Source organism: Brachycentrus maculatus, unplaced genomic scaffold (genome assembly GCF_059751285.1).
Source record: "Brachycentrus maculatus isolate JH-2025_06_01 unplaced genomic scaffold, ASM5975128v1 h1tg000218l, whole genome shotgun sequence".
NCBI lineage: Eukaryota > Metazoa > Arthropoda > Insecta > Trichoptera > Brachycentridae > Brachycentrus > Brachycentrus maculatus.
The window spans coordinates 781093-925271 of record NW_028280969.1 but is presented as its reverse complement, the minus strand read 5'-3'; the positions used below and the strand labels follow the sequence as shown (position 1 = coordinate 925271).

Sequence of the window (144179 nt, the reverse complement as noted above, 5' to 3'; positions counted from 1 at the left end):
TTCTGACAGGGCTTACGACCTGTCATAGACTGCTTTACATGATTACTTTTTACATGTGTAACATTTATCATTCTACCTATGGTTGACAACAACACTACTTAAATTTTGGATGTTATATTTATACTTAATTTATTTTTATTTTTAAAGGAAGAATCTGCGAAGTCTCTACTTCTTCTAGAGGCTTAGCTCTGCAGGTAGGTTAGGCATGGTAAATGTAAAAAAACACATCTAAAACACCCAAACCAATTAAAAATAAATATTTCTTGAATTTATTTTACACTTGGCGGGAATCGAACCCGCGACGCCAGTTTCTACACAACAGTCGAGCGTCTACTACGGCGCCTGTCTTTGGAACCATCTTGCTCATGATTTTGCGCAAATGCCCTTATATTTATTTTCAGCCCCTTGCAATATCTAGCACGGTAACCAAATGCAGTAACTATTACACTATATCGACGTTTTTCATTACTGAAAATACCCAATAACCCTTTTTTTATTCTTATTTTCATATTGACTCTTTTATTTATTGACTCTTTTATTTTTGACTCTTTTATTTATTGACTCTTTTATTTATTGTCTCTTTTATTTGTTGACTCTTTTCAGATGGTGCTGAAGAGGGGGTAAGCAGGAAACGTCCCCGCGCCCCCGCCGCCCCCCTCCCCCCCAGAGACCCTCCGCAGAGGCTGGACTATGGGGCGCGGGAAGGAGTCAGGCACGACAAAGACGAAGAAGCGAAGGGAGCGGGGGAGGGAGATGACTTCTCTGCTGTAGAGCAAGCGCCTCCTTCGTTCCTCAGCCCATCAGTCCTGGAATATCTTGAACTGGGGAAATCTATTCCAGGTAAGAAAAATTTTTTTTTTTTTTTGACATCTCAACATAGATGAAGAAGATTATCGAAGTCTGGGCATTTAGAGAAATAGAGGGAGACATAATGCTCATGGATACAAATTTTCCTCACAACATTTTAAGTGTGTCCAAAAACTTATTCACAAATCTGGATTATATCCAATTACAGGAGTTATTTTTTTGAGATCTCAACACACATGAAGAAAAATATGTAAGTCTGGACATTTACGGAGCTTACGACCGTCATAGGCTGGTTTAAGTGAGCTTCTTCATCTCACCAATAAATGTCTCTAGTGAAAATTCTAATGATTCAAGCACAATGTGTCGAAATTGGATCATTTATATAGAACTTCCAAGAATATGAGTAGTGTCATTTTAAAGATAAATACTGAACTATGAATATGCTATAAATCCTTGTACATAATAGGCAAGGAGAATTTCTTAATCTTAGGCAACTAATAAATATTATTAACAAAAAAAACTAAAATGGATATATTATGTAAATAGTTTTCACTTTTTTCTTCAGTTGGAATTAATCACAGACAGGAAAAACCTCATTTGTTCACAACATATAATCGACCGGGATTGTTCTCTCGATGAATAAAAACGTGGGTTAACCAAACAGCCATTGTTTCACTGCTTGGTGTGACGATGGTGCTCACAAAAATGTCATCCATACACGAACAGCAAGAATACATCAAATTTGTCCTGAATTTGGATAACTTCTGATAATGAAGCGGAAGAGAAAATTATTAAATGATGTATTACATAGGCACTTTAAAAATAAAGAAACTACATCATTAGATGAAAATAAGCGTCTTTTTGTGGTAACGTGGTTAGTGTCGCGGACTCTTGAGTTAGAGTTTCTCGGTTCGAGCCCACTCTACTACAATTTAATATATATTTCTAATAATGAGCCGCTCAGGCTCACAGAAATAGTATGAAATTGTATTTTATAAATAAAAAAAAAATATATTTCGCCATGTTAACTGATGCCGCTGAGCCAAATAGATATTTGAATATAAACATTGTATAATGAGTACATATATTTAAATAAAATATTATAATTTAACAATGTTTTATTCCGAACGCCATCAAAATTGAGATAACAACACAAAAATTATTGTTTTTAATTTTACATCTATATAGGCCTAACTGAATTTTGTCCGCCTCCATGGTGTAATGGTCAGCACGCTCGACAACCGTACTAGAGAACCCGGGTATAATTCCCAAATATGTATTTTTATTGTTACTTAAATTTTTACTTGCAAAAGCCCTCTGGGCGTTTTTGTGAATAAATAAATAAATAAATATGTGATTTTTACTCTAATATTTATTTCATTCATATTACCTGAAGCGCAGGACTGATCACCTTTATTTCATGTGTAAACGATGATGATTACACTGTTTTTATGTGATGCAATGCTTTATGCACCACTGGGTACGGATAAGGGTTAGAAGAAGATTTGATAGAGTCCAATCACGAATTTAATAAAGAAACAGGGGTAAAAATACTACACACAAATGATAAAGGGTTAAAATTAAATAATATGGAAATGTTTCACATTAGAAAATCCATTAAAAATAACATCCAATTGATAAATAACCAAATAAATTTTCCATACAGCCCTTTATTCGACGTAACATTGAACCGATCAGCTCCTAACTCAACTCCTCCCACTTCCCAGAACCTACCCCCTTCTCTTTGAATCCTAATATAGTTTCCAACCTGCGTATATTTATATTACATTTTTTACTTTATTATTTAGTTTCCCAAAAGCATGGTGGGACTAACAACTCGCTCTGCATGTTTTGCATGTGTAGTGATAGTGTATGTGAATAGTACTAAGTGGGTGTGGTGTAGTGTTGTTCGCATGATTGTTAAATTGTAGTGTATGTCCTGACGAAGAGACGGGTACGTCTCGAAACCGGTAGACAGAAGTAGTCGGTGAGTGGTTATTTACTAACATTACTAATATCAAAGTTTAACTTTTGTACTGAATTTTTTATACTAAAATAGCAACTTAGTTTTGATTTTAGGTAAGACCATGACTAAACTTATGATTCAATAGCAAGAAAACCAGTATGCTAATTCAAGATTTCTAGGTAAAGATGTTCCAAGAATGATCTAAAAAAAGTATTTTTTGCTTGAGATCTCCGCTGGTAAATCACAGATTCAAGATTCATACGGAATGCGACATTTGGCCTTTGAATTCATTTAAATTAAATTAAATATGCTAATTCTAAGATTTATTTGTGGATTTTCTTATGCTGTTCAACATAATCTTCATTGTATTTTTATATCTTCTATTTAACTGCGTAGGATAGGAGATATGTAAAATATACTTTGATTAAAAACTAATTTATTATTTGATTTTATTTATTTCTTTAGCATATATGCATTTAGAAGAATTTTTTACTGAAAGTGAGCAGTCTAATGAATCGAACATATAAATCTTTATAAATAAAAAAGTAAATTTGAGCTTATTCAAAACCTCGAATCTCTTAAAATAATTAAGTGATTGCTTTAAATTTTTATTGCATTCCAATACGTGTCTGTTTTTATGTCCACATTTTTTTAACCTGTGACTTGCTTATGACGGACATCCTCCTTCTTGACATTTTCTGTCACTTTTCATTGTCAATGTGTTTGACTGTATTATTGGTTTAAGATTTGCAATATTTACATTGCTTCGCAAGGATTAAGAATTAAACATAATTTGTTATATTATAAGAATTGTGTGCTTTCTTTTTATTTAACCTCACTGAGCCATATCACGCGTAACCGGGTATAGATAAAATAAGCACTCAAGAAAAAAATAAACAAAACAAACAATGAAATCATAACTTCTTTCGAACTTTAGAACAAATCTCTTTGTTTCATTCATTCATTCAGCAGTCACTGTGACATATATCCATTTTTAAAATCTAGATAAATTTTAATCATAATAAGAAATAGTGGTTTTACAAACTTAAACTTAAATTCAAAAAGAAATCTCTTCATCCTTAAAAGGCTTTCAGACTCAAGTCAAAATTCCTTTTGTATAGATTGTTAGGTGTAAACATGTTTATTGTAAAAATTAATTAAATTTTAAATAAATAAAAAAATAAAAATTTGAATCAATTATACATCTTTCTTTGTTTATCTTTTCATTAGGAATAGCTGAATTTTGTTGAATCTTTTTTTAAATTAAATATTTAATTGGTGCGTTTTGTAATGGTACATACATGTAATTCTATCAACTCGACCGAACCACAGCAGTCTTTAAAAAAATCCCTTACTCAATGCTTTATGAATGTTATTTATTTTTAACATTTATAGTTACACATATCCATGACTTTATTACTGACGCTAAATTCTATATTTCGTGTAGCTTATTCTTGTAAAAAGCATGTGGGCGTATATGTGAGTTAAATTAGCAAATAAATATATGTTTACATATCAAAACTCATGAGACAAGACACAACCTTCAACCCCGGATAAATCTAAATAACTCATTTCAAACAACACACACGTGATTATTATACATCACACATAAAACCACAAAATCATATAACAGGGGTGGCCAAACTTTTCTTCTCTACTGCAGATTTGTTTTTTTTTTTTAATAATAAGCGACGGTCTGTTAAAATATTAGGTTTGAAGTTGTCAATGTCATTTAAAGTAAAAAAAAAAAAAAAAAATGCATTGAAAATACAAATTCAGTATCAAGATATCTTGATAAGAGATAATAATTATTTCTTCTTTCAAAATTAATTTCTTTTAATATAAAAAAAAAACTGCATATAAATAAACAACTGTGTTAGTATTAAAAAGAAACGTTACTTAAAAATTTCAAAGCAATCTTTGAATAACTTTAAAGATGAGTTTTTAGAATTTTTAGAATGTTATTTATTATTATTTATTACATTATAGTATTACAAAATATAATTGTATATCACGAGCTAAGTTATTGAAAAGTTATTACGGATACAGGATGAATAAAATTATTTCAAATTCCTTTTTACTAACTTTGCACTACTTTTTACTTTCAACTTTTACATGAGAATGGAAATCAATAAAGGAATATGTTTCACAACATTTTTGTGTGTCCAAATGATTGTTCACAAATCTGGGTTTAAAAAAAATGGGTCTCCGCTAAATAAAAGCTTTCCTCGTCCAACCATAGTGTATACATCACATGTACAGTGTCATGAGATTAATGATATATGTAGGAGTTCAAAAATTTGAGTAGTGTGGTTGTCAATGGTTGTCATGGTTACAATGATCGGGTTGTGGTCCCGTGGTTAGTGTCGTGGACTCTTAAGTCAGAGTTTCTCGGTTCGAAACCTTCTACCGCAATTTGAAATATTTATGAAAATAATAAAAACACAATTTTTTCTCTTTCTTTAAAGAAAGAATGTTGAACGCGTGTAAAGCGTTCACTTAACCAGCCTATGATTTCTTCTTTAGTTTGCTTTACTCAGCACATTCTTCTTCAGTATTTTTATATTGGGATGTTATAAATGTGAATATACTCGTATTTCACAGTAAATACATTTTTTGACATATGATTATTATTTTATTGTAAACATCCGCTTCTTAAGTGTAATAAAACATCAAATTCGTCAAGTAAAACGTCCAGTTTCATTTGATAAACATCCATTTTGAATTGTAAGGCGCTTAATTTGGTTTGTAAAATGTCAAATTTGAAGTGAAAAACCTGTATCAGAGGAAGCTCTAGAAATATGGTATTCCATATTTTTAAAAAGCTTTTCATTACTCAGTAGTGTTTAAAAATCAGACAGACGGGCGACTAAGAATGGTAACGGGGTCGACGCTTTGGCCATCCCTGATTCATGTAATACGTGTGTATTCACATTACATATACATTTCCACAATACCGAAACGCGCCTTCTTATTGTATATTCCAAGGACTTAGCGTAGTCAAAAACTCACTCCGGTCACGCGAGGTTACAGTAAGAAGAGGACGAGATCTGATCATGCTTGTATAAGTCATTGTGTATGTATATGTTTTTTACACTCATGTATAAGTATGCGGTATTTGATTACTGTTTACATGAAATATCAATATTTTTCATAACATTTTGCATTTACGTATTAAGTAAATTTTCATTTGAGCAATGTATTAGAGAAATAGTCTTACTCCAACTGAGATGGTTTTAAAATATTTAAAGAAAAAAAATAATCAAAGACAAAAGTAATAAAATATTTTTTTATTTAATTTATTTAACAGTTATTATATTTATTATAAGCACGCTACGCTACAATGCTGGAGGTCCCGGGTTCGATTCCCGAGAGTGTCAAAATAAATATTAGTGAGTTTTCAGTATTTATTATTTATTTTAATATGATCCAGGACTGGTAACTGAAGCAGAAGGCTCATCATGTTTTTAGTGATTAAGATAACACTGCTTCTATACGATGCAGTGCCCTATGCACCATCGGGTGCGGATAAGGGTTAGGTAAGGTATTTATTAAGAATATTTATTAAATATTTTAAATACACACATTTTATGAAGGTTTCTGCTAGTATTTATTTATTTTTTATTTTAATAAAAGATATCAACGAAACACGAAAGTGTAAATATGATTTTCGAAAGTACAAGTATGGTTTGTCAATCATAGGTAGAATGACGAATATTACACGTATAAATAAAGTGATCACTTAAATAAGCCTATGGCTGGTCTTGAGCCCAGTAAATGTCCACATATTCATATTGTTCTTCATCTGTTGAGATTTAAATACCAAATGAAGCATCCCACCAGTCTAATGATACCTGTAAGGACGAAACCCAATTACTGCACAAATAAAATAAACGGAGATCTCAACAGATGTGTGAATAAGATTATGGAAGTCTGGATTTTTACAGAACTGTCATAGGCTAGTTTAAGCGATCACGTTACACACGTGTAACATTCACCATTATACCCATGATTGCCTACCACTTTACTAAAATTTTCGAATTCATATACTCGGATATAATATATCGTATAATTGACACTTTCTTTCATATGTGAATTATTGGCAGCAGTTATTTCAGGATTTCAAGTTGAATTCAATATGCTGGAATGCTAACAATGGAAAAAAGCTATTTAGTCGTCGTTTATTTCTATGTATTAATTAATACATTATTGAAAGATTATCTTAATTAAATATTCAATAAACTTAAAAAGTCATATTATTTTTTGACATCTCACCAAAGACTAAGAAGAATATGGAAGTCTGGGCATTTACGGGGCTGACGGCCATCGGCTGGTTTAAGTGATCACTTTACACACGTGTAACATTCACCAATTCTACCCATTATTGACAACCATACTACTCAAATTCTTGGAAGTTCTATGTATGATATATGAACCAATTACGAAACTTTATAACATGAAAAATAACTCCTTTAATTGGAAATTATCCAGATATGTGAACAAGTATTTGCACACACATAAGAATGATAAAATTATATTATTATTCACCAAGTATGAACGACCTTATAATACTATTCCCTACTCTTCCTTTCATTAAATTTGCCTTCCTGTTTAATCGTGAACGGTGGTATATTCGTTTGAGATACCATAATAATATAGTAATATCCATTTTGTATTACTTAAAGCGTTTTTTTTCTTTTATAAACTTGAGAGATAAATTATTTATTAACTAGAATTTACAAATTACTCTGAGCATTAGAATAAAAAAAAACGTTGTTGAAGGCAAATAAACCACTTGATAATCAAAATGAACATCAATTATGTCGACAGAGCAGCTTACTCAATGTGTTCAAATAAAATATATGATCGCAATAAATGTTGTGAATTTTATACGCTTTAAATCATTTTTTATTTCTTAACCCGGATTTCTCTAATATCTAGTTCGAGTAGTTTCAACACGTTAATAAAATATATTTAAAATAATTATTAACCTGCGAAGATTATTTGAGACTTTTTCTTCTTCTTTTATTTTATTATATTTATTCAATATTACCATGGACTGGTACCTGAAGTGGAGGGCTAATCACCTTTCCTTCATGTGTAAACGATCAAGATAACACTGCGTTTATATGACACAGTGCCCTATGCACCATTGGGGTGCGGACAAGGGTTTATTATTTTTTTTATTATATTCTTTCATTTAATTTATTTTTAAAAAACATAATACATGCATACATTTATGAATTCAAATATATTTAGTTAATATTCTCAATATTATTAATATTTAAAGCATTTACTTTGTGGCTAGCCATTTTGACTTATTTATTTATTTACAAAAATGTAAGTAATATTAGTATATAACCACTCAACATTTTTTTTCTCAGAGACCCACCAAACCACCTTGTGTCTTGTCGATGGAGTTTTTTTAACAATACATATTTTTGATTTTTTTTATCTATTTTAACATTTAACGTAAATTATGACACATTTAAAATAATGATAAATAAAAATTTGGCCTATATTTTGGTTTTCCCTCCCATTTCCGCCTTATAAGGTTATTTAATTAAGTCAAATTATATTCTCTCAATTACAGGACGACCGGGAACTGATTATCCTATCTTGGGAGAGGTTCCTTACACTAATTTCTACTGTGACGAGCAGCCCTATCCTGGCTTCTTTGCTGATCCTGAGACGAGATGTCAAGGTACCAATTTGATACTTTATATTTAACTAACTCACTAAATAACACAGAGTTAGAAACTCTGAAATAAGAAAAATCGGCGATGTCGAAGATTTTGTGCGATGGGGAAGAGAAGACGTTTCTGGAGAAATCATGTAGGAAGAGCAAGTTCGGATCGAGTGGTGAGGATAGCAGCAGACAGCAGTATAAGAGGTAACAGACCCCAAGGAAGACCACCTAAACGTTGGAAGACAGCTGGTCTTCCACCTCCCAGGAGCGGACTCCAAGAATTACAGGACACAGTCCTTACTAAAAAGAAAAAGAAGATGACTAAATAACACGCCGTTTTGACGCAGAGGTAGGCAGAAAAAAAGGGGGTGACCAAAAATTTTAGTAGTGTTGTCAATCATGGTTAGAATGGTGAATATTACACGTGTGTACACGTATCACTTAATCAGTCTATGACAGGTCATAAGCCCTGTAAATACCTAGAATTCCGTATTCCTCTTCATCTTTGTTGAGATGTCAAAATAAAATAAAGGTGTATTAGAATTGCACACACATTTGGGCTCTCAAGAAAATTTTTAATCGTTGTAATATGCTCTTTGGCTATTAAGTTTGCTGATTACTGCTCTAACGCAAGAGTTTCTGCGAAATAATGTGTAGGTAATCTAACAATACTCATAAGACTAAATAATCATAAGAAAACACGACATGAAGTTCTTCTTCATCTATGTTGAAAAGTCGAATATATAATAATTATTTGTTATTTTTTCGAAGTCAGTCGTTTTTACATTTCAGTTTTAATGTGGAATGAATAAAAAATATTTATGATGTAAGTAATATTTTATTGCCATGTGGGTTTCAAGCCATTAAAACATTTTTGTAAAGTGTTTATTGTCGGTAAATATTGAGTAATATTTCTAGTACCTGTTTAGGAGCCATTATAGTAAAATATTACAATAATTATAGAAAAATACTACAAAAAATATAGAGATTAAACCAGCATTCAACAATTTTACTCGTTTATGCCAAGTATTGAATTCATTTATGTATATTGCTATAATATAACCAAAAAAATCCACATAACCAATACGTGTTTATATAGTATAATACAATACAAATAATGACGATGACCATGCGAAAGGTATGAGATCAAATGTGAAATAAAAAAATGGTAGAAATTGGACATTCGATCCAATATTGTAACTTTTTTTGGTTTTTCTTTAGAGCTGAGATACATATCATAGTAGCACAGGAGAAAGTGACCAAATAACAAAACGTAAAATGTTCAGGAGTGCCACTTTTACTTGGAAAGAAAATAAACATCAATGCAGTTAGTCATTTTTAACAAGTCAATATATTATACTTCCAAGTTTAAAATCCTTTGGGATTTTTTCATGGCAATATTAAGCTAGTAAGATATCAAATAGTCAATGATCACGTTTTTGTAAAAAATGCACTTGGTGTCTTTCTCCTGTATGCGATACGATGTATTGTATTTTGTAATACTATGCAGTTTGCAACTGGTGACCCTGGTTATTTTCGAAATAAATATCTTCTTCTTTTGTCACAATCTTGTGGATTGGTCTGCAGTAACAAATAACACCTCCTTCGCCATTCCGGTATATTTTGCCAAACCTTCAGCTTTTCATACGTCGAACTGCCCATGTCCTCGGTTAAGTCGCAAAGATATTTGCGGCACATATACAATTCAGATATTTCATATTATTGTAGAGATTATCCTGATTTAAATCAATAGATTTCTTTACAAACGTGTGGCCATCCTACCAAAACTGAACTGTAAATGTTATATCAATTAGAAGGTCATACAGACTTTGAATGTAAAATAAACATGACATGTGGGTGAACTTATCTGAATAAGATTAATGTAAGAATGTATGCCTATCACTTCATGCACTCTTAGATATAAGATCAACGTGAATTGCACGTTACTGGATTATATTACAGTATTTTATACTTGCAAAATTAGTATAAACATTATTTCAAAAACCTATATTATATATTTATATATATATATATATATATATATATATATATATATATATATATATATATATATATATATATATATATATATATATATATACATATATATATATATATATATATATATATATATATATATATATATATATATATATATATATATATATATATATATATATATATATATATATATATATATATATATATATATATATATATATATATATATATATATATATATATATATATATATATATAATATATATATATATATATATATATATATATATATATATATATATATATATATATATATATATATATATATATATATATATATATATATATATATATATATATATATATATTTATGAAATAATAAAGTTATCGTTTAGGTATATACACATTGTTGTATTGATCTGGCTGAACGTATGTAGGTAAAGGTTGACCGTGTGAATGAAGCTAGGTCGCTGATTATGTAAATCTGTTTTCTTTAGAATTGAACGAATGCCACAAAATATCGTAAAGTGTAGGAAAAAACTTACTCTAAGCTCTGGTACTGCTAAGAATTGTATTTATAATCCTTGAGTCCTTGGCCTTTGTTTGAGAGTGGTCGTAAATTGTGTTCTCAAATTCGCAACAAATGGCCTCTTTATTTTAAAATGAACGATTTTCTATTCGAATTGGAAGTCCTATTCGGCTTCCATTCAATATGGCTCCTTTTTGCTGGGAATCTTTTCAAGTTATAATATACGCATTAATTTACGCCATATCAGTATCAAAATGCTGTTAAAAAATAATTAAATTTTGTAAATAATTGATATAATATTGTTTGTAAATTTATTTTTTTAGTATTTTACATGAAATATACACACACATACAAAAATTTCTATATAAGACATTTAAAAGTTTTTTTTCTACTACCCACGCGATTCGTTTTTATTTTTCACACAAAGTAAAGAATCTTAGTCATGACTATTGCTTATTACAATTTCGAAGGTTAATTGATTTTTTAATTTTTAATTTGTTAGAAATCAATTAATCTTTTAATTTTTTAAAATCTAAATGAACCATATTTTTCTTTATTGTACCGCATACCCATTGTTAAACATTAGGTTTTTTCTTGAACAATTGATTTCCTAAAATACATTACACCATTAAGAAATTTTTATTGTGAGAAAAATAGTTCCAATAGTTATATTAATAACCATTTATAACCATTTTTAAGGTCAAAATGTGTTTTGAATCATGATTAGATTTTTAGCCATGTACATTTCAAGTTTAATTACATTTTTTACTATATTGAATATTAAAATAATATAAGGGAAATGCGAAAGAATTCTTAACATGTGAAATAATTTAAAACTAACAATTCTAAATTAAAAGTTTATTGCTGCCTTTGAACGATCAATATTTTGAGACTATTTTATCCGACAATAATTTTTAGTAATCTGTTTTAACGTATATTGCTCTATATTTTCTACAAACAGCACAATTAATTTTTTGTTAGGTAGGTACTTAAAATATAACCAAAACTACAACAAAACCTGTCAAAATAGCCTGCAAACGTCAAACGCAATTATTTTTTCTACAATTATATTTATTTATTTATTTAAATTTACATGTACAAGACGGCAAAGCCAATGACAATGTACAAACATTCATATTAATATTTTTATATATATGAAATAAAACCTACTAAAAAAAGAAAAATCACAATATAGAAAAAAAACACCAACTTACATCATGTTATATCGCTCACTCCTTTCAACAACGTCATAAAAAAAACTTGATTTTTCAGGAGATCGTTTTTAAAGTTTAGAAATATAAAACAATGTATTAAAAATAAAAATCAAGCCAATCATTAAACTTTTTACTGTGCAACAGATCTTTTTAGGTAAAACCAGAATGTTTTTTCTCCATTTGAAAAATAATTAGTTTATTAAAAAAAAAATAATTAAACAATACCTTTTCTTCAAAATGCAAAAATAAAACTTTCTGCCCTGTACATAGCAGGTAAATATTGAGTTAAAAATATGCCGCTTTTGCTGGGACATACATTTTCTGGGCATTCCGAAAAGACGCACAACTGAAAATTTACGATTTTCTATTTATGATGTTGTTGAAAGGAGTGAGCGATATGATATATTAATCATAGAGCAATTTTATACGTCTGCAACTCGCTACAATGTGTTTTTTGGTGTTGTTCATATTCACTTATTAACTTTTGTTTTCAGGTTGGCATTACTGCGATATCGATGGCAGGCAAGCAACCTTCCTGTGTCCGAACGGCACACAATTCTCCCAGTCTGTGTTTGTCTGCGATTGGTGGTTCAATGTCCGGTGTGAGCTCTCTGAGAAGCTTTACTTCCTGAATGATCGTCTCTACAGGAGACCAACCGTAGAGCCGACCAAACCCCATCGATACATCACCAAGGATCTCCTAGAAAATATATTCTCTAGGAAATAAAACACTCCTTTTTTGGATACCTCGACTTCATGATTTTCGTTAAATAAATTAGTTTTAATAAGAAAAAAATCCACCTCTGATTTTCGAACATCATGATGTTATGATTATATAAACAGTAAGATTTTAAACAATAATGGAGTAAAAATATGCAATAAATGTCTCAAAGACTTATTTAACTGAAACATCTAAATAAAGAAGAAAAATGAAAAGTACATTTACATTTCAAATATTGTACATAAAATGTTACCAGAATGCATTGAAAACTAAGAAATAAATACATTTAATAATACGAAAAAAGATATTGTTGGCTGCAAAAAAACGTATCTTGTAAAAACTAAAGAATTATAATTATAATTATTTATATTCTCTGTAAATTATAGGTTATTGCTTTATGTTTTCGAGTGGTATTAATTTCAGAACTCGTAACTAATATATGATTTTTCCAATTTGACATTGAAAGTGAGACATTTTTGATTATTATTATTTTTGTACTTATTTCACAGAATGTATTGCTTTAAAAACTGTATAATCGATTTTAATAATTGCATAGCTTATGTAAAATTTGTCCAAACGTAGAGAGTTGGTTAGTTAGGTGAGTAACAAGTTATGTTGAATAAAAATAATTATACAATTCACACTCTTAAATCTTCCTGCATAGATAATTTGATAAGACGATGTAAATTTTGAAACACATAGAACTTTAAGGAACTATTATTTTAATTGATTAAATCTTGTTCTAATTGATTGCCTAATTTCACGTATCTTACAGAATTATTATTGTTAATAAACATTGCTAATATTTTATGTAATATATGGTGTATCGATAATATCTACATAAACTTTTATTCCTAATTTTAAAACATACGAAAAAAATTGAAAATCCTTGGTTGATTGCCATAATTCTTTATATATGATAGTCGTTAGTTAGTTGTATTTATTTGTTAAAATACATATCAATCAATGCAATCAAGTGCAATCAATCTTCCCTGCTATTTATTTTAATAGTTTATTTGAAGCAACCAACTTTATTCATAGATTCATCGAAATGGAAACATTCTCTTAAAAAGTAGACATCTATCACATACCCCTCTTTAGCTGTTTACAGTCAATATTGTCCTTTTTAGCTTTTAAAAAATACTTGTTTTTTTTTTAAATTATTCTTATTAAATCTATGATAATTTGGTCATCACTTTTTTAGTGATTCATACTTGTATGTTAAAAATTAAGTATGATTAAAAATACATGATGGTGTAATTGAAATTATTCGTATTTTACCCAAAATAATATTTTTTATCAATGTTTTGCGATATTGGCATACATTTTGTGATTAATAAAAATCTTACTTTTTTGTTGTTGTGAAAATCCAATACGGAGTTTTAAATAATTTCAACTACTCTTCTGCTTTTATTTAGGATACGATAAACGTTTCATAAGTACCTACGTGATAGATCGTGCTTTAGTTTTATAAATATAACCCATACATTATAATATATGTATGTATGTATGCGCCTATTTATATTTAAAAATAATAAAAAATATAAATGAAAACGTGTAATTATTATTTATGAAAAAAAAATGGTTGTAGCACTATTTCTATGTTAAAACCTATGTTTTAACTTTGATAAACGTATTTACTCATTTGTAATAAATTATATTATAAACTTATTAATACCTTCGTTTATATCAAAACATTTAGCAAAAATTTTTGGTCATTCACATATTTAAAATTTAGAAAAATATTTAAATACAAGTATTAAAAGCTTTTATTTTCTTCTGTCCTCGATTATCAAAATCATCTACTTTAAAATTCAATAACAACCTTAAAATCCTATTCCAGGCTTCTTCATTCTTATTCATATTTATTTTGATGTCAATATAAAAAACTCCTATATGGACAATCCTAGATTTTAAGAAATGGACAATCAAAGATTTGATAAGTATGCTTATAATAAATATTATATGGTATTATAACGTTTAAACACACTGATATGCACATTATTTTATGTTTTTATCGGTCAGCCTTTTCAGAAAAAAGATCTTTTTTACTACCTAAAATATACACCGTAATTACAAATAAAAAATGTTTACATGGATGACCTTTTTTTAAAGAAAACAGAAATTATTTTTAATTTCAAGGCGACACCTACCGATGAATTCTGTAAACTCGTACCTTGTTAGACAGGAGGATGTGATACACCGTATACATTTACTGATAGAACCTTTTCAATAGAATTTGATATAAGAAACACGCAAAAGATGGCTCAAAAAGGTTGTTAAATATATAATATGATTATTTATTTGTTACATTTCTACATAATAATAAAATGAAGAAAAGAAAATTATGATTATTTTAAACATAACAAAAAATAGTGCACTGTTTATTTTTTATAAACAATTAAATCCTACTATAAAAATTAAATCCATAATTCTCAAATATGTGATAATTTTTTACCTGTAATGTCCTAATAGATTTTTATCCCGTGGTTGATATCGTGACTCTGAGTTTCCAGATTCGACCCCACCCTACCACGATTTGATGCCTATTTTTAATTTTAGCATCTTAGACTCAAAACTAAAAATTAAGTTAGCATATTTGACTTGCTTACATAAGGTTCGATTCCCGATAAGGTCAAAATAAACATGATATTATTAAATTATATATATGGTTTTTCACTGAAATATTTATTTAGTATTGCCTAGACTAGTAATTGAATCGCAGAACTAATCACCCTGCCTTCGTGGAATTGACGATCAATATAACACCGAACAATTGCAGCACCCTATGCACTATTTAGTGCGTAGGTCAGATTCCGAATAACAATTGTGCACAAATATAAGTTATGTTATCTGTAATTAAAAAAATCTTGCAAAAAAACAACGGAAATGATATAAGTCGCAATTCACGATGAAATCATTTCTGTAGATTTCATTTCCAATTTATAAAAATTGACTTAATTATACGTTTAAATTTCAAAATTACTACGAACATACAATAATAACGTTGTGGATTCCGTATCACGGGTACAGCCCCCTTTATATTACTTTGTTTTCTTTGTTCTTTTATATTACTGCTTTTCATTTAAAATTGGTGTAAAAATCTTTCTTTGATTTCCCATAATAGTTACCCTCCCATGTGCCAAAATCAATTTATTTTTTAAACGATAAATATATATTAATAAAAAAAAAACTTGCACCCATTTACTGCTAGCATTTTTTCGAATGATGTAAAACAAGGAATAAGCAGATAGGTAATTTTCTTACCCTTAAACACGTGCGGTAATAATTAATATTTTTTAAAAATCGTGATAGGTTTTGAAATACAAAACCATAACGATGTTTACTGATATTACAATAGAGAAAAAATGTTTTTGATGTGGTAATATAGAAGTCTCTTTTCAGGGCTAACAATCAGTCACCAACGTTATATGTGATTATTTTTCTTTTTCGAAATATTTTATAAAGGAGACGATTGTAAATATAATATCATTTTAAATTATTACAATTATTTACACTACTTTATTTACAATATTTTGAGTGTTAAATTTTTCTTTAAAAAATGATTGAATTATTTCAGAGTTATTTACATCAAGGCTTTTATTGATATCTCAACATAGATGAAGAAGTGTTAGGTTGTGGGTGGTGCTAAGTGTCGCGGACTCTTGAGTCAGAATTTCTGGGAACCCACTCTACCACAATTTGATGCCTTTTTGTAAAAATTAACCGCTTAGGTTTACAGAAATAGTTTGAATTTGAAATATATTTGTAAATAACAAAATGACAAATATTCATATTTTTTTAATTAAAAAAATGTCTATTAAGATTGAAATAGACTTCTCCGTCCAAGTTGGTATCGATAAAAAACTGAGTTTTGTACATATGAGTATCTTCATATGTACAAGTGGAGAAATTCCAGCACTTCTGAACGAAAATTTGGACACAATAAAAATATTTCATTTATGTATAAATATTCATTTGAAGAAATAAACCCATTTAAATAAAAACAGTAATTTTATCTGTTTAGATTACTGTGTGAATTAACTAAACCTTTAAAAAGGAATCCTTAGTATGTAGAATGATGCCAAATGTACAATGAGAGATAAATTGTATTTGATAATGAGGGGCGTACGCGGTCGCATGGGAAAACGCAGTATCCGTCTGTCTTATTGAATTGTAAGTAGGTTAAGCTGTTTTTCAATGTCTGCCTTCCCAGAGGGCATGTAAAATTAAAATGGAAATTGTATTTATTAGTTACTTGAAATAAAGCGACTTTCTTAGAATATCATACTAAGGAATACGGTGGCTTTAAACTAACAAGCTATTAATAATTGACGTCAATATTTGAGAATAATTATTTGTACTAAATTCACTTTCTCTAATAAATACCTTTTACTGTTGTTAATAAACAAATAAATTAGATCCGAGGATCCTAAAAAAATGTATCTGAAGAATAAAATGATTTTATTATTTTAAACATTATTTTTATTTTTATATGTTTTTGAAGGAATAACTCGCAAAGCCTCTATTTTTAGAGGCTTGTCTGCAGGTAGAATAGTAAGGATATGGAAAGTAAATGTGAAAAGTACATCAAAAATACCCAGACCAATTGAAAGTATATCTTTCTTGAATTTATTTTGCAATTGGCGGGAATCGAACCCGCGACGTCAGTTTCGCTGTTCAGCGTCTACCCAACTACGCCACGGCGCGGCGCCGGCGTCTGTTTGAAATTACATTAAAAAACGATTCTGTCAATATCAGGTTTCAGTTTTTAGTTTAAAACAAAATTGAATAGATATTCAGACTAAATCCAGATTTAACATGTTGAAAATATGGCCTAATTTTTAATATAAAGATCAGAAATTTACTGGCAGAGAGTTGAATTTTTGCCTCATTAGGATATTTGTAATGTTCTCCCTTCCTTGAAATTAATATGGTTTTTATCCCCTATATCCTGTCACTTCACTATGTTATGTTTAATACATTATGTTTTACGTTTTATCTTAAAAGTTTAATTGAAAAAAATCCACAATAGATAAAAAATGTTTTAAGCTTCACCCTGTACTGCAGCTCAAAACATTCTTGAGCACTATTTCAAAGCACTGAAATACCTTTATTTTAAATGAATAAAAAGCAATAATTTGAGTTTTGAAATGGCATTTTAAATTGATGTTATTTAAAACATATCTACAGAACGAAATATGAACATAAAAATAATAATATTAGAGTTGCGGAATGAAGACTAAAATTGCACAGCGATTTAATGATTTCAGTAAATTTTTTATGTAAAGATTTTTTTCATTTTCATCTTGGTCATTTCCTTTAATTTGATACATTGAAAATTATTTGGTATTTATTTTATCTCGTATTAAAATAAATTCGTTTTTTCCATTATTATGGGTACACAAATATTTGAACGCTTTGAAGTTTTACAAGCATTACAGCTTAAAAAATATAACTAGGACATTAATGAATTTTTTTTACGTATGTGTATTATCATTAATTGTATGATTTTTCTCCGTCGTATTCCTCATTGCTGAGGGTTGTGACCCTTGCAGAAGCAATGACTCTTCTCCAGTTATCCCTTGAATGTGCTGCACGTAGCGCTCCAACCACTGAGGTGCCTGCTGCTGCCTTAATTTGATCGGTCCATCGTGTGGGGATCGTCCTCTCCCTCTCTTTCCCTCCAGGCTACCGATCACAACTAGTTCCAGGCTATCCTCGTTACCACGCGCAACGTGTCCAAAGAACTGGAGAATCCGTCGGGTACAGATATTGGCCAGAGTCAAGCCATCCAAGCGTAGTTCCTGGCGAATGGACTCATTGGTGCGTCTAGCTGTCCATGGAATTCAGAGCATGCGCCTCCAACACCACATTTTGAAGGCATCAATTTTTCTACTTTCTGCTGCTTTTATGGTCCATGTTTCAGTAGCATAGAGAAAAATGGAGTGGACCAAGCTCCTGACAAGCTTCATCTTGGTGTTGTTACTCACACCCCGGTTTTTCCGGATTTTGCCTAGCTTAGACATGGCACTTTTGGCGATGGCGATACGACGTCTAATCTCTCCTTCACAAGTTCCTTCATTGCTGATTTGAGATCCAAGGAACTGGAACTCGTTTATTATCTCTAAACCTTCGAGCGAGTTCCCGAGATCACCAAACTTCTTAGATCGATCTATGATCATGATGGTATGTTTACTTACAGATATAAATTCACTTTATTCAGTATTCAAATTTCAGATGAAATGTGTGTGTGTGTATGTATAAAAGAATAATATATTGTAAGTTAGTTTATATTTCAAGAAGATTTCGGAAGTGAAAATGGTTTCCTTTTATATATTTTTATATATGCGAAATGAGCACAAAGAAATCGTTCTAAATTGTTGCAAAAATTATTGCAGTAATTAATTGGCATCATGTTAAATAATTGCATTATCGTATTAAGTAATTCGAAGCTGAATTTTCGCTTATCATAAAACAATATTTCGCGACTCTCTGCTGAAATGAAATATTTATCCATTTCAATATATCAAAAAATATTTTACGAAAAAAACAAGGATTATTAAAAAAAAAAACTTTAAATTTAAACGAATCTCGAATCGAATTCTGAATAAACCCAGCTTTAACAAGAAAATATGGACTTACTTTTAGTAGGAGAATCAGAAACTACTATCATTAAATACTTTAGCAGAGAGTTGAATACAGAGTTATGACTATACATTCACAGTATTGTGATATTTCATGGTTTTTCTTCAAGGAGTAGAAAAGCGTGACATAAAAGAACATTAAGCTTCTAGATAAAAATTGTATTAAGGTACACCTGTACTCCCTTAAAACATTCTTGCACACTGTTTTAAACCCTTGAAATACCTTTTATAATGAATTCATAAGCGATAATTTAACATCCGAATATTATTGATTTTTTAATTTAATACTTGACCAAAATGTTCTTATCGACCATTTTTCATGCTTTTGATTTCAGGAGACTGTAGAAACTTGGCTTATTCAAATCCTCACAAGTCACTGTGGGTTCATGAACTACCTGCATCATTAAAGCTCTCCGAGATCGATAGCAATTATTCGTGTAATGATGAGATACCTCAAGATGTCCCTTACCTGTTGCTCCTTTGCCCCCTTTAACTTTCAAAGACTAAAGACTAAAACTGAAGCGCGTTGCAGGAGCCTGAGGGAGGACCTATCCGACCTCGGATCCGTGATAGTTCACAAGAAACTTGTCACGAGAGGTGGAATCATACTTGATAAAAATAGTGAAGGACATTGGTACCAAAACCCAAGCGAGGACACAAAACGCCGAATCCTCTTCTAGTGGCACGGAAGGTCTATTGACGACAGTCAACAGTCCAACTTCCTCAGGAGAGTTTTCGGTGGTTTCCCCCTAGCAGTGAACAAATGTTGAGAAGTTCCCGATTGACCCACACTAGATTATCCTGTTTTTCCTGTTCCTTACAAATAATAAAATAAAACAGCATTTTTTTAGTAAGAAGAAACTAAAATCCACTTACTGATCTATAAACCTTGTACATAATAAGCATGGTAAATAATATATTCAACTCCCATTTAAAAAAGTATATTTGTTAAATTTTCATCATTTTTTGACTGAGAAAGGTTTAGTGAGTGTTGTCGAGTCATCACAGCAGAGCACGATTCACATTCTCGGGCCTAATTTCTAGTTCATCAAGTGTGTTATTGCAATGGTCTATAATTCCATAAAGAACGGAAAAAAATGGAGACGGATTCGTGATTTGTGAACTAATAAGTTCTATTGTGTTTTATAGACTGTATAGAAAGGTTTTCAAAAACGAACAAAAAATTAAGTATAGACTTTCTTGAATTTCGTAATTCGAAGATTTATATTTAAACAACGTGCAACACTGATATTAATTTTAATATTGTTATTTATTACTTCTTGTACAGATAATATGTTCATTGACGGATGTATTGCTACGAAGCCATATCTTCCAATCAAACAAAAAAATACCGGGGATACTGTTCAATGTTTTTTATCACATCCAACTGTTTGAAATAAAAGGGCAGATTGTGCTTGTTCATCAGAATTTTTTAAAATGAACAATTAATTATATTATTTATTGATTCGGCATTAACTTTGTGGAATGACATGATTATTTTATTAAAATTTAACACTTGAATAAACCACTTTAAAGAGTTTTATTTATATTTACGACTAGTTTCGAAAACGACAGATGTTTTCATCTTCTGGTACAAATTTAAACATAATTAGAACATAGTTTTAATTTGTACCAGAAGATGAAAACATCGGTCGTTTTCGAAACTAGTCATAAATAAAAATAAAACTCTTTAAAGTTGTTTATTCAAGTGTTTAATTTTAATAAAACAATTAATTACAATATTTATATCAATGGAACTGAAAATTAATGAAAATAAGGAGGTAAAAGGAAGTAGAATCAGGTTAGGAGGTGAGGAAAAGAGGTGGAAGAAACAAAGAATAATAATATGATAGACAGTTAGGGTTCAAGGATAGATAAAAATGGATCATTTTTTTATATTTGCCCATGTACATACCTGAATAAAGATAAAGAGAGAGAGAAAGAAAATGAACCAAGAATGATCTAATTGACAGGAATGACTTCAAGACTTCAAGACAGTAAAAAATGCAGAAATTGTGCATTTTTACATGAAAACGTTATTCATCGAATGTTTAGTATTATATGTGTAGCTAGTACATTCAGCAGATCGTGCTGCCATGTTTATAAAATAATCAGTTAAAAAAATCATTTTCATGTTTCACCCGCTTAGCTAAGTTCTGTTAACATTTCAAAGCATTCGGTAAATAACTGTAAAAGATTTTAGACTATCTATAAAATCATGTTGACATTCTTATTTACGGAGATTAAATAATGATATCAACATTTTTTAAGAGTTTATTTGCACTTTCACCTCTTGAATACAGAGAACATGTACCAATGTAAAAAACAAATAGCTTAATTCAATTGAATAAATTCGAGTTAATGATATGAAAGTTTTGAATAAACACACGATTTCAAGAAGAGTTTAAATCGTGTTATCTCTCTATCAATTTCATTCACCATTTACATTAACTAAATATTAGTGCACATCATTTTTCTAGTTCACCTAACACAATGGCCCATTAAACAATCAAATTTATGAAGATTGCTTTTAAAATAAGATAAAAATTATTTCATTATATCAATGAAGTCGCTTTTGGTACAAATGTCTTATGTACAGTCTTATACAGAAATAAACATTTAACTTAAACTTTATGTTTAAATTTGAGTTTTACTTGGTAAATCTATTTTTAACGCGTTTCGATGCATTCGGCATCATTTTCAAACACCCGTATTAGAAAATGATGCGGAACGCATCGACACACGTGTCAAAATAGATTTTTGAGAAACAGTGGTATTTACCAAAGAAAAATTAAACTGAAAATATATAGATAGATATTAATGAAATTAAAAACAACTAGATTCAAAATATTTGCTCAGAACTGAGAGTGAATGATATCGCTGCGTTATGGAAAAATTGTGGATGGTATTATTAAAAAAAAATTGTCCGCCTCCGTAATGTAATGGTCAGCACGCTCGGCTACCGTTCTGGAGGTCCCGGGTTCGATTCCCAAGGAGGGTAAAATAAATATAAGTAATTTTTTCACTGGAATATTTATTAAATATTACCATGGACTGGTACCTGAAGCGGAGGTCTGATCACCTTTCCTTGATGTGTAAAACGATCAAGATAACACTGCGTTTATATGACACAGTGCCCTATGCACCATTCGGGTGCGGATAAGGGTTTAAAAAAAATATTAAAGGAGAATAAGGAAAATACCTTAGACACTTGGGGTTTCATACTTATTAATTTATGGTAGCTAATTTGAAAAATAAATCTTTGCATATATAATATTTATTTGCATACATATAGTTTTCTGTCATAATGATTTGTACATTAAAATTACGATTTATAATTTGTTTTAATATTTTAAATGTTACTTCAGAATTAAAAACTTAGATTTCTTAACCAACTACGCCAAAACGCCTGTCAAAAATGTTTTAATTAAAATATTAATAATAAAAGAGCAGTATGTTTCGGGACTGTACCAAGTCATAGTAGTGCTGAAATTTCAACGCGAAAGGTGCTCGAACGATGGCTTCTGTTGTCGAAAAATTGTTATGATTAATGATCGTGGTAACATTAAATTTCTCTTCAGACGTAATCTTGGCCATACAATCACCATTATTGATATTAAAGGGTCAGTTTCCTAGTAGCGGCATCTGTGAGCGGCGAACGCTCCCATATATGAATCGATTATAGAATATTCAAACTTTAAAAAAAACTTTCAATAATAAAATATCGGTAAAATTATAAATTATTTTATTTAAACATTACCAAACACCTACTTATGAAAGATATCTTTATAAAATAATAAAAATGTAGCAACATGATTAACATAATATGTTTAATACATCTATTTTCTATAAAAAAAGCGTAATGCGTTTAAAATATCCATTTTCAATAATTAAAACCTTATTTTTATTTTCAAAAATATATTTTACAAATTGCAACAAATCGAAAGCGTTGAAATGAATAGTATTTTTTTAATGTTTATTATCGATGTAAAAACTTTCATGAAAATTTCTACGATGCAATGGTTCTTTTAACGTGATGAACTTATTTCGATTTCAATGATATTAAAATCGCTGAATTTTGTCGCTGAATTTTTTCAACAAAAATAAATACAAAAAAGTATAACCGTACGTGCGAGTCGGTCCTAAGGCAGAATAATCGCAGTGATGAATGTTTGTTCATGCGTTTGGTTACCTTATAGAAAATATAACGAATAATGAATTATATTGAACAAACCACTTTGCTTCTGCTTTGGCGACTCGCCGCTGCCGCTGTAAGGAAAGTAAACCATTACTGATATTAAGACACGTGAACGCTTGACTGACTGATTTTAACATTCACATTGAACTTGCTATCAACATAGACACTTTTCTATCAAGTCTGACGCAATTACTATAGCTTCATCCGTTTTGTGGTATGAAAAGAAATGTTAATATAAAGAACCATTTATCCATGAAATCAGTTTGACAGACATACGTAATATGCAATTATGATTTTTTAGCTCGTAGTAATTATTTTAATTTACGCGCTATTGTTTTTTTGTAGTTGCCTCTATCTATTGATCGTAAAGACGTGAAGATAGCGCTACTAGCATATCATAATTAACTACTTTTACAAACAAAACGTTACCTACACATTTAAATAAACTTATCCGTCTAAAGACAGAAGTCTTTATGAGAATAACAAAAAACTTTGGACAACTTTACTTATAGAAAATAATCCGCGAATGACAGTTGAAAGTCTGGCGAGGTTGTTAAAAGTTGTTAAAAGGAGTGAGCGATATAGAATATCGCTCACTCCTTTCAAGAACATCATAAATCAAAAATCGTAAATTTTCAGTTGAGCATGTATTCGGAATGCCCAGAAAATGTACTATATCCCAGTAAAAGAGGCATATTTTTACCTTAATATTTACCCGCTATAGGGCAGAAAATGTTGTTTTTGCATTTTGAAGAAAATGTATTGTTTAATTATTTTTAAAAATATACTAAATATTTTTAAAACTGAGAAAAAACCTTCAGGTTTTATCTAAAAAGATCTGCTGCACAGTAAAAAGTTCAATGAGTGGCTTGATATTTATTTTTAATACATTGTATTATATATTTAAACTTTAAAAACGTTCTCCTGAAAAATTAAGTTTTTTGATTTATGACGTTTTCGAAAGGAGTGAGCGATATATTAAAAAAATACTTTATTTAGGTATTTAATGTTAAAAGTCATTGCTTTCATTTTTGTAACAATAATAATTGAGTTTTATGTTGGCCCGCTCTCGCTGTTAGTGTAGGCAGTTAAGAAAATTCATCCATTCGACTTCAGTGTAGCTCTCGATTTCGATTGAGAAGGTTCGCGTCCGAGATACGTCACGTCCGCGCGGGAAAACGTGATATAAACAAACCGACGACAGTTTTGTTTAAACTTCGAAAAACGAACGATCGTGTTTTCTTTTATTTTATTCATTAATGGACCTTTACTTATGATATAACTTAAAGTATAAGTGTTTATTTTTACCAATCATGGAGTGCAAGGAACAGATAATTTTGGGAGTTTTTATGATTCGTAAGTTTACATTTTTAATTTTTAATATGATATTTAATTTTAATTGATAAAAATTTTTAATGGCATAACTAGCTCAGTTAAAAAAAGTTTCCGAACGAAATTTACATATGTATAAAAAAGTAATTAAAATTAGTAAAATTTTGCTTTTAGTGTAATAAAAATAGTTGCTTTTCATGTAATAAAAATAATAACAATAAAAATAAAGTTTATTTCACTCTTATATTTATTTAATATTACCCTGGACTGATACCTAAACCGTTGGACTGATCATCAAAATTCATAAAATAAACGATCAAATTAACATTGCATCAATTCAATGCAGCGCCCTATGCACCATTGGGTGCGGATAGGTACCAGTGACGCTAGTAATATTTTACAATTATTGTAACTTTATTATTTGATAGTTGTCATTTTGAACTGTTACATTACTTTATAGTTAAAAAATTTAAATTCATATTTAGAAAAACTGCAGACAATTTGCCATATTAAAAAGTTATAATGTTTTTCTTGTGGAACAGTTTTCTATGTCACTTTTTCGATCTTTATTATAACTAGCACTTTGTCACTGTCTTGTTTTATGCCGCCCACCGAAGTATGATTAAACATTGCAAACATCTTAATTAGTCTAGCTTGATATATAATTTATTGTTAAATTATCAAACCATTTCTTGAGCTCACGAATTAATTTAAGTCACATTAATTTGCCTTTATTTCGTATTATATTAAGCTTCGTAAAATCGTAAGTTCCTTCAGTTAATTGTACATGAAATATCGAATAAATGTGTTTTACACATTTTTGACATCTCACCATACTTGATCAGGTTAGGATTAGAAATAATCGGCATTAGTTAACATAATTGAAGAAGAATATGGAAGTCTAGGCATTAACAGGGCTTACGATCGTCATAGGCTTGGTTAAGTGATCACTTTACACGTGTTACATTCATCAATTCTACCCATGATTGACAACCACACTACTCATTTTTTTCGGAATACCTACATATGTTGACCAAACTCGTGATACAGTACATGTGAGTTCATAACATCATAACAACCATCTTTGTTAGAATACGGAAACTTTTTTTTATAAGAAAACTGTAAAATACATTTTTTTAAGAAAAAAGGTATTTTACAGTTCACAAGGTTGAATATATGTTTTTTTATTTCATATTATCGTCGTGAATTTTCATTTATATACCCCATTCGATTTACGGAGATTTTTTTTATTATATTCTGCTTATATTTATTAAAGCGGATTCTGTATTCCTGTTAAAAGTTTAATCTTCCACGAAAATTTTATTTATAAAAGATTAACCGAATTTTCATTAACTTCTTCTTGTAAATTATCGTCGCTTTATATCCCATGTGCTTAAAATCGATGTAAACGAAACCTGTAACATTATATTTAATTAAATTTAACGAATCGGCAGTAAGTAGTTAAGAAAAGCTTCACAATTTTTTTGTACTTTCTCTGTGCTTTCGTCCATCCAGGAAACGGAACTTTCACTTTTTGGCTTTTTATTAAACAATTTAATTTAAATTGATTATTTTACAAATAAAAGTATTTATTTAACTTTTTTCGAATTCTACCAATAATATTTTTTTAAATTTATATTTTTACTCTCACAAATCGCTCACTCCTTTCAAGAACGTCATAAATCAAAAAACTTGATTTTTCAGGAGAGCGTTTTTAATGTTTAAAAACAGAATACAATGTTTTAAAAATAAATATCAAGCCACTTATTGAACTTTTTACTGTGCAACAGATGTTTTAAGGTAAAACCTGAAGGTTTTTTCTCCATTTTAAAAATATTTATTATCTTTAAAAAAATAATTAAATAAAACTTTTTCTTCAAAATGCAAAAACAACACTTTCTGCCCTGTATCGGGTAAATATTAAGTTTAAAATATGCCTCTTTTGCTGGGATATAGTACATTTTCTGGGCATTCGGAGAACATGCACAACTGAAAATTGACGATTTTTGATTTATGACGTTCTTGAAAGGAGTAGGCGAAATGTCAAACATGCGATTACTTTGAATTTTTGAAAATTAATATCCCAATTACAGTTAAAATATGGGGGGTAAAACTGAAACGTTTGTTTTTTCTTTATGGTAAAAGTTTATCGTTGCTCAATTTTGAATAGTAAAACTTATAAAATATTAATTGAAAATATATCAAATAAATATTTTGGGTGATTATAATCGAGGATTCGGACCTCACATACTAATAAAAGAGTTTTTTCACAATAAAAAGCTTCTTTTCATTTCATCAATATATGTCTATGGTTATGTTATAGTGATTCAAGAACAATGTTTCAAAATTGGTTCATATATGTAGAACTTCCAATAATTTGAGTAGTGTAGTTGTAAATAATGAGTAGAATTGGTGAATGGTACACGTTTGTAAAGTGATCACTTCAACCAGCCTATGACGGTCGTTAGCCCAGTAAATGCCCAGACTTCCATATTCTTATTCATCTTTGATGAGATGTCAAAAAATAATATGAAAATAAACAATTTGTAATTCTATTAGCATTACAACATGGATGTGTTTCATTTTATATTGTGTATCTGATATTTTTAAAGAATAATGGATTTTGTAATTTATTTTAGTAATTTGATTTTAATGCACACAATTAAAAGACTATTTTGTAATCTGTGAATGATACAAACATATCGCTCACTCCTTTCAAGAACGTCATAAATCAAAAATTGTCAATTTTGAGTTATGCATGTTTTCAGAATGCCTAGAAAATGTACTATACCCCAGAAAAAGAATCATATTTTTAACTTAATATTTACCCGCTAGAGGGTAGAAAGTGTTGTTTTTTAATTTTGTAGAAAAGGTATTGTTTAATTATTTTTTTAAATAAACTAAATATTTTTCAAATGGAGAAAAAACCTTCAGGTTTTACCTAAAAATATCTGTTGCTCAGAAAAAAGTTCAATAAGCGGCTTGATATTTATTTTTAATACATTGTATTATATTTTTAAACTTTAAAAACGTTCTCCTGAAAAATCAAGTTTTTTGATTTATGACGTTCTTGAAAGGAGTGCGCGATATGTTAAATATTCTTAATGCATACATATCGCTCACTCCTTTCAAGAACGTCATAAATCAAAAATTGACAATTTTCAGTTTTGCATGTTTTCTGAATGCCCAGAAATTGTACTATATCCCAGCAAAAGTGGCATATTTTTAACGTTATATTTACCTGCTACAAGGCAGAAAGTGTTGTTTTTGCATTTTGAAGAAAATGTATTGTTTAATTTTTTTAAAAAATAAACTAGTTATTTTTCAAATGGAGAACCTTCAGGTTTAACTTAAAAAGATCTGTTGTACAGTAAAAAGTTCAATTAGTGGCTTAATATTTATTTTTAATAAATTGTATTATATTTTTAAACTTTAAAAACGTTCTCCTGAAAAATCTAGTTTTTAGATATGTAAGTAATGAAATTACTTATTTGCGTTGATTTTTAAACATGATTTTGAAACTTATAATATTATATTAGTAATATTTAATAAATATTGGAGTGAAAAAATCACTTATATTTATTTGACCCCCTCCTTGGAATCGAACCCGGGACCTCCAGAACGGTAGCCGAGCGTATTGACCATTAATCTAATAAGGCTACACTAATACTTATAATATGGAGGCGGACAAAGGTTAGGTATAGGTTAGGTACAGTGGCGTGCCTAGGGTTTACCAGTAAGGCAAGCCCATTATTTTTCTCATTCGTTGATAAATGATGTATCTATAATTTCTTCACTTCATATCATTCCCAGTACAATAAGCACCCAGAAAGTATTATAAATATTAACTATGTATTGTAATCATTGTAAAAGATGCAGACATGTAACTTTTGCAAGGGATAGCCATCACCTTGAAATAAAGAAAATGGTCACTATAATAAAATATCTTCCTCAGAAATCATTTAAGCTAGGCTATAAGACTTATAAAATTGAAGCCTAAGTAGGGTCACGATAACAGTGTTGCATAAGCCGTAGTAATTTCAAAGTCAATTAGACGTTAGAAAATTCGAAAAGATGAGGTGATATAAATTAAATATATAAACGAAACCAAAGATTAAAGATGTTTTATTGAAAGTAGTGATGTAGTTATTGGTTTCCCAAGAATATTTCTATGATAGCCAACAGTTTTTTTTCTAATTAAAGCACAATATTGTTAGAAAATTCTTCTGACGAAGTGCAAGTTTTCACATTTACTTTAAAAAGAAATCTTTTCATACATATTCCATAGAAATCACACAAGGTCAAAGATCTTGACTTCAAGATAGAAAACTTGGAGGTTAATATTACAAGTTCACAAGTAAATAAATACATATATTAATTCGCATGATGTACTTTACTTGAGAAATAAACATACTTGTTTTTTTTTTTAATTAAATTAATAAAAGCTTATATTGTGGACCTTTTTTGTCCGCCTCCGTAGTGTAATGGTCAGCACGCTCGGCTACCGTTCTGGAGGTCCCGGGTTCGATTCCCAAGGGTGGTGAAATAAATATTAGTGATTTTTTCACTGTCATATTTATTCAATTTTACCCTGGACTGGTACCTGAAGTGGAGGGCTGATCACCTTTCCTTCATGTGTAAACGATCAAGATAACACTGCGTTTATTTGACGCAGTGCCCTATGCACCATTGGGGTGTGGATAACGGTTTTATATTTTTATTATTTATATTGTGGGCACTTATTTGATAAAAAATATTTTTCATGATTTTCATTTCGCTCACTCCTTTCAAGAACGTCATAAATCAAAAATCGTCAATTTCCAGTTGTGCATGTTTTCGGAATGCCCAGAAAATGTACTATATCCCAGCAAAAGCGGCATATACTTAACTTTATATTTACCCGCTACAGGGCAGAAAGTGTTGTTTTTGCATTTTGAAGAAAGGGTATTGTTTAAGTATTTTTTTAAATATACTAAATATTTTTCAATTGGAGAAAAAACATTCAGGTTTTACCTAAAAATATCTGTTGCACAGTAAAAAGTTCAATAAGTGGCTTGATATTCATTTTTAATACATTGTATTATATTGCTAAACTTTAAAAACGTTCTACTGAAAAATCAAGTTTTTTGATTTATGACGTTCTTGAAAGGAGTGAGCAATTTATCAAGTAATTTTTTTTTATTTAAATTAATTTTTGTTTTTTAAAAATTAAATACATATTATATATTTAAATGAAAAATAATTTGAGTTTAATAAATTAATAATATTTAAACAAAGTGTCAAAATTAAAGATGATTTTATTATTATTGTTGCATAAATTATTAAGATTTCCATTTGGTGAATATATACGTAACCAAATATATTTTTATTTTTATTTTCTTTTAATTTTATCTTATTGGGCCTTTTTGTCCGTCTTCGCGGTGAAACCGTTAGGATATTTAGCTACCGTGCTGGAGGTCCCTGGTTCGATTCCCAGCCAGGTTATGTTGATTTCATACTTTAATATTTATTTAATAACTGGACTGGTTCCTGAAGCACAGGAGTTATCACCTTGCCATCATATGTTAACGATCAAGATAATACTGCGTCAATCGATGTAAGTCCCTATGCACGATACAGTGCGGATAAGGGTAAGAAGAAGGAATCGAACTCAGAAACTCCAGAGTGGTAGCCGAACGCGCTAACCGCTATAGGTACTACGGATTCTGATTACACAACTTGTTCTTACGACTACGTTGAGCCTACGTGAAAAATATTGATTTTTAGATCAATTGAGAAAAAATAACAGTTCGGATCTCACATACTAATATAAGAGTTTCTGCTTAGTAAAAAGCTTCTTTACATCTCACCAATAGATGTCTCTAGTGAAGTTCTAGTGATTCATGAACAAGGTTTCTAAATTGGTTCATATATATAGAACTTCCAAGAATTTGAGTAGTGTGGTTGTCAATAATGGGTAGAATTGGTGAATGTTACACGTGTGTAAAGTGATCACTTAAACCAGCCTATGACGGTCGTAAGCCCCGTAAATGCCCAGACTTCCATATTCTTCTTCATCTTTGATGAGATGTCAAAAAAAAAAAATAATAATAATATGAAATTTTAGAGAAATAAATTTCTGATTTTTACAAAATTCAGCCCAAAAATGAAAAAAAGGCATTATTCGGAATAGCGACTTGTATAAAATTACACTAAATATTGCAGCAAAAAGTCACTTGACCATTCCGGGAATCGAACCAGGGAACTCCAGCACAGTAGTCGAACGCGCTAACTACCATATTCTATAGAAAAACAAGCCAGCCGACCTCTCATTTTAATTTCGCATTATATTATCTACGACGATACGTTTTTTATAAAACACGTAGGCATCATACACGTACATTTTTCTCTCAGTTTATAAATTACATCTCAAGTTAATTATTTTTATAACCACATTACTGCGTTCGTGTGCAATATTTGTACAAAGCTGTAGTGAATGTGTGCAATAAAGAAATATGAATAGTTTGAGAAGATTTCCCAAAGTCACTTTCATTAAGACCGGTCCAGAAGAAAGTAGTCCACTGTTACTACTACTCGGTAGTGACTGTCTCGTCTTGTGAGACTCGTTATACATGCTGTTAAAAGTGATTCCGTACTCGTTCTGTTTCTGATTCCTACCTGCCAATATCACATGTAAGGTAACCCACAGTAATGCCCTGGACAGGTGCGAACCTTCATCAAACTGATTGGGCATTTCATGCTGTTAAAAGTGATTCCGCACTCGTTCGGATTCTGATTCCCACCTGCCAATATCACATGTAATGTGACCCACAGTAATGCCCAGTAGAGGTCGCTCACTCCTTTCAACAACAAAATACAATGTATTAAAAATGAATATCAAGCCACTTATTGAACTTTTTACTGTGCAACAGATCTTTTTAGGTAAAACCTGAAGGTTTTTTCTCCATTTGAAAAATATTTTGTTTATTTATAAAAATAATTAAACAATAAATTTTCTACAAAATGCAAAAACAACACTTTCTGTCCTGTAGCGGGTAAATATGAAGTTAAAAAATTTCTGCTTTTGCTGGGATATAGTACATTTTCTAAGCATTCCGAAAACATGCACAACTGAAAATTGACGGTTTTTGATTTATGGCGTTCTCGAAAGGAGTGAGTGATGTATCAATGTGCAAAGTAAAATTTTATACACTAGAGTTTCCCTTTGCAGTGAATGATATCTTCGTGTTGTACCTACATTGTAATTAATCGGTGTAACTAAGGGGTAAGATTAGAATATAAAAATTACCTCGTAGCCGAGATAAACCGTAATTTGCAAATTTTTGAAAACAAGTAAACGCAAACTTTCTATATAAGTATATATGCTAGAAACTTTAGAGTCACCATTAAGTCTGCTATCTCTGGAGAAACTCTTTAATTTTGAGATTAATCCGTGATATTGGAGATAAGCCGAGAAACTAATAAACACCGGTCAGAAGAAAGTTCCAGAGAAATCCGCAAGCAAGGTAAATATTGCAATAAACTACCTTTTAAGTTACATTATCCTTATCATTCATCGTTCACTTTGTGTAATACTACTTTAATAAACATTAATTCGTGTTGTATTACCATACTTTCAAGTATTTGGCATACTTGATCGTGCCAAGTTTTTCTCGATCTTCCCGTTCTTTCCTCACTCATTTGTTTTATATGTCAAAACCATCTCAACACACCTTTCTGAATTTTATCGATAATGCTTGTCTACGCTTTGCAAACTTGAAATTGGTTAGGTTAGGAGTCGAAACAATCGGCAGGTATGTATGAAGAGATGCATGAACGTGGAAAAGGCGAAGAATGTTTGCAAGGACAGAGCGGTGTGGCGTTCTATTCTCTCTGCCTACCCCTGCGGGGAAGTGGCGTGATGAATGGATGGATAGATATTACCATACCACAAAGTTAACAATGCTTTTAATATACAAAATATACCTTTTACTTAAAAGCTTACTTAAGCTGCTTTGTTGGGTATGTTAATTTTTTATGCTCTTTTTCCGACGAAAATCAAGAAAGAAGCCTTTTTTACTATTTTTGAATTGGTATTAATTTTTTCCCTTTGCTATTATGTATGTAACAAGAATTGTAGGCTATTAAAAATACAATAATAGTCAATATAAATTATACAATAATAATAATGGGTTGGTTCGTTAAATTGTGGCTTTAACGAAAAAAATAAACAGGTCCTTAAAAATGATTCTTTGTAACGTCATTCTGACTTTCACGTTCATAAAACAATACTTATTATCACAAATAGATACAATGCAGCGTCAAATGTATGTACGTATTGACATTATTTTTACAATATAACTACGTGTTAGAAATTAATTTTACGTTCCATTGCCTTCTATAGTCGTTTTGTAAAATATGGACGAGCCCCGTATGTCGGTATACTATGAAAATAGACAAGTATCGGTATACCACTGAAATAATCATAATGAAGTAGGCACGTTTTTTTGACATCTCAGCATAGATGAAGAAAAATATGGAAGTCTGGATATTTAAAGCAAGGCTTACAGCCGGTCAAAGGTTGGCTTAAGTGATCACTTTATATAAGTGTAACATAAATGTAAACCATTCTCCCACGGTTGACTACTCACACTTTTTAACTTTTTGGAACTTTCACATGTATCGTAAACCTCATAACGGTGTACGTGTGAGTTTACTGAAGCCATTTATTGTTGGTTTGAGAAAGTTTTTATTTAGGTGAGACCCTTTTATGTAGATGTCTGCAAGATCCTAACGGATTATTTTTACATACTGGGATGTTTAATATCCCAGCATACACTCCCTTTTATCAATCTTTCTATTCATTAAAACCTGTGTATTTTTGGTATTTATTTGAAAAAAAAACTGAAAATGGTCTGTCAGCTGGCAAAGTTGTGAGAGCTTTCGATGTAAGTAACTATTTATGATACTAAAAAGCACATGTAGAAAGTTAATAGAATGTTGATTGGTCGTTCTTATCTACGCTAATGTAAGCGGGATAACTTATTGGATTTTACATTTCGTGGGTCGGCAAAGTGTGGCTCCGGAGCCGCATGCGGTTCTTTGACCTTTTAAGTGCGACTCCGGCACAAATATCCGCGGAAAAACTCGCGACTCTTCGACTCGACGTATTCATGCAAATAGTCTTTTTAAAGTATGAACCTAATTAAAATCAAACTGAAAAATCATCTTATTGATGAGAATCGTGCTTAAAATGAAAAATAACGAAAAACAAATCCGATTTGATCAAAATTTTAAAGGAGATGCTAGGACATTATCGCAATAAGTAGTGTTTTTATGGATACCTTTCATTCAAAATATTTTTAATCAATAAATAAAATCTTCCTTCAAGACATTTGTTTGGAGGGTTTTTCCTTCCTGCTATATTTCTAGCACCTCCTATCGCTACACTCTATAAAAATCAATAATTCAATCACAAAGCACTATACAAAATATAACGAAAACATCACAGTGCAATGAGTATTAGTCGTTATTAAAAAATATTAATTTACAACATAATTTAAAAAAAATGCTGTTTGTGGCATGTATCACGCAACTTTGGGTGCTTTGCCAAAAACTATTAATAAAAATTGATAACGTCATTAAGTGTAAAATTCAAGATTAATTGAGTTAACCTGTCATTTGATAAGGATCTAAAATTAGAATAAAATTATACCAGAATTGCAAACAAATTTAGCTCTCAAGTTATAAAACAACAGCAGGGTTAAACCATTATACGTACGTAGGTAAATTTTTTTTAATAAACTTCCGGAAAACTTAAAATGTATAAAAAAATTATCAAACCTTTAAAACTAAAATAAAAAATATTAAGACTTACCCCTACCTAGACTCCATACCAGGGAATATACTTTTAATTTTTAATATACTTTGTTTATTTTTAATTTTAATTTGAATTTACTTTGTTTAAAAAAAATAAAATAAAAATTGTAAAACGAACTCCCTCTCTAAACACAAGTATCTACTTTATTAGAGAGGTAGAAACGTTATATTTGAAATGAATTGTATATTTACCAACTATTTTATATTATTTAAATATGAATTAAATAAATAAAAAATGTAATCGTTGTTATGTGCATATTTTCCTCTTTTGCTAATAAGTTTGTCGACTACTGGTATATTTCAATCAAGAAATTTAATGATGAATCTCAATTGATATTGCGCATCCATATCTACATATCGAAATAGGCGCGTCTTATCAACATTTTCCAGTACTATTGAAATGCAAATGGCATGTTTAATAAGAACAAACAGATAATTGATTCGAACGCGTAACGGTTGTGCGAACATTCTCGCATCTACCGAGATCACTTTTTCACTTTCACCGCTAGAGAACGCATTATTTACACACACCTGATATATTACCTTCGTTCTTGGTGTGTTTACGCAAAATTTGCATATTTCAAATGAAGTGTGCTATGGTCACACGCTGATTTATAATAAAAAATTGGAATTCAACAGATCTAAATCACAGATACTCGTACAAGTATTTACAACATCGAGGTATTCAATATTTTTAATGTTACTTTCTGAACTCAATACATGCATAATTTACTATCGATATAAAACATACGAAAAAATACCATATATTATTTACACACACCTGATTATATATAAACATTTATTCACATAAGTTCATATATAGTAAGTACATACAAAATAACATATAAATTTATATATATACATTTATTCACATAAGTACATACATAATAAAACCCTTATCCGCACCCCAATGGTGCACAGGGCACTGTGTCATGTAAACGCAGTGTTATTTTGATCGTTTACACATGAAGGAAGGGTGATCAGCCCTCCGCTTCAGGTACCAGTCCATGGTAATATTGAATAAATTTTACAGTGAAAAAATCACTTATATTTATTTTACCCCCCTTGGGAATCGAACCCGGGACCTCCAGAACGGTAGCCGAGCGTGCTGACCATTACACTACGGAGGCGGACATAGTACACACATACATAGATAGTACATTTAAACATGTACTGAGGTCTAGGGTTAAACATAAAAACCACGGATTTAATTTTTCCATAATTTCTTATCAACATAAAACATACGAAAAAATACGAAAACGATACAAATTTTGACAGTCAAATAACATGATAGGAAATTTGGGTATTTACAGGGTTTACGACCAATCATAGGCTGGTTTTGTGATCACTTTACACACTTGCAACATTCACCATTCTACCCATGATGACAAGCACACTACCATCATTTTACAAATTCGAAGAATTTCATGAATTTCATTTTATTTTCCTTTCATTTTATTTAATGTATGTTAGTGTTTTTACAATAAAAACTTTAGAGGCCTGCACACTTATCATTAAGGTTTGAAATAAATATGAATATAAATATTTTGACACCTTATATATACATAGACGAAGTAATATATTTTAGTTTGGGTAGGGTACTAAGCAGGATTACGACCTGTCATAGACTGGTGTATATAAACTCAAAAGCTAACAAACCAGATGCGTGAACAAAGATTTGGACACGATCTAAATATCGCGAGTTTTTTTTAAATTTATCAGTGACATTTCATTTCTTGTAATGTGTTTAGGCGCGTAAAGGTGTCACTTTATATCTCGTGGTATCGCCAGATTAATAAATAATATAAAGTTATCTACATTACATCGAAAATTTTGTCCGCCTCCGTAGTGTAATGGTCAGCACGCTCGGCTACCGTTCTGGAGGTCCCGGGGTTGATTCCCAAGGGGGGTAAAATAAATATAAGTAATTTTTTCACTGTAATATTTATTCAATATTACCATGGACTGGTACCTGAAGCGGAGGGCTGATCACCTTTCCTTCATGCGTAAAACGATCATGATAACACTGCGTTTATGAGACACAGTGCCCTATGCACCATTGGGGTGCGGATAAGGGTTTTAATAATTTTTTAATAATACATTACATCTGTTTTTTAATAGTTTAATAACATAAATGTGGAATTGTTTAATTGGCTTTTTTAACGAGTGTGTCCAAATACTTGTTCACAAAATTTAAATTGATTTTTCTTTTTGTGTGTAAGTATTTGGACACACTCAAAATGTTGTTAATAAATTATCTGGTCAAATTATAAGCTTAAATAATAAAAATGAAAATGGTATTTTCTGGCGTTTCTCATGTGTGTGATTATAATCCAGGATTTGGACCCCACATACTAATATAAGAGTTTCTGTTTAGTTAAAAGCTTCTTTAAATCTCACCAATAGATGTCTCTAGTGAAGTTCTAGTGATTCAAGAACAAGGTTTCTAAATAGGTTCATATATATTGAACTTCCGAGAATTTGAGTAGTGTGGCTGTCAATAATGGGTAGAATTGGTGAATGTTACACGTGTGTAAAGTGATCACTTAAACCAGCCTATGACGGTCGTCAGCCCCGTAAATGCCCAGACTTCCATATTTTTCTTCATCTTTGATGATATGTCAAAAAATAAAATGTAACTATTGTTTATTAAATCATTTTTTTTATATGTAAGCTATAAATAAAAAAAATAATAAAATAAAATAAATAAATCCCGAATAAATAAAATAAATTAATTAATTAAACATAGTGACTACAGTCAAATCATTAACTTACACATCGTGGGTATACTGGCAAAAAACGTTAACTCTAAAATCCCTGTTTGAATAATCCCTGTTATTTAAAGCTTTTAGCCTGAATAAAATACCGGCTATTAAATTTAAAGTTATATTTACTTTTAAAACTACATAAAAATGACATTTCAAACTACTTATTATATTTTGCCAGTTTATAGAACGTTGAAAAGTTTAAAATTCATGTCATTAAGTCAAATTTGCATATTTTCGAGTATTTTTTTTGTCAGTAGGTACACTCATGATTTGATAATTGTTTTGGATTGATTATATGTTTTATATTCTTATATGTTATGTTTTATATTATTTATTTTATATTCATTGATTTCAGATTTATAGATACATACATATGTGATTGATTATCATGATTATCAATGATTGATCATATCACCAGGTTACTGAGTAATTCGATGATCGATTAAAGAAAGCAGAGTGATTGTAAGAGTTGAGCATTGCCGAACCCATACATAGATTTTGACGTAAAAGTAGAAAACATTCCTCGAAACTAGTTTTTGTGACACTAGTTGGTGGTATTTGTTCAATCGTCTCATTAACTTACGTCTTTACTTGCTATATCAATAAGACCGTTCAATTAAAGGCAAAAACGTTTTAATGATATTACCAAATATGGTGGATATTTTTTTTCGTGTACTTATCATTATAACATTATTACGTAGCGAGGCATTTCAGAGAAAACTCTTTTTTTTTTGTAAATTCATCAGGTAGTAAGTGCTCGAGTGGTGTAATGAATACACTTAATTGATTTTTATTCTTGTTATAATAAATGGTATTTCAACTTTATTTTAGTACTTTTACCGCTTAATTTATTAATTAATACAAGTAATTTAGGCATACAGGTTGTAAAATAATATTTATAAAGTAAACTCTGTACCTGAAGCGGAGGGCTGATCGCCTTTCCTTCATGTGTTAACGATCAATATAACACTGCATTTATATGATGCAGTGCCCTATGCACCATTACGGTGCGGATAAGGGTTTGAAGATACTCTGTTATATAATCCCGATATGAACACACTTTAACACCCCATCGATCCAATGTAGTACTCTATACACACGCCATAACGATTAATTAGGGTAGGCAGTGGAGGTAGGTGGTAAGGTAAACTAGTACTACTTACTAGAGTATTTGCGTTTTTATATGTCACGTTGGTAAGTTAGGATAGGGACTGCTTTTCTGCCTATATGGAACGCACGCCCCTGCTTACACACCATCTGCAAAGCATTGCGTTCAAAGAATTAAATAAATTAATAAAAATTAACATGGATTTTTATTTTAAGTGATTATTTGAAAATATATTTGTTTTTAATTTAAAAATTAAAAACTGAAACTGATTCTATTTCCGGTATGATTCCTTTCGCTTTTGCCGTGTTTTCAATTTAGTATTACATTTCTGATAAGGCAAACATCTGACCGGTTTACAGTTAATATTCGATAATATCTTTTTTATGTATGGAGCATTTTTAAAATGAGTAAATTTACGTGCGAGATTCTATGTTCGATAAGATAAATATATTTTTATAATACTACATTTAGAATTAGGTAATACTGTACAACCTTTGCAGTAATCGGATGTACTTATCATAAAAATGTTAGCTAAAAACCGGAAATATGTCTGGTTTAACTATGAGTACATCTGCTATTTGAAGTACCCGAGATTCACAGATCAACAAGTCACACCTCAACGTAATCATTTAATTTTTTCAAGCTTATTCGATATATGGACATTTAAAATTTCAATTATTGCATGGCGCAAGGGTACTTAAGGGACAATCAAGAGTAGAGTAAAGGCGTCTGGAACACCGACAAATAGAGTTTTCACACAATAAATGCGTAATAACATAGGATGTCATAAAAAATATTAAATAATGCCAAAAAATGTGATAATTTAATAAATTATTATTTAAAATATATGTTAACATGTTTTTTAATGTTGCGATAAAATTATTTAATACAGTTAATTTTAAACATATTTAGCATCACAATCACTCATAACTGATTATTGTCTATTTTTTTAAACGATGGAAAATAATGAATACGAACAATCCTTTATTCAATTCCTTAATATCATAATTTATAAAATTTAAACAAAAACAGACACATTGCTGTTTAGAAAACGCAATTTTTTAAATTATTTTAAAAAATCGACAAGATATCTACTTATATAAAAAAAAATTGTCTTCCTCGAAGCCAGTTAGTGTCTGGTCTTCTTAAAATGAAAGTTCAATTAAAAGGAAAGCAGATATCTGTGTAGTAAAAATAACGTACAAAAATTCGGCTGCTATAATATCATTAACGATTTAAATGGTATCCACTTCATAAAATTAATATTTTATTACATTAACTGAATGTCGAGCTTGTATTGTAATTATGTAAATCGTGACATTTGATCAACTGTAAACTATTTACAACCTAAACTTTATTGCTACACAACGAATGTACAAGATTCAAATTAATCATTTTAATGTAATCGTGGTACGAAATCTGTATAGTCATAACTCAAACATATTATCTTCTAGATTTTTTCTTCCAATAAAGATATGACCTCCATGGCTATCTATCTAAATTATTATTTTTCTTATGTATGTACATTTAAAGTTTTCGATTTAAAACATAAAGCATGATTTAGAAATATTCAAACATCTTTTAAAATGTTATAATTGTTTTGTAATTTCAAAATTTTCATTGTATATTACATTTCAAACTACTTTATGTATTTTGCCAGTTTATAGAATGTTCAAAACTTTATAATATGTATCATTAAGTCAAAATTGCATATTTTCGAGTTAACGTTTTTTCAGTACACCCACGATATGATCTGAAGAAGATTGTGAATGCAGTAAGCACTTTAGTTCACATTATTTTTAGTATGATTTTATATTATAACCAGTTTAAAGACATTAATTCATAATTTTGAAATAGCAGACGCCCATATTCTTGAGTTTATTGATACGTTTTAGATGTTAGATAAATCATCTTACATGGATTCATTAATTATAACATAACTGTGTGAATCCTTCTATATTACCAAACGTTCTAAATTGAAGCAGCCAACCCACATGTGTGGAAGATATAATGCTGTCAAATTATATAACACTTTTAACCAATTCGTAATGGAACTGGTTTCCTAATTCCACATATCAATTTGTATTTCAAGATTTTTTTATTGATATTTCAATATAGATGAAGAAGAATATGGAGGTCTGGGTATTAAGATCTGTCATTGGCTGGCACACTGTATAACATTCACCATTCCACCAATAATTTTCAACCACACTTCTCAAATTTTGAAAGTCATATTTATGCTTCAATTGAAAACATTTTTTGTATACTATTTCTTCGGTGACGTCAAATTAGTGTGTTTTTATTTACAGAAATCTTCATGAAATACATTTGAGATTCTTCCTGAATTCTTTTATATACTAGAAGTCGCCTAAAATACCATTTGAAATTTTTATTAAACTACATTTTTTAGACCAGTTTTTTTTATTCACAATATTGTGAGTGTGTCCAATTTTTTTTTCAAAAGTTTTTGAGCAAAAGTTTGGACAATCTTAAAATATCGTGAATATAAAAATGTATATTTCATTTAAGACGATAAATCATAAAAAAAAATTGTTAGCTTATTCATGTCATTTTTGTGCACTAGTTTTAGGATAAATGTTCAAAAATATGTTTTGATTATATGAATTGAAAATCCAGTTATTGTTACAAGGCCATATCGAAATTAAATTAATTATGCTAACGATTTATACATAATGGATCATTGCAAGTTTCTATCAGAATATTTTCTCAAAATTTTAATAAATTTACATATTTATTCTGAATGATACGTTATCTAAACCTAATATTAATAAAAAGCATATCATTTAAATGTATAGAACGGTAAAAGTGAGGAAATCTTTGGTAATTTAATAAAAAAACCTTAACGCAGGAAATCTTGGTTGGTTTTTTTTAATAAATTACTCGTAGTAATTTTAAGGTTTCAAGATCGTTTTTATATCAATTTTGCATTCGGTTTTTTTGAGATAGATTTTGTTTAGAAATTGAGGCTGATGATAATTTGAAAGTATATAAATAAAAAATAATTTAAAATGAACACTATATTTCATACAAATTTAATCAACCAGTTATTTTTTAATATATTAACATAGATGAAGAAGAATATGTAAGTCTGAGCATTTACAGGGCTTACAACTGTCAAAGACATGGTTGAGTGATCACTTTACACACGTGTAATATTCACCAATTCTACCCATGATGGACAACCACACTACTAAATTTTTTAAACTTCTAGATATATTGATCAAACTCGTAACACATTATGCGTGAGTTCACAATACCCATCTATGGTGGGATGAGAAAAGCTTATATTAAGCAGAGACTCTTTTTATTTGTATGTGCGGTCCGAATCCTGGATTATATACAAATACATAAAAAACGCTTGAAAACATGATTTTCAATTTATTTCGGCTTATAATTTGATCAGTTAATTAATTTAACAATATTTTGAGTGTGTCCAAATACTTTTTTAATAAATGTTTTTTTACTTTTATATTTTTTGACCAGTAAACGGGTTTCGTCGTTACCAATAAAGTCCAGTCACTGGTCATATAAAATATGATTGCACTTTTATTATAAATAATGCAGTTTCACCAATAAACATGAGAAAAAAATATGATGGATTATATTCGAATCGAAACCATCAATTATGTATTTGTGTGCAATTAAGTAACACGATTTAATAAGCAAGGATTTATCCATGAATATCCATTACAATTTATCAATAACAAATTTGAGTTTCATTAAAATCGCTACGGCCATCAGCAAGATAAAAACATACTATTCAATAACAAAATCAAAAGTAATTTAAGTGCATTGTTCCATAGCGGGCACTGGATTCTAAATATGGGTTGCGGAAAATTCGTTAAATGTCATAGAAAACGTGACGATTGGAGATTGAAGTGATCACTCAGATAAATAGATACCTTAGTATTGATAAATATCCGGTAAAGTGCTGACAGTTAAACAATTAGAATTTCTGTTTAACCAAAAACATACATATCTCCTTCTGATTCAGTCGTGATCTTTTATTAATCGATGATCTTGCGATCGATTGATCATTGGCGGATAGTCCAATATTAAGCTCGCTGCTTCAAAAATTGTTTATGGGAAGCACATAATTTATTCCACTTAAGATTACCGGAGAGGTCAAATGTCTATAGAAGTCCGATTTTTTTAAAGGAATGTTTATTGATTTTTTATTTCGGTTTTTTAGAATAAATGTAGAAAAAATATTTTTTTATGTATTTATTAACTTCTTACCTTTTAATAACTCTATTATTTTCAAAACCATTTAATAATTTCGAAGAATAAACTAATTTTTTCAACGCTAAAACGTTTAAAGAAAAATTATTATCTGGATTTAGAGAAAATTAAGATGCAACTTAAAGAATACTAGGCTTTAAGTGACTTAGCTCCAATTAGACCAGTTTTTAATTATTTTCTTTTTCTTATTATTCTTTTTCGACATTACGAACATTATTTCTTTTTACTATCATATTCATTCTTCTTTAAATATCTTTTTTTTTAATGGCAAAGTATTTTTTTTTGCATTAAATCAATTACATTACAATTAAGTGCGTACATTATAACACAGGTAAATTAACTTACAACAACAAAAAAAATTATACAATTTAAACATAAAATCTTTCATGATAGAAAAATTATTCACGATCAAATGCTACACTTTTTTGTTTAACTTTTTTGATTGATTTCGCTCAATTTTTCATGAAAAAAGTTTCGCTCTTTAAGAAGTCAGTCATTAAAATAAAGTCAATTTTATTGAAGAAAATAAATTGTTTGATACATTATAAAAAAGAAATCGGTGTTTGGTGTTTTTAAATAATTATTTTTCGATTAATGAGACGTTTATTAGACTTCATTTATGTGGAATAAATGTGTTGCTTTATGTAGATATATTACATCTTCGTTTATTACATACATTGTAGGTACCTACTCTTAATATTATACATAGATGGCTTTGAGAGAGAAAACTCTCAAAGAAAGTTTTATATTTTAATTTATTATATTGTTCCAACAAAATATTTGCTGTTATGAATATATTTATAAAGTATAAACCGTTTAAAGTTTAATGATTATAACGGTATCCGTAAAATTTTTAACGTGTCTATTTTTTCCTCTTATTTTTTACATCTACATATTGTACATATACTAATTTCCAATTCGTTTATCATAATTTAAATAATGAGTAATCATGTATTAAAGATTTAAAAATTTGATGCTCTGCTGATTTTCTGTTCACATATTGTAATGTATTGAAGTGAAGCATGGAGTTGGCAAAATAAGGATGAAAGTAGACTGAATGTAGTCGAAATGCGTTCTCTCAGACGAATGTATGGCAAAACGTTATACGATAGATGTTCGAATGGTGATATAAATAAAGATTGCAAGGCCCAGAAAAGCATTATCGTTTAAATTAAGAGGTGTTTTGAGATGGTTTGGGCATGTGAATCGAATAGGTGAAGAAAGGATATTTAAACAAATGTATGAGACGAACGTGGTTTGTAAAAGAAGCAAAGGAAAACCAAGGAACACTTGGCATGACCAAGTTTTGCAAATACTTGAAAGTGGTCAGGTCAGAAGTCGGAATAATCGGCGGGTATGTATGCGAAGAAGTAAAAATGTGGAAGAGGCGAAGATTGTGTGCAAAGACAGATTATTGTGGCGTTTTATTATCTCTGCTTACCCCTCCAGAGAAGCGGCGCGATGGTTAGTTAGTTTTAGTTACATATTCTAAACATTTCTTTAAGTGATTTGTTGACATATCATTATCGAAATTTTTTTTAAGAGAAAAAATTTTTTTAGAGGTTTTCGATTAAACATTAAATTATCTAGTTTGTTACTGAGAATTTCAATATACAATTACATGAATTACTGTTTTCTATCACCTGTAGATCATTATTCATACTTTGCAAGAGAAAATAATATAATAACAGTGATTACTTTTTAAAACAATTTTTTTTTGAGAACACTTTTAACATTAGTTGCTTAATTACCAAATTATCAAGTAATTTTACATTATACTTCTTTACGGCTCATTATTTTTGCTCACAAAGACCATTTGTGAAGAATAAAATATGTAAATAATTATTAGCTACACATATTTATGTTTTAAATATGAATTCACTTCAGATAATACAAATTATGTATGTCAATGCGTTTACAGGTAAGGCATCTTTAGAAACATCGCTTCATATTTTTTTTTGGAATATATTATATTTATTTTGTTATTAGGATTCGCGATACATTTACGAATGGAATGAAACAATTAGATTGGAAAATGTTTCAATGTAAGGTTGCATTCATTGTACTCATTTTTACATATGCACATATATAAATATCAATTATTATAGTAATGATTAAACATAATTTATAATTCTGTTTTTTAACTGAGTTCGAATACTGAATATGTTATATCCTTAATAATTTTGTACAAATAAGATACTTTTGAACGTTTTTATCATTGAGTAAAATATGTTATTTATTGTTTCGGCATTAACTTTGTGGTAAGACATGTTACAATGATTAAAGAAAACACTTCGTTTTTTATATTGTTTAAATATATTGTTTCAAAATTCTTCGCCATTGCTTTCCATTTTTCCTTTGTTTTCAAACTCCGTTCCTTGACTAACCCCTTCCCCCTACTTTCCCCTCTCCTTATTTATAGAACAATTTTATATTTTATATTTTAGTTATTATACAGACCTGAATGATGGAAGTTTAACTTCTGAAACATGTAGTCTAATAAAACTCAAGTGGTAAAAAACGAAGTGTTTTCTTTAATCAGAGTAAAATATGCATTTCATTGTTTTTTCATAATCTGAAAGGCATATTAGTCTGTAAATACATACTCGTATATGTTTATAAATAAAAATGTAAATGTTTGTTCAAAATCTTAAACCTCAAAAAAAAAGAAATCCACCAAATGACTGTTACCACCAATAATATGTACAGTTTTGGTATACACGTATAATAAGATTTTTTAATGGATTTTGTTGACTGAAATGGCAGCACCATCTGCTAAAGGTAACAGCAGCACACGCAATACTGAAGATTTTTTATGGTGGACAGAGTGCTACTTGATAGCTGCTGTAATTAAGCATTTTAAAAGTTTGCATTTTATTCCGTATTAAAAAAAATGTTTTCATTTATTCAAAAGACTGAACCACGCGCGTGGCCAGGTATAGCTAGTTTTCTTTAAATAAAAATTGAAAGTCCCACATTCATTCTTTATAAGTATAACAAATAGCGACCTAGTCCAAAACAGTATAATACAAAAAAAAAATATTCTTCTTACCCTTATCCGCACCCAATAGTGCATAGGGCACTGCATTGTGTTGACGCAGTGTTATCTTGATCGTTAACAGATGAAGGCAAGGTGATCAGTCCTGTGATTCGGGGACCAGTTAAGGGTAATATAAAATAAAAATTTCAGTGTAAAATTATTAATATTTATTTTCACCCCTCCCCCTGGGAATCAAACCCGACCCTCAGAACGGTACCTTAACATTCCAAAGATCACACCACGGAGGCGGACGAAATAAAAATATTACGTTGCAAAAATATGAAACAGTAAACCACCCTACAACGTTGAGATAAGTCCTGCGTTCTCGGAAAGAACGTTGTAGGGAGTATATGTTTTCAAATTGTATTTTTATTAAATAATGACTTATTTCAGTGATTTTCGCTGGTCAGATTGTAAAAATACAATTTAAAACATAAACTTCCTCTTATGTTCCTTACGATATCGCAGTACCTATCTCAACGTTAAATGGGGGTTTAATCTATAATAATAAATTGGGAGATTATTTTATTTATAATCACAAAAACTTTCTTCAGTAACTAATCCGGATTCTAAATAGAAGGTCTAAAAAATCCAAATCAATAAAACTCCAGTCGTTGTTTATAAATTCAACAAATATAATAATTTAACAATGTTAAAATTGCTCGAATGGAAACAATGTTGCAACAAAGATGTTGCGATCGATATAGTTAACACAATTACTCTGGTATTTTGCTAATTGAATGAGCGAAGTGGAGTCCTTAGACTGCTAAACCAAACTAGCGAGGAGTGAACGTTCAAAGTTCCCCAAGCTCGGCCTTCAGTTGCTTAAATAATATCGGTCAGGTTTGACGATAGAAGAGTCTCCTGGATCGATACAATTAGAAAAAAGATAATGAATTATGGTGCGATTCTCAAAGCCTGCTGTTAATTATTCAAAGCACAATGAAACATAAACAATTAAACAATTGTCTAATACCAATCATTGAGTTTTATTTCATTACATATGAATAATTACGTAAACTACAGTTGTTTTCATAAACAGGTGATTACAAAAAAAACATGCTGTAAAACTCAATAAGTGGTATTATATTATTTTTTGACATCTCATCAAAGATGAAGAAGAATATGGAAGTCTGGGCATTTACGGGGCTGACGACCGTCATAGGCTGGTTTAAGTGATCACTTGACACACGTGTAACATTCACCATTTCTACCCATTATTGACAACCACACTACTCAAATTCTTGGAAGTTCTATATATATGAACCAATTTAGAAACCTTGTTCTTGAATCACTAGAACTTCACTAGAGACATCTATTGGTGAGATGTAAAGAAGCTTTTTATTAAGCAGAAACTCTTATATTATATTAATTAATTACTCTTATATTGATAATCCAGATTTTGTGAACAAGTATTTGGATACACTCAAAATGTTGTAAGTGGTATTATGTGAGTGTTTAATTATAAAAAATCTACATGTCATTCCACATAGTTATTGACGAATCATTAATATTATAAACATAAACGAATTGAGAATACAAATGACACATATCCTCCCTTTTGTATCCTATCTTTACCTGACTTATATCAAACATATATATAACAGATAAACTTAACTTAAACTATGTTTAAAATTCAATAGACTTGTACATCTTCAAAGTAACTTTCTCAAGCTTCTACGAATACGGATGCCTTAGCCATTAATAATCATAAATTGATTCGGTAGGCACATTGTGGTAATACCTATCCATTTTAATTTAATTTCACTTTGTGAATACCATTTTTTTAAATCTATTGTGACACGTATTTCGATGTATTCCCCATCATTTTCAAACACTGTATGTGAAGGTAAGTTTAAGTCATAAAGTTTTATCCTTGGGATTTTGAAGAATAAAGGGGGTTGGGAGTAAAAGCTGTTACTCATTTTTATTTGTTGATTTTTTTTAAAGTGGGATGTTGCGCAGTAGGGGAGAGGCTTTAGTCATTGTCAAATTGTAAATTATGGGTCTATTTTTAAATATATTCTTATAAATTTCTATACTTATGAGATTCAAAATGTTGCAATGTTGTTTTAATTATTTTTAAGGAAACCCATGGCCGGCACCAACGGCGTTATTGTGAATCGGTGTAAATCGAACATGTGCAAAATGAGGTTTACCCGTACTTAGTTCTTTTGTATTTTTATTTCATCACTTATTATTTGTCTTTAATAACTTTGATTTGATTTGATTTTTAAATAATTTTTAACGGTGGTTATCGCCGTAAGTAATCTATTATTTAAAATAAGCTATAAACGAACACGACCTTCATTTCTTTGGCCGATTTTTGAAATATAGATTTTTAATACATTGATTTTTAATAGCCTCCTGGGAGAACTTTAATAATTGACGGATTAATTATTTCATCTTGGTCGTACCTGACCTTCTGGTGAGCATTTAGCTTTACAAATCACCGATCATTATTGTTTATTGATAGTTGAATCGTGAATGAAATGGTTCAGTAGAATTCATTGCTTTAATCAATTCGATTAGAAAATTAATTCAAATGGTGAATCAACTTTGATTTAAATACAAAGCACAATACTATATTTTGAGTGAATTATTTTAAACATGACTTGTTTCGAGAATTATAAATGTTCTCATCAACATGTAAAAAGTAATGTATCGTTTCCATTCATTAAAAAAGTTGACAAGTATAGTTTTGAGAGAAAAAAGGCTTTAAAAATATAAGAAATGTGAAAAATCTTTATTTTTAAATGTAGGACATATTTATACTATATACTTATATTAATGAAACTCATATGTCTTAATATTAAAATATAACAACAGAAAACGGTTTACGGTTCAAATTTATAGAAGCAAAAATATATATACTTCGCTACTTCAGGTAAATAACGATACATTTTTATGTACCACAATAATGCGTTTGCCCAAAAAATAACAAATAATATATGTATGTTTCTGGTACTCATGTCATTAAAATGTTAATTATGTCTTAAAATGTTTATTATGTAAATTTAATGCACAACATTTGCGCAATACAACATTATTTGGAGTAGAAATATTTTATAACAATTTTATTGTTTAACCCTGAAACGATTCGTTTATTATTTTAACAGGATATCATCACAATGAGCGAAATAAAATCTAGTACAACCTTTATAAATATTAATAACGAAAATTCGTTCATTCCTGGGTCAGAGACAGCGTGTGTAAAATTACTCTTACTCTTAGGTCAGAGATCTACTTCTTTCCATCAATTCACAGTTTTATTAATATGCAATGTAGTAATTGATAGTTAATTAATGCTTTAATTCGATGTTATTAATGTTAATTTTTCGTTTATTTATGTACACCCTATATCTGCTCTCTTGATTTTAACAGCTGTACAAACTTCAAACGTTGACTGGTCAACTGGTATCAGTATTATACATTTGGTTGGTTAGAGGATATTGTTTCTTTTTGTACACAATGCTTATATGAATAAGTATATTACCGTGGAACCTCTCATAACGAGTTATTATATAATTTATTTACAACATTTTGAGTGTGTCCAAATACTTACATCTCACTAATAGATGTCTCTAGTGAAGTTCTAGTGATTCAAGAACAAGGTTTCTAAATTGGTTCATATATATAAAACTTCCAAGAATTTGAGTAGTGTGGTTGTCAATAATGGGTAGAATTGGTGAATGTTACATGTGTGTAAAGTGATCACTTAAACCAGCCTACGACGGTCATCAGCCCCGTAAATGCCCTGACTTCCATATTCTTCTTCATCTTTGATGAGATGTTAAAAAATAATATTATATTGTAGTGACTCCTGTAATTGGAGATAATCCAGATTTTGTGAACAAGTATTTGAACGAGTTATTATATAATATATTAAGATTCTGGAACGATAATTCATTCCAGAATCTTACTCGTTAAGTGAAACATTCTATATTATATATATATATATATATATATATATATATATATATATATATATATATATATATATATATATATATATTCAAGTATATTAGGTAAAGTTACATATATTTCGGTAAAGTTCGTTAAGAGTAAATTTAAGACCGCGTAGATTAAAAAACAATGTTTCGAATATGTAAAATGTTAGGCACGCCTTTGATTCATGGCAGAGGCAGTGTTTCGAGGCCATCACGAAATGCACTATTATTACACGTATTTCATTAAAGCACCGGTGCAACAACTACTGCACATTCCAACACATTATGTAACACGTTATTACTTGATGTACCTAATGCAATCTTCGCTCAACCATTTTATTTAACAAGTAAACACGACCGCTCCAATTTTCTGGTAGTAACAACTAATTGCACAATTTTTATGTTGTGTTATTTATTAATATTACGTTGTTTGCTTTTATTTTGAGCTTATTTGATTATCGACAGCCTTCGTGCTGTTGCACAAGAAATAAAGAAGTTTTTCCACATTCATATTTTGAATGAAAAAAATATTAAGCCGTTTCATGTAACTTCATTGATTCAATCCTTTTCAAAATATTGAAATTATTATATTAAAACATTATTTTTTAAGTAGAAATTGATTGTTTTACTAGGATTTTAAAATCATACTTCTAATTTTTAAATTCTGGCTTTTATATATAGTGTAAAAGCTTCGTGTTTTATATATTAATGTATTGCTAACAAGCAATATCTTTAATTTTTTTGCAAAACGTGCCTTTGCTGTTGTGGGTCCGATGGCGTGAAATGCTCTTTCACCAGTTGTTATAAATAGTTAGAGTGAGACGATCTTTAAAAAAAAACTATATACGCGTTTGTGTGCTAAATTATCTATCTCCTTTTCTCAAATATAATCACAGTGAAATGCTCTTGGGGTAGTATTTTAAGAATGTGACACTTTATAAATAAACCAAATTCTATATTATTCTTTTGATCTATCAATCCAATCAAAACCTCATACAGCATTTGAAATTTAAAAAAAAAAACACCAATTACGATTATTCGCAGTATGAATGAGCAAATGCTCGGTGAACAAATGTCGGGTTGTGGTCCCGTGGTTGGTGTCGTGGACTCTTAAGTTAGAATTTGTCGGTTCGAATCCACTCTACTACAATTTGATACATATTTCTAATAATGAGCCGCTTAGGCTCACAGAAATAATATGAAATTGAAATATTTGTGTGAATAATACAAACACAAATATTTCTCTCTATCAAAAAAAATGCTGACAACTTTTTATATAAATGAAGCTGTTTATTGATGATAATAAGAAAGGGAAAGGAAAAATGATCAGGTAAGACGGTAAAGAAGTTGAGGCGGAAGAGGTAGAAGAAACCAAGGAATAATGAACATTGAATTAGAATACGAATGTATCATGTAAATACATAATGATATTATCAAGTATAATAATAATAATAATAAAACCCTTATCCGCACTCCAATGGTGCATAGGGCACTGTGTCATATAAACGCAGTGTTATCTTGATCGTTTACACATGAAGGAAAGGTGATCAGCCCTCCGCTTCAGGTACCAGTCCATGGTAATGAAAAAATCACTTATATTTATTTTACCCCCCTTGGGAATCGAACCCAAGACCTCCAGAACGGTAGCCGAGCGTGCTGACCATTACACTACGGAGGCGGACATTATCAAGTATGAATAGTTTAAATTTACGTCATATTATTTTTTGACATCTCATCAAAGATGAAAAAAAATATGGAAGTCTGGGCATTTACGGGGTTGACGACCGTCATAGGCTGGTTTAAGTGATCATTTTACACACGTGTAACATTCACCAATTCTACCTATTATTGACAACCACATTACTCAAATTCTTGGAAGTTCAGTTGGACTTAATCCGGAAAACTGTATTAAAAAGAACCTTCAAATATCTTGCATGATCTCGTTACCGTGCATTGTGGAACGGGCGTTTTCGATACAATTATTTGTGATAGGATAAGACATTTAACATGGAGAAATACTGCAATATTATTATTGGTATCAGGTGATATAGGAAACGAATGAGTTTATTCATTTATTTATTTTAAATAAACTCATTCGTTTCCTCGATCACATGATACCAACAATAATAATATTGCAGTATTTCTCAATCATGAATGTCTTATCCTATCACAAATAATTGTATCTAAAACGCCCGTTCCACAATGCACGGTAACGAGATCATGCAAGATATTTGAAGGTTCTTTTTAATACAGTTTTCCGGATTGGATTTACTCCGTAACACTCCATTCTCTATTTTAAACGAGTCGATATAAGATACGTGCACACAACACATTAATAAGATATGCCTAGAAGGTGGAATATTGTAGAATGCATAATGCATTGCTCAATAACGAACATAAACTGCGCCCGTGCTTCAAATTAAGAGTAAGTACTTACTTACATTACATTTTACAGCAATTCTTCAACTATTAAAGGGTGATAAATCTAAAGAAAAGTTCATCTTCGAGATACTAAAATGACTTTGCTTATTTATATTTTTTAAATGCTCAAGCACTATCTACCCTCATATATCGATTGCAAACAGCTTTATATGGTATCAAACGTTTTGATCAATATCACTGGTTTGTTTTTGGTTGGTTGGAAGATATTGCTTTCTAGCAATAAGCCCGCCAATGTGCTTATTTATTTTCTGTACATGAAGTTTAAATAAAAATAAAAAAAATAAAATAAAATGACTTTGCAATACCAAAATGCAATATCAAACAATTCCAACAGAACTACAAATATTTCGGAACCAAATATTTCAATAACATGTTCAAATGATGTTATAATTTAAAAAAAAAAAAATATCTTTTATACATGCTCACCGAAAAAAAACACACACACACAATAATAATATTCAAATAAAAATATATTGCTCATAAACATAAACAAAAAACAATGAGTGTAAGAATCTGTGTTGAGATATCAATAAAATTCACGTTTTAAATCAAAAGACATATTTATGTTTGTACCTTTTACTCCTTACTTGTAATATTTATTAAGCGTCCGACTCCGCTGAGAGCTGGTCGTCACCTCACGCCTATTTTAAAGAATGTATATCTGATATTGGTAAATTTATTAGAATACAAATTGAAAATAAAAGTTTTTTAACTCCTTACCTTTCAATTAATCTTTTCTTTTCAAAACTATTTATTTATTTTGAAGAAAAACTTACTTTTTCAATACAAAAACGATGTTTAAAAAAAATCAATTATGTCAAATATGTAACTTTAAAAAAAACATGATTAACCGTATGTTGGGACTTAAAACCACGAGCACAGTTTAGCATTCATAAGTCAGGTAGATTTCAGCCTTTAAGCTTTTAGTCGGTAGTAATCACCACTAGAGAATTCACATTATCTTATGGGGAAAGTGGAAGAAATTATTGGTAAAGGCATTATATAAGTGTGTACGTCTCTGATGGAATTGTACGTAAATACAGTCGTGATTATTATTAGATCCGATTGTGTACTGCTGGCGTAACTAAATACTAGATCTGCTCAGCACTAAAGTCATGCGAAGAGTTATAAATTGACATGAGATGGATTATCTTCGTAAAAGCAACATTCTCTTAGTTTTATCGTATGCGTAAGAAATAATACATCGATAATTGTTTATTGCTTTTGCTTTGTATAAAGTATAAAACTTTTAGTTCCCAAAGTTCACCTCCGTCGTGTAATGGTCAGCGCGTTTGGCTACCGTGATGGAGGTCCCGGGTTCGATTGGAAGGGGGGTCAAAATAAATATGGGTGATATTCACTGTCATATTTATTTAATATCACCAAGGACTGGTACAAGACGCGCAAGGCTGATCACCTTGCCTTCATTCAATTAATTATCAAGATAACACTGCGTTGCTACGATACAGTGCCCTATGCACCATTGGGTGCGAATAAGGATTAAAAAATATTTAAAAAGACAATGTTACCAAAGTGATGATACAAGAAACTTATTTCATCGGCATATACATAATACAGAAAAACGTTTAGGGATGTAATTTAAATAGTTTCAAGGCCAAAATTTATCAAATTTATATAGAAAACTCATTTTTTCATTTATTGATTCGGCAGTCACTTTGTTTTTAAATCAATTCATTTTTAATTTAAGTTTTACTTGGTAACTACAACTATTCATTAAAATCTATTGTGAGGTCCTCACCAAAAAGTCACATTTCCAATATTGCACAAAAAATCCTTTAAATGCAAATTTGTTTTGTTTACTGTATTCTTTCAAAATCTTAATAAAAGTTGCGACAAAACGTGACCAATCCTGTGTTAAACTAATATGAAATCATTAAATTGCACCAAAAAGTAGCAATTTTACAAACTAGAATTCCCGATTACTTAAAATCATTTATAATGAAAATGTAACGTTTTGGTGAGGACCTCCACGATTGTGAAACGTATTTCGATGCATCCGGTGTTTGAAAATGGTGCGGAATAATTATTTATTAATATCACAATAGATTTTAATTAATAATGGTATTTGGCAAGTAGAACTTAAATTTTTAAAAAATATTTAAACATTTTCAGCACCTATATTTATGTAAACACAGCATTTGTAAAAAATCTCGTACTTAAAAATAATGTTAAGTTAACATTTTAATGACCTTTGATTTTTATTCCATAACTAAGTTCAGTCGTTTTTATTTTCATAAAAATATAGGTAAATATAAATAAAAGGTTGAAATAGTAAAAAATAATCAGCAATGATTTAAACAATACGATATACTCGTATAGTTGAATAGGTTAATCATGTTTTTTTTTAAATGATATTACCGAATATAATAGACTTGGTCATAAAAAACACATTTTTACAACATTTATGCAGTTTATAATTTATTATTCCATTAAAAAGCAGATACGGATATGTCAGAAATTTGTAAAATTATAGTCTTAATAAATAATCAAAAAATTATCAAATATATAAAAAAAAAAAATTGTAGATTTCCAAAATTAATCCGATGGGAAATAAAGTCAAATCATTCCAATGATTTCTTTATGCCTTTATCAATGTTTTCTTTATGTCCAACAGCTTAATTTTTTCCATGATTTTTAATTTTAAGATAATGGAAAATTAATAAAGAAGAAAGGCATGCGTTAATACAGATAAGTATATATATTTTTTCATATCATCAATAAAAAATCCATACTTTAAGGATATTGAGGGTCTAAATCATCTTTTTCAAACCCTTTTTATCACTCTTATGTTTATTTATAACCCTGGATTGGTACATGAAGTGCAGGACTGATCACATTGCCTTTATAATATTAACTATGAAGTTAACATTGCACATAACGGTCAGTCTTCTTCAAATCCTTATCCGCACCCCAATGGTGCATTGGGAACTGCATCATATAAACGTACTGTTATATTGGTCGTTAACACATGAAGGTAAGGTGATCAGCCCTCCGATTCAGGTACCAGTCCAGGGTAATATTAAATAAATATTAGAGTGAAAAAGTTAGGGTCTATATACCACTTTTTATGTCAAAATAGTTTTGGAGAATTCCTTTGCTTTTATATTCAATACCTCAAAAAAGTGTTAAAGAAGGAATGCATTTATTTATTTAGTAAAGAATTGGGTAAAACTGAATGATGTAATCAAAACGCAAATCTATAAATCAGGCCCCCCAAATTTGACAACCTTGATCTGCCACTGATATACCGTAAAAAATAGTATCGGAATAATATTACAATACAATGGTGCTATTTATCACGACGTAGATACGTTTTTATCGACTTTACTGCTAAGACGCATTAAGACATAAAGCAGGTATAGAGTCATTGTGACTTGCGATTAAAAAGATGAAATTTTATCGTGTTTTTATGAAGCATTGTGTCGGCCAATATAAGGAATTTACGATTAAGAATTGCATCAAAAGTCGGCTAAAGTGAGTACCTACCTTATAGCTTTATACATAAGTAAGCGGTAATATAATTTTATTGGTTAATATAGCTTCCCTTCACTATTATGATAGAAAATCTTTTTTTTTTAAATCGCTGAAATTGAATTAATTAAATTGAAAAGTTTTTTTTCTTTATCTAAAAACTAAATTATGTATTTGATTTTTTTTCTGAAAAATTTTTCATCTTTAAATGAAAAACAAATACTTACTTATTAAATGTAACATCCTAAAATTTTGTAACATAAAACTAAAATTTGGTTTCTAATCACTTTTATTTTTGGTATTTTTCTCCAAAAAGAACAATGTCATTTCAAGGGGTGGATATGTACCTACATACTCTGCAAAAAAAATCATGAAATTGTAATATTCTAAATATGGCTGACGTAACAGGATTCAGTCCCAAAAATATGGATTTGGAGTACCAAAACGATTATAAAAGAAATAAATATATTTATTTTAAATAACAAAGCGCCTGGCTTTTGTCGAATATATACTAAATATGGAAAAATAAAAGGTGATGCAGGTATTTTAAATTGCGTAAACCATGTACATATATTAAAACAATATAATTTTATCAAGAAATACTAACATTTTTAATATGAATTAAGTCAGATTTTTTTGTAAGCTGATTGAAGGAAGACAAGGAAAACAGACAAGTGAAATGAAATAGACAAAGAGAATAACGTAAGTTGACCAATATGCTTATGGTGAGCTTACAAGGAAGGTATCAGCTTATGAACCAGTAGTGTATAGAAAGTAATGGAGTGCTCCTTGTTTTATGTGTAATATAACAAGAATACCAATTTTATTCTGTACTATCTTTATTGAGAACACGCCACCTGTTATACAAAATTTACACAAAATGCGGATAGTTATACAATAAATATACAGACTGTATAATATTTCATAAATCATGCGTTTTAATTTAAAACATCGTAATTTAGGTGGATGCACCATTTCTACAATGTACTTATGTAAATTGGATCAAAAATAATTTCTCTTCTTACAAAATACAAAGAGATAATAAATGCAGTTGCTTACGAATTTATCTTTTTACATGTCTCTTTATAAGAGTTAAATTTATGAAGGAATATTTTTTACGATAAAACTTGGACAAAGTTAACAATTATTTATTCACAATTTTTATTGCAAATAAGTATTAACAATATTTATAACCAACTGAAAACAGTTTAGTACTAGTCAAGTATTGTGCCCTTTAAAGCTGTTTAAAACATGTAGGCAGATAGTGTTTTTATTGTACATAAATAACAACGAAAAAAAAACAAATTAGAATATTAACAATCAAATAAATACATTATTTATTATTAATTTTGGAAATCTACAAATGTACCACATCGTGTGCTACCTAATCCTGTAATTTTATTATTTTAAATATTTGATAATTTTTTGGTTATTTATCAAGACTATAATTTTACAACATTTTGAGTGTGTCCAAATACTTGTTCACAAAATCTGGATTATCTCCAATTACGGCAGTTATTTTCATATTATTTTTCGACATGTCATCAAAGATGAAGAAGAATATGGAAGTCTAGTGATTCAAGAACAATGTTTCAAAATTGGTTCATATATATAGAACTTCCAAGTTGTGTGGTTTTAATAATGGGTAGAATTGGTGAATGTTACACGTGTGTAAAGTGATCACTTAAACCAGCCTATGACAGTCATCAGCCCCGTAAATGCCCATACTTCCATATTCTTCTTCATCTTTGATGAGATGTCAAAAAATAATATGAAATACATTATTGTACAATATATTCGTAAAAGTGTGAATTGGTGAAAATAAAAATGTTAAGTGAGCACTTAACATTTTTACCAAGTAAGGAGTTGAGAAAAAAGGTAGAGAAAACAAGAAAATTATGAGTTTCAATGATAGAGTGAAACGTTTCGTGTTTCTTGAAGGTCGTCAGAGGTGCTCCATTTTTACGTCAATAGTCGTGATTCGATTGATTTTTTTAAAGAAATTTTAAATGTATCTCGTGATGCATGCTGAATTTCTTGATTTGAAATATAATGTTCATATATGAAATGACGTCTTAAAAAAAAATGCTCTCTAGATCCATAGTTTATAAAATAAAACTCAAAAACTTTGTTTTTGAGTTTTATTTTATAAACTATGTTTTCGAGTTTTATTTTATAAACTAATTATTTTTATTTTTGATACTTTTTTCCTACCAATTTCCATACTTATCCATCCCTAAAAATTACAAAGTGCTTGACGAAACTGGTTGTAAAAAAGTACCAAAAATAAAAATGGTTGAATACAAACTTTGAATTTTATTTTATAAAGTTTATAAAATGTGCCATTAAATATCAGAAAAAAAAACATTGAAATTTTTTTAGAGTTTAGTTTTATTCAGCTGATTTTGTGTTATAATTCATCTTTACGACAATCTTATCTAAACAACAATAAGACTGGAATGCACAGCTCATATTTTTCCATATACATATATTATGTCCATAAATCAGATCCTTTATTCCAGTCCACCATGCAAATAATGTAGCGGCATTGTGGCGTAATATCGAGAAACCGGAAAAGCGTTAAAAATGCGAGTCGTGATCAAGTCGATCCAGTTTCATACGCTTTGCCCACAATGCACACGACTCCGGCTACACTTTACTCTTACTTTACTTTGCAAACGTTCCTATAGCATTTTATTGTATTTATACAGGCTTTATTGTGTAGTGAAATTTAAAAAGAACATTATACTTTATTTAAAGTATGGTCACATTTTGAGAGAGTTCAAAGTCTTCTTCACAAATCTTGGTTTTTCCACTTAGGAGTTATTTTATATTGCCATCTTAATAAAGATGAAGAAGAATATGGAAGTCTGTCATGGACAGGTTTAAGTGATTATTTTGTACACATATAGTATTCACTATCTACCCATGTATCATCACATCACACTATTTAAGTAAATATTAAAGTTTTATCATTTTTTTAGGCGTCTTCAACTGTATAAAATAATTCGAGAAGAATCTGACATACATTTCGATAAGGTTCTGTAGAGATCTAAAAAAATATATAATTTTTTTTAGAGAAATAAGAAAAAAATAAATCACCTCAACCATATATGGTGCCGAGAAGGAATATTGAATGTTACACTTGTGTAAAATGATCACGTGAACCAACTTAAAATAATAAATACCCAGACTTCCATATTCTTCTTCATCTATGTTAAGATGTTAATTCTAATTTACGGTATTTGCTAGTTTGTTGTTTTTTTTTAATGTGTACCTTTAAAAATTACTGCAAAGGTCAAAGATCTTATGAAATTTAAATAGCGTTTAGTCATAGCAACTATTGCAGACAAGGCAGTCATTTTTTACGTAAATAGTTAACAAGGACATAATTGTTAATTTTGTTAAAACCAAAACATTAAAATCAAACAAAATGTTACTTTTAAGTTTAACCCATTGTTTCCATTTCCTTATCCTCAAGAATTCATTAAAAGGGTATGCATGAGGAGGCGAAGATTGTTTGCGAAGACAAATTGGTGTGGCGTTCTATTCTCTCTGCTAACTCTGCAGGGAAGCGACGTGATGGTTAGTTAATGTTTTTAATTAAAGAATTTAATAAACATTACAAAATTAAACAACTTTGTTTTAACCACTTTTTTATTGGTACACTTTATCCAACCGGTTTCGACAAGAACCTTGTCATCATCAGGGTTTGTGTACTAAATTCTAAAACATTGAAATACTCATAATTAATTACCCTCCCCTTTCCTTGGTAAGGGAAGGGTAATTAATTATGAGTATTTCAATGTTTTAGAATTTAGTACATAAACCCTAATGATGACAACGTTATTGTCGAAACCGGTTGGATAAAGTGTATTAATAAAAAAGTGGTTAAAAAAAGTTGTTTAATTTTGTAAAATTTATAAAATATGCCACAAAGTATGTGCGAAAAACATTCAAGAAATTTAATAAACAGTTTGTTGAGTACCTTTAAAAGTTAACAAAACATAACTGTATGATCGGGTTAATTTGAATCCAGATCTGATAGGTCAATCGCCACTACTTTATACGGACCGTTCCTTTGCAAACCGAAAGCTTGCAATGTTCGCTTATCTCCATTTAATCAACATGCACATAGTCCCAACTAAAAGTCCTCAGCCAAGTGGAATATAAAACGGATTTGGTAAGAACATACACTGTAACAAGAGACAACTGTTTGAAAGAATTTAACAGAATTAAACACTTAAAACTGGTAATATTCAAATGTTATTGAAATGATCGCCTGTCGATAAAAAAGTATGAAAGTACTTTAAATTGATTCTTTCTAAACATGTTTTCAATAATGGATTGCATGATATTTAAGTAACTTTAAACATAGAGGGTAAATCCACTCACAAGTTATAATAACCTTTATCTGCACCCAATGGTGCATGGGGCACTGCATCGAATCGACGCAGTGTTATCTTGATCATTTCTTACATGAAGGCAAGGTGATCACTCTTGCGCTTCAGGAACCAGTCCAGGGTAATATTAAATAAATATTACGGTGTAAAAATCACTAATATTCATTTTCACCCCCCTGGGAATCGAACCCGGGACCTCAAGCACGGTAGCTAAACACGCTGACCATTACACCACGGAGGCGGACATCCACTTACAAGTAGGTAAATGAAATGATAGCCTGTCGATAAAATGGTATAAAAGTACCTAAAACTGATTCTTGGTTGTTTTTGGATTACATATGCTTTATTTATGGTGAGTAGATAAGCCAAGTGAAGATACATATAATCTCATTGTTGAACCAAATTTGGAAAATATTTTCTGTCTGTATTGTTAAGTACATATATTGATGTTACAAAATAATATATAGATATATTTATCTACACTTGAGAGTCTAAAATATATTTTGTTCTTTAAACCTTCCAATGCTCTTATGTTTCTTACTATAGTATATAAAAAAAAAATCAACAGCTTCCCTTTGTAAATTAAAAAAATACATAAGACACAAACACTCTAAAAAGGAAACTTATCGAACACTTTAAACATACACAGACAACAAAACACTAAACATAAGACTTTACGATAAAAAAAATAAACAAGATAACATAAGAACACTATAAACATAAGACTGTACATTAAAAAACTAAACAAGATAACTCCCTCTCCAAGCACAAAATCCAGTCTCTTTGGGAAACTGACGCATAAAAATATATTATGTCTTCTTCTTTTTCCATGTTCGCTCCCTAGGTGGAGCATATGGCCAACACGAGTCGTCTCCAAGTCACTCTGTCACGCGCCATCTCCTTGGCTTCCTCCCAGGTCAGTCCGGCGTCTCGAAGTTCCGCTGAGTATAGTCGGTGAATGGTCGTCAGCGGCCTTCCGGGACGCCGGAATCCTCGGGGTTGGAAGAAGAGACATGAGGGGTTGATGCCCTCAGGTGGCATTCTAAGGACATGTCCCAACCATGTCCACCTTCTTCTCTTCAGGACTTCCAGTATGAGGGGCTGTTGAGTTCTTCTCCTCACATCGTCATTCCTGACGAAGTCATACCACTTTATACCCAGTATTCGCCTCAGGCATCTATTTTCAAAACTTGCTAGTTTCTTGCTTTGAGCTTTGGTGAGGTGCCACGACTCACATCCGTACAGCAACACTGTTAGGATGCAGGCGTTAAAGAGACGACACTTGGTTTTTGTCGAGTAAAGCAGTGAGTCCCAGACATTGCGCATTTTATTGAATATAGCTCCTGCCATTCCGAGCCGTACATTCAGTTCCTTCTGGACACTACCATCCTCCACCATGAGTGTTCCAAGGTATCTGAAGGTGTCGACTCGAACGAGCGCTCGTCCCTCACAAGTAAGATGTTGATCTCGGTCCGGACAGGCTGAGTTGCACATGACATTGGTCTTTTTGGCGTTCACTCTTAGGCCTAACCTATATTATGTATCCTAGTAATATTATTTAGATATACAACAAATATTGTAAAAAAATGTATACTATAGTATTAATAATTTTTTTTTTTAAATATAAATGAGTACTCTACAAAGTATTGTACCTAGCATTACGAGTATTTAAGTCAGTTTTTGAGAGTAGATTTACAATGAATACAGATATTTAGTTCTCACGATAAGTCGACATCAACAGGATCTATAAATCATACACAGTCCTCTGGTATCCACCTACCAAAGTATTTACAGTCTACAAGGATATTAAATCAATCGAACACTTACATATCGTCAGGCAGGACTCCGTGAGGTGGGCGCACGATAGAGACATTTCAAAACATACTTAAGAAAATGATATGTCCGCCGGTGAAGTGATTGGGGGCAAGAATAGGTCGTTGGGACTAAATCGATAACCATGTAGTAAACATAGCCTTCAGCAGGTTTCATTCTTTTAATAGGGTCGTGAAGTTCATCGGTTAACTAACTAATTCCTGACCGGACACTTGGCTGATAGGTACTTGGGCGACAGACATTTAGCCGATGGCTTTTTTGCCATTTACATGGTGACAGACATTTAGCCGGCGATTTCGCCGCACCGATTTTGCCGAACGAACATTTGTTCGTTCGGCAAAATCGGTGCGGCGAAATTGCCGGCGGAAATTATGCTAAATGGACATATTGCGAATTGTGCGACGGAATTGTTAGACGACGAACATTTGACCGATTGACATTTCGACAAACGGATAATTCACAGACGGAAATTTTGCTAAATGGACATATTGTGAAGTAGACATTTGACCGACGGACATTTAGACTTTGAACATTTGACTGACTTAAAAATATCCGCGGGTGAAATCCATCTGCCAAAATAATAATTTTGGCAGATGGATTTCACCCGCGGATATTTTTACAAATGGATATATTTGACCGACGGACATTTGGCCAACGGATATTTGTCCCAACGGATACTAGGCCAAGTAAATATTAAGTCGAACGAACAATTGGCGGATGTTCGACTAATACTTTATGTTTTAGAATGCAAATAAGAGGAAATATAACTTAAACAAGCGAAATAGTGCATAATACACAGTGACATACGGTATTTGAAAATGATGCGGAATGCATTGAAACACGTGTCCCAATAACTTTTAAGAAATATTGGTATTTACCATGTAAAACCTTTTTTAAAAACAAAAATGTTTGAATAGTAATATGTAATATGCTTGTTAACTTATATTAACTCTGTTATGTAAATAAGCTATTTCTACACCATGAAATAAGTATGTTTACCTTTGCACGTATGTAGGCATCTATTTGAAATCGTCAACACTTCTCAGACCCTGAATATCAGAGATTATCGAATATTTTTTCATGATAAATTGCATACAATTTCATTAATAGCACCCGGCGATAAAAATATACAATAGAAACAAAGTAATACTGAATAGAAAAGTATTTTGTTTTCTAGAAAAATCTCCCACGAATTTGCTTCATATGTATAAAGTGTAAAGGGAAATATTGTTTTTTTTGACAATGGCGCAATAATTTGCAAACAGAGTGTGTACTTTACATTGAGTAGGTATATTAGGGGACCTCGAATATGCAGCATGTCGTGTTATTGTCTCGGTAATGTACACGCTAAGTGGTTTAGCAATCCTTCAAAGTATTTTTTAGGAAAAAAATTATATCCATTTAAAGCAATTTAAAATATGTGCTGTGTGACGTACATACCACGTATTTTAGGAAAGATTGAACTCAGACTTTTTTTTACCCTTAAACGGGGAATCCTCAAAATTTAATTTTAGAATGCGGATGACCACGCAAGAGGCTGATCGTGCCTTCACGTATGATTTAAAAAATACATATATTGGAATTTGACTTATTTTTTTAAATACTTTTTTTTTTTAACTCCTTAATTTTCAACCACTCTTCTCTTTTCAAACCCATATATTTATTACGAAGAAAAACTTATTTTTTCGATTACAAAAACATTGTTTAAAAAAATCAATTAAAGTAAAATAATAAACCTAAGTTAGTTATAAAATACTTGCGTGTGCCGTAGCTAGATTATAGAATCACTTTAAAATTAGATGATTTCTTGAAACAATTGGTAGTAGATCTAAAACATAGTTTCTCAAACTTTTTCGTCCCGTGAACCACTTGTCATTTTTTGCTATTCGTAGACCCCTGCCTGCCTTTCGTTGAATTTTTCTTAACTTACTAACTACAAATCGCTCACTCCTTTCAAGAACGTCATAAATCAAGAAACTTGATTTTTCAGGAGAACGTTTTTAAAGTTCAAACATAAAATACAATGTATTAAAAATAAATATCAAGCCACTTATTTAACTTTTTACTATGCAACAGATCTTTTTACGTAAAACTTGAATATTTTTCTCCATTTGAAAAATATTTAGTATATTTAAAAAAATAATTAAACAATAACTTTTCTTCAAAATGCAAAAATAACACTTTCTGCCCTGTAGCGGGTAAATATTAGGTTTAAAATATGCCGCTTTTGCTGGGATATAGTACATTTTTTGGGCATTACGAAAACATGCACAACTCAAAATTGACGATTTTTTATTTATGACGTTCTTGAATGGAGTGAGCGAAATGTGTTTTGAAAGTTTTCATAGTGCTGTTCATTCATGAATATTTTACCTGGTTCCATCTACAAGTCTTTGTAAATTGTTGGCGTGAGTTCTCCTCGTCCTCATGTTGTAGGTCCTTATTTTATGATCACCTAGTTTATGCCTTCAAATCAAGTTGTTTTTTTGATCTCTAATAAAAGTTTAATCTACAGACAATCTATGTTATGTGTAAAAAGAAACTTATATCTACCTAATTATCTATAATAAATGATCATCTACCTAATTGATATCCACTCATGTGGACCCAAATTTACATGTTTTGCACCCTTATTTTCGTTTTTCGAAGGGATATATTTTTGGCCCCCCTTAAAGCCAAAATCGACTCTTGGGAGTTTTTGTAGACCACTGTAAAAACTATGGTGTATAATATGAAATGCGATCTAGTATAAGAGTGTTGCTATTACACACAGTAGATTTATTCCTTTTTTGGTGGCACGTATAGGATATAAAATTTACCTAGTAAAATTTATTATTGCACCCCGAAAATAAATAAAAAGTTTGCTAAATTTCAACGAAATGCTTAAAAGGTTGCCTTTAAGGTTTATCTGATGCTCTAATTTATTTAACCTTATATACGAATATAATATATGGTACGATAAGGGCTGGTGATAAAAAAAACTACAAAGAGGGAATTTATATAGGTAGCTCACCAGACAAGTTTAATTTCTGAAAGTAACTCAAATTCTTATTGAGTTTGTAGAACACTGGTCTTAAATAATAGAGTACCTTTCACCAGGGATGCAATTAATCCCGTTGTTGAAGGATACCGTATTAACAATAATTGTTGGTAATAATGTACGTCTGATTACCGCTGCCGAAATTACGACTCTAAATTATATCTGCAGGGCCTCTCTTTATCGCATAAACTCCAGTCATCCACTTAACAAGTGAATAAAAGGTTGGCAAGTGAATTATTTCATTCAAAGCATTACGAAATACATCAAATTCTTGAGTAGATAGTTATCAAAGCATCTGCTTTGATAACTCTCGAGTTACGTGTCGAACAAAAAACTCTATAGTCCATCCGAGTGATTAAGAACGGAATGAAAGTTGTTTGTCTTCATATTGTGAGGCGGCAGAGCACACAGTGGTCATATTCTTCACAACCATTCTTCCTGTTCTGAACTGTTAAACGTTAAACGTTGTATACTACCACCAGTAATACATAAATCTCAAGCAGCGGCGAACTAGAGACATATGTTATAAGCGTGCTTGAACACTTGAGGTAAATCACCGCATAATCCATTAATCCATTTTATTTTCCTCCTTCCTTAACAATGTATCAGGAAAATGTATTCGAATTACCTCATAATTATAAAATTTTAAAACATTATTGATCACTCAAACAAGCCTATGGAGGTCGTAAGCCCCGTAAATGCCCAGACATCCATATTCTTCTTCATCTTTGTTGAGATATCAAAATAATTATAAATATATATATATGTGTATATATATATATATATATATATATATATATATATATATATATATATATATATATATATATATATATATATATATATATATATATATATATATATGAAATATTATCATCATATCATTTTTCGTTGGTTTCCTCTATCTCTTTCCCTCCAACATTTTACTCGATCCTTTGCCTTCCTTCTTCTCATAAATCAAAAGTTTCATTAATCTTCAATGTTGTAAGTTATTGTTAGTTCGTTCATACCGAGATTAATTATAATTTTTTAAGTGTTACAATTCAAATGGATTTATCCAGTGATGTTTTTTTTAATATGTTTTTTTCGTAGCCCAAAATTATACGATCCCTTGGATAAACGTCCACCATTAGTGGCGACTAAAACGTACGTAAAAATTTATTACTAATTACCTGAATTCTCTAAGCATGTGTACAATCTTAACTGATTTGCGTTAATTTTATAATACTCTTATAATAGACATTACAAAGGCATGATTTACATTTTTTATTTAAAAAAATAGATTAAAAAAATAATTTTATGATAGGAACTGGGACTTTCTTAAATATTTGATATTTATTCTATGAATATTCTAAAAGGGGTAGGTCTAAAACAATTTATTAAGCTTATTAAAATTACCAATTCCGTTCTGGCGGCCATTAACTTTCTGAACCTCAGCTGGACATGTAGCCAAGTCAAGGAATTAATAGTCTTGTGAAAGTTCCTCACCTTTACGATATTACGTTCACGAGATATTCAAGGGACCAAACACAATAACAATATATTTATTTAGTTATTATACAGACCTGAATGATGGAAGTTTAACTTCTGAAACATGTAGTCTATAATTAAACTAAAGTGGTAAAAAACAAAGTGTTTTCTTTAATTATTGTAATATATTTATTTGTTAAATTAAACTTTTACTTGGTAAATACCACAATTTATTAAAATCTCTTGTATGTTTCCGTGTAATTAAGGTCAATATCAGTATTGAATGTTTTGAAACAAGTGTCTCATAATTTATTTAAATAAATTGTCATATTTACCTACCAGGTATTAAATGTTAAATTTAAAATAGGCATGCAAAGTGACTGCTGATAAATTAATATCAATAATAATATGATAACAACATAAAAAGTGAATCCAGAGAGAACCAGTTTGCATATGTATATATATATATATATATATATATATATATATATATATATATATATATATATATATATATATATATATATATATATATATATATATATATATATATATATATATATATATATATATATATATATATATATATATATATATATATATATATATACATACATATGTATATATATATATATATATATATATATATATATATATATATATATATATATATATATATATATATATATATATATATATATATATATATATATATATATATATATATATATAAATGTAGGTAACAGTCCAGGTTAATATTAAATTAAAGTGAAAATCCCTAAGAATCGAACTCAGGACCTCGACCACGGTAGCTATACGCTCTAATCTTCTTTTTGCACTACGGAGGCGGACGAATATATGAAATATAAAAAAATTACAAATATATTCAAAATCCTTAGCACCTCCTTGCTGCATTTTACAGATATATTTTTGTCTTTTTTATTTACACAAATGTTTCAATTTCGTAACAGCAATAGGTATCAAATTGTGGTAGAGTGGGTTCGAACCGAGAAACTCTGACGTAAGTGTCCGTGACACTAACCACGGGACCACAACCCGATACATTTTAATGCTTCGCGAAGTGTATTACACTCTGTATAACTAAATTTATTACGTTTTACACACATTCTTTACTTTCATACTATATTTTTTATCAATAACAGTAAGTCAACAGCATTCTCTCCAATGTGAAATTTTGATATTCCTATTGAGCATATAATTTCACTAAACAATTTTAACTTTTACTTTTACGATTCGACTGTCAAATGTTAAAAACTAAATCAGTTTGATGTGTTAAATTGAGCCGTTAATACTTAGACTTAATCATAATGAATATTACATATTCATGAATGCTAGACAACATTTTGTTCTAACGGACTATTTTATTGTTGTTCGAATAACAGTAGTTGTTTTTGCCTCGTGAGAAATTATGAATGGAATGGACACAGTAAGTATAATTGTGTCGCCTACTTTCAAAATCCGCCAGATCCCATTTTATAAGATTTTAAAATAAATACTCTATCGGAATGCCAATTGTGGGTTTTATTGTTTAAAATATTCATTTACTTGAAAACCCTGCTAAAAATACTTAAAAACAGCGTTGTATTTCAAATTCCGCTATATTCATGAAACTTGCCATCTGACCCATATCGGCCAATCAGAGAGCGGGGATAGGTCAAGAATTAAGATGACGTGATTATCGGTTTGTGTCTCGTGTTTTTTTTTTTAAATACTGAAAAAAATCCTAAAAAATTAGGAAAATTCTCTATTTCATAATATTTTATGTAATGATAGACAAAACTTTGAAACAAATGTTTCCCGGAGAATTTGTATTTTTTTATAAAATCGACTTACATGGATCTGGCGGATTTTGAAAGTAGACGACACAATTATATGCACATATTCAACGTAATCTTGCACATGCAACACTTTTTATACTTCGGTTATTTAAATTAATTTATATATGTCACTCTATTGTTGGCTTACACACAATGAAATTAGTCGAGATATTCCATTATTTTCTAACCCAGGAAACAGTTGTCCCATACAAAGTTATTAAAATATTTATCTGACCTTGTCAGTACCAATAGCACAAATAAACAAAGGGTGCCATATTTGATAAATTTAATCTCCAAGAGGATTTGAAATGTGGTGCTACAGGCGCATGTTGGGGAATAATTAATCGGAACATAGAGGGAACAACAACATTTTTAGCAGGGCTGGGATGCTTACTAAATAAAGTAGTACCCGTCACACGTCACAACCTTTATTCAGAATACCTGTCCTTCGAACTGATTATGCGCGGAGATCAAAAAAATACATATATATGAAAAATAACGCCTATAATTGGAGATAATCCAGATTTGTGAACAAGTATTTAAAAACACTCAAATTAAAGGATATGTGACAGGTTCTCCCTCTAGATTCATGGATCTAGGAATGGAATATATTTAATTGGAAATATAGAATAAATCTAGAAATGTAGACGAAGTAAATGAGTTAAACCTTGTATGTAATAATCAAAGTAAATAATTGTTGCGTTGTAATGTGGTGGAAGATTATTAGTAAAAGATTGCTAGTTCTTTGACTTAGATTAGCTAGTGAGTACAAATAATAAGTAAATAAATCGAATGGCTAGTGAGTACAACTCATGTTTTAGCCAAGTTGACATTTTCAATTGCGAAAAATCTGTGTTGAATAGTCAAATGGTGAGCATATTGTCCTTTCAGGATCTTCAAAAACTATGCTTCTCTGCATTGTATGTATGTCCCTACTAGAATCAATATCACACACACGCATACACACGCACACACACGCACACACACGCACACACAAGCACACACACGCGCACACACGCGCACACACACGCGCACACACGCGCACACACGCGCACACACGCACAAACACGCACACACACACACACACACACACACATTCATTCATTTGCTAGATCTACACAAATTAGTTAAATTAGATTAGTACAAAATATTTTGTACTAATCATTATGTTTCTGTGTTTAACTGTAATTGGCTTGTTTAATGTATCTCTTTTAATTGTTTTCTTTTACATATGTTGCTGTTGTTAACTCAAATAAAAATAATGAAATTAAATTTAAAAACTAACACAACAGCGAGCCAAATGGATGGGCCATAATATAAGATACCCAGGCCTGCTTCTTTCTTCTTAAGGCACAAACTACAGAAGATGACTCGCTTAACCTACGTGGCACAAATTATATCTGACATGCGTTGTAGCGGGTACGCCGAGTTGAAGAAACGAGCGGAGGATAGAGACGGGTGGAGTCTGACCATGAAAGAAACAAACATTAACTAAACTAAAACCCATGGTTATTAAAAACATTATCAATCCAACATAGACGGCTCTTGTAAACTCATGTACAGCGTCATGAGATTAATGATATATGAAGGAGTCCCAAAAAAACTGATTAGTGTGGTCAATCATGGGTAGAATGGTGAATGTTGCTTGTGTGTAAAGTGCTCACTTAATCAGCCTATTATAGCTCATAAGCCCTGTAAATACTCAGCCTTCCATATTCTTCTTCATCTATGTTGAGATAAAAAAAAATTAAAAATAACTTCTAAGTGAAGAAAACCCAGATTTGTGAACAAGTAATCGGACACACTCGAAATGTTGTGACTAAACTTCATTCACAGCATCTTATATAATTCAATGAGCTGAGAAATAATTCCACGTCAAATTACATAGAATCTCGTTACCATCATTTTAATAGCTGGACCGTGAACTGCGAACCTCCACGTGCATGCGCCGCCAAACCAAGGTTTACGACCGTTAAATTACACACATCGCTCACTCCTTTCAACAACGTCATATATCAAAAAACTTGATTTTTCAGGAGATCGGTTTTAAAGTTTAAAATTATAATAAAAAAATAATAATAATAAAAAATAAAAATCCTGAATAAAAAAAAACCCTTATCCGCACCCAATGGTGCATAGGACACTGCGTCATATAAACGCAGTGTTATCTTGATCGTTTACACATGAAGGAAAGGTGATCAGCCTTCCTCTTCAGGTACCAGTCCAGGGTAATATTGAATAAATATTACAGTGAAAAAATCACTTATATTTATTTTACACCCCTTGGGAATCGAACCCGGGACCTCCAGAACGGTAGCCGAGCGTGCTGACCATTACACTACGGAGGCGGACAGTTTTATTTTTATTTATAATAAAATGCATTAAATTTTGATATTTATTTAAATATAAGGCAACTTATTGAACTTTTTACTGTGCAACAGATCTTTTTAGGTAAAACCTGAATGTTTTTTCTCCATTTGAAAAATATTTAGTATATTTAAAAAAAATAATTAAACAATACCTTTTCTTCAAAATGCAAAAACAACATTATCTGCCCTTTGTCGGGTAAATATTAAGTTAAATATATGCCAATTTTGCAGGGAAATAGTACACTTTCTGGGCATTCCGAAAACATGCTCAGCTGAAAATTGACGATTTTTGATATATGACGTTGTTGAAAGGAGTGAGCGACATATCCACCGCGCAATGCCTTTTTGAAACACCTCGCTTCTTGCGGAATACAATGTTGCCTGTACCGCATGAACTCTTTTGTTAACAATATCACAGAAATACGAGAAATATGTCGGATTGTGTTCCCGTGGTTAGTGTCGCGGACTCTTGAGTCAAAGTTTCTCGGTTCGAACCCACTCTACCACAATTTGATACCTATTTTCAATAATGAGCCGCTAAGGCTCATAGGAAAAGTACGAAATTGAAGTATATTGGTAAATGATAAAATCACAAATACTTGTTGTTACTGCTAACGGTACCGGAACACTTTTCATTGGGAAGACGGAAACGCGCAAATGAAGACAATCATTTATTTATTAAAAAATCACAAAGTTATAAGTGTAAAATAACAAATTACACCAACACATCGACAATTACAAAACACAAGGGGCGAGAAGAACAAAGAGACACCAATATAAAAACAGAGCGAGCGCGGCGTATACACGTTTCGAATCTTATTTAATCTGAGCACCCAAATATTTGTCCGCCACCCCTTAAATACTATTTTAAAGGCGTTGCATGGGGTGGGGACAGTATTTGTAACATTTAAAACTTACTGAACTGCGTCTCTTTGTTCTTCTCGCGTACATTTATTAATACTATTTTTAATACATAATTATTCTGTAATATACACAAATTTTGGCCGAAACACTCCCCTCCGTGAAACCAATCGGTTTCACCAAACGGTTCCCTTACTGAAATTCACTCGAGTGTTATCAATAAACATTTCAAAATATGTAGGTGACAGATAACACAAAAAATAGAAATCACATTATCATTAACAATTTTTTTTTAAATAATGCCTTCCTTCACAAATAAGGGTCCGTATACACGATAAATCAACTTCAGGGAGGCTCTTTTCTCCGAATATTTGTTTCTAGAGCTAAATATGTGGATAAACAAAAGTCATAAATTATACTAATACTGATGGATATATCGAGACGTTTTAAATTTCGTCGCCAATTCTGACGTTTTCATGGCTCACGTCGCCCTTTTTAGGGCTAAAGAAAACATACTTCACTTGATTTCTAGGTCCAGTGTTATTTGACGCGCCACGTGTCACATGACACGTTATCTCCCCGATTCATAGAATAACAAACGAAACCCATTTCGCCCTTTTTAACTAAATGCAGGCCTCGTCAACCCAAGTTGATGGCCAGATGTGAAATGAACATACACATTGAACCAACAAAATATATCTGTAAAGTATAAACATCGTTATGAATTTTACCAATCAAAATTATTAATAAAGAAACATAATCAAACAATATTACCAATTCTGTTTTTAAACAAAACCAATTTTATCAATGGCTACTCAGTGCGAGATTTTAGTTTCGTTTCACCGTTATATATCCATTTTATGTAATTACAAAAACTTGATTGGCCTTGATAACCCAAACACGATTTAAAATACATTCCGATGAACCCGATCATACAAAAAATACATTCGTCTTAAATGACCGCGGGCCGCGAGTTGGCCACCCTTGCTTTAAGGGATCTATTATTTATTTTAAGTCAACATAAATCGTTATCACACTCTTAAATTTAGACCTTTTTCTTTTTTCTATATTATTTTAAAATATTATTGAAATACAGTTCAGGATAAAAAAAAACAAAAACTTTGCTTTTACTTTAAGGAAATTTATGAAGGTATTTATTGGTATAATACTTTGCCGAGTGGAATTTTTACCTACTTAAGTATCCTTTCCCATATTTCAATGAGGTTAATGGCGCGCTGAGTAACTGATCGATATCATTTACAGTCATCTATATTTCGCACAGTTTTGTAATTCTATAATATGATTTTAAAACAAATTTTATACCGATTAACAAATGCAACTTTATTAAAGCGACTTTACATAGTCGATCAAATTTTACAAGAGTAAACACGGTCAGCGCTTCTAGTGGCTGCCCGGATGACGGCAGCGGCACAGCTCGTCGCTCCATCGGCGGCATTATAAATCTCCGCCCCAGCGGTGGCGGCCCAGTTTCCTCCCCAAACGGAGGCGAAGGCGGCGGCACATTTTTCTGCCCATTCAGTGGCAGCAAAGGTTGCGGCTCCATGGGCGGCCTTACACATTTATCCCCCGAGGGCGGCATTACAAAATGCGGCTCCGAGGTCGGCATTACACATTGCGGTCCCAAGGACGGCAATACAGGTTGCGGCCAGGAGGGCGGCATTATAAATTTCCGCCCAAGCGGTGGCGGCATTACACATTGCTCCCCCGAGGGCGGCATTAAACATTGCTCCCCCGAGGGCTGAATTACACATTGCGCCCCCGATGGGGGTATTACACTTTGCGGCCCAGATGACGGCATTACACATTTCTTCCTCGAGGGCGGCATTACCGAATGCGGCCCCGAGGTCAGCTTAACACATTGCGGTCCCAAGGACGGCAATACAGGTTGCGGCCATGCGGGCGGCATTACACATTGCTCCACCGAGGGCGGCAGTAAACATTGCTCCCCCGAGGGCTGAATTACACATTGCGCCCCCGATGGGGGCATTACACTTTGCGGCCCAGATGACGGCACTACACATTTCTTCCTCGAGGGCAGCCCCGAGGTCAGCTTAACACATTGCGGTCCCAAGGACGGCAATACAGGTTGCGGCCAGGAGGGCGGCATTATAAATTTCCGCCCCAGATCAGGCGGCACAAGTTGCTGCCCACTTGCTGGCAGCACATAGTATTCAGACAGCACAGGTTGCCGCCCTAGCGGTGGCGAAGGCAGCGGGACAGGTTCCCGCTCCATTGGTGGCACCACAAGTTGCTGTCCACTCGGTGACAGCACAGGTTGCCGCCCTAGCGGTGGCGAAGGCAGCGGGACAAGTCCCCGCTCCATTGGTGGCACTACAAGTTGCTGTCCACTCAGTGACAGCACAGGTTGCCGCCCTAGCGTCGGCAAAGGCAGCGGGACAGGTTCCCGCTCCATTGGTGGCGCCAAAAGTATCTGCCCACTCGGTGACAGCACAGGTTGCCGCCCTAGTGGCGGCGAAGGCAGCGGGACAGGTTCCCGCTCCATTGGTGGCGCCACAAGTTGCTGTCCACTCGGTGACAGCACAGGTTGCCGCCCTAGCGGCGGCGAAGGCAGCGGGACAAGTTCCCGCTCCAATGTTGGCGCCACAAGTTGCTGCCCATTCGCTGGCAGCAGCGGGTACTCAGACGGCAGCAGTAAATGGTTCACAGATGTCAGCGGCGAAGGTTTCACAGACTGCAGCGGGGACTGACCGGAGCTGCACTGATCCGCCCGTTGTAAAATTTGATGCAGGGCAGATCGTTTAGATGTTCTTGATGACACTTTCATCAAAAGTTGACAGTGAAGTTCTTCAGCTTCCAACGCCTTTTCTTGTGCCGCCACTCGTGCATTTTCAACATCCGCCCTTTCTTTTGCGAGTCTTGCTCTCTGCCTGGCTATCCTCATTTGAGATGCAGATTGTTCCAGTAGCGCCTTCCTGGATCTCGTACTCCCACTTGTGCTGGTGGTCAGTGAAGGAGTTGGAGTTCGATTAGCTTCCATAGTGTTCCAGATCCGGCTCGAAGGACCAATTTGTTACTGCTAACGGTACCGGAACACTTTTCATTGGGAAGACGGAAACGCGCAAATGAAGACAATCATTTATTTATTAAAAAATCACAAAGTTATAAGTGTAAAATAACAAATTACACCAACACATCGACATGTTACTGCTAACGGTACCGGAACACTTTTCATTGGGAAGACGGAAACGCGCAAATGAAGACAATCATTTATTTATTAAAAAATCACAAAGTTATAAGTGTAAAATAACAAATTACACCAACACATCGACAATTACAAAACACAAGGGGCGAGAAGAACAAAGAGACACCAATATAAAAACAGAGCGAGCGCGGCGTATACACGTTTCGAATCTTATTTAATCTGAGCACCCAAATATTTGTCCGCCACCCCTTAAATACTATTTTAAAGGCGTTGCATGGGGTGGGGACAGTATTTGTAACATTTAAAACTTACTGAACTGCGTCTCTTTGTTCTTCTCGCGTACATTTATTAATACTATTTTTAATACATAATTATTCTGTAATATACACAAATTTTGGCCGAAACACTTGTCTTTAAAAAAAAAAATGAGTAAGAATTTTGCGCAATGATTTAATATGACAAGACGCTACTAGTAAGTAGTAGGCAGTAGCTTTGGATGTAATTTTTTTTATTTTTATAAATTTATTTCATCATATAGATTCAAAAACCCCCCCAGGGAATCGAACCCGGGACCTTCAGAACGGTATGCGGGCGTGCTGACCATTACACTACAAAGGCAAACAATACAGAAAATAACTTCAAACTATTCAAAATCGAACACTGATTTTTAGAGTCTCTTTTTTGTCTAGAATTGTATTTTATTATTAAAAACACAAAAATAAAATATGTGACAATTGTATCGCCTTGTTATGGCATTTTGAAACTAATTTCTAATATAATAATAAGGGGAACAAATGGGCACAAATTTTATTTTTATTTAAAAATTACATATAGAGGTGTCGCAGCATAGTTGGATTGACGCTTGACTGCGAAACAACAATAAAAATTAAACATTTATTTAATTTATTAAATTAAATTAAATAAATGTTTATTTTTTATTGGTTTGAGTATTTCTGGCGTATTTTCCATGTCTTGATTTTATTTATCCACATTTTAAGTCCAATATCAAGACACACTAGAGTACCGTCACAAGACACAGTACACACTAGAGTACACTATACAAAATAAAATTATTCTAAAGTAACTTGACATTCCAACATTGTCAAATTTAGTTTAGTTAAAAAAACAGTTTTGTTTCTTTGTGTAATACTATATTGTAAAACTTTCGTGCTTTTCATGAACGGCCGTGATCCGAAAATAAAATACGATATTCGGGTTTGCTGCTTTACAGTGCGTTAAATCTCCTTGTGTTAACTGAAGCCTAGCGGTTTGATATCCTGAATAAACGTGAATGGGTGCATTCTAGATTTCACCTTTTTTCAAGATTTTTTTTTAATTGCTTGATTATCGAAATGACTTTGATAATTCGAAAATGTATTTATATGTTATATTAGTATATGTGTATATACAATATATATATGTACATATACATACATATATATATATATATATATATATATATATATATATATATATATATATATATATATATATATATATATATATATATATATATATTTAAAGTAATTAAAATTACAACAACTGCTGACCCGTAACCCTTACTACTTTTATCCTTATTACTTTGTTATGGTCAGCACGTTTGGCTACCATACTATAGGTCCCGAGTTCGATTCCCAGGGGGGGGGGGTAAAATAAATATAAGTAATTTCTTCACACCAATTCATTCAATATTTCCTTGGACTTGTACCTGAAGCGGAGGGCTGATCACCTTTCCTTCATGTGTTAACGATCAAGATAACACTGCGTTTATATAATACAGTGCCCTATGCACCATCAGGTGCGGATGAGGGTTTGAAGAAGACTGACCCTTATGATGCAATGTTAATTTCATCGTTAATATTATAAAGGCAATGTGATCAGTCCTGCACTTCATGTACCAATCCAGGGTTATAAATAAACATTATAGTGAAAAAACGCTTTCACTCTTGCTTATCCATTTGAAAGATATTTATTTAACCCCCATAGGAATCGAACTCGGGACATCCAGCATTGTATCTAAATTTGCTAACCACTACACTATGGAGGCGAATACGTGAACTAATGATTTATTACTTTATTTCTTATAGGATATCTTCAAAAACAAAAGTAAATTGGGTTTCTAAGACAGGATTTAGTAATTAATGAATCTATACATTATTGTAACGAAAAAAAACTGACATTTGAATACATTTTAAATCAGATACTGCATTGACCTTGGAATAAATAGAAACCCATTTCAAGTTTACATTCTTTCTGCCGGATGCGGATTCGGTGTTTTACAACATTTTCTCGTTTCACATTCATTAACGTCTTATATAAAGTAGGTTGCAGGTAGATCCTATTTCTAATCATGTACATGTGAACTTTTATTCGTTTTATCTCTCCTTCTTTTATCTGCGATCAATGGTGTATAACAATACATAACATATCTTAACAACATATAGATAACATATCTTAAGCGATTATTGGTGTATAATAATTCAATCGGAAATCAACCCTCACCTAAATGTTAACATATACATTTTTGATATCTCAACATATGCTAGATGAAGAAAATATATAAATTTGGGCTAACGACCTATTATAAGGTGATAAGTGATCACTTTACACACGTGTAACATTCACCATTCCACCCATGATTGAACAACACTATATAATTTTTTTGGGACTGTGGAGAAGTGGAGATACCCTGATTTGTGAACAAAAGTTTAGACATACTCAAAATGTTATGAGTAAACTATGTAGTACATCAGAACGCCTATTGTTTACTGTGTAGTACCTATACAAATAACGCTATTTTTGTAAGTGCTTTAAATAGTTACAATCTCAAATTTAAAAATTAATAACCTCTGTTAAGAGGCGGCAAAAACATACATTAAATTATATAACTCCTAAAAACATTATTTATTACTTTCGTTATATCAAATACGTAAACAAATTGGTGGTGTTCTCTTTTGTGTATAAAACAAATTAGAGGAAGATAAAAATCTAACTTATATACAGTCTGTTCACAGTTATTTTACATTTAGTTTTTTTACTATCATTTACTTGGCAGTATAAATAATTTCAAAATAAAAATAAAATAAAATAAAATATTAGGTAAAATAACTGTGAACATTTTTAAAAGTTATTTATTTGGCAGTCTAAATAATTAAAATAAAAAATAAAAATAAGACTAGAGGTAATTTTAACTGTGAACAGACTGCATACATCTTAAAACTTCTATTTTTATTGTTACCAATAATGACAATAACCTACATTTTCTTCAAATTATAGAACTGGTAAGAGGAAAAAATGTGATCAATCTATTGTTTCTGAAACTGAATTCCTTCAACAGGCGTAATATAACGTAACCAGTCATTATTTTTGGATAATATATGCGATTAAAGAATTCAACTTCTTTAATCTCTTAACATTGCCATGGCTTTTATATTTGGTCTTTATATGAAATGTTATATACATAAAATGGCGAACAATGCTCTAGAATTGAAGAGGTACAGAACACAAGACAACATGTTCACATATAGAAAAAAAGAACACATAAAATCATTTTGATTTTACTGACAACTACGACAGTTAATATATGGTTATTAAAATATTAATGAAAGACATATCGCTCACTCCTTTCAACAACGTCATATATAAAAAAACTTTATTTTTCAGGAGATCGTTTTTAAAGTTTAAAAATATAATAAAATGCATTAAAAATAAATATCAAGCCACTTATTGAACTTTTTATTATGCAACAGATCTTTTTAAGTAAAACCTGAATGTTTTTTCTCCATTTGAAAAATATTAAGTATATTTAAAAAAATTAAACACTATCTTTTCTTCAAAATACAAAAACAACACTTTCTGCCCTACAGGGCAAATATAAAGTTTAAAATATACCGCTTTCGCTAGGATATAGTATATTTTCTGGACATTCCGAATACATGCATAACTGAAAATTGACGATTTTTTATATATGACGTTGTTAAAAGGAGTGAGCGATATATATATATATACACCCCAGAACAAAAAAATTGACGAGTCCTCAAAAAAACTAAAATTGACACATAATGATTTATTCTTGATATTTAATTAGTTTTTTTTTGTATTGTTTAACATATGTGATGACTACTCGTTACTTCAAGGTTAAAATGAAAGATCTTACTCATGAATTGTACTTAGAAATTGCCATTATATACCAGGTATCAGATTATCCGAACCTTAGAGACCCATAACGGTTCATTTATGGTCGAGTGTTTGTGATGGAGTAATAAAAGACATGTAATTTTTTAATTCATATTTAAGGAGAAGGTTCTAATCGCTTTATTTTAAATTAAGGTATTTTACATTTAAACATATTTATAACATTTAAAAATATTCAATACTTAGCGAATTCACCTTTATTTTTTATAACATGTAAAATTCTATTATTTAACGAAGCGTAAAGTGAATCTTAAATTTCTGATGTTATTTCTTCTTCCTAAACTTGAATAAAGTTTTTTTTAATTCCTCAATGTTTTTTTATTTTTTTTTCCCAACTTTTTTTTTCATAATCGCCCATAAATTTTCTATCGGGTTCAAATCAGGACTATTCCCGGGCCACGTCAACGATTTTAAGCCAATTTTATCCTTGTATTCAATGATCTGTAAGAAAAACAATAAATTATTTATCAAGTGGTCTACAAAGTGCATTAAAAAATAATAAATTTGTACCCACAGTGCGGGCTCTATGGCACGGCGCCAAATCGTCCTGAAAAATCGGGTCCGCGGTATACTGCGTAATGTCCTCGATTGTTGGAATAAGATGGTTTTTCAACACTTTTTTGTACTGGATGGCATTCATCGTACCCTGTATAAAATTTAGAGGTCCCAAACCGTACGCTGTCATGCACCCCCAAATCATGACGTAGGGTGAATGTTTAACGGTTCGAGTGACGCACGACGGATGGTATCTTTCCCCAAGTTTTCGTCGAACTATCTTTCTGCTGTCTGGACCAAAAAGGTTAAATTTTGATTCATCGGATAAAATAACATTTTGCCAATCCTCCAAGGTCCAATTCTGGTGCTCCTTCGCCCAATCCAGTCTAGCCTTCTGCATTTTGTTCGTCAGTAATGGTTTCTTTGCGGGACTTCGTGCTTGGAAACCATGCTCCAACAGCCGCCTGGACACTGTTTTTACTAAAAATGTTGATAAACTGGTAGACTGCACCTCTACGTGTATTTTAAGTGCCGTTAAAAATCGATCGCGCATAACAATTTTTTTTATTAAGCGATCATCTCGGGCAGATGTCACGCGCCCCCATCCGCTTCCTTTTTCCGTTCTATGGATCCAGTTTCTTGGATTTTTTAAAATAAAAAACTCACTGCACCTACTGAATACCCAACTTGACGAGATATTTTACAATTAGATATGTTTTGTTGCGACAGTGTGATTATTTTGGATTTTATCGCAATCGACATTTGCTTTGCACTTTCCATGATTGTTGTGTTATGTTCACTCAAACGCGGGTAAAACAAGATTGTTGAGACATTTTAAAATGTAAATATTGTAGAAAGATGACACAAAGTGTCTTTAATTTATTGAACAAAAGAAAGAGGTATCGATAAAGGATTTCTTAGAAAAAGAGTTCAGTAAAGTCAAGGCGTGCGGTAGCAAGTAAACTCGTAAATTTTTTTTTCCAGCGGTGTGTATATATATATATATATATATATATATATATATATATATATATATATATATATATATATATATATATATATATATATATATATATATATATATATATATATATATATATATATATATATATATATATATATATATATATATATATATATATATATATATATATATATATATATATATATATATATATATATATATATATATATATATATATATATATATATATATATATATATATATATAAATATATATATATAACGAAAATATTTTTTATTCTGGCTTGACTAAGCTGTGGGTGCAATACACATTTTGTTTACAACTATATAATATTATAAAATAAAACATAAATATAATAATTAATATATGGAAAATAGCATCATTGCAACGTCAGTAAAACGTTTTTGTTTTTTTTTTCTTTCCAAAATCGCATATAAAGGTCATACCAGTCTTTATTTTTTTTAACAATTTATTTTTTTAAAGACACATTTGGAAAAATAGTACACAACTTTAAATTGCTTACAATTTTGTACTAAAATTTAGGAAACAATATTTGCATTTCTTCCATCACTTAAAAACAAATAAAAGTAGACATAAGTGCTTGTGATCCAAGAAACCTTCATTATTTATTTTTATTCAGAAAAGACAAATATAATGCTCAATAATTGCTTTTTCATACTGACTTGTTATTTTGTACATTTAGATTAAACAACCTTCGGCAAAAAATAGTAACTGTGTGATTATTTGTACACGACAAGGTTGCACGTATCTGTTTATCACAAATTTAAAATTCTTACATTTTTATAATTAATATAATAATAATAAAACCCTTATCCGCACCCCAATGGTGCATAGGGCACTGCTTCATATGAACACAGTGTTATCTTGATCGTTTACACAAGAAGGAAAGGTGATCAGCCCTCCGCTTCAGGTACCAGTCCAGGGTAATATTGAATAAATATTACAGTGAAAAAATCACTTATATTTATTTGACCCCTCTGGGAATCGAACCCGGGACCTCCAGAACGGTAGCCGAGCGTGCTGACCATTACACTACAGAGGCGGACAAAATAATTAATAAGGCGACTTTAATCAGATTGAGAAGTTATCTTTTCATTTCATTTATAAGGCTGATGTTTATCTTATGTTTATAGTAAATATTCATTCTACTAAAACTAGAAATTATACACTCCTTAAACGAGTGGTTAATTCGATTCTTTAGCTCCCTGAAATTTTACTACGACAACGATAGGTATGTGTGAGATTTTTTGCTTAAGGCCTAGTATTCGTTAAATAGCAACTTCATATTCTTTAAACCTGTTAATAATTCACATTTTTTTTTTATAAACCATTTTTTAATTGAAAAAATAAGTTTTTCTTCGAAATAAATATATGGTATTTAAAAGAAAAGTGTTATTGAAAGGTAATGAGTTCTAAAAAAATATATATAATTATTTTTTTAACAATTTTTTTTTTTTAAATATGCTTTCTTAAAATTTGGGCATGACCTGACCTCCGGCGCCCATGCATTGCCGGAAGCCAACTGAGTTTTTTTAATGCGAGTTTGGCCTTAACGTTAAGTAGATTATATCAATTTTCATATTTCATCTTCATACTTTTAAATATATATACTTTTACGGCATATGGTACATATTTTTACAAGAGTATATTTTTGACGTAATAGATAAATATTTGAGAGAGGAATTAATTACAAAATATTTTAAAGTTTGAAAATGGATTCTCTTAACGTTTGTGCGTCATGGACCATGAATAATATTACATATTGCAAAGGTGCTCAATGGAATAGGGCATTCATTATAGTTTATATTACTAGAAATTGTATTTAGACATTGTATTGTTGTAGCACTGGTCTAAATTGGAATTTCTTTGTTTTAACGAGACAAATTCCGAGCACACATCGCAGAACAATAGGCATTCTGCGCCGAAATACCTATTAACTCATCATACAGGCACTTAGTAAAACAATCCCCTCGTTTCTGCACCAGTCACTTGCCAAAATTATTTTTCACGCGAATAAAATTAATTTTCTCATACTTTCACAGTCATTTGTTGGTTTTCGGGTGATTACAGCCGAAAGTGGAAAAGGCTGTTAATAAAATACGTGTCGTCATACGGTTCAATTAAAATCTGGGAATTTCGGGCGCTTTCTTCAATAATAGTGAACAATAAAATGTAATTTAATGTGTATCTCTAAACTGAAATATTTCAGCTTAACTGCCTTCATTCATTCATATCCACTCCCTACGTGGAATATATGGAGTCCACAATCTGCCTCCAGGGTCTTCTGTCGGTTGCTAGCTTCGTTGTATCCTTCTAAGTCAGGTCCGCGTCCGTAAGTTTAGACGACAACTTTCGGCAAACTGTCAGCAGTGGACATCCTAGGCGACAGAAACCTATGCCTTATAAAAAGGCAAGCTTGATTTAAGGCTTTCAGGAGGCATGTAAAGTACGTTGCCCAGACAACCAAATCGCCTTTTATTAACGACAGTTGTAACCATGGGTTGCTAGGTCCTGTGCCATATTTCTTCATTCCTCACAAAGTCAAATCACCACATATTGGAACTTCATCTTGAGAGGAAACATCTTTCCTATGTAAACGATAGATGTTTCATCTCAAGATGAGACACCTATAATATTGATATATAATCCTTACAGTGAATAATCTAGTCTCTGATAAAGAATAATAAATTGTATAATGATTTATTAAATTTAACTTAAAATTCTGGGTTTTTGTTCAATGTTTGTTTGTTGGCATGAAAAGGGGCAAATATTTGTTGTATCAATAGATTTTTTTTAAAAACACCTTAGTCTATTTTAAAATATCTTTATACTGATTTATTCTTATTTATAGCCGTTATTATATTATGAATTGTTATTATTGTTTATTTATTTTTGTTGCAGTCTTGGCATACACCGGAGGGATCACAATTTTGCCGAATGGAAACAGCCCAACAAGAAAAATGATATCTGTTAATATGAAAAATATAGAAGTAGGAGGATTCGTACCCATCAATCCCTACAAAAAGTCTGATAACAGTTACACCACCACAGAAAAAAATTACCTAAATTACACAGTGTTGCCTGTCAATGAAAGATACAGGCGACTCATTCCTTACATGACCTTTTACTTAGCAAATGATTTCAATAATCCACAAACTGAACTATATTCACCCAAAGGTGTAGATGAGAGGGTTGTAGTACAAAGTAATGGGAAACTGGCAACTTCACATTACAATAACATCCCTCAATACCAAGGCAACAGGTTGACAAACTTCAATATCGCATCAGCCTATCCAAATAAGATTGTTCAAGATTACTATCCACAGAAACCATCCAACAATGTGAACTATAACACCAATCAAAGATTTCGCTTTCCGCAATCGAGTCATATTTCACAGTATCAAGCGATAATGCCACCTCCACCAAAGAACGCAAATAATCATTTTGATTATCAACGGCCAATTCCCGTTCCAGTTAAGGTTAACTCGATGAATTTTTACAAAACGCCCGAAGTACCGCAAGTTCAATATTATGTAAAACCCGAAGCCGTTCGACCAAAGGCGCAACAATATAAACTTGTACCATATGAACAAACGCCTCCAGTTCAAATTCCAGTGCCTGATAATAGTAACGATTACTTTTTACCTAAAGCCAACACTTACACCAACCAACCCATCCCGGTTCCTGTCCAAGTAAAGAGTAACTACCAACAAAACTACTATGATGTTTCAACACCTGATGAAAAATATTACAACGACAACAATCAAAAAGATCATGATGTTTACAGTAGTTACTCACCACCGCTAGAACAACAGCAACCAAGAAAATTGAATAACCAAATTGTTTATCAGACGGTCAAAAACTTTGATGTGAAAAAACCATCCGTTGGCTTCAGCCCTGTTACAGAATCTGGATTTAAGCCAATGGTCAACACGGGTATTCCTACTCCTCAAACAAAATTTGTGTACATAACAACCACCCCATATAGCCCGACTGGATTAGAGTCTGACTATGACGATTATGCTGTTAGCACTCAGAAACCGAAAATTCAACACAAACCGAGACCTACCAAAAGACCTCCGGTTTACACAGAGAGTCCAGAAGACTATGCCGACATCTCATCCAATCTGAATAATTATGAATCGACACCAAATGACTTTTATGAAGAAAACAATTTAGCAAAGATCTTAAAGACTCTTCAAAATTCACATTCACTACCGCAGACCTTGACTACTGACAACATTGATTCCTCTATTAAAACACTGGTGCAAATATTAAATAACCTTAAAAATAACCAAAAATTTGTTGAAAGTTCAACACCGGTAACTATTTTAAGCACACCTACACCATTTAGGATTCCCTCTAAGCCAGCGGTGAAAATAAATAATGATGTCCATCCACATCGTTACAGTGCTCGAATTAAAACAAAAACTAAAATCTTACCTGTCCCGAAACCTCTTCCAGTACATGAGTATCCTCCCCAAGATTTGGAAAAAGGTAACTTTCTTTAACACTATAAAATTAACTTATTAAAATTGAAATCTTAACAAATAGTAGATAAAAAAATAATGAAATAGATTACAAGCCAAAGAAGATATCCTAATCCATGTGTTATCAGCACCCTTGATTAATTAATCAATTATTTCTCTCACTAGAGAAGAATTCGATGAAATCACATTCAATGAGACCTTAACAATTGTAGAACAATAAATAAATTTAAATATTATCTCTGGAGAAGTTACACCGCACTGCTGAAAAAAAATTATGAGATAGAAATACATATGTTCATATATATTAAGATATGGGCGATCGAATTAAGAATCAGAATTAAATGATGACTTCTTTTAATGAAGCTTTTGCTTCATTTTGTAGTTTAATTAAATCATTTATTATTAATCATTCCAATCAGCGAACACATTTGGTGGCATATTTCTAAACACTTATTATATTTGACAATTTCATGCCAAAAACTTAAGCTAGAAAGAAATGTAAACTGAGGAAAAGTAGTAAGTACCATCAATTGCGTAACCGAAAAAATAACACATACTCATTTCTATAAAACAAATTCATCCAATTACTTTTTAGTATTGAAGCATTACAGTATAAACTAAGGGCATAATTTGATGGTGACCATGCGTCGGACTTGGATAGTTTATGAATTTGCAATTTGCCTAGTTAGGTTCAATAGAGTATAATACAGTATTTATTACACTAATATTCTTATCAATTCCAGAACATCCAGGAATACAAGGTCTCGGAAGTAATCAAGATTACTTAGCCGAAGAAAACGAATTAGGGGGTACACCTGGAAAACCTGGTATAGACTATCCAATCCTGTCTGTGATACCTCCAACACAATTTGATTGTAAAACCCAACGCTACAAAGGTTTCTTTGGTGATCCTGAAACCAATTGTCAGGTGAATTTACAAACTAATTTATAATAGACCAATAATTCTGAACACTTTCAGTAGAATCACACAAATACAAAACTATATAAAGCTTATAGTATCATATTCCTAAAATTATTGGATCTAATTCCCAATCTAATGGTTTTTTATGTTTACGCCATAATACTCATATTTTTTTATATCTCTACATCTTGCACAAATTGAACCATTCATTGTTTATGTCATTTTTGCAATTTATTTAAAACCAAATGTCTTTCTTTTTTCTGTTGTGATTTTATGAAAGTTGTCACATATCATTGCACTATTGAAAGCATAGATTTAAGACCACAAAACCACATTCACAGTCTATTTTATTATCTTATTATATTGACTTATTAATGTCAAAATGATTTACAGGAAATGAATGCATGATAGAAAATACAAAATGAGTAGGTGCCATGATGATAAACTCTGTATAATGTAGTCCTAAATATTGTTAGAAAGTTCAAACAGTGCATGATGTAAGAATCACAAAATGCAAAACCCTTTAATTACATTAATAAATTAAATATTCTAGGTATGGCATTATTGCGATCTCAATGGTGGACAAGCTTCATTCCTGTGCCCCAATGGAACGATATTCAGCCAAGTAGCACTGACGTGTGACTGGTGGTTTAATGTCAAGTGCGATTCAACAGCTCAACTGTATGTTTTGAATGAACGACTTTATAAGTACATTCTGCCATACACACCAAAATTCCCAGAGGACTACAGCGGACCCTTGGTTGATAAGTAAGTGTTAACTAAACTCAATTTTTATTTTTAATTCTTCCATGACAAATGAGACTTGCTATGTCATTGATATGTCCATGATCATATAACCTACTTTTAAGTGTATCCCTCATGATTGAGGATCGTGATCAGAAGATGGAAGCAGCTGATAAACCAGAGATTGCTAGAAAGCAATCTCTGGTTTATCAGCTGCTTCCATCCTTCCATGTCCTGAACTAAGAGGGTAGTAGAGAAAAGCGAGGCTCCAGTTGGCTTCAGTGTCTGAACACTCCAGCTTCATGGCGTTCTTCCTCTGATTTTCTTTAACTTTTTCAACTATCATGATCATCATTGAATGAAAAACTTTAGTACTGCAAACGGAATGTCCCAAATATTGATACTAGAGAATGCATTGAAAACAAAAGAAAAATTAAACTATTCCAGAATTATCATATTTGCTCTCAAGATTTGTCATAGCTGTTTCACAGACACGAAACAATTTAAAAGAAAGTAATATGAACATCTTTTGCGAACAGTCAAACCGCTTAATTATATAGATGATGTATACATATATTCAATATCCAAGTGCCCATTCATGTGCGAATTTATGATGACGTTTAGCAAGATTCTTGTGATGTAATATAGCAATAGCCTCTTATTATTTGTATGCAACATTCGTACTGAATCAACGAATCCCTCCCTCCCTCTTAATTGCTTTATCTCTGTGAAGCATCTATAATAAATCTTAATACCCTTAGAGGATAAATCCAGTAATATGCATAGCCAGAACTACATAATACATATTTATCTATTTCTTTCATTTGGTGGCTAGGAGATTTCCGATTTTGCACCATATTTATGTATATTTTTAAATGTTTTCAGATACCTTACAATCAAATATAAAGAATTGGAGGAAAAAATGAAAAAACAAAAAAAGACCTCTAAGCCAGAATCAGAAGAAGTTACAACAGTGGATAAAGAAGTCATGACTGATATGGAAACAGAGAAAGCGGAAATTATAGAAATAAATACAAGTGGGATGAGTGGAGCACTCAGGCACTATGGAGTATAATTTCCATATGTAAAGAAATTAAAATATCTTATTTATTAAGGGTTAAAGAGTAAAAGGAAAGCATGTATGTATCTATTGTAAATCAGATTGTTTGTATGGATGAAGCGATAATTAATGATAGTTAGAGAACTATTTTTTTTATGGATCAATTTTAATAATAATTAATAAAAAAATACATATCACAAATGTATTTCTAAAGTAACACAACTTAATAATGGGCGTTGTTGAGTTATCCTAGAGCTTAGGACTGATGAACTTGACTTCATAAAATCAATTCATCTAAGGTCAAGAAATAGTTCAAGAAATGATGTTGAAGAAGGAGTTTAAGAAATATTCCTTTAAAAATCAATAAAAACACAGATAAAAAATTTTGCCAGGCAGATAAAGCTAGAGCCATTCTTGTTTTTTCAGACTCACGGAAATAGGAACGGTCTTTGCCTTTTTTAAAAATGTCATTTTTTATTGTGTTACTTAAAATTGAAAAACGTAGACAATATTGCAGTAAGAATAATTTAAATCACATTTAATGAATTGGAGATAAATAATATACTCACAATGGGTGCATTTAAATTTGAAGTGCAATATCAAATTAACTCCTTATCAACAAGCTATTTATTTTGAGAAATCCTATATTCATTTATTTTCAGAACGGCATATTATTTCTACCAACATAAATATCAGTATTGTATTTATACAGTTATATACTACTTTTTTCAATTAAATTGATGCACTTAGTAAATTACATCAATAGCAATATGGAAATTGCTTCACTATCTGTTTTTTTATTTAATTTTTTTACAAAAGTACATATTATGTAATATTAATGGGAAAATGCATCTTGTATAAGTGGGGTATTTATTAAAAATCAACCAACTGTAATTTTTATGTTTCAAATTTTGCATTTGTTATTAAAAAAATAACACAAATTAAATTAATTTTATAATTAAAATGTAACTTTGTTTTAAAATCACTACAAATATTTTATTGTAACTTAATTATAATGTCTACCGGTTTCGAAGCTAACCGCTTCTTTATCAAGACTGAATAATAATAAAAATATTTAGTTTTTACTATTAATTAGTCTTGATAAAGAAGTGGTTAGCTTTGAAACCGGTAGACATTATAATTAAGTGATAATAAAATAATTTTAGTGATTTTAAACAAAGTTACATTTCAATTATAAAATGGAAAATCACAAAGTTAATGCCTCAAATAGAAATTATTAATTAATTTTAACAAAATAAATACAACAAAATAGTAATATCAGTCTACCTACAGAAAAATACAAAATAACATCTTCTGATAATCTTCTGATGATTTTGGACAGTTATAACCAAAAACAAATTTAGTTTTTGAATATTAAATTAGTAATCAAAATATTATCCTTGAATTTTTTGTTTGTACAATATATTTTTCAATTATATGACTTTGAATAATTAATAAAAATGTTTAAAGGTTTTATCCAAATATGTGGGTAGATTGTAAAATATGTACAAAGGCATAATTATACTTGTTTGTAGCTTTTTATTGTTGAACATGATCTTTGAATGAATAAAATTGAAAAGGTGTAGTATATATTTAAATTGTTAAAGAAGAAAAAGTATTTTGTTTGTTTGTTGATGTTTAAGTTTAGCAATTGTAAAGCTTTATTTTTATGTATTACTTACAGTTGAATTTCCTAATGGTCTCACTCCTAAACCTTCTCAAGATAAAAATGTGTATTTCTGGCATTCAAAACACAAAATTTTAGATTTTATTTGAACCTTAAATTCAATTTGTTTATTTTCTTTGTTTTAACTTGTCTGTGGTCTTGGCCAATAAACCCTTAAATATTATAACTACTATTATTTAAAAAAAAGTTAATGTCTTATGAACAAATTATGTAACTGCATATTTACATAACCAAATAAATGCATCTTTTCTTTTTCTAACACACATGCTCAACCAATTGTGCATAGGGCACTGCATCGCCTCAAGGTAGTGTTATCTTGATTGTTAATAACGTGAATGAAAGGCGATCAGTATTGTGCCTCAGGTACCAGTCCAGGGTGACAATAAATAAACATTAGTTTTTTTCTAACCTGGTAACTTTAGCATGGTAACCAAATAGCCACGCACTACAAAGGGGGATAATTTACTGTAATCAGAAACTTATTAGCCAAATGCCACAGATGTTTTAAAATTTATTTAAAAAGATTTCGTTTCAGATTAAGCCTTGTATTAATTAAGTTTTGAATATCACTCTTATATAACTCTGTGCAATAAATAGGATAATTAATAATTGTGATTAAATGTAAGTACATGATATTTATATCTCCTGCTTTAAGAAATAATTTAGTGATTTTTTACACGTATGAACTTTAGTAAAATGTAACGTGCCAATAAATTATGGTTAAAACAAAATCAGGAAATCATTATCGAATTCTAGTCAACTCACACTTCCAATATCAAAGAAGTTTTATCGAGTTCTCAAGAAATTTTGAATCAAATTGTAATAATAATTTTTTCAAAGTTGTACTTAACCATAAACTATGTTATTTAAACCTGAGAGAAAATAAAATAAAATAAACTTTTTAAATATTGGTGTTTTATTAAGTTTATGTATATACTTATCCTTTATTTAAAACAAGTATTACACCTTCCCCGACCCCAATAACAAATTTTAATTAATGGAGCATTCAAGAATCACTTTCAGAAGAAACACTTTCTTGTGTTAAAAATATTACAGTGATTTGAGCATTTAATTTTACCTGTTTCTCCTACCCTTTTCCACATATAATGATGCAAAAGGCTCCGCACCGGATGGACTCATTACTAACTTGACTGCAAATTACTTGGAGACAGTGTGATTAGTCCCGCACTTCAGGTGTCAGATCAGGGTATATGTGCAACAAATGTTTTGAGTAAAATAATTAATAATTTATTTTAGCCCTCCTGGGAATCAAACCCAAGATCTTATACATGGTAGCCTAAAGAACTTTCATCTATACCACAGAGGCAGACAAACAATAAATATTACCATCTGCTTCTTTTTTTTGTAAATCCTGAGGATCTGTTTATGCCTCCGCCTGTCGCTCTTGGGATGTTGACTCTCTGCTATTTTTCCACCTTTTTGGAGATCCGCGTCCATCAGAGTTTCCTTGAAGGGCAATACGTGGAAGTCTGTCTTCTGACATTCATAAATATTATAACGCGGTAAAAATAAAGTGATATATCATAAGACTTTCTTTTGTACAATGCTATCAGGAAAGTTTACCAAAGTTTTTTCATGTTTGTAATTATAAATTTCTAATTTGAATATCTTTGAGTAGAAAGATACCACATGCCATACCATATATAAACAATGTGGGAAATGTACAATTATTTTGATCAAAAGCAGCTTTTGGATCTGTCTGAACTGCTTCAAGTGAGTATTTGATGTAACATTTAAAAAAAAGTTGTTTATTCAAACCATGTATTTTTTTTATGTAAATATTTTCTATAACTGAAACCATAGCCCTGTTGAATTTTAATTCACACAACTTTTAGTACTTGGTACCCATTCCATTAAATGAGATGTTTTTTTTTTAATTTAGCATCTTTGTATTTAATACTATTAATTTATCCAAATTTTAATAGGGAAATCAGGCAGTGAACATGTTTATGTTGTGGTTGATGTATACATTGAAATAAATAAAATAACGCATTTAGAGATCACAGGTTAATTTATTACAAAAATATACACTTTTTACATGTTTTTAAAGTAATAAGAAGAAGCCAAATAAATAACATACATATTAAAATTAAATGAGACAATAAACATTGAATTTTAAAAACATGTTACACATTGAATGTCTGCAATTCTTATGACTATACACAACATCAATCATATTTCAATAGACGTACAATTAGTAAACCCGTATTTGGAAAAAAGCATCACAATATTATAGCAGCTTCTAATAAAAAAAAATAAAATAAAAAAACAAAAATAAAGGAACACATTATTTTCTCTGATTTTTTCTTCCTTTTTATTTACTTGGTTATTGAACAATGAGAAATAAATTCTGAAATTAATATTTAAGGTGAAAAGTAATTCATAACACTCATGTGTAGTCACATATGCTGTAGATCAACACACTAATGATGGGTATTTTTTATGTCTGTGGAGCGCTGGCGAAGGGATTTGATAATTGTGTTCATATAGTTAAGACCTCAGCAAAGACATTGATACATAATATTCATATAAAAACATTAAATAATTCCTTCTTTTCTGACTTTGAAATGAGGCTGGCGCAGAAGGTAAAAATACCCTTCTCGTCCTTAAGCATCAATCGACCGAACGGGTAGAAATACCTTTCCCGTCCTTATTGTGTTAATAGAAATGAATTGATATAATGAATAAAATAAAATCTGGGAGCACATACTTAAAATTTAGATCACAAGTCATTTAAAAAAAATTGATGTGACAAAAAAAACTTTAACATTATATCTACACATCAATACATAACGGGTAGTGATTAAAATATTTAACATCGAAAGAATCTTGCACAAATAATATTGTGTAAGAATAAATATTAAAATGTTAAACTTCCTCCATTTCCTTGAGTATTTTATAGACATTTATTAACATGAAAATATGTTGAGACACCAAACATTGACACATTTTTAATTTAATAACAATATTTTTAATTTTAAACAGACAATTCTGCCATGAAATGACATATTAATTTGAATATGTACAAACAGAAAATTACATTTCTTTATTTTTTAAATTCAGTAGTCTCATGGCAGAGGTTATAATAGACAAAAAAAATTTTGCTAGAGACACTGAAAAGACATTGGCCATAATTATCGAGTTTATTTTATACTAAAAGTATTGAATTAAAAAATAAGCAGAATCGTCATATCGAGAACGCACATTGACCATTTTATTAATTTATCAAAAGATCTTCTTTATTATTACATCTTAATGTCCCTTAAATACTTCTACCACATCAGTATAAATTATTGATGAGCATTTAGAAAACACAATTTGTAGCTATACCATTTAATTGAAATATTTATAATTCAAGTCAAATTTGAAACATGGTGTTTGGAGATGATGTGTAATACATCGAAACACGTATCACAATAGATTTTTTTTTAAAGTGGCTTTTACTGAGTAAAATATAAATTAAAAATGGGTAGATATTACCACAAACTGACTATCGAATCGATTAATGAAAATATTTGTAATATATATTTTTTTATAACAAGCAGTGTTTCTGCTGAGTAAAACATTTTTTTGTAAAATGAAACAAAAATTATTCCGTGATTAAAAGATATAACCTTTTTCCATGTGACTACTGACTACTAAATTACACATAATTCAATGATTTGTAGTTCAGGGATTCAAAAATGTTAGACAGACATAAGTTTAATACAAGTACAACATGAAAACATTTAAATTATGTTTTCTGACTTAGGTATCCTACTGTAATTATTTTGAAATATTTCATGAGAAAGACATAAACATTGTCACATTTCAATTATGCGATTCTGATTCACCCTTCGCAAAAATCGTTCGGGAGTAATAATATAAGAGTATTTTTAATAATTATCATGTAGACATAATATTGACTTAGCCTATTTATGTTTAGTAATATTCAATAAAAGCAGATAAACATTTAATTTGTTTTACAATGTGAAAATAGACAGTATTATTTTTCCAATTGACATTTTTACAAAGTGTAGAATGTATACGATCAATGAAATAGATGAATTTAACCATTATATATGATTCTTATTGAATAATACTTTACACTGCACATATTAATATATATATATTGTAACATTTACACAAAAAACATCAAGCATTTATTACGGATAATATTTACACACTAAGATTAAATTAAATAAATATTTTCTTATATTTACAGAAAAGTTTTATTTCGTAATATTAAATTTATATTTAACATACTAGGCCTGTTACTTAAAAACCGGATTTTTTTAATGAAATTTAAGTGTTTATTAAATGAAATCTTTCCACGAGAACAAGACCAAGGATCACGAGCTGTCAAATGACGCTTGACATTTAAAAGAGTGTTGCTATTTGCAAGAACTTTTTTCTGAATTTACAAAAAGTACTTACCCACGATATTAATCAATTAATGCACGTTTTTTCTTTCGCGTGATTCGAGTTTTCACTCTTTATTTTACTTGCACGGATTTATATATATATACCTTTTAAATTTATCATTTTATCGACATTTCTAAACAATTTTTTGAATTTGAAATGACAAAAACTCAGAATCAATTAGATTTTTTTAAAGTCTAATTAATGTTAATAAGTAAAATTAAGTAATGCAGCCAATTTAAAAAAAAAATGCGTACCTATCACTGGTCCATAATAAAAATGTGACGATATACGAATGCATATTTTAATGTATAAATAAATACGCATCCACCAATCATGATAAATCAGTTTTTAACTTTCTTCGACATTCACTTTTCTTCTTTAACAAAGCTGTGCCTTTCGAATACTTTATAAAATATGAAAAAAGGAAATTCCCAGTTTTTTTTGTGATCTACACTGTTTTGTCACTAAAGCGCAGTGATGACATGGAATATGTATTTAGAGCTCTAAAAACAGTCACAGTACCATCGCAAACTTGTCTGTAGAGCAAAATGCTAGCTTGTTCCAAAAATCTGTTATTGCATTTCAGTGGCTGCGAAAAATATATTTGTAGTATTTTATTTACGATAATTAAAATTGTTCACATATTTATTTTCAGATAATGCAGAGAACATTCTAGTCCGAGCTTTTAGGTAGTTTCCTGGTAGCAATTGGACTATTGAATAAAGGTGCTTTTATCAGTTTGAGAAGCCCTGCATTAAAAACTACTCATAGAGTGAAAATAAGCACTTACCATTCTGGAGTTTTGCCTTACCTTCAGGACTTCTTAATTTAAGTGTGTATTTCCTTCAGGAAACATATTTTTCAAACTCCCGAGAGAGAATTTTATTTAGGTAGAATGCATCAAACCAATTTTATCTTTAATGCAGAAGCTATTATTTTTCTTCCTTTTTGAGTCTCGAGACCATTCCCAGATGTTGTATGAAATACAGTTGGCTGATAATTTACTGAGATAAAATCCAAAACAAAATACTTGAGCATTTAACTGCTTAGAACTGCTAACTAATATAAAAATAACAAAATCCATAATACGTTGTTTAAAATAAACAAAAAAAATTAAGGATCTATGTAGATATATATTTTGTATGGCCCTACAAATTTCACATTAATGATTTTAAGAAATAAAAATTTAACAAATAACAAATTGAAAAAAAAAATGCCTCTGTAAATTAAAAATCAACTGTGTTTCTTTTGATTCTAGAATGAAAACTATACCATAATGCATTATTTACCATACTTGTATGCATTCACATTATAAAATTTACAGATATTCAATCAAAATTATCATTAATAAAAAAGAAATACCCATATATTGTGTAAATAGATATTTATTTATATATTACTTACTGATCTGAGGGTCTACTCAAATTCCACGTAACGACCCTCACAACTCAAAGAGGGATAACCTTGCCAAATTCTATATAATATTCGACCATGCTTAGCAAAAAGTATAAACATATAGATGTTTAGTAAAAATATTTTTAATTGAGAAACAAATTTTATTTAATTATTAGTTCGCAATATGAAAGATTTTTTTGTTGTTATGAGTGCTATGGCATTTGAATGCGTAAAACATTATCAGGTGTAGTGGTGTGGTGTGAGTCAATATTTTTCCCAAAGATTAAAAAACAGTTTTTAACTAATTCAGAAATCAAGTAAAAGCAAAGCTAAAAAACCATTAATGTGCGTAACATTTTCTGGGATGAAACATTGCTTGCAATGAAAAATAGCTATCAATCTTCTGTAATAAAGCCTTTTACATACTTATCACAACCTATAAAACCGTACTTACTTCTTAAAAAAGCAATTTTCAAAAGACTCATCCACATTGACAAGCATCAACAGAAAGTTACTGATTCGGGAAACGTAACTTTTGTTAGAGAACAAAACTGTTAAATACACACTTCTGTTACTCACCTTGAATGTAATACTGAAGATCAGTGAAGTACATATATAAAGCTCACTCCTTTCAACGTCATATATCAAAAATCGTCAATTTTCAGTTTTGCATGTTTTCGGAATGCCCAAAAAATTAACTATATCCCAGCAAAAGCGGCATATTTTTAACTTAATATTTACCCACTACAGGGCAGAAAGTGTTGTTTTTTCATTTTGAAGAAAAGGTATTATTAATTTTTTTTTTTAATAAACCTAATATTTTTCAAATGGAGAAAAAACATTTAGGTTTTACCTAAAAAGATATGTTCCATAGTAAAAAATTCAATAAGTGGCTTGATATTTATTTTTAATACATTTTATTATATTTTTAAACTTTAAAAACGATCTCCTGAAAAATCAAGTTTTTTGATATATGACGTTGTTGAAAGGAGTGAGCGATATGTATATGAATAAATGTAAGTTGAACAGAGTCTACAGCAAAAAGAAAATCATTTACCGCAACAGCATAGTTCAATATTAGATTTTTTTCAGGGAGCATTCAAAGTTATAACCTGCAATACAACATACGAGGCAGCCATAATAAAACAAACATTCTTTCGTGGACAGATTGAAAAGTTCAAATATCACTTTGGTAGTGAAAAATACACATAATTACCGTAGTAATAACTAATAAAATATGAATTTTTTAAAATTATAATGTCAAAACAAAGTGTAGTTCTGTGCAGCCCTATATCATGAATAAATCAGTGGAATATCGTGACACGATGGGCAAGGAGAAATAAAGCAAAAGCAAGATGCTAAAGATATGGAGAAGACGTCTTGAACAGTCAAAAGATTAGAGGATTAGTGCATAACAAATAAAGAGGCCAATTTTAATTATGTACACAACACAATCATTCAGGTATATTTCATATATACCTGAATACCTGTATACCTAATACATTTTTTAAAAGATCAACTAAGCTATTTTAAATCTTTTCAATATTTTTTATACATATAACACAATATTTCAAATATAATAAAATTACTAATATAGGATAGTTAAAAATATATAAAACATAAAATAAAACGGAGATCAAAGTTCACATAATACATACAATGACATCTCTCAATGGAGTAGATGACTATCTCAACCATTACCTAGCTTAATTGACTTCCCTCACAAAAAATCAGTACATTTTTGGACCATGATACAAAACAACAAAATTTCAAAATATCATTATGGTTAACATAAACACTTTCAAATAAAACCTATAACGAATATTTGAATTAAAATTTTGAAGTGTTTACTTAATTGGATTGGTAATTTTGGCGCACTATCCATTCAAGGCATGCTCAGTCAATAGTAATTACCAAAAATATTTCACAGCCAATATCGCATCACTCTTAACATACGACTCTTGATTTAAATAGCCTTACCGCTCTTCAAGTCTAGGGTAAATATTACTTAACTTTTTAAAACACAACCATCGACTCATGTTCAGAGCACAAGAAAATTCTTATGTAAAATACTACATATTACCAAATAATAATAATTTGTGTTCCATTAACAATTACTGCTTTTACCCTTGACTAAGTTAATTACTATGTGACACTTTTAAGTACTTAGTACATAGTTTAATAAAAAATTGAGATGAAAATTATGATTGCATTCAATCTATAATATGATACAATTATATAAACAAAAGACTAGTCCATTTTATATATGTAACAACATTACATTTCAGTGTTGTGCTAACCTATTGAGAATTTTAAATTGTGTATAATTTGAAAAATAAAACTTTAGAGAAGAGCATCACCTAAATAGAAGTAAAAATCAGTAAATTATTTAAGATTTATAAATATATGTGGTATCTTAAATTCGGATATATATGTACATTGTGTTTGTCTAAGATTATTTTTACTTTAAAAAATATTTCAAGGTCCCACACGTTTAATATCTTTATATTATCTGCTTTAAAAAAAACGTTTATAGAAATTTATAAAAAACAAAAAATTATGTTTTGTGTTTTTAGAAATATTTAAATGGATACTAATTATTTAAAAAAAAGTTGAGTATACATACATTTTTTTTTTAAAAGCCTACCCATAACCAATGATCAAACAAATATATGGATGTCTTCATAGTAAAAATGGACGGTATGTTTCCCAAAGATGAACTTGTGCTTTTACTAAAACGATAAATGCAAAAAATAATAATCATCAGAAATCAACTGAAATTAGATCACACATTAAAATATTTACTTTGAGTAATTTAAAAACTACATAATACGCAAACAAAATGAGTAGCGACTCTATAAAGTACTTTCACTCTACTGTCTAATAAAAATTTAAGTAAACTAAATTTTGTATAACATAGCACCATGATTGAAATAAGATGACTTTATTACACTCATTATCATTATAATAGTGCGTGATAATGACTAGAGATGCACCAACTACTGGTTCAGATGACTATCAACTAGTCCATTTTAAGGCCGACTAATTGGTTTAGGCGACCATTTTTTAAGTCTCAGAACAAGATAAAACCTACTTTTTTTCATATTGTAATCTACCATCGAATAAAAATACCCAGTTGTGATAATTTTATAAAAGATAGTTTTTTTTACAAAAACTTTGTCCTTCTGTGGAAAATCAGGTTAACAACGGGATAAAAGATCTAATGTTTAGTTGACAAAATATCCGATTGGTCAGCGCATCTCTCATGCTAAAAATAGAAATATTTCATCAATAATGATGAAATATAGTCAATAAAGAATGTGAAGATGTAAAAATATGCACTTGTGAAACACGCTAAATAAATTACTAAACAATTGAATCATAAATAACCTTATTTTCTTTATTCGTTTGATGAGAAAAATACTAAGGTTCCTTTTTTACCCTGTAAATAATTTGAAATAAATTTTTACATCACTTATCTATCCCTTTCTCTCCATATTCTTCTTTACATCGTTGCATAACTCAAACATTTACTAAATTATAATTTTTATCGGTAAAAACAGCTCTTTACACCGTGTTATTTAAAGGAATAATTTGCCAATAGAATGTTTGTTTCCGATATACATATTGTCAATGACATGAGGTGTCATGAAGTCATGTTCTGTGGGAGGCAGAAAAAAAAACTTTAAATCTCCATATCCTCATTTTGAAACATTAGCAAAATGATTTTGATATTTTATACACATTCAACAGAATTTTAATAAAAATTAAAAAAAAAGCATCAGAAATATAATCTCATATCTACAAATAAAAAGTGCTACAGAGGAATCTTTTGGTATACTGGGACCATTCATGAGCACTGATAGATAAATAGTGGCTACTGGTGCCCATGTATCGATGGATAAAGCGGATACATAAGAGCAGCTCCAAGTTGCCTGTGTTTCCAGAGTTAGACGTGCCAATCAGATATTTATCCAGCAACTTACTGGGACCTTGATACATTATCCTCATTTTTATGAGATAAATTCTCATTATGTAAGAATTTTATTCCTGAAGATTCTCAGTTAGTGAATTTGTTTTGGAGATCATTTTAAGTGAATAAATCATTTAGAATGTAAACTGAATTCACACCATTAAAATATTTCTTTTTACAATTTCAAATACCATTTTAATGATCAAAGCAACTACAAACCATAGGTTATTATTTTATGTATATACGGTAGGCTCTCTGTATATCTTTTCGTATTCCAAAAATTAAACCCAAATACGTATTACAAGTTTGCAGTAATATATAAAAAGATTACATGCTTATTTAGACATGTAGAAAAATGACAAAAAATATAATGAAGCTAACATGGGAGATTAAGTTATGTATACCCTTTACAAACCTCCGGGCAAACAAAAAAAAAACATGTAAATTTTGAGATCACTACATTAATTTCCGTTGAAATAATGCTCGCTAACAGCAGTTTTCTGGGTAATTAATTTGCGAGTTGTTTATGCTTCTTGCCAATGTGGAGCATGCTGCAGTTCCCGTAGTTAGGGCGTATACCATCTGTGGTCTAACACATTAGCACAAAAATGCACAAGAAGTCATAAAAACTCAACGCAACCTCACGGTTGGTAATATTTTTATTAAAAAAGATATGTAGTCCATCGCAATTAAGTGATATCTATAGCAATTAAGCGGATGTCTATCTCACTGTGTGTGGGTCTTGCAAAAGGACAAGTGAACCCATTGAGACTTGACTACCTTATTGCAGTTTAGCAGGATTGGAGTTGTTAGCTGTAATATAAACATCCCGTGATGGATCGAGCAGACCTATTTGAGTCTGCAATGGCACACCGATGGTAAGAGAGTAAACATCTCGTGTTAAATTTATTCCCTAAGAGTTTGCCGATTCGCAGGTGGATACAAGCGACTGTCTCTTGCTAAATCAGTCTCATTGTACATTTGAGAAGGGCTGTCATCGGCAATGTTTTGTTCGGGCGTCGACAAGGATTAGTACTCCCGGGCCAGCAGGCCGGAGTGCTTGGAGCGCAGATGCGAGCGGAGAGTGTCGATGCGACTGTAGGTGGAGGCGCAGTACGGACACGGGAAGCGCTGGCTGGAGTGGCTGTGAGAGTGGTGCCACCTGTTGGACACTTCCTTCCCGCATGACTTGCAGCGCCACATGGAGCTGTTCAGCGCCGCGGTAAACATGCTGTGATAGGATTGAGTAGACCTACTCATGTCTGCAATGGCACACCAATACTTTAAATACCACCACGTCCATCCATACCGTATCCCTCAGCGTCACACAAAACTATTCTGATATTCGGATTTAATAACCGATCAAAAAACTCCATTATTTTAGGGTGACCTCTGTTATCCAAACCCATTGGATCTAATATTTGTTTAACAAACATCTAATCAACAAAATATTAAATTTTTAATAGAGAAACAATTGAAAGCAGCTATTGGTAAAATATTAGTGTAAATATTGGATGGAAGAGGTCACACTTTTTACATATGTACATCAACCCATCCAATGTTCTGATTTTATCTCTATACAATTCCAAAAAATAGTCCTAATAATTATGTTTAGAGTTTATCGGAATAAAATTAATTTGTAAATAAAAAAAACAATTAAAAACGCATGTATTCTCTAAACAGATAACCGGTGAAATGAAAATGTAGAACAATGAATGGGTTTAAGCGTGTACTGTGGATTTAATTTGGCGAATGCAGAGTATTAGTATAACAATGAAGCATCGCAAGTAAGTTTTGAATGTTGTAATTGGCTTACTTAGCAAGAATAAATCAGTTTTCCATGGGTCCAATTAGACTCGGGATTTGAAGTAGTGCAAGATTTATTAGTTAAACATTGGCAGGTTTCAGACGCACACATAAAATGCATTGCTAATTAAATTACGTGCGGGAATACAACACTTTGCTCAGTGTGGCATGCTAGGATGATGAAATGACGATAAACACTGATGGCGGAAATATTTGATAACAATATTATGACATAAAAAGTACAAAAAAGCACTTTCCTTTAAGCATAAAAAAACATAATGTGTCGGGGTTAAGAACATAGAAAGGCTACATGCAAAAAATATATATTTTACTCCTGCTGTGTAAGGGTCCCTAGTATTTGCAGCTTACTTTGAACATTGGTATGCTATGAATTGAACAATTGAAAATATTACACTATGCTCCAAAAGAGAAACACATTTTTCCTATGAACAATGTCAATGTCGCATCAGTAGCCGGTAATGGTTTTCTGCATGAATGATTATCAAAGCTTTTGATGAAAACTTCCCCAAGATATAATGAATAAATAAGCAAAGCTAGTTTTGTAATCAAAATACATATGTAAATTAATTTCTTAAAAAAGGGTATGATCTATAGAATGTTTTTTACAGGATGGTTTTTATCACACGTAATACAGTAAACCTATATAAAACAAGAATCGTCAAAAGTGTTTACTAAAAATATATATTTTTATTAGAATTTTTTTACAAGTAATAAATTTGGTTCAAAAATGTACTGATTATAGTTTTTGATATTGAATTTTCTATTTAACACCTGAAATCATTTAGATAAAAAGCATGTATGTCCCTAATGTTAAATATACAATTTTGATTATAAATGTTAAAGATGAAGTAAGGTTACTGTAAATAATGTTACCTAAAAAATATTAACTTTTTCCTAAAAAAAAAAATTCAACAAAATTGCTGACCGATTTTTATTTTTTGGATATTCAATATTGGGAAAGAGTGTTTTGGTTCTGTAATATTGCCTGTGTAGACCGATGAATTAAAAGATTTACTGAAATGCTGGATCGTATTAAGAAAGCAAAATGAAATTCTGAATGTTAGTCACAGAAGTTTTCATACAATTAATTTGAAGCTAGGCAAAATGTATTTTGGTCACAGATTACTATAGAAGCGGAATATTTCTATGTTTGTGTAGACTTAATGAAACCAAAGGCTGATTGGTATCAGTTTTGTATATTTTATTAAACATTTTAAAGAAGAAAACAAAAATAACACGGAATTATTTACAATAAACAAATAATATAATCTTGATTATTGTGAATCATAAAAATACCTGTATTTTACACATAGAAATGTTTTTTAACATGGAGATTTATACATTGAAATCAAGTATTGATCAATTACATTATTTTAAATGCCCTTTGAATGCTATAAAAGAGAAATAATGAATGCATAATGCGATTACGGTGATTTCAAAGGTGATGTTCAAAATGGTACAATCGACATTAATCTTAACTTCTCTGAATCTAAACAATATACATAACAATAAAATAGATATTTCTGAAACACAAACCAAAATGCTAAGCAGTGAAAAATAATGCCGGCACAGCACATTCTTCACGACGCTTATACAATCATAATAAAGCTGCGAAGTTTTATATAAATATTAACCTTAATAAAATCTATCTTTAAGAAGAAAAAAAAAAACAATGTTTTATTTATATAAATTAATAAGGAATAAAATAGGTCCAAGAACAGATTCCTGCGGAACACCATTGTTAGTGGAGAGACATATAATTTCAGATCTTGTTTACGCTTGTACACGCTACTTTGTAGCTAGCATTCAAAGTCCCCGAGAATACAAATAACTCGAGAAGACACATGGATTGGTCCGTCATCTTCACAAGTATAAAGTAGTACAGAATATTTTAGGCACCATTCCATTTTACATGTAAATTTATTGATTTTTCATCAATTCTACCAAGTTCAGATAATTACCTAATTTCTTTTAATAAGTCTGGTAATCACGTCAATGAATACATTGCATATTATTATAAAAATGTTGAACAACTGCTTAAGGCAAATTATCTTTGACACTTAAAAAGACAAGGACCAAAATAATATTATGCTCAAACCTTAGTGCAACGAATTCCCTTATCATAAAGCACAATGAAACAACACATAAATATATATTAATTAAGCAATATTATTATTTAATTTTTTTAAATAATTTTCCTAGATCACAAGTTAAGAGAAAAATTTAGCTCAGCTTGTAAATAAATACCTAAATATGGATTGTGTCAATGTATTTAATTACTATTTAATTTTATTGAAAATTTTATAATCGTCAGAGTGCATCATTGGATTGAAAATGAAGACCGAGTGAACAGTCACAAGACGTGAAATTAATGTAAATTCTTATGCACAAAATGAAACATATTTTTGGCAATGTTTGAGTTTTTACCGTCCAATATTTGGGTATGTAAGCATAAATTAACATCCTATTTTAATTGCAATTATCCAATTAAGAAATCTTTTCATACGCAATATCTTTAAACAACCCTCTTTAATATAATTAGAATAAAAAAATATGTTAGTTGGATAATTATTTTAGCATTGAGTTTATTTTTCTTTCATTCCTAATAATCTTCGATCCATAGCAGTCAAACAGCACATTATGAAGGCCAACTTAATTATCCTATACTACTACATATAAGACTTCCTTTTAAAGGACTTTCAATGTCGTACATTACCAACGAACAAATCGTTTCTCATCTACATTATAATATTAAAACCTAAAAAGAAAACAGTTTTTACTTTCAGGCACAATCCAGACCATGAATAAATACATAGATGAAATATCTCAAGTCCTTAATAATAGCTGCAAAAAGAAATATTTGCATGAGCTATAAATGTAGAGTACGTAAGTAAGAGCGATAGTATGTAGGTTTGGGGGATATTCTAACATTTGGAGTGTAATCCCTACCCGTGACACGTGACTTGTGAGTGGTGAGAATATGAGGCGATGTAATGAGAGAGTTGAAGGAACATTAAATAAAATCTCAAACTCCACAAAATGCTTGGCTGGAACTGAAATAATAATATTTATAAAAAAACAAAAGTTTGTAACGTAGCACAATTTAATGTAATTAGTAATAAATACAACAGATAAATGCAGGAGTGAGAGCAGACGGCGGACAGCCGGGTGCGCTCCGTAAAGATTAACTTAAAAGGGATTATAACAAAAGAAAATAGACTCGTGATATAACATAAAGTAATATAATATAATAATGCTGAGGTATGGAAATTTAATATTTAACTTTGTCACTTAACTAATAGCTTCAATTAACCATAACCCAATGTTTTACAAACTAAAATTACTTATGAGAAAACAAATCAGGTAGACGCAATGATAAATTGTTAAGATAACATTTAGTTTGGTTAAAAATTAAATAACTAGTAATATTGCACAGAGTATGTATCAACGGATGATATAATCATAGCCCTCAGAAATGATTCAAGTCAACATATTCCAACAATAACTATCTACAAACAGTCAGGCCATGGCAACAGAGGACTCTGACAGAATCCAGCAGTTTCACCCTTAGGCTGTAGCACCATTCCAATATATCACATTTTGATTACCGTACCACCCTAAATTTAGCTAAAGTTTAACAGAATTTAATATAACACTAATCTAGGTTAGTCCCGATCGCGTAATGCCAACATTATATAATGCCATTAGAGTTGAAGACGTGTTCCTTTAAGCGGGTTGCTCGCTTCCTGTTGCGCGGATGCACATACGTCCTAACACTACTTAGATAATAATACGAACACAATCATCATTCAGAGTGTAAAGGATAAGCTGTTACAATCAATGTAGAACATCCTATAACTATTATGTATCCAAGTTGAAATATAATTATAATAATATATTAGAATTCGCGTAAAAAATCAACACTAATAAAATTTTATAGATAAATAAAAAAAAAGTTTAAATATGACAATAAAATTTCACTCTAAATATAAAAACAATCTCCGTTTGTATAAAAAGTTTGTATAATAATAATGATCTAGGAATATTGGGCACACGGCAGTCAGTCGAGCGCGTGCTGCAGCGGCGAGGCGAGCAGGGGCGGCTCGAACTTGCGCGTGTCGGGGTTGTAGGCGGGGTGCTTGAACTTGCAGTGCGTGCGCAGGTTGTCGCTGCGCGTGTAGGTCGCGCGGCACAGCGGGCACTCGAAGCGGCCCGGGAAGTGCACGTGGTAGTGGTTGCGGATGTGCGTCACCACCTTGCCGCACAGCTTGCAGCGGTGCAGGTTCAGCGCGCCCGCCACGCGCTCAAACGTCAGCCGCATGTGCCAGCCCTTGGAGCCTGCAACACACCAGACGCGCCCAACTCAACTCTCTCTCCACTCCCCTCTCCCTCTCCCTCTCCCTCTCCACTCTCCACTCCACACCCTCCCGCTCGCACTCGCTGCACCCAGCGAGTCCACGAGCTGGGGTGCCATCATTACGGAAGCGGTCTTTAAGCGGTTTCGTACGCAGTATTATAGAACATACTCTCAAACAAAATTAGGAAATGAAAACATGCACCAACATCGGTAAGAATTAAAATCCAAGTACCTTCTTTTTTGTGAGCTTTTCTGCCACTCTCGGCGAGTACTAAAGAGACCTTACAAGCGATTGTTAACAGTCGGGGTTAGGAATGGTCCGAGTCTTCTCCCGACAAACTACCCGACATCCCGTGTACGAGTATTTACATTATGCCAAACTGTACATTATCCTACTTTCAAACACATTTGTATTCCTAAATAATTCAATTATGCCTTTCTTAAATCTATATAAAACTGATTATGGAAGAGTAAATAGCATTTCAACTAAAATATATATAAATACTATGGTATCCAAAAGTTATGAAACAGCTATACGTATGACCTTATGTATTGATGCACATTATTAATAATAATTTAAATAAATTATTATTAATATGTGTAAATAAAATGAGTTTAAAATAGAAGATTTAAATAATAATAAAATAGGCATATTTCTAAAAATATTTTAAACTAGCAGTGCACTGAAGGTAATGTGATGATTTAAGGCAATTATTTGCTTCATTGTAAAATATTAAACATTTTGATGAAACTTTACAGAATGTAACTAGATTATTTTATTTTATTATGTAAATGAAGATTTATATCGATTCATTTGGTGTGAGCTGAATATAAACAATGAAATAAATAAATGTGCTGTTAGGATTTATTAGTTCAAATGATAAATGTAGGGGGAAGGGAGATATGTGGAAGCGCATATACAATGAAGTGACAGAATTTGAAGGAAGATGGAAGTAAGAACAGTATTTAGTATGATTAAAACAAAATGAAGTGGAAAATAAAAATCTTTAATTTAAAAAAAAAACAGAAACATGGAAAATATTTATAGACCTAAATAAATATTATTGTTAACTTTAAAGGCACATGCAATGCTTAGGTATAAAAGCCTTAAAAAGAAGGGCCATGTAAATTGACAAAATGGTAACATCTGAAATCCTGAGATGACTTATAATACAAATAACGTCTTAACCTAAGTACAATATTCGTTTCATAGTGGTAAGATAAAGAAACAAAATGTGTATGTATAATATTTCAAAAACGCTTTATTTTTTTAAAATTTGATATGAAAACTGGTGAGTAATAACTTTTGCTCAAATGTTTTATTTTATATTACATAACTTTAATGTATTTATAATAGCATACATTTTATGAGAAAAAATAAAATTTTATAATATTTTAGTGTTTGCCCATTCATTATTGTAAATGAACTGCGTTTCACTATACTAAACACATTTTGAATGAATAGATTTAATCCAATTTTTTACTGAGAATACTATATTTCTATCACCTCAATATGTTCAACTGAAAAAAAATGTTGATTTTTTGTGCATATTATTTCGATATACAATAAAGGGCTGATTTTATGTAGGGTTGTCATATTTTCCTGAGATCTGACGGAACATTATAGTTTAATAGGAATTTTCAAGACATGTGGAACAATTCATAGGTCATCGGATCACCACCGTCAATAACGGTGATATATCCTGATGTATTGTGATGAATGGCAACCCTAATTATATATGATAATTGCGAGAAGTTTGGTTAGTAGTGAAATATTGTTAATCTAAATTAGGATTTTATTATGTTAAAAAAGTCAAGTGTATAAAAATCGGAGACAAATTTTCTGGTAGCATTCAACTGTGAAACTGTTTTAATTACTTTAAACTTTTCCGGTCCCCCAAAATTAAAAAAAATCTAGGTAGACAGTTACATTACAATTGGAAAAAATCTTTTGTCCTCTGCTCCACATACTGTTGTAATGGATACGAGTGACAAAAATGTAAGCTTGGAAATTAAATAAATAATACTAATGATGAAAAAAATGTCGAATAACATCCGGCATGGGACCTAAGAGGAAAAAATTGATGTGGAATGAGATTCGACATTGGACCAGTAAGGGTTAATAGAAAATATTGGAATTTTGACAGTTTTTGTGGCATTATTACTTATTATTGTGTATGTTACTAATTTGATATGTTTTTTGTAATCAATATTATATTCCTTTTCACATAATGCAAATAATATTTTTCAGCTGTTATTTCAAACATTTTACCCTATAAATTTATTTAGAATTCCTTTACATATTCCTTGAAAGATAATATTAATTGCACATACAAAAAGTGTAACATAAATTGTATCCCCTAACATATTACAGGTGAGTTTATAAAAAGGTGATTATGGAAGTAATAAGTATTTGGAAGACACCAACCTATGAAACTGACAACATGGGTTGTATTTTAATTGAGTTATTTTTATTTTTATTAATTTTTTCAGTTCACTTTTATTTTAGATAGACAAATGTTTTTCAATTGCATATAGTATTTTTTATGTTTTTTTGTTTTCTTTGTATTGACTTTCAGTAAGTGTATACATATACAGGTATTGAAGTGAAATAAACTGAGCTAATATAGGAGCATGGTTAATACAACCCTTACAAATTTAAACCAAGATAATCAGCGCTTTACTGTATTAAAAGAAATATTTATTTCATGCTCCATTAAATTAAATTCATCAGGAATAAATGTGAAATATCACGCATCCTTTCATAATAGATTTTTTTAAAGTCAAATGGATAATACATAACTTTTGAAAGTTGTTTTAAAAAATCTGGATTCAATTCAAAAGAAGTATTTTTCTAAAAAGCATTATTAAGTGGAAAAAATCATGTAATCTACAAAGAAGTAAATAAAAATCATCACAACTTTTGATGCCATGTTTATGGAACAAAAAGAAAAAAAGTGAAATATTAATACAAATTTCTAAATTGTATTATACACAGTATAATTAATACATTTGAACCATGTGCTCCTATAAAGAAAAATAGGTTTTTATTCAATACTATTATTTTTAAATTAATAGTTGGCACTGGAAGGAATTTCACGTTTGATAATTCATTATGAAGAACAATAAACCCTAAACTTAAACAAAACCTACAAAAAAATGTAATTTCAATACACAAATATTATGGTGAAATTATTATTTATAAAGAGTTTCTAAAAAATATATTCATAAAAGATTCCTCTTTCTAAAAATTAAATGATATTTGTATTTTAATTTTATCACATCTAACTTCAATTTCAGTCAAAAAGTTAGTAAAAGGTTTGGTTTATAATTATGTTAATAAATTACTGCAATGGTACTTTTGAGATCAGTACTCATTTGGAATATTCATGACGCTTACATTACATGAGATCTATCTTTATATGAGATTAGCAATGTGTACAAAATATTGGTAAACTCTATCACATAAAAATATATGTGTATAAAAAAGAACTATGAAATTAAAGATAAAGGAATATAATCAATTAAAAATGCGAGTTTTTAAAATTTATTTCGATATTGAAGCTGGTCAGATAATAAACAGTTTTAATCAATTATCAATGGCAAATTATGAACAGTTTTTCAGAATTTGAAGATGTCTTGGGTAAACATTCTTCTTCTTCTTCAACCCCTTATCCGCACCCGATGGCGCATAGGGCATTGCATTATATAAATGCAGTGTTATCTTGATCGTTAACACATGCAGGAAAGGCATCAGCCTTCCGCTTCAGATAGCAGTCCCGGGCAATATTGAATAAATATTAGAGTAAAAAAAATCACTTATATTTCCTTGACCCCTTCTCTGGGAATCAAACCCAGGACCTCCAGTACGGTAGCCGAGCGTGCTGACCATTACACTACGGAGGCGGACAAACATTGTTACAGTAAATTTAAATATATTTAAAAAAAATTGATTCTGATTGAAGTTTTGACATCTTGAGCATATTTTTTTCCAAATGTTACTATTTTCCCTTCAAATGCTGAATGGTTGTGAAAATTTGCTAGCTAACTGATATCTGACGATCTTCGTACCTATAGCGACCTTATTATAACCCGTATCCACACACAATGGTGCATAGAGCACCACACATTGGACTGATGCGGTCTTAACTTGATCATTAATTGCACGAATGCAGCGAGGTGATATAGTCCTGCGTTGCCGATTCTCAGATCCGAGAGTGGAATTTGTTTGATAGAATACTGATGGCGCAAGTAAGGGAGATCAGAGTGAAGAATATTACCGCTATATGGGAAAGGTAGTGGAGGAATAATAGAGTACCACATCATTATTTGGCAGATAGATTCGGAGAAAGAATATAAAGCTACTATGTTGACAAAAATTACTTAACAAACAATGGTTATAATTTACCTTAATCTATAGATAATTTTTAAATTTTCCTTAATGGTCTTAAAGACTGTCTTATTTTGATTTACAAATTAAAATTCTTTAAATAAAATTTTGACGAATTCAAACGAATGTCCGGTAAAACGATATATGATAGATGTTGGAATGGTGAAATATAGAATGAATGCAAGGCTGAGATAAGCGTTATCGATAAAATTAAGATAGGTGCATTGAGATGGTTTGGACATGTGGAATGAATGATTAAAGAAAGATAGGAAGACCAAAGAAAACTTGGCATGAATATTTCAAATACTTGAAAGCGATCGGGTCAAGAGTCGGAATAATTGGCAGGTGTGTATGAGGAGATGCATGAAAATGGAAGAGGCAAAGATTGTTTGCAAAGACAGATTAGTGTGGCAATCTATTCTCTCTGCCTAGCACTGTGGAGAAGCAGCGTGATGGTTAGTTTTTTATTATTAAATCTTCTATTATTATATTCGCCAGGAACTACGCTTGGATGGCTTGACTCTGGCCAATGTCTGTACCCGACGGATTCTCCAGTTCTTTGGACACGTTGAGCGTGGCAACGAGGATAGCCTGGAACGACTAGTTGTGATCGGTAGCCTGGAGGGAAAGAGAGGGAGAGGAAGATCTCCCACACAATGGACCGATCAAATTAAGGCAGCAGCAGGCACCTCAGTGGTTGGAGCGCTACGTGCAGCGCAGTCAAGGGATAACTGGAGAAGAGTTATTGCTTCTGCAAGGGTCACAACCCTCAGCAATGAGGAATAAGACGGAGAAGAAGAAGAATTATTATGTTACCAGAGCTAGTACGAATACGGGTATACAACCCCAAGTGCTGTAACCCTTGCTGCTATTTTATTTTTCTTACCTACTATTCTTCCTCCATTTTATTCCTCCGTTACCTTTTCCACGTAGCGGTAATGTCCTTTACTCTGAGCTCCTTCACTCAAATTATCTGTATTCCTATTCCATTCCAATATTCAAGAAGTTAAAGCGCAGGGCTGATAATTAGGGATCAAGTTAACACTGCATCGGTCCAATGGGGTATCCTATTCTTTCCTTAATTCTAATGTCCATGAAAACTATAAAATATTATTCAAGTTTTTACAAAGCAGAATTTTATTTGAAGAGGCAACCACCACAGATAGATAAAAATAAGCAATGAAAAGAACTATGGAACACATGTGTAAATTTACCCATACATACACAATAGCTATCACAAATCAGCTCAACTTGTATAATATTGGCTGGAAACATTAATAACAACAAAAAACGTTGTACATAGTTGTAAATTAAGGAATTCAATTCTTTTTTCGATTCTTTCTATAGTATGTAAAGTAATAACAGGTTTTAGGTGTAAATGCGTACTTACAAAATACATGTTAAGTCGATAAATGAAACATATAGGCCAGTCACTCGCCTATAACATAAATAGATGCATTTTCCTACCAAATTCTAAGTATTGACTAAACTCCTAGGTATTTACGAAGGCACTCTTTGGAAGAAATATGAGTAATATTTCCTTAATAAATAAATAAGAAAATAAAGACAAAAGAGGTAAATATACTATGTTCAATATCCTAATGTGCCCGACGAACGGGTATGGAATTTATTCTCTAAATGGAGTAATGTGAACCCATCGCAGGATCAGGATTGCGTGAGAGGGGTTAGGAAGGTGGACTTGCTATCCCGGTGCTTCATTCTCACGTGGCGCTTCAGATTATCGGCTCTGGTCAGAACAAGGGAGCAGTAGGGACAGCGATGTTTGTCGGGATTGTGCGATTTCATGTGTTTCTTTATGTTGGCTACCACCTTGCCGCAGACGGGGCAAGTTTTCCAGTCTACAAACGTACTGCTCTTGATGTTGGCCAAGCTGTACTTGGACTCTGCAATGTTATCGTAATTTACAACCCGCAAGCCCAGGTAGCCTAGGGGCTCGTGATTCTCGTGGTTCTCATCAGCGGTATGTTGGCCTGTAAAATTCCAGCCCTTTTCGTCAACATCTAACATTCTTAGAAAAACCTTTTTCATCAGTCTAGTTGCGCAAATAAAACATAACACAATTAAACTTTATTTAAGTGACATTTTAATTTGCATTTATGTATTTTATTTTTATTTTGAATGGTGCATGATATAACTCGATGTAGTAATTTAGGTGGAATTTATCTTGTACATGTACTCATATTAATTTAGAAATTTGAAAAAGAGAAACTAAAAAATGATTTCAGTCTACATAATTGATTTATTTTCAGTTGAAAATTATCTCAGTAGTCAAAATAAATGTAAAGAAAATAAATAAAGAACTTGGGAAAACAACATGTCACAAAAACACAAAATTTTAGAGAGACATGTTAAGTGTAATCTTTGTAAAGTAAAAAAGTTGAAAATATTTCGTGACTTGGCCGCAAAATTAAAGTTACTGCAATGAAATAAATAAAAGAGGTTTTACAAAAACCAGATAAAGATTAAGCATGCAGTGCAGCAAAATATATTTCAACCTTTTCCTTGTAGTGATATTATTCCTATTTATATTTTATATTTTAAATTTTCTATGTAACATACATTTTCATTGTTATTTACCGACTCCACAATGTGGAAGTCGGACTGCATGTAGACTCAATATCTGATTTATGTTATTATAATATATTCCAGTGTGTATAACAATGGATCTTTAATATGAACTATAAAAAAGTATAATAATTCCAATAAATATAGTAGATTTTAAATACAATAATAAATAAGATAAATTGAAAAATGAAGATATTTGGCAATTAGACTGATTCGTTAATCTTGGCCAGGATACTGTAAAATTTCTTCGATCATGCTGTTACCTCTTCACTAATCAAATCCAAACATCTAGATTACAATTAACAATTATACCACTAAACTAAATTGTCGGACAGTCACATAATATATATTGAACAAATTATATATTCTCAATAATTGATATTAATCCGTCACCAGAAAACAAAACAATATGTGCTTTCCATATTATAACGAGTTCTACTTAAAACTAATTGTACAAGTCGTGATATTATTTCCTGCGGAACATTTTACAATATTTTCCGTTAACTCAGAGCATAGCATTGAACAATAATTATTTTATATGCATACTTTAGTACACATATAAAGGAGTGGCAATTTGTTTTGTCACAAAAAAGTAGGTGGATATAATGTTTGTATAAAATTGACATAAAGACAAGAGGAAAAAGTTATGTATGTATAAAGTGAGTGGTGATGAGATTACATAAATATGATGATTCAAGCACAGTTAGCTACTATGAAAGGATTTCTGCAACATTTCACATTGGAATGCAACCAAATCAGGCTCTGGTTTTAGTTCAAGGACTCGAGTATATACACTGGGAACAATACAAAAAGTTGCAGATTCAAACAAATAAAAAGCACCTTCACCTGCGTATGTAAGCATTATGGCAAAACTACAAAACATGCGGGATGGTAAGCGAATATAAACAAATGCTCTTGTGGTTTATTAAACCATCCAAGACCTCCAAAGGACTACCTTATTTATCAACACATACCAATACCAATAACATATGCCTTGAATTGAAGTAAAAGGTTTCCATAATTTACAAAACTACAAAACATGCGGGATGGTAAGCGAATATAAACAAATGCTCTTGTGGTTTATTAAACCATCCAAGACCTCCAAAGGACTACCTTATTTATCAACACATACCAATACCAATAACATATGCCTTGAATTGAAGTAAAAGGTTTCCATAATTTACAACAATGTAATATACTTAAATTACACTAATGTTACGTTATTATGTGATATATTTTAAAAAAAGGCTTTTCATTATTGATTGAGACGTAAATAAAAAACAAATGAAATTTTAATATTATATTGTATTCAAATACTTGAGGCTATTTTTTTCAAATTTAATTGAATATCTCATTTTCACGCCCCGCTCGCGTGTTGCATTAAAAAAAAAAATTGATGAACATAGAGGTTAAAAATTAAATAAAAGTTATCTAACAAATGATGTAATAATATTAGATCTAATTTAATCATTCCAAAAGTAAAAATACTGAAATCAACATGTTAAAATTTAAAAAAATGATTTTTAAGACTTTAATCTGTAATAATAATGTTTATGGGTATTGGCATGGAGGATTGGTAAATAAAAAGTCAAAAATAATGATTTTATAATGATAAAACTAGGTAATGGATGAAAGCAAGAATTTATAGAAATTGTGGCAAATTAACTTAGTTATAAATTGACAAAATCAATTATTTGTTAGATAATTGTAATATATTTGACATAATATTGCAGTTTGGAGCAAAAAATATAAACAAATTCTAAATGACATGCTTAATATTTCCATCGTAAAATTTTTGCTTCCATTTATTTAAAAAACATTTTTAATTTAAGTATTGTAAAACATATTTACTTCGGCAAAAAAAATCAAAAGAAGAAAAACACATACAAATACAATGTAGTATCAAAATAAGCATTTAGTCGGAATGGTTCTCCATACAGTATGTAAATATTCACCGATATGCTTATATATAAAATAATATTCTCAAATGAGGCTGCAACTATTATAAAATGGTCAGAATAGATTATTTTCTCAATTAAAAAATATCCTGTTGAAGTAAAATAAAACAAAAGTGACGCAATGAGTGGATTACAAAATTACATTGATACTATTTTGTATTTGCGGATAGATGGACACACAGAACGACATATAGATGGGGAATGAAGTTGTATTCTTACCGTCCATAGTGTCGGAGGGGTCGAGGTGTGTTGGGATCATGTAGTCGCCTTCCGAGGGGCCGTGAGAGCCCAGCGGGGATGTCACTTCGCCGGGACCCTGTCATGGCAAAAGTAACATAAATAACACACATCACACAAGGGAAAATTAACACTGCCAAAGTATGTATCAAAAACATACTAACTTTTTTTAACCTTTCCGGGAGTATGGACGTAAATGAACGTCGGTACGAATTTTCCTCAAAGGAGTATCGACGTTCATGAACGTCGAAGTCCGTGTGTCTGTTAGTACGATGTAACTTGTATAGTAAGGACATTTGTGAATAATGTATTGCATTTAATTTTGTCATTTTAAAAATATTTCCAAGAGATATTTTATTTTTTATATTATTTTGAGAAATAAAAAGAATTTGATTTTTGATCCACTCACATTTTTATTAAAAACCAACTAGTTTTGGCAACAACCTGTTGCCCTATTCAGGGTTTATTTTATGACATAAAAAGTCATAAAATGAACCCTGAAGAGGGCAACAGGTTGTTACCAAAACTAATTGGTTTTCAATAAAAATGTGAGTGGATAAAAAAAAGTCTTTTTATTTCTCAAAATAATATATCACTATGATCCACAAAGTTAATGCTTTCAATATTCAAAATATTTTATTTTTTAATTATTTTGACATAATTTCTATCTTCATAATACAGAGATTTGTGAACAAAAAAAATTTATGTAAAAAGAACTCACTCCCCAGAGAAAGTCGGACATCAATTACTGTACTCCCGGAAAAGTTAAAGGTTTCATTAAAACGCATGAAACTCAAATTCTTCTTCCTTGATCGCTCACTGCGACTTCGCCATCTAGGTACTGCGTCAGATTGAGACGGTGTTTAACTCGATTGCGAATTACACAAAGGCAATGTCTGCGCTCCACAATCTACATAGGTTGATATTACCAGGTTTAATTTAAAACTGTGATGCTCAGGCATTTAGAAGTAGTAAAATGACTTCATGATTTGTTTTTTTTTAGTTTTTACATAAAACATGCTGCATTTGCTTTGATTCAGACACCATTTTAAACTAAAGGCTACATGCACCATTTTAAGAAGTTGTTTTCAAAATAAAAATATATAAATTACGACTTTTGTTTATATCAAAACAATAAGAATCCTAAAAATACACTTGACATATATTTAGTATGTTAAAGCAGTTATCCCTAACATATAAAAATACCCTATTTTTATTATTATTATCTAATAAAAATGTGAATCATCTATCCTATTATAGAATGGTATTTGTTGATAAAATTAGTGAATTTATATTTTTCTGTATACATCATTAAAGAAGTATGGTCATCTATAATACACCAACAACACCTAAATTGATAGTATTTTTGTTATCGTTGTCTTGCCACTAAAATAATTTGAAACTAGAGAATAACTCAGCATGAAGCAATTGACTCAACTGCTCTAAATTTCTTTTTGTTTCTCTAGCCTTACATTTTAAAAAAATGACACGTATAACGGAACCATATTTGTGGAACTACGTGAATCACTCTTTCACAAAATCCTGATAGTAATTAGCAGTAGTAAAACTGTTGTATGATATGGCCTGGTAGTAAGTTAGTTTGTGAATTTGTGGAGTAGTGATAAAATAATCAGGAGTGGATAGTTCAATGAAAATACAAATTAACATATTAAATGCTTCTCATAGACCTTTATTCAATCTCATACTAAGTACGAACTGACATTGACAAAATTATCACCATTTCATGTACATACTATCTAAGTGAGATCCTAAAATCAAAATATTTTTATTTTATTTTATAACATTTATAATATAAATTATGCAAATGCTCCTAACATAAGAATGCAATAAGGAAAACTTTACATTGCAGAATATAACATAATGTTCGTAAGCGGAGAATATAACGTAATATACAATAAAAATAACACCGCTCACAGTGGTTATAAACCACACCTTAAATATTTAGAAACAAAATAGGAAACTTAATACAGAGACGAGGATCTAAATTATATTAGAGATGCAATGGGTAATGAATTATGTATAAGTATACTAAAACTGGCTGGTCCGAATGACCATCTGGCTATACTAGATTCATTCCAAAAATGGTAAGACTATTTTCAATCAATAATTCAAATTTGGCACTAAATAATGGGATGTTCACCAGAAATAACCGCATTTATGCACTTCATATTATTTATTATTATGTAGTTATTCATCATTATCATGATTGACTACTATGCAAATTTTAAGAAAAAGTAGCCTATTCTAATAGTATACATCCACATTTTTTCTGAAAAAACATCCAAGTATCTATTTGGTAATCAGTCAGATTGAGAAAAGTAATCAGATATGTTAGATAAAGAATAATAGCCGGGTATCCCATTACATCTCTACTGGATATGTAATACATACAAACCTAACAAAGGAATTTATTCAACCTGTCCCGCTAGTAAAAAAAAATCCAAAACTATACAAGAGATTTATACTTTTAAAATTCAAAACAAATTGGGGACATATCTTCTCGCTATACTATGATTTCAGAGATACTAGCGGACATATAAAATATAATACAGTAGAAATAATCACATAGTAAACTTACAGTTCATTCATCATGACCATTTGGTGGTCCATGTCAATACAATTTTTCAACCCTTATTTAGTTACGTAATGTTGAAAAAAAAACTATTCCAGCAGAATCCGGCACCTTTTGCCGATCATGCTCTCAACAGCATTCTTAAATTTAATATAACTCCTCAAAACATCTAAGTGTGTTAAATTGTCGAATAGAAATTTGTAATTTAATTTTTATAACATGGTAATAATAACACTATATTTATGTGCGTACATTGTGTGATCTATCATACAATTTTTTTAATAAACCTGTTCGAGCAGTAAAAGTATTATATTCATTCAGTGTTATGTAAATTTTATAAAAAATAAATTTCGTTAGATAAAGAGATCCAAAAATTATTTGCGAAAACGTAATTCAATTTGTCATTAAATTTTTCTCTGAATAAGTGGAATACATGATACATTTATTTGTAAAATGATAGATGTAAAAAACACACAATAATATATTCACAAAATAGTTTTAGTCTATTTCCTTTGTTTAAAAATAAAATTTCATAATATACATATTATTATTATGCGTTATAAAAAGTTCAGAAGTTTCAAACTACATTTTTTATATTAAGGTTTAAAGGGTAATACGTAAAGTCTATGTAATTTATAGGTCATTGTTTTAAATTCAGTTATATTAATTTTATAAATATTTTTAACATCTGTTGTTCTTTCACAAACATAAATCTATGAATTTGCCGTTTAGAAATACAAGATTATATTAATGTAAATATTTTATAAAAAAATATATCTTTGCACATTGGTGGAGGTAGGGTTCATGTTATTCTCTAATTAAAGAATAAAATTTTACACTCATGGAAATTTATATGTTATACACAATAAGTACACTGACTCTCTTTTAACACAGTTGGTTTAAATGGTTTTGAAATAAAACAGCACTACATCTCTTGTATGTACTACTACTCAGTAGACTTGCGGTATGATATACCAATTAGAAGTCAAATGAAATCGAAAATTTTAAAATAAATACAGTGAAACCTCTATCTATCGTTTTTAAAGGGACCTATTGAAATTTACTATGAATGTGGGATTATTATTAATAATGAAAGCGGGATTAAGAAGTTTATACACAAGGAGATCCTATCGATTGAAGATACCGTCCTCCCAATCGGAATAATCATTGGTAGGTTCAAATTCTAAGAGGAATACAAGGTGTAAATGTAAATAAATGTATTTATTTTAAAAAAAATACAAAGTTGAACTGAACCAAAAATATATTATAGTTAATTGATTATTTTAAATAATCTGTGATCGAAATTGTTTTTTTTTTCCCCGTTTTATTTCCGTAAGTCAACGGTATATTTTCATCTTTGCAAATGATTTTTTTTCGGCATTGAATATGCGTAGAAGAAAGTTTTCAATCTTTCAAAGAGTGAGAGTATAGAGCAGCTTCTCTTCATCAATATCGACCTCTCCTGCTGTGTCTGTCAACCTTGCGTCACATAGGCTTTTGATAGTTTCTATCCCACACGTTGGAATATTGTCATCGAATGTAACAAAATTGAGAATGTAAAAAAAAAAGCCAAAATATGTCAAATATGCAGCGTAATTCAAACGATGAATGCGGTAAAATGGTGATAGAAAAACGATCGATGCGATCTATTTTTGTATGAAATGCATTCGGGGTAGAAGAAATAAACGACACATCCAGGAAAACGATTATTTGAGGAACGATGGAGGTTTCACTGTATTACACTGGCTTTGGATAACTCAAGTATGAAGGCGATGTGTTTAAACGGGTTGGTCTATTGTCTGATACAAAATACAACAATCATTACATTTTTTGATAGTCTGAATTAATTTTTAAACAAGGATCTGACATTATACTTTTTTTGCATGGTATTATGTGGGGCGTATCCCTCATCCACCATGTAAAAAGAAAGTCAGTTGTATATACATATATACACCGTACCATTTTAATCTTATGAACAAATATAATTTAATTTATTTAAATAAGTATGATTTGTTTCTCCATCCCATTGATCATTTTGGCAAGTGGGAAGTTAATAAAAGGGAAGACAGACTGCGCAATTCACATTGAATGTCTTTATAAAATGGCACATTTTCACCATATTACGCAAAATTATCTAACTGGTGGTAAGCATGGTACATAGTTGGGAGATTTGTAAAAAATTGTATACAGCGCATTACAAATAAACTTAAATATGAAAAACTTTTAATTTTTATGGGAAAAATTATAAACGACAAATGTTTTCAAGAAAGATACTAGATGTCCTTCTTAGATATCTGTTGATGGTTTTCAAAAACGTTTTTAAAGATATTTATTTAACAATAAACTCTCTACAAATGAATTATATATTTTAAACATTTGAACCCAAAAAAATAATAGAACCCAAAAAACATATATTTTTTTAAACTATTAAAAACCAATCAATTATATTTTAGTATATTAATATTAATGTGATTTATGGTTATGTGAGAAAACTAAATATTATATGTGTGTTGTAATGAAAATTAGTTGATGATAAACTCAATAAATAAAGTGAAAAAAATAGAAAATGAGAATCTGAATAGTAAAGGGATATCTCACAAAGTTTCTATCTTTAGAGGTTTGTCTGCAGATAGAATAGCGATGATAGGATATATATACTCGAATTCATTTTGCAATTGGCGAGAATCGAACCCGCAGCATCAGTGTCGCAGGCGATCATCTACCAGACTACACTGCGGCACCTGTCTTGAAATAACTATGTGCTATACAAAAACTATAAAAGCAAACATGCCTCTTTGCAATGATTGATATTGAATGTAAAATTTATAATTCATACAGAAATGCACAAATGAAAATAGAAAACTTTTACTCAGCGGGATTAAAACATAGCCTTTTATTTTTACCGTTAACACTTTACTCACAAATTATATATTTAGAAAATAAGATTTTTTTTTAAATATTCATGATTATCATAAATCAAGCTTCATTGATGTACTACATACTATTAAAAAGCCATCAGTTAAATATTCAAAGTTATTGAAAAGAAAACAAGTTTTTTTAAAGTAGTATGTCAATAAAAATATGAATCATGGTAAATAATGTAATTTTTTAGGGTCTAATTTTACAAACATATCATTTGTAAGTTATGAGTTCATTGTAAAATATCTATGAAAATATTGGCTTGGTACGCCCCTTGGATTGGTAATAATTTTTATAAATATCCATAAGATATACGGTTTTATTTATTGATTTGGTGTTTAATTTGCAGAACTCCATTTTAATTTATGTATTAATTTTAAATCAAACACAGATTTTTTTGAGTCTTCTAAGTTGTATTTTATTAACAAAAACACATAAAAAAATTATATTGTGACAATTGTTTCGTCTTGTTTAGGACATTTGTTTGATAATGCCCTAACAACGCACAATTGTCACAATATAAATTTTTTATGTGTTTTTGTTAATAAAATACAACTTAGAAGACTCAAAAAAATCTGTGTTTGATTTAAAATTAAAACATAAATAAATGGTTTTATTCAATGCAAACCTTGATTATTTATTCTCCCCCTAATATTAAATTAGTTTAAATGGAGTTATGTACCAAAAATAATTGATAGTCTACCTTTTAAAATGGCTATTTGTAAAAACAGTTTGAAATGTAGTAAATTTTAGTAATTTCTGATGACGATAATAATGAAGTTTTTTTTTTACTCATTTATCTCACACAGGGAGAATAAACCATACTGTACCATTTATTTAAACAGCAGTTAGTGCAAATCTTACTAAATCAATAGTATACAATCTTCATACATTTTTTTTTTGTTTTCTATACATAGTGAAGATTTGCATAAATCAATATATTGCTCGAGGTATTATTTATACCTTAATACTGTAAATGATAAAACGCAAAATATTTAAGTCATTTTTCATCACAAGATGCCTTTTAAAGGAGACAAAAATACTTTAAACTTCTACAGCAATATATGTGAAATAAAAACGTAATCTTGTGAAAAAATTTAAAATATTCTAAAAAGCAATGAAAAAATCAATCTACAATTAATTGGTTAAGTTGTCTTTTCAGAAAAGCAGTTTTATAATTTTTGTTGAATTGTATTGTATTGAAAGATATTACGTTATATATACGTTGTTCTATAATAATTGTCAGTATACTAATAGTGAAAAAACAATCACAGTGCGTTATATCGACCTTTCTAGGCCACAAAATGAAATTTAAAGGAAAAAAGATTTAAACACATTTTTTGGAACATTTGCACTCAGTTACCCAAGTTTTGTTAGTCGGAACTAAATATAAAATAATTAAGCTGTTTGAAAATAAAAAACCTCCAAGAGCACTCAATTGGAAAATTCTTTTGTAACACTCTTGATTACTATATGTGTGTGTGTGTGTGTGTGAGAATAATATGTATGAATTATGGTATAAAGTACATATATGGACATTGATAGAAGTTATTTTTACATTTGTTTTTTTAATTGTAAAATGATATTTTCTCCCCTGTTGATCACAAAACTCTTAAAAAAGTATGCATATAAATATATTAGAAAATCTCTCACTAAAATCTTAATTAATTATGTATATGCTTGTACATAATTTAATATTTTAATGTAGGCGACATTTAATTTAATTAGAAGTATTTTCCCAAAAAAGCAAAGTAATTTAACATACCATAAAATTTTAAATACTATAAAGGATAAATATGTGAAAAAGAATTTTAAATTCTATTTTATTTGTTTTTACTTTAATTTCATGATGAAGAAAATATTTACTTTTTATTACATCATTCAAAATTGAGACATACAGATCTATAAAACATTTCTGGGTCGATTAAATTTGGCCATATACAAATGTATTTATACCAAATAAACATTTGTTTTTAAATATACAAGGACCATTATTTACCATTTAAAAATAAATCTCACAATAAAAACATTTTGAGAAATTATTTTTATTATTCATTATGGCAATTTTGTATTTTTTTAAAGGCTTTTTTTGCTTAAAACAGTTGGTACAAAGACAGAAATTTAAATAAAATAAAAAATAATAATTTAAGTTGCAGTGAGAAAAAAAATAGTATTTATATGTCAAAAAAAAACAAGAGGAATGAAATATTTCAATTTCTTTTCACTCTTCTGAAAAATTAACATTTTGTCCTTTACAGCAATTGAAATTTTTACTGACGATACGTACTTTAGATATATGTATATAAAAATGCATTACGAAAAAAAAAACAACCTAAATCATTACAAATAATTAAAGGCAAATACTAAATAGCTTTACTAGATATATATATATATATATATATATATATATATATATATATATATATATATATATATATATATATATATATATATATATATATATATATATATATACATATATATTTGTACATATATATTTGTACATATATATTTTAGACATAAATGTCACTTCATGAAATATGTAATTTAATATTTATGATAAAATATTTTTTTTTGTATTTATAGAAGGCCTGAATATTGACAGCATACTGCGAAAAATTACCAGTCAATCCTTGTAATTTTAACGTAAGCCAATTTAAATGCTTGCTGACTTTTGTGAATTTGTTTTTCAAATTAATAAACATTCAAAACTTTTTTCTGAACTAAATCTAAGATTCAGAAATTTTATTGGTTATTTTGTCATAACTCTTTTAAAATTTATTTTAACTTTGACATTCTTCTCAGTATACTAACGATGCGCACACTTTTCGGAAGACAAAAAGAAAAACGTTAAATATTTTTTTTCTCCAGGTATAACAGCGTGTACAATAGACTATATACAATCCATAATATTGCTAACATTATATACAAATATATATTTCCGTGTTAGGACCATATAAAGATCAACTTAACCTACGTCATATCACAACCAAAATGTTTAAAACATTTATCCTTATATACCTTGTAGATTTCACGAGCCAAATTCAAACAGCGCAAGGCTGCAGCGATTACATTCGCCCGAGCAATCGCAAATATTTCATTTCATTCCCAACGCGATCCTATATGAGAAGAGCAAAAATCCTCTAAGCTCTGTTACAGGAAAAAAGGACACTAAATAACTGGATATAAATATTTCACATATCGTCTGTTTGGCAAAATGTGCTCTATCAGTACTGAATTGAAAACTTATCTTTTTTTTAAATATATATATATTGCTTTACGTATTCACAGTGTAAAAGGTGGATCAAACAAGAATGAATTTTTAACTAAATAGACTTTAACATTCCTATATACTGCTCAGTTCGCAAGAAATTGGAGACAGGCTGAATGTTTACAACCACTGGTAGTAAACAAATCATTTTCTATTATTTTAACCCTCATCCGTATCCAATGATGAATAGGGCACTGCATTGTAGCGCAGCAGTGTTATTTTGATCATTAATTGCACGAAGGCAAGGTGATCAGCCCTGCGATGTACTAGTCCAGGGTGATATTAAATAAATATGAATTTATTAAGGAATCGAACCCGGATTTCCAGCACGGTAGCCAAATGCGCTGACCACTACACTACGGAGGTGGACAAAACATACAGAATAAAAATCTGTGTAATTATTCTTTAGAGTTTTTATGGTTCTATTCATAAAGAGACCACCGTTTTAATCAATACTAAAAATACAACATCGTATTTAGTCGCTACAAATTTTAGTCAGCGTGAACATGTTTAATCAATGATAATTTGAAATACGCAAAGTCCTCCAACGAGTGACAGTTTTAAAAGAGAAATATTTGTGTTTTTATTATTTACACAAATATTTCAATTTCATACTATTTCTGTGAGCCTAAGCGGCTCATTATTAGAAATAGGTATCAAATTGTGGTAGAGTGGGTCCAAACCGAAAGTTTAAGAGTCCGCGACACTAACCACAGAACCACAACCCGACACGAGTTTTAATTAGTGAAAGAGGAGAGACGATGCGGTGCCCGCGTGTCAGATCACCGGGGGTCCTCCCCGCCGCCCCCGCCCTGGTCGTGGCGCTGCTCTCGGTCCCGGCACAGGCGGTGCGCCTTGCACTTGTCGTGGTGGTTGACGATCTCCAGGCGGAAGTTGCCGTTGCCCTCCACGAAGGAGGTGCGGATGTCGGGCAGGTGGTGCGCCCAGCGCCGGCAGTAGGAGCAGAACATGATGTTGCGGCCCTCGTCGTACTGCAGCCAGGCGAACTGCTCCAGCCAGTTGGCGCGGAAGCGGCCGCCCTTGCGCGCCAGCTGGCGGGCCGGCGCCTGGATCACGGACTGCTGGCGCGCCTCGGCCTTGCACCCGCCCGCGCCCTCCGCGCAGTAGTCCAGCGCCGGAGGGTCGGGCGAGGCGCGCATCAGGTAGCGCTGCAGCGCGCTCGCGCCGTGCCCCTGACTCTGACCTTGACCCTTAGGGGGAGTGGCCGAGCGCGTATTTAGTCTTCCCCAATCGATCGTCTGTCAACAGAGAAGGAAAGGATTTGGTTTTTAAGTCGGTTCTTTTTTTTTCTTAAGACGTTTTTATGTTAATAAATCACGTCATTTTGAATTAAGATTTCAATTTAGACTGACTAGGCAGATCCCTTCCTTCCCGTAGACGACTTTAAAGTAATTTTTTACGAACAATTTAAAACATTCATCAAATTTAAATTATATAACAAAGAAGAAAAAGATCAATACCTGCAGTAAAAAAAGAAAAATCATAGTTTAATGAGGCAAAAAATGCATGTTGATGGTACCTGGTTACATGGAATATAATTCATAAGTGTAAGCAATATACATGTTCAATCATGAGCAGAATGGTAGGCCGTAAACTCTGCAAATGACCAAACATCCATATTCCCGTAATACATATATCTAGGCAAGAAAATATGCTTACAAATAAACAGCATGTCAATACATTACCACCGTTTCAAGCGACATAGTATAAACATTTAAGCTTATATAAAAAAATAAACATATCTTGTAACAGGAGAAAACTAACATTTTCTTCTACATTTTTAAGGGCCCTACATATGGATCGATGGATCGCTGCAATTTGCAGGTACATCCGGCATGATTCTGTCTTGCCTACTAACAAGGTTTATATGACAATTTCTCAGTTTTCAATGTGCTAATATTTTGTAGCCAAGATAATGTCTGGCTGTACCTCAAATGAAGATTGAATTGCTTGTTCAATGCAATGGTCAAAATGGCAATAAGTAAATAAACAGAGGCTGTTAAAAATACAAAAAATGACATATATTTCATAAATTTGTTTTTTGGCAGATATACCTACTTTTTTAACCCATTAACTGCAGTATTTTGGTAGTGTGATTTGTTAAATTATTTAGAAATGTTATTTGGCAGGAAATAAACTTTATTTTTTCAGAAGAGGTAAGTCAGATCGTTTTTATATTAGATAAATTTTTAAACCAAAACACGGCTTACTCATTCACCTCAATAAAAAAAAGCACAACAAAAATTCCTTCCTTCAGCGGTGATTGGGTTAAAAATATAAATGTAGAAATCTAGAATAAAACTAACTTTATTTCAATTTATCGGGTTAATCTTTATTTTTTACTTGCCACAGTAGTTCTTGAAACTTAAGTTCTATTGCAAAAACCTAGAGATTGTCACAATCCATCGTCCATGTGGAGGGCACTTTACACATATTTTTCTACATTTTTAATAATATATAATGACATATAGTTTACAGTATACAATGGTTGAATGAGTTTGCTCATTTATATTCCAGCAAATGCACAGATAACTATTACAATATCCATATAAAGTATAAAAAACTTCGGTTGATTGCTACAACAAATGCATATTTTTAACCTTTTTATTTAATTGATTACCCACAGATAAAAATTTGTATATGACATTGGTGATAATTTTCATCTTTATAAGTAACTCTGTTGTTTGTTTGTTGATTGTGAAAAATGTTATGGTGTATTTATTGATTTGGCGTTTAATTTGTAGAACTCCATTTTAATTTATGTATTAATTTTAAATCAAACACAGATTTTTTGAGTCTACTTAGTTCACTCAAGTACTAAGTAGACTCAAAAAATCTGTGTTTGATTTAAAATTAATACATAAATGTTATGGTGTATAAATGCATACTTACAAAAAAATTATATATACACTGTTATTTCACAAATACATATGTTGTTCTTATTTTATCTTTAATCAAATATCTATGTGGAATTTTCAGAATAAGTCAATGATTACTTTTAATGGTAGTATGGTGGATGCATATTAATATTGTATTATATATATAGTTTTATAAAATGATTACTACAAATTATGTGGATCACCATTTCTTTCATAATATGTGTAAATTCAAATAACTGTAATTACAAATGATGAAAGTGTTATTATACTAGCCATATATTTTTTTTCCTTCAAAGGGTCAATTAAAAATATATAGGTATAAGAAAAGGTGCTATTATTTGGTAATTATATTTACATACCTACATAAACCAAAAAACAATCTTAAAAACTTGGAACATATTTAATTACATATGATGAAAGTGTTATTATACTAGCCATATATTTTTTTTCCTTCAAAGGGTCAATTAAAAATATATAGGTATAAGAAAAGGTGCTATTATTTGGTAATAATATTTACATACCTACATAAACCAAAAAACAATCTTAAAAACTTGGAACATATTTCTTTACAGACACTGATGATAATCCCCTCACAGTAAGATGTTTTTTCACTCATGGTGTTAAAATAATGTCTTCAATCATTTCTTTTAACTATCAGCTTAATAATTATTATAAATTATAATTATTGTATCACTAATGTATCTTTTTACAGAACGCATATATTTAAAAAAAAAAAAACCTTGAGTGGCATGGATAATACACTTGACCACATAATAGGAATATAAGGCTGGTGACTGTCCAGAGCATTTCGTCAAAACGTAACGTCGTAACATCGCTCGCGGCGAGCATCAGCGAGCATCCAAAACTATGGATGGAGCACTCGGCTCGCTGTACTGACTATATGAATGCTCGCATCGTAACGTGTTACGTTATGACGTAATGGCTCCGGTCAGTTACCACCCTAAGGAATAAAAATCGGAACAAAAAACATCTAAAAACATTTCTCTTGACACGTTGGGATAAATTTTCAGGGCTGCACCGAAATTTTGATAGCTTTACTTAAATCACCCAGATCTACCAATCTACCTATTTTTTGCTTCAGTATAACATAATTGGGTTGAAATTAATGGATTTTCTTGTTTGCTAATGTTTTGGCTGTAATCATCGAAATGATTTGCAGTTAATCCTCCCTTCCTCGACTACTGATTTTTGCTCCTACTAGAAACGAAATAGTTTGCGCACCAGTGATTTACACGGCTATTATGGAATCCTAACCCAGAACTAAGCATTAAAGGTTTATGATATAAACATTAAGCTTATACTAAGTTACGCCATTTCGAAATACAGAAATGGTGTCTGCAAATGCTCAGTGCAACAGTATAGTATAACGTTTCCAAATTCGTAAATGATACATACAAAACATGATAAGATGAGTCATTATTGGTATGTCTGAGGTAGTTAAATACTCAGTACAACAGTAGAGTATAACAATGTTTCCAAATTCGAATAGACTACATAGAAAAGGGGATAAGATGTCTCACTATTGGTATGTCTGAGGCAAATGGTGTCTGCAGCGAAATGCTCCGTGCAACAATATAGTATAACGTTTCCAAATTCGAATAGACTACATAGAAAAGAGGATAAGATGTCTCACTATTGGTATCGCAACAATATAGTATAACGTTTCCAAATTCGAATAGACTACATAGAAAAGAGGATAAGATGTCTCACTATTGGTATGTCTGGGGCAAATGGTGTCTACAGCGAAATGCTCCGTGCAACAATATAGTATAACGTTTCCAAATTCGAATAGACTACATAGAAAAGAGGATAAGATGACTCACTATTGGTATGTCTGAGGCAAATGGTGTCTGCAGCGAAATGCTCCGTGCAACAGTATAGTATAACGTTTCCAAATTCGAATAGACTACATAGAAAAGAAGATAAGATGACTCACTATTGGTATGTCTGAGGCAAATGGTGTCTGCAGCGAAATGCTCCGTGCAACAATATAGTATAACGTTTCCAAATTCGAATAGACTACATAGAAAAGAGGATAAGATGACTCACTATTGGTATGCCTGAGGCAAATGGTGTCTGCAGCGAATGCTCCGTGCAATAATATAGTATAACGTTTCCAAATTCGAATAGACTACATAGAATAGAGGATAAGATGACTCACTATTGGTATGTCTGAGGCCGTGGGCTGGTAGTCTTGCATCTCTTGTTTGACCAGACCCGAGTTGGTGTGGTGGGGGGGCAGCGGGCAGGCGGAGTGGGGCAGGGGGGGCGCCGAGTGGGCGGGGGGAGGCGGGGTGGAGCGCTCGTCCTGCTTCATGCCACCTCCCAGTGACAGGGAGGACGGACTGCCCTTGTATACCAGTGACGCTATCTGAAAAACCAGACATCCGTTACCATAAGCTCGTATTCTGATACAAAACTTACAAAACCACTAAACACTATCATACTTATCACACGTAAATTATTACTGCACATGTTAAAACTATCACCTAAGTACCTAGAATTGTAAAGCTATATAAGGACCGTCAGTCATTTAATCTTCATATTTATTTGAAAATGCCATTACTAGGCGAAACAATTGTCAAAAAATAGATTGTTTTTTTTTTAAATACAATACTAATACAACTTAGTAGACTCAAAAAAACATACACATCACACTATGGACGGGAAAGGTATTTCTACCCGTTATTGATGCTTAAGGACGGGAAGGGTATTTTTACCTTATACAAAACTTACGTATATCGATGCAAAGTGCTATGTGTACAAGTGACACTCATTTTGAGATGAAGAGATTTTTATATCCATTGTTTAATTAATACCTTAATGATGTCAGAAAGAATAGTTTTTGAAAATAATTCCCGTAAGGACAAGAGGTGATGAACTTCAAATCAGTTGGTAACATTATGGATTCTAAACGCACTTAATTGAGGTTTTGTTTGTATGAAATTTACAAAAATGAAAAAGTACTAAGATAAAAAAAATTAAACAAATGAATGTTAAATGAATGGTTATGATTATTTGTGGTTTCACTATAATTTGAAATGGTACATTAATTTTTTTTTCTTTACTTTAACAAGGTTTTTTTGTTAGTTCCTAGAAAAGTGTGAAAATTAGATTTTACCAAAATGAAATATTTCATTAAATCATATGCAAAATAATAATTGTACTTTATAATGAGTGTAATAGTAAAAAAGTGACATGTCTGAACACCAGTATTACATCACGAGTATATTATGTAATCTAAATTACCTTTAATAAATTCAAAGCTTATGTGGGCCTATGATAGTTATCCACTTTCACTAGCCAAAAAACAAAGTGGCTATGAAGGATAATAAAAAATAAATTATGTTTGGTAGCTATCTCCAAAATATGTACATACTAACACAAATGTTAAGAGCATTAATGAAAATGAAAAAAAAGGCCTAGAAATTTTGGATGTGGTTTTCTATGAAAATAGGCTTCAAATATTACATCCATGGAATAATACCACATGGCGGAAAAAAAAAGTTTTTTTTTACGTGACTTTTATGAAAAATCTAAATTAAGTGCTAAACCACTAATAAATTATTATTTTATCATATTGAAATGCAGTGAGTTATTGGGTAGGTTATATTTAAACAAGAGTATAAAGTGACTGATGATAATATTATGGAATTAGGGTGGAGCAACTAATCACTTTTACTTTAAATGAACGACTCGCAAATACAACATGGACAATATCGATTGAAAATAAATCTTTCATGAAATAATTTTGTGTCAATATATTTTATGTATTAATTTTAAATCAAACACAGATTTTTTGAGTCTACTAAGTTGTATTTTATTAACAAAAACACATAAAAAATTATATTGTGACAATTGTTTTGCCTTTTTAGGGCATTATCAAACGAATGACATTCGTTTGATAATGCCCTAACAAGGCGAAACAATTGTCACAATATAATTTTTTATGTGTTTTTGTTAATAAAATACAACTTAGTAGACTCAAAAAATCTGTGTTTGATTTAAAATTAATACATAAATTAAAATGGAGTTCTACAAATTAAACGCCAAATCAATAAATAAATTGTGTCAATATGTAAACACCGAACTTTGACCGATTGACTTTAGTAAACACATTTTTGAAACGTCAATTCAGTACAATTTTATCCATGAATAGCTTTCACACCGAAACAACGCGTCGAAATAGTGACACTGCACATTGAAAATAGTCGTTCAGTTGTGTTAACTTAACGTGCACATAGTCAAACACGTCTGACAACACTGTTCGTCGTTTGGTATTGAATTTTCTTGAGCATGGGACAATGGAAGATCGTCCACATGCTGTTCATCACTTTGCGGCGCATTTTGAAGGATGATTTGTATTTGTTTCCATATAAAGTGCAATTAACTCAAAGAGTATTGCGGACTGTCCAAATCTCTTGGAATATGGCCTAACTGTCGCTCGAATGGTTGACACTGTACCTGATTTTTGGAAGCAAATTTTGATGACTGACAAGGCCCATTTCACACTTTCCGGTGCCATTAACAAGGAAAAATGTCTCATTTGAGGAACGAAGAATCTACACGAGATCCATGAAACACCATTGCATGGCCAAAAAGTGATTGTTCAGGATGGCATTTGTGCCAAAATCATCATTGTGCCATTTTTATTCAGAGAAGGCGAAACAGTGATGGGAATCGATATCCATGCCTGATCACAAATGTGTGAAAAAAGTCAGGGAGGTTACTGGTTTCAACAAGACAGTGCACCATGCCACATTGTAAATCAAACAATGCAGTTTCCGCAGTGAAAATTCTCTGGGCATGTGACGTCAAAAAAGGCGACATAGACTGGCCACTCAGATATACAGATTTGACCCCTCCGAACTTCTTTTTGTGGGATTATTTGAAAAATAGTATGCTAGCAAGGCTCGGACTAACATTTGTGACAAAAGTATCGCTATAACATCTGAGATGCTCGAAAAAGTGATGGAAAACATGGCAGAATGAATGGCAGAAATGGCACATTTTGTTTTGGCCAATAAATAAATAAATTTGGTCACTTGATTGATGCTGCATTAAAAAACTAGTTCAAATAAATTGTAAAGGGCCAAATTTAATTAAAAAATACTTTATACAGAAAATGGATGTTTTAAAAAAAAGTTATTCAATATTCACAAACTGACATAAAATTTGGCGCACCTGTATACATATATATATTTCAACCATAATCAAAAACGCTATTTATAATTTTATAACTGATTTAGATAATATACAGGTATACACCTAAATCGGATATACACGTAAACTTGTCAAAAGCCACATTATAATAGGTAGATGTATCCAAATTGCAAAAGTTCAAGGTAACGATTCTACACATTTTTATTTAAATGTGTGTGCTGGAGGATAAAATTGCCATATTAATGTAAATGAACAGTCTCAGTCCTGGCGACTATTGCAATCAATACGACTTTCTACATTTTTTATTAGGAATACAAAAATAAATTATAATAATAGTTATGGATATTTAGTTGGTTGTACATGTCAATGAACATATTTATTTATATACATATATATTTATAAATACATATATTATAATGAATCGATGAATTAATTATATAAAAAGAGAATCCAAAATGCATTTATTGAGAAAAAGGACGTAGGAAAGAGATTTTTTTTTAGATTATTCTCCGATATTATATTTATATTTAGTTTTTAACTAAATTGATGAATTTTCAATCAATTGAAACTTTGGTATCAAAAATTGTTTGGAGGGACTAAAATTTCTAACTATTTTTCAAAATCATGTCAAAATTCAAATTATAATTATTCCAATTAATGGGCAATAATAAAATCATATTCTATATTATGAATTTACAATGTGACAAACTTTTTTGTGGCGAATTTACCAACTTCGTATAACAACATATGTAAGTACTGCGTAAAAAAAGCAGCTAAGGTCTGCTGGCAGTGCTAAAAGTTCTGAGCCTATTATATTACACCCACCAACACTTGAACCCACATGTATGGAGCATACATAACACAGGTTGATGACCTTAAATCACCACAGGTACCATAACATGTTACACTGTTAATTTTACACACATTATTAATGTATCATTAATCCATTATGTTAAGTGTGACACATTTTCAAGATTTTGATGAAGTGTTCTAGATAATCTTTATAATTATGCTAGGCCATTTGACTTTATATTTTTTTACAGTATTAATATAATTTTGTGGGAATAGGAATTGGTGACTTGAAATGTAACGTATTCCGCATAATCGCAGATATGTAACCATTATGTGAATCTGTTTTTGAAACTTTTATTCAGAGCCGTGTAAGAGGAACAGTGACCACTTGGCGGATATCATCATCCACACATAATTTCAATTAGTACTATGTAATTACATTAATACTAAAAAACGTAATTTAATCTTTTAAATTCTTTTTTCATCACAATTGCAATTTTTGTTGCTTTAACCTGTATCAATACCTTAAGAGCAGAAAAAATCTACAATGAGTATAAAAAGTAGTATGTAACAAGATCATTTTAAATTTTGAAAGAATATCGTTTTAAACTTTAAAATTATTGTGTTATGCCCCAGGACATTACGTCTCTCATGATACTGTGCTACATTTATGCACCTATTTTTTTAAAAATCCGATTTCATATAATTTATAAATCCAAACAAAGATATTTCCTTTATATGATTTTTTTCTTTTCACTATTTGCTGTATAAAGTGAAACATAAATTTGATAATAATTTTGGTTAACTTACGTACTTTTGCACTCTTATGCAGTATAGTAAATGTTTTTTTTTTAACAAAGTAGTTTTCTCAATGAAATATTTTTGTGCCATTATATTTTAATATATTTCATACAAACGCAAACCCTGATTTAATGCACCTCTAGATACAATAAAAAATAAATACAGAAATTATTTACACATTTTTATTCTGCACTAATATTATAATCATAATAATATTTTGTACAAAATGTAATGAGCATACTACGAATCTGACCAAGTCTAAATGTGTTTTAAGTGAGTTGAAATGATAAACAACCTTTTTTTCTGAATATCATGGTTTCAAATTCAGAAAAAAAATCTTGAAGTAGAATGTCAAAGCAATATTATAGCATTATCTAACGTCCGAGTGACTCTGAAATCTAGCTACGGCTTATGCAACACCACTTATCATGTCCCTACTCAGGCTTCAACTTTATAAGTTTCATAGCCTACGCCTACTCGTGAGTGGATTTACTCTTTATGTTTAAAGTTACTATAATTTCATGTAATTCATGAGTGAAAATTCTGGGCAAAAACACTCGCTAATATTATAATAGAAAAGTAAAGTAAGTACTAGTATAGTGAGGGTCGAGCAAGAGACTATCTGAGTATAAATAGGGTCAAGGTTGATGAAAAAACCTGTCAACAGTGTGTTCATATAAATTAAATCCACTTTCACTTAGCATGGAGATTCTTTAGCTGGCCGACAGCTTAAGGTTCACTATAGCCTAAATCAAAGGTGGCCATCCCGCTGCCCGCCGAGTGTCTACTTGCAGCCCGCGGAGCAAATCACACATGTTTTTCTTTAGTGTACACAAAACCACCAAAAGAACATTCCATCGGGCGTAGTTCGTATCATATCCCATATATGGGAGTATTTCACTATCCTGACAATTTCAAGACCCATAATGGCGTCAAGTAGTAAAGACGTTGGACTAAAGAAGAGAAGAGTAACAGAAGAACTGAGAAATTTTTAAGACAGATGGACTACAAACTATTTTTTCGTGGAATTTAAAACGAAGCCGACATGCCTGATATGCAATGATTCTGTTTACGTCTTGAAAAGGTATAACATTAAACTGCATTACGAGGCTAAAGATGCAAATAAGTTTAAATTTAAAAAATGGCCCGGCTACTGAAAATGTTGGCCACCTATGGCCTAGATGATGATTATGACAGTCAGCAGTTACCTGTGAGTCGTAGAGCCTCTGGTCGGGCAGGTGGAGCGCGGAGGGTGGCGGAGGGGGCAGCTGGTGCGGGGGGCGGGGGCTGTCTGCCCCTCCCCCTCCCCCGCCGCCCCCCGCCCCGCTGTTCTTGCGCCGCCTCTTCTCGCCCTGGTAGGGCTCCCCGCCCGCACGGCTACTGGATGAACTAAGGTTTTCCGCCGTCGGCGTATGAGGGGTACTTCTCTCTTCCAACTGTTGACAAAACAATCACTATTACAACTAACCGTTTACTAAATACTCGTTCAATCATATCGTAGTCGTACAGGAGAAAGTGACCAACTAACAAAACGTAAAATGTTCAGGAGGGCCATTTAAGTCACATTTGCTTGGCAAGAAAATAAACATCAATGCAGTTAGTCATTTTTACCAAGTCAATATATTATACTTCCAAGTTTAAAATAATTTGTGATTTTTTCAGGGCAATATTAAGCGAGTAAGGTATCAAATAGTCAATGATCACGTTTTTGTAAAATAATGCACTTGGTCACTTTCTCCTGTATGACTACGATATTTGAAAAATGTACATTTTTTCCGATAATTTCAATTTTGAATTCCTCCAAGATAAATTTTAAGGATTGGTGTCATTTCTAGCTTTTTAATTGGCTTTAAAATATTCATAATCCGTGTTGTGTCTTACCAAAAGGTTTTTTTATACTAAGGGGAACCCACAAACATCCAATTCATGAAGCGAACGGCTGCGCGAGGGGCTGACGTGCTCTCCACGCACATTTTTTTTAGAATACTAATTGGAATTTGATTTTTTTAAGAATGTATAAAATAAATAAAATTATCATTTTTAACTCCCTTACCCTTCAAAAACTCTTTTCTTTTAAAAATCGTATATTTATTTTGAAAAAAAAAACTCATTTTTTCAATGCAAAACCGGTGTTTTAAGAAAAAAACGGTTACGTTGAATGTTACCTGGGTTTAAAGAAAATGTAATTGCGGGCTATCAATTACTGGGCATTAAATATTTAACTTAACATTTTGTCAGTACGTAACATTGTTTTCTATTCAGATGAGTCCAGGGTAACATGAAATAGATACGAAAAAAAAAATTCTAAAAAATATAAAGAAATTGAATCGAGTATCTTCGTCGAAAATTAAAATATTGGTACATACCTTTGAATTAAATGCATTATTTTCCGTAAGCCCTCTAACTTGTAGGCTTTCGGCAGTTTTCAGGAACATAGACAACATATTTTGACCGACATTGACCTCACCCTGGAAACAAGAGAGAAACAAATATGTAGCAATTATTTTAAAAAAACAAAAATCTATTGACCTTAATATATTATGTACAACAAGTACAGTAGGACCTCAATATAACGGATGAATTGGGAAGAAGGGGGGTCTGTTAAGCCCGAGAGTCCATTGTATAAAAATAAGTTTAAAAAAAATAAATTTAAAAAAATATATATGCGCACTATATTCAGATATAAATAAACAATACAAAACGCAAACAAAATTCTATTTTAACACTTGTCTAACACTTATCATGAAGTGACGTTCCTATTTGATTGCTTTCGGTAATCCTTCTTCAAAAAAATGATTAAGTTTTGTTTGCACTTTTGAAGTTTGCTGCTTTTGTATAATTAACTCTCAAATTAGAAAAATGCGTATAACTGAACTTCATTATTTGACGAATAGTCTATATTTTTTTTTGTAACTTGAATTTTCACTTGTAAAAGCCCTCTGGGCGCTTGTGTGAATAAATAAATAAATAAATAAATGTTCAATCGTCGAGATGTGATCTTACCACGGATAACTTCATACCTGCTAAAATGTGTTTGCATGTGACGACACTTGAATTTAAGCATGTATAATATTAACAGAATGTATTTATTTTTTTTACATTTGACCCGATATTTTTGTCCCTTACATCCGTAGTTCATTAAATAGAGGTATGTTATGTCGAGATTTTGCTGTATTCTTGTATTGTACTGAATAATGACTATTTTGATATATCACTGACCAAATATCAAATTACAGTACAGACAAAATTAATAAAAGCCATTGAAAATTAATATCCAATAGTAAACGAATTGCACAAAATTACATTAATAGAAGAGATATTAAGAAATGAGTGCATTATGCTTATCGTAGAATGACAAATTTATATTTTGGGTATATTCCGATGCAATTAGTAAAAAACAAGGAAATTTCTGCAACATGGAACAATTATTTCTCAGTTTACATACACTATTTTTGAACAAGTGACACTTATCACAGTAACCTTTGGGTAATTAATTTTTTCTTGAAACCAAAATAACAAGAGGGGTCACAAGATATTGCAAACCCAAATAAAAATAATCACAAACCTATTGGGTGAGGAGTGATAATTTTTGTAAATTTAAATCATTAACAATTCTTTTAGAATAAATATAATTGATATGAAGTTCAACAAACACGTACATGATTTTAAACAATTCAGTATTTTATGTATTAATTTTAAATCAAACACAGATTTTTTGAGTCTACTAAGTTGTATTTTATTAACAAAAAACACATAAAAAATTATATTGTGACAATTGTTTCGCCTTGTTAGGGCATTATCAAACGAATGTGAAGATCAAATGGACTACGGTCCTTATGTTTCACATTCGTTTGATAATGCCCTAACAAGGCGAAACAATTGTCACAATATAATTTTTTATGTGTTTTTTGTTAATAAAATACAACTTAGTAGACTCAAAAAATCTGTGTTTGATTTAAAATTAATACATAAATTAAAATGGAGTTCTACAAATTAAACGCCAAGTCAATAAATAAATAATTCAGTATTTTTATGAATTCTCAACACAACATACAATTCAGTAATTTTGTAGATGTTTCTTTTACAATGAACTCTCTAATTATAAATGATTTATGTATTCTTAAAATAAGGTCCAAAAAATTAGATCCCTGGCGCGATTAGGTTTTTTAAATAATTGAAAGCGGCCGGGTCAGGAGTGAAAATAATTGGCGGGTATATATGAGATGCGTGAATGTGGAGGAGCCGAAAAATGTTTGCAAAGACAGAGTGGTATGGCATTTTATTCTCTCTGCCTACCCCTGCAGTGAAGTGGCATGACGGTTAGTTAGTCAAGTGTTTATACTATAGTAAATTCTTAAAATTTATTTTTTTATTTTTCTCCTAACCGTTATATGCACTTAGTAATGCATAGGGCACTGCATCGCATCGGCATAGTATTTCCTAAATATGTAATTAATTTCATGAAGGCAAGATGATCAGTCAAGAGAAATGAGTAAATAGAAGGGTGTAAAAACATATATTTATTGTGACCTTCCTGGGAATCGAACCTGGGACCAATAGCAAGGCAGCCAAATGTGCTAACCACTGCACTATGGAGCCGAAAATGGTCACAAGTAAAAAATAAAATAGTTTATATGTTAGTGCGGTAAAAGGTTTACAATTTTAATCTAGGGCAGGATTTGAAGGCGATCATGCGATTGGAGAAGTCGAACCCGCCTCACTAAATGAAACAGATTCTAGTAAATCTTGTACCGAAAATTTAAATATTTAATTAAAATTGATGGACATCCCAGAGGCAAATGGATAATGGGGTAAATAACACAGCGTTTTAGCACCTGTGCCAATATTTGCTTTGCCTAGATTTAATTCAGAATATGGAAGCGCGATAGATAATAAATTTTAGCACGGTATAAACATTACAAGATGATATTACATATTTTTAAATCAACTGACAAATGAATGGGCTATCAAAAGGTCACAAAATAAAATTGCGTCAAGCAGAATAACAAAATAATTTGTAAGGGGACCCTTAATACACAATTGTTTTAAAAATTATTGTTTTAGCAATCAGACAATGCGGCAATGTTTCCCAGCCAATATGAATATTTAAAATTGATAAAGTGATATTGAGTACTCGGCTGTCCAAATTTAAAACACAGTAAGGGACATTTTTTTTGTAGTACGTTTTTTTTGCATTTTTGGACTAAGTAGATTTTACTTAGTCCAAAAATGCAAAAAAAACGTACTACAAAAAAAATGTCCCTTACTGTGTTTTAAATTTGGACAGCCGTACTAGAGGAGTAATAAATTTACAATTTATTACAAATAATATTTAATTTTAAGATGTTTCACGATATTTGAAACATGGATTTTTTTGTAGCACGTTTTTTTTGCATTTTTGGACTAAGTAGATTTTACTTAGTCCAAAAATGCAAAAAAAAACGTACTACAAAAAAATGTCCCTTACTGTGTTTCAAATTTGGACAGCCGTACTGGAGGAGTAATAAATTTACAATTTATTACAAATAATATTTAATTTTAAGATGTTTCACGATATTTGAAACATGGATAGATTATTACTGGTAAAACATTTACATACATATTATACATACACATAAAGATTATATTTAATTAATTAGATTTAAAATGCAAGTATAGCGCAATTTGTAACATAATTTAAAAACCCATTAAAAATGTAATAAACTTTTTAATGGAGATACATATTGGATGATAAATTTAATCTTGAACTAAATTTAATTTGAAAACAATTAAAAAACACAATTAATTACTCTTAACTGTAAACTGACCAATCTACTTAAAATTTATCTTACTTCTTAAAGTTGTATGATAATATTATTTTTTGACATCTCATCAAAGATGAAGAAGAATATGGAAGTCTGGGCATTTACGGGGCTGACGACCGTCTTAGGCTGGTTTAAGTGATCACTTTACACACGTGTAACATTCACCGATTCTACCCATTATTGACAACCACACTACTCAAATTCTTGGAATTTCTATATACATATATGAACTAAAATCTAAATAATATGAAAATGACTCTGTAATTGGAGATAATCCAGATTTTGTGAACAAGTATTTGGACACACTCAAAATGTATGATAATTATTCATATAAATGAAATCTTTCCCTTTTCTCTATTTTTAATGGTGGATAAGATTGTGAATTGGATTGATAGACTGTAATCTTGAAATTAATTTTGTAAAGGCAAGGCACTTTATATAGCAGATAAAAAGTTTAAATTATTATGATAAAATTCAATCAGGTTAGTCGGGAATCAAACCCACGACTTTGTATATTGCAGTATTATTAAATCTTAATGATATTGTTTAGTTTTTTTTACTGCAGATAGAGGGTGGTTGTTTTTCGGCTTTTAGACAGAATAGGACAGTTAGGTCTCTATTACTACGCATAAAAGAACATTCTAAATAAAATAAATACTATTTGGCATTACCGTCGGTAAACAAAAAATCTAATACAATAAGAATAAATGAAATAATTCTTACCTTATACATAAAATCTAAAAGCGACTTAATTTCTGAGAATCTGACATCCTTGAGGAATATAATTGGATGTGGATGGGAGTTCTGTAAGAATATGCTCTCGAAGTATGGTGAACAGGCCGACAGTATTGTCTGATGTGCCTGTAACAAAATTACAAACAAATATTATAATACATTCATTAAAATACAGAGAAATCTAACTATTTGCCCCAGTGGATCTCGAACATGAGATGCTTAGTTTTATTCTCCATACTGTCAGGGACAAAATCAAGAATAAGAAGCAATATACAGTTACATCTTTAAATAGATGTCTAAATGTCTAAAAATGTTAAGATGATAATTCAATCCATCTCTTATTCGCACCACAAGGTGCATAGGGCACTGCATTATATAAACACAATGTTATCTTGATCGTTAACACACGAAGGAAAGGTGATCAGCCCTCCACTTCAGGTACCAGTCCAGGGTAAAATTCAATAAATATTAGAGTGAACAAAATCACTTATATTTATTTGACCCCCCCCCCTGGGAATCGAACCCGGGACCTCCAGAACGGTAGCCAAGCATGCTAACCATTACACTAAGGAGGCGGACAAGATGATAAATAGATGAAAAATAAATACATGTATGAAAAAAGCTTTAAATAATTATGTGTCGCAATAAATTTTAAGAAATAGTGGTATTTACCTAGCAAAATTTAAATTAAAAATGGATAGATATTACCACAAAGTGACTACCGAATCAATCAATGAAATAATTATAAAAATGTTAAATGAAGGTATATTTTTTTTGTAACATCAGAATAAAAAGGAATGACATAAAAGCAGTCAACCATTATTTGATATTTCTTTCCAATAACAGAATGTATTAAAAATAACAATTTTGTAATATTTTTTGATGTCATTTGCGGGAATTAGAGATGTTTAATGACACGGATATTGTTAAAAAAATTAACAAAAAAACACCAAAAGGGTTGGAGGCATAGTTACAATATAAAGTTCTTAAAGTTCTACGTTCACCCAATAAAAGTTTTATCAGTATGCAATATATAAATATGATGAAGACTGTGAAAAAAGTTAAATTGAGATCCACGTGTATAATTATGAGAGAGAAAAAACTTGAATTCAAGCCATGATACAAGGGAATATATAGAGTTGAATTGAAAATTAATTTAATCTTATAATAAAAGAGGATAAAAAAAGTTAATCTGGTAATAATGTCAAATGGCTCGACTACAATATGAAATTTTTATGTGCATTAATAAGATTGAAGCAGAAATATTTAAATGATGTTTTTAATTGTCCGCCTCCGTAGTGTAATGGTCAGCATGCTCGCCTACCATTCTGGAGGTCCCGGGTTCGATTCCCAGGGGGGTTTAATAAATATAAGTGATTTTTTCACTCTAATATTTATTCAATATTACACTTGACTGGTACCTGAAGTGGAGGGCTGATCACCTTTCCTTCATGTGTAATCGATCGAGATAACACTGCAATTATATGAAGCAGTGCCCTATGCACCATTGGGGTGCGGTAAGGGATTTTTTCTTATCATTTTAATTTTTAGAATATACCTATTATTTTTATAAAATTAATTAACTTTGTTTTCACCACTTTTTTTATTAATACAATTTAATCTACCGGTTTCGACAATACCTTATCATCATCAGGGTTTATTTTAAATCAAAAACATTAAAAACATTAAAATACTCAAATGTTCAAAATTTAACATTTAGGATTTTTATGGAGTGTGTGGAAGTTTTTGGTGAGAGTATTTTAATGTTTTTAATATTTTTGATTTAAAAGAAACCCTGATGATGACAAGGTATTGTCGAAACCGGTAGATTAAATTGTTTTAATAAAAAAAAGTGGTGAAAACAAAGTCAATTAATTTTATAAAGATATTATAAAATGTGCCATAAAGTATCTGCGGAAAACATTCAAGAAATACCTATTATTGCTTTCATAGAAAAATAGGTATAATAATAAATAATTACAATAAAAAAGTAAATCAATCAACATAATAAAATATGGATTGGATATTAAGAGTACTGTTGCCAGATATGTGCAGTAAATATGGAAGATAATTGAGTATGTAATTGGATATATTACATGTAGAATATTAACTGTATTAGACTAGATGTAGGGTGAAACCATTTCGAGTGCTAAGAGGTTCTGCACAACGCACGGAAATCGCAAATCAACTTGATCAATGTAGTTCACATATTGGGGAACCTATCAATTAAAGAGTTTATGTATATAATCCATGCACACAATTTATTCAGATAAGCCAAATTTCTAACTGTTTTGGTTTATTGGTTTGAAACCAGTAATTTAATTTTGAACAAAGTTTGGCAGTAAAATCCGTCCAATAGTCAGAAGATAACAGTATTTAGGTTCTCAAGTAACAGAACTTGTGCTCTAAGCCATATAACAGCACTGTATGGCCAATACTCCTATTTGATTACAAATCGCAATGCCTCAGGGTATTAAGATCAAATCATTTATATTTTCATATCATTATTTCAATTATTTATACATCATTTTAAATGTAGCACTATATGAAAAGTCAAACATGTATTAGATGAGATGTTATTTTAGACAAAACTCTCTCACTTTCTTTTGCTCATACTTGTGCATTTTTATAAATCTCATCAAAAAGAGGGACAAGCCGATGTCATAGTTTAGTGGGTTTTTCTTTTGCAATATCATTTTATTAATTACCAATTATTTTAAATAAATAAATAAAAATTCATGTAAAAATAGATCATAAAATAAGTTCATTTTTTAAAAATTTCATTCGAGATTTTTTTTAACCAAAAAATAATTTTGACCCCCTTATAAGATAATAGTGTAATTTAAAAAAATAAAAAAAATAAAAAAATATTTTTGAAACTCTATGCTTTGTTTTTACGCATCTATTATACAAAATAAATATCATCACAATGAATAACAACAATAACAAAAAAATATCTAAAAATACTTTTAAATTGCGTCTTTTATTCTAAAAATAATATATTTCAAGTGTGTGAGTATAATATATGAACATGAGTCAGACTAGATTTAAAAATACTAAACACCAGTTGCACATCTTTCTAAGTAATCTGTGGCATCCCACACTGTAGTAGTGAGCAGGAAAGGTTAATGACATGGCCATAATTGAGGTTAGACCACCAAAACATTTAGGCTATCTCCACTTTCTTTTGACATGTTGGTGCATTTTTGTTGCCTGCTGAATTAAATCACTAAAACTATGTAACTAAACATAAAAAGATGAAAAATTATGTGTTCAGTCTCAAAGCAATATAATAACATAAAGATACTATGGAAAGTTTCCTGTAAGTTCTGTTTTTATTGCATATAAATGGTTAAAAAGATACAAAATTTGTAAGTTTTAAAAAATGGTTCCCACAGTAGAATCAATGATAATTTTAGTAGTTTTAAATAAAAAGGAGATTACGAATAATTGGAAATATTTGTAAAGATAAGTAAGATGACCATAAGTAAAAATATTACAGTTAATATTGTGTGCATTATGAACAGTAAACACGAGTCAATGCACCCTGTTTGCATGTAGTACACGGGATACGAAAAAAAGGTAAATTACATCACATTTTAGTAGTTACGGGATGTTAATTCACTGCATCATAGGGAAGAAGATAATTACTAAATTTGCAAGTACTCGTTACGTGAACAAAAACAGTATTAATGATTGCAATATAATTCGAAGGTCCAGAACAGAATGTAAATTTAGATTTTATTATCTGATATTTGGGTACTCAAATGTGTATTCCAGCTAATGTAGGTAAAGTGGCCATATAAATGCACATAATCATCAATAGTTCAGAATAAATGAACAAAAATTTACATTCGTGGTCACTGGGCATGATTTTATGATTCACGTAAATTCACTTTTTATAAATATGTGTTCCAGAAAATTAAAGGCTGACAAAAATCATGTGCATTTATTTTTTTTAAATATAAAAATTATCTTGTGGTCACACACAACTTTTTTTATAGCCTTTCTATGAAAAGATTTCATAATCAAATGCAAGGTAAAAAAAAAACTAATACTAAAATTCTGATGAATTGGACTCTTTACTTTTAAACTAGGGAATTGGTGTAGACATTGGACACTTTGGAGAGTTCAAAAACAATAAAATATAAAGTATCTGTGATTTATAGTTAATTGATACAGTGATAATAAACCCAAAGTTTTCACCTTTGAGTCCTGGAGCAGGCAGTTATTATTTTATGAGATATAGACTATATTATTTCAATGATTTACTTTATACAAACTCATAGGGAAAATACAAAGAAAAAGGAATGTGGGAAGACAATGCATCTTATGGCTATGAAACAAGCGAGACTGCTATACAGAGTTTCATGGGGCTGTCAAGAAGTAGAACAAGAGAATCACCATGATG

General features: G+C 30.7%; 4 protein-coding genes across 4 annotated transcripts in view; 2 read left to right on the top strand and 2 right to left on the bottom strand.

Moving 5' to 3' along the window:
• The window catches only part of LOC148306950 (uncharacterized), a 55974-nt gene extending 41558 nt beyond the window's left edge, over window positions 1–14416 (top strand). Inside the window, exons 2-4 of the mRNA XM_088264177.1 lie at window positions 604–840; window positions 8367–8477; window positions 12701–14416. Coding sequence (XP_088120303.1) covers window positions 604–840; window positions 8367–8477; window positions 12701–12933 — 581 coding nt within the window. The 3' untranslated portion in view covers window positions 12934–14416. The remainder of the gene's footprint in view (window positions 1–603; window positions 841–8366; window positions 8478–12700) is intronic.
• A 10566-nt stretch (window positions 14417–24982) lies between these two features.
• On the top strand, window positions 24983–88594 carry LOC148306949 (uncharacterized). The gene is made up of 5 exons (XM_088264164.1): window positions 24983–25128; window positions 83620–85215; window positions 85952–86136; window positions 86684–86898; window positions 87760–88594. The coding sequence occupies exons 1-5, from the start codon at window positions 25086–25088 to the stop codon at window positions 87947–87949; spliced, it is 2229 nt and encodes a 742-aa protein (XP_088120290.1). The 5' UTR covers window positions 24983–25085; the 3' UTR covers window positions 87950–88594.
• A 16564-nt stretch (window positions 88595–105158) lies between these two features.
• On the bottom strand, window positions 105159–127901 carry LOC148306948 (sex determination protein fruitless-like). The gene is made up of 3 exons (XM_088264183.1): window positions 127891–127901; window positions 114752–114848; window positions 105159–105579 (listed from the first exon to the last, which is right to left on the bottom strand). The coding sequence occupies exons 2-3, from the start codon at window positions 114789–114791 to the stop codon at window positions 105302–105304; spliced, it is 318 nt and encodes a 105-aa protein (XP_088120309.1). The 5' UTR covers window positions 114792–114848; window positions 127891–127901; the 3' UTR covers window positions 105159–105301.
• The window catches only part of LOC148306947 (uncharacterized), a 31312-nt gene continuing 10169 nt past the window's right edge, over window positions 123037–144179 (bottom strand). The window contains exons 3-7 of the mRNA XM_088264182.1: window positions 139757–139894; window positions 135596–135697; window positions 134438–134665; window positions 128635–128844; window positions 123037–124811 (exon numbers count right to left, since the gene is read on the bottom strand). Coding sequence (XP_088120308.1) covers window positions 124335–124811; window positions 128635–128844; window positions 134438–134665; window positions 135596–135697; window positions 139757–139894 — 1155 coding nt within the window. The 3' untranslated portion in view covers window positions 123037–124334. The remainder of the gene's footprint in view (window positions 124812–128634; window positions 128845–134437; window positions 134666–135595; window positions 135698–139756; window positions 139895–144179) is intronic.

What these genes read in the sequence shown, in the direction of transcription:
- LOC148306949 (XM_088264164.1), top strand. Translation starts at nt 25,086, where the DNA reads ATGGAGTGCAAGGAACAGATAATTTTGGGAGTTTTTATGATTC. An exon ending in TCCCCAAGATTTGGAAAAAG is followed by an intron (nt 85,216 to 85,951) that starts GTAACTTTCTTT and finishes TATCAATTCCAG; the next exon opens with AACATCCAGGAATACAAGGT. An exon ending in AGCGGACCCTTGGTTGATAA is followed by an intron (nt 86,899 to 87,759) that starts GTAAGTGTTAAC and finishes AAATGTTTTCAG; the next exon opens with ATACCTTACAATCAAATATA.
- LOC148306948 (XM_088264183.1), bottom strand. Translation starts at nt 114,791, where the DNA reads ATGATCCCAACACACCTCGACCCCTCCGACACTATGGACG. An exon ending in CCCCTCCGACACTATGGACG is followed by an intron (nt 105,580 to 114,751) that starts GTAAGAATACAA and finishes GGTGTGTTGCAG; the next exon opens with GCTCCAAGGGCTGGCACATG.